The sequence below is a fragment of the Lytechinus variegatus genome, chromosome 19 (assembly GCF_018143015.1).
Source record: "Lytechinus variegatus isolate NC3 chromosome 19, Lvar_3.0, whole genome shotgun sequence".
In the NCBI taxonomy this organism is placed as follows: domain Eukaryota; kingdom Metazoa; phylum Echinodermata; class Echinoidea; order Temnopleuroida; family Toxopneustidae; genus Lytechinus; species Lytechinus variegatus.
In genome coordinates, this window is record NC_054758.1 from 8,427,321 (window position 1) to 8,532,326 (window position 105,006).

Here is a 105,006-nt window from a genome sequence, read left to right on the forward strand (position 1 = left end):
TCATCATCACATCAGATCAGAACTCAGGGTTTAACACCAGACTTTATGTCAGAGCGTAATTTATTTTTAACTGGAATACAACATTTATCTTCTGTGGGTGTATCTCTAGCCCCTTGCATGTTCAAAGAAGGCAGAGATAATGAAGCGCACAGAGGAGTGAAACTTCTATCAATATGTCAGATGATGCTCAGATACAACTGGCAAACATTGGATTAGAAAATGAGAAAATCAACCTTGAAAAGGAAGAAATGAAAATGAAAGAAAACTTGGAGAAAATGAAACTTGAAAAGGAAAGAATCAGAGAAAACATGGAAATGGAGAAAGTGAGATTGGGGTACCAGTTAAAGTGGAAAGAAATGAAGTTAGCTTATGGAAATGCTAATACTAACTCCACAAAATATAAATCTCCCCAGGACTTTGATGCGGCGGAAAACACACGCCTTGTGCCAAAATAAGCCATTTCGTATTTCCTTTCTATGCATGATCAAAAGATTGTACGCATGATCAGAGGGAGGGCATTTGTACTTAATTGACATGGTGGTTTAAAATCTAATGAGATAAGAACCAACTTTGATGTCTTGATGATTCATATATTCTTTTGAATTGTGGTTTTGATTTATATCCACAAAAACAATGCCTCCACAAACGACTGGTATTTTACAGTTTGCCAAGTACATTGTGCAACATGCTATGATATGCATTCAAACTAGGAATGCAACAAATACCTTTATAAAGTGTTCATTGGTGCGCTATTCTAGTCACCTAGTCTATTCAATTTCTTCATCCTGTTATGTAAGGCAAGCTTACGTAATATCTTGCTTTGAAATCTGCCTATCATAATGAAAGAAATGAAAGGTCATTTGACCAAAATTGTCCATGAAGTAACTACGAACTGGTCTATTTGATGAAGAGGGAGTTGATACATATTTTGGGTCATTTGAAAAAGTGGCCAAGAGACTGAATTGGCCTGAGGAATACTGGACTCTTCTCCTCCAAAATGTTTTTGTTGGAAAGGCTGCAAAAGTCTATTCTTCGCTCTCTGAAATGCAATTATGTGACTATGCTAGAGTGAAAGAAACATTTCTCAATGCATATGAGTTGGTACCAGAACCGTTCAGACATAAATTCGGAAACATGCAAAGACAATCAGGCCAGACGTGTGTCCATTTGCTAGGGAACAAGAAATGATGTTCAATAAGTGGTACAGATCACTGAAAGTTGACAAAGACTTTGTTCACCTTAGGGAAATTCAAGTTGTCCTAGAAGAATTCAAAGAGTCTTCCTTTTGGCATTAAATCTCATAGATGACCATAGAGTTACTGAAGTCAGTGACGCAGCCATAGTAGCTGATGAATTTGAGGTCACACAAGGTAGTGGAGATAGGCCTCCTTATAAGGATTATTGGAAAAAGAAAGGTAAAGGGTCATTCGAATCCAACAATAAACCTGGCGAGGGTAGATATGCTAGCAAGGTCAAAGACACTAACAAGAAGATGTTGAGAGTGTTTCTCTGGTATTTGCTGATAAAGTCAAGCAGGTTGATGAAAGCTTTAGAAGCTTTCTGTATGATGATCAAGTATCCCCTTGTTTAGCTGGTGCTGCTGGTAGGTCAGTGGATCCTTAGGGATACAGGGGTTGCCCAGTCTCTGATGGTGCCAGGGGATTTGGCTCTTCCCCCAGAGAGTTCAGAGAATGCCAAAGTCTTTATTCAAGGTAATTGGCATAAATTTCATGTCAGTTCCTTTGCATAAGTCGACTTAAGATGACCTAGTTAGTGGTCCTGTGAATGTCGGTGTCATTCCAGAATTATCCATGGAAGGTGTTGATTTCTTGTTAGGTAGCGACTTGGCTGGAGATAGAGTTGTTGCATCTCCAGTGGGTTCGGAGAAGACGGTTGAGGTAGCTGAAACTGAATTGTTGCAGGAAGATTTTCCCGGGATTTTCAGGGATTGTGTTGTTGCTAGGTCTCAGATTCGTAGAGCTGAAATGGATGATGCAGATTCTGCTGATGTTTAGGAGAGTGGTGATGTCTGGTTAGCTGAAACCTTTTTTCAAGTATTTAAATGGGGATAGTGTTGAAGGCTCTGTTGCTTACAATGATAGTATGTTTAGTGAATCCTCCCTTGTACAGGCACACCAGGCAGACCCAGAATTGAAAAGCTTGTCACAAAGAGCATGTTCTCAGGCTGAGACTGACAAGGTTCCTGAGTGCTTTTATGTCAAAGATGACATTTTGATGAGGAAGTGGAAACTTCCCCGGAGACCAGCTGATGAAGATTGGGCTATAATTCACCAGGTAGTAGTTCCTCCCTGTTACCGCACAGAGATTCTGAAAATGGCTGAGATACCTATCGCAGGTCATGTCGGTATTCGAAACACAGAAGATAGAATTTTGAGGCATTTCCATTGGCCTTATTAACATGCACATGGGTGTGGTGCATTTCTGTAAGACATGTCATACATGTCAGAATTATTGGAATTAAGGCACAACCTGCTATCAAGCCTGCTCCCTTGATACCCATTCCTGATTTTGATGAACCTTTGGGGTTCTTGTTGGTTGTGTTGGACCCTTGCCCAGATTGAGGTCGAGTCACAGATTTCTCCTGACGACTATGGACGTGTCTACCCGTTTTCCAGAGGCGATACCCTTGAGGAGTATTACTGCAAAGACAGTGGTACAGGCGTTAGTGCAGTATTTCACATGGTATGGTCTCCCTAAGTAAATTTAGTCTGATCAAGGGTAAAATTTTATGTCAGGAATATTTCAGCAAGTTATGAGGGAGTTGGGGATAAAGCAGATCAGGTCCTCTACTTATCACCCACAGTCACAAGGAGCGTTAGAACGCTATCATCAGACCCTGAAGACCATGACTGGGGCTTATTGTGAAGACTATCCCGATGACTGGGATAAAGGGATCTCATTCCTGCTGTTTGCAACTAGGGATTCCCCTAATGAGTCCACAGTTTTCAGTCCATTTAAATTGGTCTATGGTCATGAGGCTAGGGGCCCCCTAAAGCTTATCAAAAGGAGGTTTTTGGTTCAGGATGATAGTCCCTCTAGACTATGTATCAAAGTTTAGAGTTTTTAGTTTAAAGACAGTACTAAAAGCTTCCAGAAAAGTGGAAATTTATACACATGAGCTGGCAGTTTCTTCAAGGTCATCATCGCATCAGATAAGAACTCAAGAGTTTCACACCAGACTTTATGTCAGAGAATAGTTTATTTCCAACTGGAATACAACATTTATCTTCTGTGGAATTATTTGCGCGCCATCAATGAACTGTTTGCAGTTACTTTCACAGAGGAATTCTCAGTTCTAATCGAGATCACCAACCTGTTAAAATGAACACTTTTCTACCCATGGATTGCTGAAATTGACTGTTTGTCATTATCAACATCGTCTTCATAGACATTTAAACTCGTTACAGTGACTCTTGCTATTCATCGTGCTTCAACATTAATTTCATCATCGCCATCATTGTGAACTTGAATTTAAGGAATCATCGCCAACCAACTTGGATTTTATTTGGATTTTATACGGGACTATCATAACCTTGGATTGCACATTTAACTCTTCAAGACATGTAAAATTGTTTTTGTTTTGTTGACTGATCGATTTCCTGTAATAAAAGAAAAGGAAATCAAATTCAAAACTAAATTTTCATTATATTTTGCAGTATCGTAGCAATATAAAACAAACTATGTAGAATTTCTCATACATATTTTCCCCAAAATTTCCTTCAGTATCTCAAAAATGTTACTATGAGCATTCCAAATCTCTTACAAAATAAAATAATACCGAAATAATGACAAAGTTATAACTTGAAAACGAATTAATTATATTCTGATACATATGTTCCAAAGAGAAATTTCGGGATTTTTATAGTAGACAGCAGTTTTCAGAATCCAGTCATATCTAACAATTTACTCTTCTAAATGAGCTTATAATGTTATTTTTATGTTTTCCATGGTTTACAGACAGCAGTGACAACTCAATTTGGAAATATGCAGGTCAACAGGTTTTTCTTCGGGCTAGATGATCTGAGTAACGAAAATGATTTTCGATGGGCTGATGGCACGTTACTGAGCAAAACGGGGTAATATTAGCATATCATCTTCCTTTATCTTCGGGAACATTTCAGTTGCATAAACTACATTATTAACAGTTGCTGTAGTTGAAGTACTGAAGTACTGATAGTACTCCTAGTAGTAGTAGTAGTTGTTGTTGTTGCTGCTGTAGTAGTAGTAGTAGTAGTAGTAGTAGTAGGAATATTAGTAGTAGAAGTAGTCGTAGTAGTAGTAGTTGTCGGTAAAAGTAGTAATAGTAGTAGTAGTAGTAGTAGTAGCAGTAGTAGTAGTAGTAGTAATAAAAATAGTATGGTGTTAGTAGTAGTAGAAGTAGTAGTAGTAGTAGAAGTAGTAGTGCTAATTGATTACCTTTATGTCCAAGTTTCATTAAATAGGTCCATATTCTATTAAAGTTATGACATTTAAAATTCCTAACCTTGGTTACGATTTCAATGTTGATACCTTCTTTATGTGACCTATCATTGATACTTAATTTCTCTTATGTCCAAGTTACATGAATTACATCTATAAACATTCAAACTTGTGATGACAACATCATTCATTGTGTGATTAAATATGAAAATACTTACCATGATTTTCTTATTTACGAGATAACTGGATATACCCATTTGATTTGCTAGTTCATTACAATAAACCTGCGTGCCGAATATAGAGTACACAACTTTTCCTGCGCGCGCGCTGCATCTCCCTATCAACGCACTATCCCAAGATCATCGCGCAATTTGGCGTCCATTTCCTCTCATGAGCCTGCGAGCAAGACATGTTGTCACACAAGGCGAGGGGCAGGAGGGAGGGTTCAAATGGGTATATCCAGTTATCTCGTAAATAAGAAAATCATGGTAAGTATTTTCATAATTTACTATCAATAACTGGGATATACCCATTTGATTTGCTAGACCAACACGGATTCAACGTGAAGGGAGGCATGTCTAGACTAAGAAGTGCGTAAAAATAGGGAGATGAAGACACGAAGGCCGTTGCCTTAAGGACAGGGGAGGCAATAAAGCCTCATGTGAAGAAGTCCTTAAGAACAAGGAGTGAAGGAAGAGGAGCGTCAATAGGCGGACCTCAAGAAGTCGTGAACGACGATTCCATAGAAAGAGCCCAAGAAGAATGATACTAAGTATCATGGGCCCTCGGCCTAGTGTCAGGAGAACAACATCACCAGCTGACTAGATCGTAAGATTCGGATTTTGTTGAAAATTTCAACAAGAATCGTGATCGGAAAACTGAAGCTTTTAAGGCTCAGTAAGTGATCAATCGATCAATCTGAGAAGGCGAGATATCTCAGAAGCCTCCGCGTGGGAGAAAGCGCCCAGAATTCGATATCTGTCTCAAATGCGTGAGGGCAGAACATCTGCAGAATTCTGATAGAGAGCTGTGGCAGAACGTTACTAGCGGTCCGAAGGGGACCAGGAATGACGGAGAGTAGGGTTTAAGAAGAAAACCACTCGTAAGGCAGTCAAGAGTCGAGAAAGCGACTGAGTGCCAACCTGTTAATAAGAAATGCCGCGGACCTGCTGCCTATGTAGAATAGAACAGTCTGGTCAAAACAGCTCAACCGGGCGTGTCAGAGAAACAGCGCGGTACACATCACGACAAAAGTGTGATAGACCGAGTGATCGAGAGAGAACTCAGGATCCCCTTTCTCCCGTACTGATTGAAGCACCCGCCTGAGGGTGCAGCGCCCGCGGTGGAAGAGGTGGCTTGGCTCAAGCCACCATCGCCGAGAGAGCCCGTAAGGCTAGGCTGCGATGGATGTCCGCTGGGCGGGGGAATCCCTAGCAGCAGCAAGCGTACGCCAGAGGGAGCTGGCGAAAAAGTCTCTGTCATGATCTTACGTGTAAACGACAATCAAGAGATGCTCTAAACGAACAGACATCGCCAGATATGATACCTCAACAGTTACGTTCCCAACGGAATCGAATGAGGTAGCAACGGCCCTGTCCTATCAAGTTAGGGACGGAAACTGGCTAAGAGTGTCGATGTCCTCGGTTGAAGAAACAAGCGAAGGAGTAAGGAGACTTGAGGAAAGCAATCACAAAAATTTCCTTCATCTGCGGTGAGAACCAGTTGATTATGAAAACAGCCACAAGGCCTGGTTTCTCAGGTGATCGTAAGAGCAAGCACCGCCGGCGCCGGTTGCGGCAGCGTGGAACAGTCCGATATCGGTAAGATAAGGAGTTCCGAAAAGCTGCGGGGGGCGGCAAAAATGACGCCCTAAGCAGCGGGGGATGAGAATCTAAGTTTCTAAAAGAAGAACTCCAGTGAAGTAAATCACTTACATGGAGAGACTCATCCACAGTCGGCCCGAGAGAAAGCGGGTCGTAGTGATCGTGGTTAGGTAGGCATAAGCATACATCCATCCACGGTTACATCATCCTCGGTCGCGCGGTGACCATGGCCACATGCATTGCATGGAAGGAGGATGAAAGCAGCATGCGAGGCGACTCGAGTGTGCCGCGTGAAAAAGCTTCTAAATAAGAAGACGATTCGACAAACGGGCACGGTAAAAACATCCACCGTAGACCACTCCACACAAGGAGGAAACGGCGGAGACGCCCGCAAGCTTGACCCACATAGAGGGCAGTCTATAAGATAGACTGTTAGAGCTCGACCGATGGTCTGGCGGCGTACAGTTTGGTGTAAACTCGCCGACCCGGCACGGTGGGTGTGCCCAGAAAGTAGGCATAGAATGCCGACAGAGAATCCTGGGGCTTTAAACAAGCTTGAACGCACGTACATAGCCAACAATCTCATGAGATGTACGGCGGTTACTTTCCTCCGAGATGATGCTTACCCGACCGGGAAAGACTCGGGAACAGCTGTGAATGTCAACAGGAGGGATATCTAGCATATGAAAAGCTGATTCCCTCCAGGTATTCGGTGCGGGTGCTGCCGGCGGTGTCCGGGGGACGACCGGTGATGGCAGCTCGGGCAGGGCTCGTACGAGCCGCCCGAATACGAGACAAATAGGTTAAAATAACCATAATGCACCGGGTGGTGAAGGCATAGCGATTATTGAGCACAGGAGAACTTTTAATCGCCGTGACATTCAGATCCGATATACATACTCATAAGCTCGGAGAGCTACGAGATAGTGAGACATACCGCTGAGCGGTGATGGTGCTCATATCGGAGTCGCCCTCTCTACAGCGGCGATCGCTGGAGGACGGGTGTCTGTATTAGCCCTGACTCTAGCCTTACAAGAGTAGGAGCTAAGTAAGACAGGGCACCCTTACTTTCGAATAGAAAGTGAGGTTCAGGCCAGAAACCGACGGTCCCGTCGCCTGGGCGGACGGTCCGGGTGTGATAGGTTGCCCTCTCAAAAGCAGCCAAACATTCTCACGAGAGAAGTGCGGCATGCGGTATGTAAGAGATTCTTACCTCCAATCTACAGGCCCGCTTAGGGGGTAGAATGGAGAGAGTTACCGCTGAAAGAGCCGTCGCCGTACGTGAGCTTGACGTAGAGGGCGAATTCGGGAGTACCTGCATAATAAGGGGGATACCCATGCAGGTAAAACTCGCCGATGGCTCCCCGGAGTGCGGGTTGGCGAGAGGAATCTCAATCCGCTCAATACCCGACACCGGCAATAAGACCGCGGCGGTCTTATAATGACGGAGAACACGAGGGTAAGAACCCGTAATGTTCGGGGACGCATAGATGCAACCTGAACGGATGCAACGTCCAGCCGTCGGTCACCGAGAGCTTGCCGACATGTTGATGCTTGAAAGCCGTATGTCGGAAGCACCTGCATAGAAACGGGGGTTACCGTGTAGGTGAACAGCGTTTCAATAAATGCCCGGTGTGAGAGGACAGGTGATTGCTTGAACCGCCCAGTGCTTAGCAAGGCGGCTGAAGCTGATATGAAGCGTGGGTGAATAACCCGCACTGCTCATGGGAGTATGAAACCGCATGAGAGTTGCGACGCCTGACCCACAATTATCGGGAGTCTGGTGACATAATGGAGGGCGATGCCCGTATGTCGATAGCACCTGTGTATTAGCGGGGATTTCCCTTGCACGTGCGTGAGCCGGCGAATCATGAAATCGCCGGTGACTCTCTGAGGTGCAAGATGGCGAATGTCTGCTTAACCTGCCCGGTGCTCGACACGGCGGTTTTAGCTGACAGGGAGCATGAGGATAAAGATCCGTGATGCTCGAGGGCGTTCTGTTGTAACATGAAGTTACGACGCCTGGCCATCGGCACAAGAATCAGAAAGAAAGGTCTGCCCGCAAAGCGGGATTAGCGACCTAGAATTTCTTCTTCTTCCTCTTCTGCGCGGCCCCCGCCGGGGGGCAGAAGAGGGTACAATCATCGGGAGTCTGGCGACATAGTGGCGGGCGACGCCCGTATGTCGATAGCACCTGTGTATTAGCGGGAATTTCCCTTGCAGGTGCGTGAGCCGGCGAATCATGATATTGCCGGTGACTCTCCGAGGTGCGAGACGGCGACTGTCTGCTTGACCTGCCTGGTGCTCGACACGGCGGTTTTAGCTGACAGAGAGCATTAGGATGAAGATCCGTGGTGCTCGAGGGCGTTCTGTTGTAACATGAAGTTACGACGCCTGGCCGTCGGCACAAGAATCAGAAAGAAAGGTCTGCCCGCACAGTGGGTTATCGACCTAGAATTTCTTCTTCCTCTCTCTATGCGGGCCCCCCCGGGGACAGAGGAGGGTACAATGATCGGGAGTCTGGTGACATAATGGCGGGCGACGCCCGTATGTCGATAGCACCTGTGTATTAGCGGGAATTTCCCTTGCAGGTGCGTGAGCCGGCGAATCATGATATTGCCGGTGACTCTCCGAGGTGTGAGATGGCGACTGTCTGCTTGACCTGCCCGGTGCTGGACACGGCGGTTTTAGCTGACAGGGAGTATGAGGATAAAGATCCGTGATACTCGAGGGCGTTTTGTTGTAACAGGAGGTTACGACGCCTAGCCATTTTGTTTGAGGGCCGGCGGTTCGTGAGAATCGCTAGAGGCACCTCGGTGGCCGGTGTCTGCTTGATCCGCTCGGTTGGTAGTACCGTCGGCTGAAGCAGGCAAGCCTGGGGGTAAAAACCCGCAGTGTTGAAGGGCACTCTGGAGTAGCTTGAGAAGCTGAGAGGCCTGGCCATCAAAAGAATCAGAGGACAGACCGCCCGACGGAGCGGGGCTTACGTCTGTGGTTCTCCTCTTCTTCTTTTCTTCTTCTTCGGTTGCTCCGGCGCCGGAGCGGAAGAAGGGACAAGAGGCTGGACTGCGCCTGTCTTCCTCTCCTTAGCTCTCCCACGGGGAGAGCTAGCCGAGCGAGAGGAGGCGTCGGCCGAATCTGACGGTGTCAGATTGAATTGAGAGTCCGACACGGTCGGACTCAGGTGCCTCTTCCGACTAGGGGCTGGTAGCCCTTTGCCGACGCTCCCTAGAGGGGTCTTACACGGCATCGAGCCTAGTCTTTGCCGGGTGGAGAGACCCATGCTCTCCCCCGGACTTTAGGTGACCCGATGGCCGGTGGGTCTGACAGCCCTAGAGGAGTCGCCGTTTTCTGTACTAGTGCGACGCTCCCCGATAAGGTTCAGGTTCCGGGACGGAAGCCTTGGCCATCACCGTGCGGGCACGTGGTCGCAAATCCACGGTTCCACCCCTTTGAGAGCCCATGGGGCTCTGACTCTGTTCTCGCTATCTATACTACCTGTGGTGGGGGATAAGACCCCGTGTCGGGCCCCGAAACAGCAGTCGCCTGAGGCTCTTCAGGAAGAGAGTCCGAAAGGCTCATTATTGCCGTAGGGTGATCTAGTAGTAAGATAAAAAAAAAAACAGAGAAGAAGCAAGGGGGTAGGGGGGTAATAAACCCCAACCCAGAAGTCAAGGACCTCAAAAAGCGGACTTTTGAGAGTCAAAAACAAATCTCACAAGGATGATACAAGTAAAATCCCAGAACAAAGGAAACAGTAATAATTAAAGAATTATTATGAGACACTGTTCCTGAAGTCCGTTATAAAAATTAATTAATTAATTAATTATTTGATTACCACAACAAGAAGGTGCTTCCGCCAAAATTCTGAAAAGAAGGAAGGGGGGAAGCATCTAAAAAAAGAAAACACGAAGTTTTTTTTTTGTGTCCACCTGTTCAAAAGAAAAAATAATTTTTCTTGAGGTGAGGATCAGCTAAGGAAAAAAAAGGAAACAAGATTCCCTTTCTTTTTTTTTTTTAACAAGAAGTTTAAGAAAAAAAATTATAAGTCCGGAGACCGGCAGCTGACCTGAAAAGGAAGGGGGGGGGGGAAAACAAAAATAGCTTTCCCGAGAAGGAAGGCCGAGCCAAAGGCGACGAACGCTGACAGGAGACGGCTTCCTAGAAAAAAATTCTAAGTATTCTTGTGAAGGAAAAGAAAAGAAAAAAATTTTAAGACAAGATCAGAAAAAAAATCTTTTTTTTTTTTTTTAAATTAATCGAATAATTAATTAATTAATTAATTAACTAATTAATTCAATTAATAAACACAAGAACAAAGGATTGATTGAAACAAAAGAACAATCAACTAACTCGAAACAAGAGACAAAGAACTTGAAACGAGGCTGAAATACGACGCTCCTGACGTCCTACAGAACCTATCTGTGGAGAAATAAATCAATTAAATTCACGACGAGTCGTATAAACGAAGAAGTCAGTGAATAAAAAGAATTAAAGGAATTAAAAAGGAGCGAAGACAACGCCCGCGACACGCAGGAAGGCGCGGAGCTATGGGGCGGAGAAGTGAAGACAACCCGCCTGTTGAGAAACGTATCTAAAAAACAAACTCACGAAGAGGAACAAGAAACGTGAAATAAATATCACGGAAGCTCCGCGCGACGGGATAATCTTACAACAATCTTAGATGAGAGAAAATAAGATTGAAATAAGGGAAGAATTGCACAATAAAGTATCCAAACGGAAAACAGAATTGCAATTATGAGAGTGTACTTAGCTTGCGACTGAACTCGACCGCAGGCGAAAGTAAAAGAGGAAATGGACGCCAAATTGCGCGATGATCTTGGGATAGTGCGTTGATAGGGAGATGCAGCGCGCGCGCAGGAAAAGTTGTGTATAAGCTTTTTCGGTATTGATATTTTCAATACCGGTATTACTAATAGCTTCAATACCGGTATACCGACTAATACCGAGTAAATTCCCAATTTATTGTGCAAACAGTGTCCAATGTTTGTTTAGCCCTGATATGGCCTCGGATAAAGAGGGGATGCTTGTGGTCAGCTGAGGAATGCTCAGCATGGTCGTAACTCTCTTCCTTTACCAAAAGTTATACGATCATGCTCTCTCCCCAACGAGAGCTATGAATTACCTGTGCATGGGGCAAATTATCTCAGCAAGCACATGGTACGAAATCAATAAGTCAAGTTGCCAAATGCTACACCGCACAAACTCACTGCTACTTACTCTGCTAAACGTGTGTACATGCCCTAACTTCCAAGCACCAAAATCCCTGCTAAAACTGTCAAGGATATATGCGTGATTTTCCCTTCACCGATCTGGCCCCACTCATTCACATTCAGATTCGCCCCTTTTGTTTACCACTCACATCAACACGTGTTCGTCGAAGGTTCAAAGTTTGTTGACCTCAAATTTTGACGTCTCATACATAACTTTTCTTATAAATGTCCATTGTGTTGAACCCCCCCCCCCTCTTGTGAATCTCCACGTTGTCTAAAAGTACCCCCCCCCTAAACTTCTTATCCCCCAGCTGCCTCTTTCTCACTCATTTTTTTTGCTTTTGTTTTTCTTTATCTCCCCAGCCCCTTAATTCTTCACTCTCTCTTTCCCATCGGCCCATCTCTCCCCCCGTCCCACCCCTCTCTTACCACGAACAATCAACATCCTCCTCTTCTCTGAATCTCGATCTTCCCCCTCTTTTTGTCAATTTCATCTTTCACACATGCCAAATTTATTTGATCAACATCTTATCACGCCACGAGACCATCATACAATCAATCCAATAGTTTATTTTATTTTATTCATGACCGCACATGCACAAAACGGATACAACACCCATCACAAATCACAAAAATATTCACAGCCACTTTCTTCCATTTACGATCACTTCACAGATCAAAATAAACAAAGAGGGATGGCGTAACATTTTTTTCCTGTTAATGTTATCAACATTTTCTGTCTTTTTTTTATTTTCATATTTAATTTATTTATTCATTAATGTATTATTTTTTTTCTTTATATATCTATATATTTTTTTTTTGGGGGGGTCAGACGATTTTTGTAGCAGGCTTATAGTATAAAAGTAAACTTGTCATAATTGAAACAAGTCAAGAGCAGTCCAGAAAAAAACATTGCATAAAGAAAAAAGTGTTAATCCCTGTGGTTTGTCAATGCACAGCACCCCCCCCCCCCCCCCAAAAAAAAAAACTCAGTGGTCATTCCCATTGATACAAGTTAAGAGCAGTCCGAGAAAAAAAAAACTTGCATAAAGAAAAAACAATTGTTAATCCCTGTGGTTTGTCTGTCAACGCCCCAAGCCAAGGTTGATAGTTTGTCGAAGCCCACAATACACCACGTGGTCAAAAGGCAGGCTAGGGAGTGTTTCAAAAAGAGTTTTGTCAGTGATTTTGTTTGTGTAGAGGGATGTTACAAGCTAGCAAACCCTCGCATGTGATTGGCGGAAAGCAATCTGTTGTTGAAACCACTGAAAAAACTTCATGAAATGCTCTCCGTCTCGGTCGACTTCGTTGTTTACTGTAGCTGTGTACACGAGTGCATGGAGCTGAGCCGACATGCACCCCAGTATCAGTAGCGGTGGGGCCGAGGCCCTATGCAGCGGCTAACGGAGCTCAGACAGTAATTAAGGGGCGATGTATTCATTTCGAGGTTAGATTATTGGATTCTGATTTCATTAAATACGTTGAGAGAGCCAAAGAACTTATTGTTTTGACTTAATTTTACTGTAAAAATACCCATAAACGACAATACAGAAGAAAATACCGGTATGATATTTTCAACTTTTGGTATGACGGTATTTCGGTATTGAAATATCAACGGCGGTATCCATACCGGTATGACGTTCATACCGAACGGTATTACTAATACCGGTATATCGAACAAGCTTAGAATGAAACTTGTGTACTCTATATTCGGCACGCAGGTTCATTGTAATGAACTAGCAAATCAAATGGGTATATCCCAGTTATTGATAGTAAATAATTAATCATGTAAAATGAAATAATATATATTTGTTGATATCTATTTTCAGTAAGCGAGAATGTAGACAAGATATCATTATCTGAGTCGTCGCAAATTAGGCTAATTCACATGCATACAAATGTTTCAAGAATTGATACATTTTGTTATTATTTTTATTTTCATCCGACGTTTTATGTGGAGCGTTGTGGCCCAGTTGATTAGTCTTCGGACTTTGAAACAGAGGGTCGTGGGCAGGAATTTATTCCTTGAAATGCCAACGCGCTTTAAAAGGCTGCGGGGCTAAAGCCAGGGTAATAACATCCAATCAAGTGCATAGGGACACATTTGGTATTATTATTATTATTATTATCATCATCATCATGTTATTGTCAGTATGTGCTCGCTTTATTTTACTCTACTTTTTTAAAAAAATATTGATACTGTAGCATCGATTACAAATTTTAATCAGTAACAACTATTTATCTACATACTAATATGTAGGCAATGTCATAATTCATCAATAACATATTTCTGTGATTGCACCAACATGCAGATATTCACCATGGAATGGCCCGAACCCAGATAATCATGGAGGGTACGAACACTGTGTGGAAAGGAATTATAACGGTGGTTGGAATGATCGATATTGTAGCGTTCCAGAACGATTTGTATGCGAGAAACCACAAGGTAGGTCTGAATTTATTAGATAATTTATTGAGGATCTTCACCCAGCGACGTACAGAGATCCAAGAACGGAGAAAATGTATTGTCAAATACCCTTCATGACAAAGCAAAACCAAGGAGTCTTTGTCGAAATTTGATGATTCAAATCAACAGTTCCGTACAATCGACTTATTTGCAATTTTTCGTCAGTTCCGAAACTTAATAGACCTCCCATATGTCAATTTTCTCTTTCATGGAAATACATTTAAGAAGTTTTTTAATCAGCCATGCGTAGCGAAGCAAAAAAACAACAACCCTGTTGGAACTGAAACATTTCCCTTTTTCATATAGATACTGTCGCACATATTTTCTATTTACATTTTACCATTTCACATCTCTGAGGGGGTGACATTTCCAATCTGGAATAAAATTATTGAAAATGGTTTTTTGACTGCTTTGAGTAGGTATGGGTGTCAACATTCGCCAAAAAAAAAAGTTAGGATGAATACGGGTTGGGGAAAGTGCTTTTTTTTCAAGGTCAAAGGTCAATGACCTTTTCATATATACTGTATAATGGTATCTCTGAGATGGAAAGGTACAGGTTGGGGATAATGGTGTCAAAATGCACAAATTCTTACCAGAATATCAAATAAAATAAAATTAAGAACCTAGAATGCACATTCGCGGATAAAATTCAAGGTTAAAGCCTTTCAAAGGTCAATGACCTTTTTTTACATTATATACCATATTGCATAATGGTATCTCTGAAATGATAAGGTACAGGCTGGCGATCATGGAACTGAAACATTTCCCTTTTTCATATAGATATTGTCGCACATATTTTCTATTTACATTTTACCATTTCACATCTCTGAGGGGGTGACATTTCCAAGGAATCATGTCGACCCAGGAGAGCAAAGTGGCCAGGGGAATCAATCAGATGTTCTTTATCGAAAGGCATATAGGCTATAACAATTTTTATCATTACCGTCTATGTATACGTCACATCCATTAACAGCTCCTAAATCATGTTCAGCTCGGAATCTAAGTAGCAGCACGAGAAGATTTTCAATAGTTATTCAACTCAGGTGAATATATCACGATAAACATTATGTATACATGCATACATATAAATATACTTATATATTACATAGATAAATAAAAATAGAAAAATAGATAAAATAGAAAAAAATAAGAAATAATACAAAAAAGTAAAAGAATACAGATGATGCAACTACTCCTACCTTATAGTTTAACTAATATTTCTAGGTTTGCAGTCGGTAAACTATTTCTAATTTGTATGATCTTTTCTCTGCAGTACCTCCACTTCATTTGATTGCGATGACGTCAACACCTTTCGGGGGCCCTGGGAACGCTCCAACTTTCTCTTGCGTTCTCTCACCGGACAACACACAGAATAACATAACCTACACAGAGAGAGTAGTTAGACCAAGCCTCACTACTGAAGGGTATTCATTGGACGTACCGGGACGAACACGTCTCTGATTGGTGGCTTTACACAGAACCTACCTGCTGGAGCGACGTCCGTGGGTGTTTATAAGTGTTCCAGTACATCTACAATCACCGGTACTTCAACATCAACAGATGTGACAATTCTCTCACAAGACAGTACGTACGAACATAAAGCACATTAAAAATAATCTGACATTTGACTGAGATAATGAAATTCAATTTCAATTCAATTTCAATTTATTTTCTCATAAAAATCCATACAAAAACATTACATATACAAAGCATCGTATTAACAAAATAGAAAAAAATAGAAATAAACATTGGATTGAATATGAAATTGAATATTATGAGAGGGACAGCAAGAAAGGAATAAGCCTTGTGATGAGGTGACCCTATAACATAATATTCATACAAAGACTTTGATAACAAACGGGGGGTTGCCTAATACTTCAGTTTTAAAATCTCCTTGGGAAATGATCTTAATCTATACATAATCCCTATATTTTTGGCAAGCTTATTGCACTTAATATCTGTAATGAACATTCTAATTGAAAGACTATCTGGTAAACTTAAATTACTAAAAATCATATAATTGGTTTTGGCAAGATTAATTATCTTTTTTTTGTATATTAATTCAAGATAAATTGTGTAAACATGATAGTTTGTGTGAGATACAATGTAACAAGTTGGATACTTTACTTAGATCATTAATGAAAAGGAAAAACAACAGCGGTCCTAAAATACAACCCTGAGGATCCCCACATGAGACAATTTGAAGCTGTGATTTGCATTTGGATATTTCAACATATTGTTTTCTGTTGGATAGATAACTTTTAAATAATTTAAGTACATTACCTCTTATGCCATACAATTAGAGTTTTTTTTCATTAAAATAGCGTGATCAACTGTATCGAAAGCCTTTCTCAAATCTAAAAACATTGCTATCAAATATTTCTTATTATCAAGTGCGTTGGTAACAGTATAGACAAATTCAATAAGAGCTGAAGAAGTTGAATGACCAGCACGAAAACCGTATTGATGGAGAGATAATATATTGCACTTGTTAATAAAATCAAATAATCTATTATATATACACACTTTTCTAAAATCTTAGAAAAAATTGGCAAGGCTGATATGGGTCTGTAATTTGAAACATTTTCACTTGGACCATTTTTATATAAAATTTCATGAACAACACGAGCAATCTTTAATTCATCAGTAAATATACCGTGATCTAAACATTGATTGAATATTGCGCAAAGGGGTTGACATAAAATATGTATTGATTTTTTTTATAACCATGATACTTATATCATCATACCCAAGACTGCAATCACTTTTTATGTTGGACACAATATCAATTATCTCGGTACAAGTGATTGGTTTGAAAAAACAAGTCCTTGGATTTCTATCCAAAATCTACAAAATTCAAATTTAAATTACTACCCTGATCAACAGGAAAATTCATTTCAGTGACAATATTGATGAAATATTAATTGAATACATTAAAAATATCAGAGGTATCATATCCCGTTCGCGACGGCATAGTAGAATAGGTTCTAACACCCCAAACGAGATTAATCAGCCGGCCATGTCAAGTTCGAACAGCTCCATTGTTCCGTGCGTGCGAGCTGGATCGTTGATTACAAAAGCGTGTGTGCGATCCACGATGAGTGAATTGATCGATCGATAGTTTTCGCGCATGCGTAGTTCATTTCCTGTTTTGGCTGCACGGAGTTCAGAGCTCACCTGTCGCTCCAGTGCTATAATTATGTCCGTACAGAGTGACTTCTTTGAGAATGTATTGTTGGTGATGTGGGTTTTGAAGTTCTTCTTGGACTTCTTCTTTTTCGATATTACTATTATCATAATATTCTCATAATGTTACTATTATCATAATATTCTCCCTTCCTTTCTTCTTCCTTTCTCTTCTTTTTCGATCTTCTTATTATCATCAAAATTATTATTCTCATTTCTTTTCTTATCATATTCCTTTTTTTCGATATTCTTCTTATCTTATCATCCTCATTTCCTTTCTTCTTTTGTTCGATCTCTGTCTCATCTTTTTGTTCTTATACTTCCTATTTATAGACCCCCCCCCCCTTCTCCCTTGATATAGTCTTGCTTTGTTTCCTCTTGCAAATGAAATCCTCCTTGTTTTTTCTTCCTTTTTTATAATGCTCCCTTTTCATTTTCTCCTCCTTCTTCACTGATAATTGTGTAATCCTACACCTCCATCTCCTAAGTTTTCTCTTTCTATTTCCCTTCTATTTATTCTTGTTATGAATTTGCTTGTGCTTCTTTTTTTCGCCTTTTTTTCTTCGTCGTCTTATCTTCTCTTTATACCTATTCTCATTCTTTTACTCCCGTCGTCCTATTTTGCTTAATTTTGTTCTCTCTGTTTTTCTCTTCATGCAAAATGAAAAAAAATGAAGAATATGATATTTCCTTTTAAAAGTATGCCCCCCAAAACATGAATCTTCAAAATATCGTTATATGCATACAAGTAATACTTTCTGAACAAGAAATCATAATCTTCTCGATTAAAATTTGCAAGGTGGTATACGACAATTATTATGAAGATTATTTATCATTTATCATCCAATTACTTAAGTTAGCCCACCCCATCCCCCATGATCACCATTATCTTCTCCCTTCATCTTTTTTCTGTTTCGTCTGCTTTTTTATTTTATCTTTTTCTTTGTCTTATCATTATTATATTCATAATCTTAACCATTGTTGTTATTATTATCAATATTATTATTATTTTTTTATTATCCGATTGTTATATTTTCTTTTATTATTTGTTATTGTCATTGTTAGTGTTGATAGTAATGTTTATAATTGTTATCATTGATACTATGTAATCATTTGAATATTTTACATGTAAAGAATAGAATGAAAAAAAAATAGTTTAATTCGATTGAAAAATATTATTGTTATTGTCATGAATGCCATCCCCTCTACTCTCTCTAATCCCCTTACCTCTAGTCAACCTCTACTTATATTCTCTCTCTCCTCTATTTTCCCTTTACTTTTTTCCCTTCTATTCAATCAGTAGCTTACGCAGGGGGAGAGGGTTCAATTTCATACGAGGCGCTTTTAATCGAAAAAAAATGTACTACAACACTGCGCAGACAAGTGGGTTATGCTCTCTCTCTCTTCTTCATCTCCCGTTCCGTGCCCCCCGGCCCTCTCTCTATTTTTTCCCTTCTGAGTATATTCTCGTCATCACAGAAATATGTCCAAACCCGGCCCTCCAAGCCCAACCCATACTAAAAAATAGAACCTACATTAGGATAGGTGCCCGGCATATTCGGCCCATAATCAATTTCAAATGATTGCTAGATTTTATACGTCGTCGAGAAATGTTCAACAAAAACCTCCAAATTATTTCCTTAATTCAAAATCCAACGGAGACGTTGCCATGTATTTGTGTAAAAAAATGAATATTATGTATCAAATGATTCTAGTAATTAAAATTGTATTAAAAACAAGACATTCTGCCTTTCTTTCATTATCCAAGAATATACAATAAGTCCCTGCAAACCGTTTTATTTATTGTGAACTTACTCAATTCTCAGTTTATTTCACTAGTTTAGAACGTGTGTGGTTATTTTCTTGACATTTATGTGCAAAGGATTTAATGATCAACAAATGATTAGTAATTCATGGAAAATGCAAGAAAAAATAACTTAAGTATATGTTGGTCAATTTCGGTTTTGCTGGTATTCTAGTTGTCAGAGATCGGCGGTGAACCAAGGAATTCTTGGTGGAGGGGACTATAAATGCGCTACTTTTTCTTTACTTTTTTCTGACAAGCAAAGGGGGGGGGGGAAATAGAGGTCAGCAATGAAATCGCAACCCAAGTTACACCATTACTATTTTATACCCTTTTTTTTTATTCTAGTGCATATAAATTATATTCCATCATTTAACCCCCCCCCCCCCCATTTGTTTCGCCACACTCACTGTCAAATTTTCGGACAATATATGATTTGATTAACATTTTAGGAACTTTCCGTTCGGAAATTATTTCCTGCGTTCAGTTTGTTTTAATATCCAATTTCGTCAAGATGAAAAAGGACTCTGAAAATAATAACCTGCATTGCCAAAGTATAATTCTAAAATGTCGTAAGTGTATATAATTTCTCACCCGGTACATTCACCTTTACAGAATTTCGATGTATTAAAATAATTCTTATGTTTTATTTCTCCACTTCCTTTTTCCTTGTAGCCAACAATCCATAAGAGCTCCGATGAAAATACAAATATAACGAGTTAATTAGAGAACTGTAAGAGGAAGAGCGTGCTTCAAAAGAGATACATAGAAAGGCCATTCTCGCCTGCCTAAATATCATATTCCAGCTCATATTAAGTGATATATATTATCTCTAATTAATTAATTAATTGTCTTTATTAATCAATTCATGTACTGATTGCTTTATCTCATATTTATCTTTATCAAAGTTGAACGTCTGTTATATTCTATGGAGTACGGCCAAAAATGAAACAAATAACTGAATGGACGTATATGGAATCACAATATGTGGATCGTCGAAGACTCAGAGATAACAGACACCAGAAAAGGCCGCTTTAAACTGTATAGTCAGGCAGGCTCACTACCTTATTTTATTCAATCTGTAAAGACAGAAAACGGAAAAGCATCATAAACATATGTCCAATGATTTGACACAAAGAATTATCTGTTGTCATTACATACCAGAAATACTTCTTTTATTCTTTAAAACAACTTGAAATATAAATATAAATATTCATCTGTATATAGTGTATGATGTAAACAATTACTAAAACCTCATCTATATAAGAAAAAACGGTTTATAATTAATCCACATAATCTTTAAAACGTCTTGAAAAGAGACTAGAAATAAACCTCATTTGCATATGTATTTGCATTAAGTCTTAGTCAAATGCTTCATAAATTTCCAATAAATCAGCTTTCCGTTTACAATATCCGTTATTAATTCCAGTTATATCATGAATGAGCCTAATGATAACTTGCCAAAAAGCTTTATTAACCAGATAAATAGTTAAGCCCGACTAAATTTATAAGAAACCCTTTAAAAACATTCAATATACATTCTCAACTTAACAGGCATCCTTCTTAGCTAGCGTTTGCAAACTAACATTAAAAACACAAAAGGCAACGGGTGACCCTGAACTGACCTTGCATAAATTAAAGCTTCGTTTGTTTGACAAAACTACTGAACTAAAAGTTCCTAAAAATCGGATAATTACTCAAACTGTCATTGTACAACCTTTTAAATGTGCCTTTATACACCTCACCTATCTTTGGTAGAATTAAAACGAAAACAAACGTCAATCAATACATGAGACCACGCCCATATGCCTGCCCTAACGAATCTCGCCTATGACGTCATCACGCCGCTAAATTCAACATTTGTTCCCTTCAAAAACTCAAATATTCATACGACTCTCATATTACTTTTCCTGAATTAATCTATCAAGCTTATGTCTTTATAACGTTCAAATATACTCTTAAAACTTCACACTTCGGCTCATAAAGTACAACTACCTTGCCGAATCGAGTGCGCACCGCAACTCAAGTTCATTTCACATCCATTTACTGTACATTACACAGACACGCATACTGCGAGCGTTTATTACACGCCGCACGTGTTTATTACAGTTCAAGAATCTCTACACTATCTTAAACGTACTTTTTCTTAATACTCTGTGGAAATTATCTTTATATCTTATTACTTATATAATATATAGTATTTTAATCATCAAACTTACTTCTTGGGCGGCATTTCCTGGCCAACTTGATACAAATTAAGAGACTTTCGTCCCTCGAACGTCAGTGCTTGACAAAATCAAAATGGCATCTAAATTTACATATTCATGAGCAGAATCGGCAAAAGATAAACAAAAACTTCATGGTAGCACGAAAGTGACAAAATCGAACTTGAAAAATACAAGGAGCAAAAATCGACAAATTACAAAATATAGTTTCAAGGTTTGCTCTGCAAACCATCCTCCCCCCGCCAACCATAGCGGAAAACAGGTCAATATCCCTTCACTGTAAAAGAACAATGTTTAACAAACTTGATGAAAAATATTCACTTCAAAATTGTACTTGTCACAAATATATCCCAAGCTTCAAATTTTGAGCTTTTTAACAACTGTGCGTTAATAAAATTTTTGCTTGTACAAAATTCAACATGTTCAAACGTATCACAAAATTCACAAATTACCTCGTTTAGCGAGATAATAGAGCCAACATAATTGGATTAACTCCCTTTTTACTCATCGTCATACCCTTCTGTTGGATAGATTACAACAATCTTCGAGATTGGTCTCTTATACTCACAACCTTTAGATTTGACCTTTACTGTTCGAACCTTCCCATCAGTTCCAGGGTACACCTGGATGATTCTACCCAATGTCCACTTTCCTCGAACTGCATTATGGTCAGCCAGAATAACCACGTCATCGATTCGGACATTGCGTCTGTCATTGTTCCATTTTCGACGCGGAACCAGTAGTGGAAAGACGTCACGCATCCAACTCTTCCAGTAAGCGTCGACGATTCGCTGGACAAATTCGAAGCGATGTCTTGGGTTCTTCGTCTCTCTGAAGGGACCTTGAGGAACCGCGCTCGAAGATCTTCCAAGGAGTAGATCGTTTGGACACAGATATGTCCCATCATCAGGATCATTTGGTGCTCTTCCAATGGGTCGCTGGTTGACGAGATTAGCGACCTCTTGGAGACAGGTGTGCAGCTCGAAGGGTGTGAGCAGTTGATCCCCGATAGCTTTCTTCAGGGCAATCTTGCAGCTCTTCACTAGCGCCTCAGCACACCCATTGTGATGTGGTGCAGATGGAGTTGTGAACTTCCACGTCGTTCCTCTCTCAGCGCAGAAATCTCTTAACTCCTCAGAGCTCCAACCTTGCACCATCTCACGTAACTCTCTTTCAGTACCGACGAACTGTGTGCCGTTGTCGCTCAGTATGAATGCAGGTTGACCCCTCATGGCGAAAAACCTCCGTAGCACCTGCATGAACTCCATGGACGTGCAATCAACAGCCACTTCAAGATGTATGGCTCTTGTATTCAGGCAGGTGAAGAGGACCCCATAGTGCTTGGCGGTCTTGTTCCTCCCTACCTTAACTGATATTGGCCCGAAATAGTCCACAGATGAGAAGTAAAATGGTGGTGTAAACGGGGCAACTCTCTCATCTGGTAGATCAGACATGACTTGTGACTCCACCTGATGCTCCATGCGTCGACACATCACGCACCTATACTTCACAGTCTTTGCCAGCTTGTGAATCTGCAGGATCCAGTATTGGCGTCTTATCTTTGCTGCTGTAGCTGCCACACCACCATGTCCTAGCTGATGCATATGTCTTGTGATCAGCGTTGATATCCATGCACCATATGGCAGCAAAGCTGGATGTCTTTGCTCATAAGATATCTGAGCCTTGTCTAGCCGTCCACCGACTCTGATAATTCCCTCTTTGTCTACAAACGGGCTTAGTGTCTTGAAGTCTCCATTCTTTACCCGTTGATGCAAGGTACTCTGGGCTTCCTTAATCAAAAAGCGTTCAGCTTTCTGCAACTGGGCTGTCGATAAGCATCTTTCATCAGGATCGACATTGTCATCAGACCTTATCCAACGTGCAGCTTTCAGTTTATCGACGAACTTCAAGACATAGGCTGTCACTCGGATTAGTTTTCTCCAGCTTGAGAATTTCTTGACATCTATCACATCATTTTGTTTGGCTGAGATGTGATTGACCTTGCGTCGTTCTGATTCAACCTCTGTTTCTGTGTCTGGAACAGCCTTTTCTGACGGCCATTCCTCTTTAGGTCTGTACAGGAACGCAGGTCCTTGCTTCCATCTTTCTGAGAGCTTCTTTACTGGCAGACCTCTAGAGACGTCATCAGCTGGGTTAAGCTCTCCTGGGACATACTTCCACTGTGCAGGGTTGGTATGGCTTTGGATTTCACCAATCCTTGCTGCAACGAATGGCTTGAATCTCCTACCCTCACTTCGAATCCAAGATAGGGTGATCATGCTATCAGTCATGAAGATGACACTCTCAGGCTGCAGCCTCAGTTCTTTCATGACAGTTGTGTAGACTCTTGCAGCCATCACTGCCGCCTGAAGCTCTAGTCTAGGTACAGTAATCTTCTTCAGAGGAGCGACTCGAGATTTGGCTAGTACAAATCTAACAGCATATTTACCATCTTCTAGTTTCCACTGCAAATATACGCAGACTCCAAATGCTACCTCAGACGCATCCGCAAATATGCATAGTGTGGGTTGACCGATAGCCATCGGTGGAGTAAGACATCTCTCGTATTTGACGTTATTTAAGTCCTGCATCTCTTTCAAGAATGTCACCCACCACTTCTGTTGATCGGAAGGTAACAGTTCATCCCAATCGCATCCTCTCTGCCACAGCTGCTGCATTCCAATTTTTGCACGAACTAGTACGGGAGCGGCAAAGCCTATTGGATCGAATATTCGTGCAATTCTGCTCAGGACCTTTCTCTTGGTAAGCAGACTCTCTTCATCTTTCCCATCATTAGGAGAACTGGGAACTGTCTCCTTTACTTTGTAGAAGAACATGTCTTGCTGGTTATCCCATGCTATTCCCAGCACTTTGTCTTCCAGGGCAGCTTCAAGGATTCTGGTTTCCCCTTCCTTTTTACTTTCTCCTTTCAATGCTTCATTGCTGGTCCAGCCTTTGACTTTGAAGCCACCTTCCTGAAGTACCTGGTCAATTTCACTTGTAAGCTGCTCTGCTTCACTCACTTCTCTAACTGAGTCACAAATGTCGTCCATGTAGACACTCTCCTTCAACACCTGTGCTGCTTTCGGATGTGTAGCTTCTGCTGCTTCCGCTGTCATTCTCAATGCCAGCTGGGCCATAGCTGGCGCTGGCTTGTCTCCAAACGTAACCACTTTCATAATGTAAACATCTGGCTTTCTATCGGTCTGCATGTCTCGCCACAGGTACCGGTGTACATTCATATCTCTCTCAGGAATCGAGACCCTGTGGTACATCTTAGAAATGTCTCCGCAGAATCCAACTTCATTCATCCGGAATCTCAGCAGCACCCCCAAAAGATCATTCAGGAGGTCTGGACCCTTGAACCAATAGTCATTTAAGCAATGACCGTGATATGATGATGATGAATTGAATACGATGCGTACAGGTGTGCTTCTCTTCTCAGGTCGCAGAACAGCATGGTGGGATATGTAGTGAATAGGACCCTCATACTGATCTACTTCATTCTCTGTTAACTTACGAGCAAATCCATTCTCTACCAGTTCTTTCATCTGTTTACCATAGGCATCTGCATGGTCCTGGTTTCGTGCAAGCCTTTTCTCTGTTGAACACAGTACCTTCTCTGCTTGTGCTCGATTGTCAGGAAGTAGGTTGGGATCTTTTCTCCAAGGATAAGCAATCTCCCATTTATTTCCAACCTTTTTGCTAGACTCTCTGATGATCTGCTCTTCTTCCTTCTCCTGCTTACTCAAGGGACTTGGCTCGCAATGACAGGAGCTGGACTGCACTCCCATGGATTCTGAGCTCCAGAAATCAGTCAAGTCGATAGGAGATATCAACTTCACATGCAGCACATTCATCCTGTCACTGCTTTTCTTGGGAGCACCAAAGATAACCCAGCCCAGTGGAGATTTACGAGCTGCTAACTGTCCCTTCTGTCTTGACTTACCCATATGCATCTTTGGGTAGTCTATGCCAATGAGAAGATGAACTGACCCACTTCCTCTTCGTAGATCACCGGACTTCAGATTAAACAGCTTGGCCATTGCATCTATCTTCACCTCTGCAATGTTCTCACTAATACATGGTAATGCCACTGCTGTCACCGAATGGATGGCATTAGTAGAGAGGGACTTCACTTTCAGTTGATGTTGTTTGGTTTCCATCTGCTCTTGCTCTCCACCGACCTTGGTAATGGTGATGCTGATGTTGCTTCCCTTCAGCTTCAGTTCCTCAGCAACAGACTTCTTGATTAGACTTACTTGTGCTCCAGAGTCCAAGAGCACATTTCCCTCACAGACTGCTCCTCGCTGCCCCAAGATCTCAGCTGTAACAATAGGCAGCAGTGCTTCCGAGTTACCCGCAAAGGCAACATCTACATTTCCATCTCTGACTTCTGTTGATGCGTGTAGGAGGGGATGGTGGAAGTATTTACATGGTTCCCCAGCACTTGTTTCACTGCACCTACGTCTTCGTTTGCAGTTGGACATTCTGTGTTCTTTCCCAGCCTTCTTCAAACAGCTGAAACATGCATGGTTGGTCTTGACTAGTTGAAGCCTATCTATCTGTGACATGGCTAAGAACTTCTTGCACTGATCCAACCAATGTGACGAAGTCTCGCAGATCCAACACTTGTGAAAAGGCTGGAATTTGGTTTCTCCATTGGGTACTGCCTTTCCTACTATATGAACACCACCTGACTTACTATCACTTCTTACTGGGGCCGACGCTCTCATTCTGGACTTCAGTTCGATTGTAAGCCAGGTGAGGAACAAATCGAAGCTTGCCTTGCCACATGTTTCTTGGTGTCTAAACCAAACCAGTCGGTCTTCCGGGGCTAAGCTTTTTTTCCATTATGGCAAGCATGTGGCTGTTGTCTAGGTTCCCTGGTTGGTTTATCTCCTTTAAGGTGTTGTAACTCCTTCGAACAAGGTGAACGAATTCACAAAACCTGTCAGATTCTCCCGTCTTTAATGGTCTGACCTTGGAAATATCATTGATGATGGCGTCAGCTACAAACCGCTCATCCCCGTAAATCATATCTAGTTGCTCCCAGGCTGCGGTATAGTCTTGTCCTATCCCTTTAACCAACTGCAAGGGCTTGCTCTGAAGACAAGAGCGCAGAATCATGAGGGCATCTCTATCATCGTACTGATTTCCAACAGCATGGAGAAAATCAGCCTTGAAGATACAGTAATCTCGGATGTTGCCATCGAAGCTTGGCAGTTTAGGCCTCTCCATCTTATAAGCAGATCCTTTCATTCTCCTCCCTGCATCAGCAGGCTGACCTGCCTCTCTGGGTGACTCATCTTGCTGTTCATCGGCTGACAACGTTGCTTCTAAACTCTGATAATACCTGGCCGATGCACCTTGCTGATGTTCCTGGGGTTGCGTTACTTCCCTGAAACTTTCATCAACCTTGCAATAGTCCCTTTCGATGATCTGTAGCTTCATGAACGAATTATGGCACTCGTCCATCCACAACTCTTCCTTTTCGAATTCGTCGTCATCTTCTACCACTTCGGTATAACTAGCATGCTTATTCTGAAGATCATCAAAGGCACCAGCATACTGTTCAAACATCTCCTGTACTTCTGGTACAGGTCTCTGATCATTGATCAGGCTCTGAAGGGCCTTTCCATACCTGGACAACTTGGCTTTTGCCCCTCTCCTCTGCAGGCGCAGAGACTTGACTTTCTCAACTGACATATCTCTTTAAGACTTCTGATCCCTGATGTGAAGAGTCGTCAGATCCAGACAGCAGACTTCTCGTGATGACCTTCAGACCTCTCCCAGATCATAGAAATTGAAGAAATTGAATTGATGGATCGTCGAAGACTCAGAGATAACAGACACCAGAAAAGGCCGCTTTAAACTGTATAGTCAGGCAGGCTCACTACCTTATTTTATTCAATCTGTAAAGACAGAAAACGGAAAAGCATCATAAACATATGTCCAATGATTTGACACAAAGAATTATCTGTTGTCATTACATACCAGAAATACTTCTTTTCTTCTTTAAAACAACTTGAAATATAAATATAAATATTCATCTGTATATAGTGGATGATGTAAACAAATGCTTAAACCTCATCTATATAAGAAAAAACGGTTTATAATTAATCCACATAATCTTTAAAACGTCTTGAAAAGAGACTAGAAATAAACCTCATTTGCATATGTATTTGCATTAAGTCTTAGTCAAATGCTTCATAAATTTCCAATAAATCAGCTTTCCGTTTACAATATCCGTTATTAATTTCAGTTATATCATGAATGAGCCTAATGATAACTTGCCAAAAAGCTTTATTAACCAGATAAATAGTTAAGCCCGACTAAATTTATAAGAAACCCTTTAAAAACATTCAATATATATTCTCAACTTAACAGGCATCCTTCTTAGCTAGCGTTTGCAAACTAACATTAAAAACACAAAAGGCAACGGGTGACCCTGAACTGACCTTGCATAAATTAAAGCTTCGTTTGTTTGACAAAACTACTGAACTAAAAGTTCCTAAAAATCGGATAATTACTCAAACTGTCATTGTACAACCTTTTAAATGTGCCTTTATACACCTCACCTATCTTTGGTAGAATTAAAACGAAAACAAACGTCAATCAATACATGAGACCACGCCCATATGCCTGCCCTAACGAATCTCGCCTATGACGTCATCACGCCGCTAAATTCAACATTTGTTCCCTTCAAAAACTCAAATATTCATACGACTCTCATATTACTTTTCCTGAATTAATCTATCAAGCTTATGTCTTTATAACGTTCAAATATACTCTTAAAACTTCACACTTCGGCTCATAAAGTACAACTACCTTGCCGAATCGAGTGCGCACCGCAACTCAAGTTCATTTCACATCCATTTACTGTACATTACACAGACACGCATACTGCGAGCGTTTATTACACGCCGCACGTGTTTATTACAGTTCAAGAATCTCTACACTATCTTAAACGTACTTTTTCTTAATACTCTGTGGAAATTATCTTTATATCTTATTACTTATATAATATATAGTATTTTAATCATCAAACTTACTTCTTGGGCGGCATTTCCTGGCCAACTTGATACAAATTAAGAGACTTTCGTCCCTCGAACGTCAGTGCTTGACAAAATCAAAATGGCATCTAAATTTACATATTCATGAGAAGAATCTACTCTTCTTCTTCTTCTTATATTGGTTTGAGTGGCGATTAGTCATATTTGACTATTGTCGCCATTTACTCTATTAATAAAAATCTCACTTCTCACATAATAAAATTATTACCAATAATAATTTATACATATGTGAAATATTTTTCATGTGCATCCTTCTAATATGAAAAAGGGATGATTATGGTACAGTTTGCCATAACTCTAATCAAAATGGCATATAAACAAATCTTCGCCAAAAACAAACCGCTAGCTTCAGCTCAGTTCCAACTAGTTGCGCTTGCCCTGTCCTTTCAAGATGCAATCATACCGGTCAGCACGGTACATTGTGCCGATTTTTCGGACGTAAATGCCTAGGTCACCCATGCATAGACGAGGGGGCGCTAGTGTACCTGTGCTTACAGATGGGTTAAACATTAAAATAATTTATTTCTTCTTTTTTAAACAACAACAACAAGGCGAAAACACTTGTGGGCTTTGTTAGTTATATGTGCAGAACATATTGTATATATTATATCATACATTATTATATATATATATATTTTTTTTTTTTCTTTTCACATTAGACTTGTACAATCATATCCTTTCATATTTCTTAATAAACAATACAATATAAAAAATAGTACATCACTCCTTACTAAAACGTTTCGTTCTTGAAACGAAACGTAAAAGTGCTTTCTGTATCCCTGGATCATCTTTTTTTAAATACTCCATTATTTGTCCAGGCTGTGATTCATTCAAATCTACAAGGAGCATTGATCTTTCAATTATATATTTTGGACAATGTAAAAGATAATGTCTGACAGTTTCTACCTCACGACATGTATCACAAAACCCTGTTTGATGGATCCCTAATCTATGTAGATCTTGGTTAAGACCAGCGACTCCAAAACGGAGACGATGGAGTACAGTTTCCTGTCTCCCTAGATTGCATTTATATGAGGGTAACACTGATGGTTGCAACTCTTTCAGTGCTGAGTTAGTTTTATTCCATCTTTCTTGCCAAACTATCTTACAACTTTTTGAAATAAGTTGCATAATCTCTGATAATGTTATTTGATTATGAATTTCTATTTTGTTTGATAAAGCTTTTTTTGCGCAGGAGTCTGCTATTTCATTTCCTTTTATTCCACAGTGACCAGGGATCCACTCTAGGTATATATCTAAACCTTTATATTTGAGTCTTGTAGTAATAGTCAGAATTTCTGTGATAATAGGATCGTCTTTCCGATTCTGTAAAGATAAAAGTGCACTTAATGAATCACTGAAAATAACAACACCTGTATATATATCTAAATGTTCTATCCATTCCAGTGCAAGAATAATCGCAATCAATTCCGCCCTGTAGGAGGAGGTGAAATTAGATAACCTTTTGCCTTGGTAAAAAGAAAAATAAGGTACGTAGAAAGCGGCTGAACTAATTCCCTTTTCAGGAGCTTTGGATCCATCAGTGTATATATGGAGTTGGTGTGACCATTTTGTATGGTCAAAAGATAAACAAAAACTTCATGGTAGCACGAAAGTGGCAAAATCGAACTTGAAAAATACAAGGAGCAAAAATCGACAAATTACAAAATATAGTTTCAAGGTTTGCTCTGCAAACCAATATGCTTTATGCCGTTTTTCTCGCACCCTTCTAACAAGCAATTAAAAAAAAATTAAACGAGCCGCATGATGATAATGATTAATAATTCATATAATATCCACTAAACATTGTGATCAAGGCGCTCTACTTATTCATTACCCGGCTTACATCATTTGTTCCGTGAAAAGCATTATAGGCCTGTTTGCAGACATAAACATAAATATTTTATTTTAATATATTCTGCTTTTCATTCCCTCTATCTTCTCGAATAATATATCCATGGAATGCATATTTACTCCATGCTCTGGATTCCTATCGCATCACATTTTTTTTTATATGCAGGTCAAACCAAACCACGATAACATACTCAATCAGAATAAAATCAATTGGGGAAACCTTAGATTTTTTTTCGAAAATTCATATGAGATTACTGATATGGATAAAACATGCTTCATATACTTTGTACATCGTAAATAACACATATTAGTCTTCATTAGCATGATTATGCCTATGTCACGGCGTTTATCACTCTTTGGTGTTAAACCAAACTGACAAAGTGTGAATTCATCCGTACATCCTTCCCTTTCAAGTCACTCTTTTACATTGTTAGTAAGTGGCAACTTTATTGACCTTCGCTGGATGCCCTTTTGTGATTTTCAAAGGAAAGGGGGCCATGCCTCCATCAATTACCACATCCGTATCGTTAGAACAAAATAGAGTGTACGTACGATCCGAGGTATTCTCAATAGCCAGCTGTATACACTTTTTGTTTAGGATTATAGAAATCGATATCAACTTAAAGTCGTGTACTCTCTTCTAGTTTGATCTAGCTTGATCAGTTCATGAAGTTGAATATTATGACAGCCATTTTCAAGAGGCAAAATAATGCACCTAAATGAAAGAAGAAAACAAAAATCGATGTGTTATAAACTGAAACCATGATTTTTCTTCTTCCTATATTTTATCAACGGCGCCATTTTTTAAAAAGAAGTGCACACCTAGTTAGCAGTAATGCATATAGCATTTTCATTTATTTGAAAAGCAGGATAAAAGAGCATTGTAGATTAAATGCCTTGCTCACGGGCATAGGTGCCGCGGCCGGGATCGAACCCCGGACTTTTTGAAACCTCACAAGCAATCTTATAAAGTATCGATCGTTTTCGATCTATCGTTGATCATATCAGCGCACGCACGCAGCTCTGCGTGCGTTTTGGGTTGCATTTCGCTGCTCCCATTGTTTTCCGTCACTTTTATTGATTACGGTATACACGTGGTTCTGCGAAACTGAAAATCGTTGAAATCAAGCTTCCATCGCGGCAATGCCCACTGTACGCCAATATTGGACTCTCTTCGAAGCATAACTCGTTTTATAATGCTTTATAAACTATAGAAACAAAAGGTAAAAACGTATGACTTTCTGGAATGTGTAGTTTGATTAATGGACATTGTAATTATAACACAGAAAAGGCAGAAACATAGTATGAAATTGTATTTTTAAAGCCTGCAAATGGATGCGAGTAATAGCCTTTGGGGAACCGACTATATACGGCTCCCGTACATGAATAAGTTTTAGGGAACCGTATATATCCGGCTCCCGTTGGCAACGGGATATAATACTTGATTATTACATTTCAAAAAATCAATATTCCAAGTTTTTTTCATATTTCCTTTGGAATTTGCAAAACTTTCCAAGAAATAATGTTTTTTAGCTTCTTTAATCATATTACTGACTTTATTTCTACATTTTCTGTACACTTCTTTTCGATATGGTGATGATTTTTTTAGATAAAGTCGATATGAACGACATTTTTTCTTTGACAACTTTCAAATATCAAAATTAATCCATGGTTTATTCTTTTTAGGGTTTTTTTCTTCAAATATTCCAAGGGGAACATGAATTATACACATTTGAAAACTTCTCTAAAAATTGCACGTAATTTGCATTTGGATTATTATTGTGGCAAGACCAACTGACCATTAGAAGGGATCTTAGGAAACACTTAATACTATTATCATTGATTATTCGAAGCGGTTTATCTAAATTTTGCTGTGTGTTGATGTCGTTCCAGCTAATAGAGTATACAGGTAAATGATCACTGATGTCAGTTATTAGTATTCCCGATTCAACTTTGTCTGCATGTATATCATTGGTGATTATATTATCAAGCAAAGAAATTGTGTCATCCGTGATTCTGGTAGGATGGTCAATCAATGGATACATATGATGTGAGAATAATAAATTAATGAAATTATCAACATATTTCACTTTACCCACATTAAATAAATTGATATTGTAATCACCTAATAAGTAAACTACTTTATTTTCATTATTTACAATACTTAAAACATTTGAGCATCTCTCAAAAAAATCATAAATTGACTGATCTGGAGGCCTATAGATTGAACCAACAATTATACCAGAATTATTATTGACGATTTCCACAAATACACTTTCTATACAACTATCATTATGTTCTAAGTAGGAGCGCCTTGTATATTGCTAACTATTATTTACGAAAATTCCATCTCCTCCCCCTCTTCTTGATAAACGGCTAACACCTTCAAATTTATATCCATCTATATTACACAAAGGGTGTATAGTGTGCTCCCGAAACCAGGTTTCTGTGACACAAATTACAGTAGGTTTAAGTTTCACACTTTTTAAAAATAAAATTATATTATCAAAATTATTGAGTAGACTTCTTGAATTCAAGTGGATACATGAAAAGTGATGTGCAGATTTTGCTCTATTCTCAATATATGTGTTAAACTCATCAGGTGTGAAATATTTCTTACAAGGAGAAAATTCAAAATAATCAAGCGACAAAAATTCATGCAAGATGTTTAAGTCATGGTTGCAATTGTTTAGGCATTCTTTAATAAATTACAGTAGATATTAAATAGAAAGTACACATTTTCTATAGACATTTAATAGAAAATCAACTGACATTTCTCCATCCCATCCCGCCATCCTTTCATTCACCAATACAGAAATAGCTGTCATCAAACGATTATCAGAAATTAGAAAAGAAAATGATTTCAAAATTCCAAATATAGCACGAATTAAAGACTTGTCTTTGATCATGGAAACTGCGTTTTCTGCAACGAAGCCATTTTATATAATGATATTACCTGAAATGTGACTTTGAAAAGATGGACAAAATCATCATACTATTTCAAGGATTGTAGTATTTCGGATGACAAAGTTTTAGATTTTTCATCACACTCTCCTCCTACAAACAATATATCATTAGGATTTTTTTGGGGTAATTTCAATAATTTGGTCTTTGAAAAGTAAATATTTGAAAAGTAACTTTAATATCTGAAAGAACATTTCTTTTTCGTAATAAAGTCAAAAATTCAAATGTTAAAGGTTTTATCGGAGTTTCTCTGACATCCTTTATTTGCAAAATGCTCAAAAGTTCTATTGAGATTGCACAGTTGTGCACATCTTGTGCCCGAGTGAACACAAACTTTAAACGGTGTTTTCTGCTTATTTTGTAAAGCATTGAATCTTTTTTCTTAATTCAATCAAGCAGGGTTATTGGTGACATTCATTTATATGAATTTTCAAGCTCAGTAAGAATCTTAAAAATCCCTTATTGACGACATATTGTTGGTTTTGGGTTGGTAGGTAAAATTTGAAAATGCACATTTTTATCGCCACTTACTGAAGGTAGGGTTGGGAGATATATCATACTTGTTTGATGCTATTTAATAATCCATATACGAAAAACAAACGTTTCACTTGATCTCTCAAGTTATGTCCGATAACATTTGATTTGTTACACTGTAAAAAATGAAGTGCTAATTTAGCACTTACAGTGCTTGTATAATGACTGCACTACGAGTGCTGATTTTCTAGTTCAAATTTAAACTAGAAAATCAGCACTCGTAGTGCAGTCATTATACATGCACTGTAAGTCATTTTTTTCACAGTGTATGTTATCAATGTTTTCTACCAATGGCCAATCGGTTTCTAGGACATTTTCAACCAAGTGACGGTCGCCTCACCAAAACAGTTTATCCCGGTGATGACATCACGCTCTCAGTGTCTACCACTGATAGCTACGCATCAGGGACGGCTGAAATCCGGTGGAGCACCTTCTCAAACTTTGCAGAAGGATCTTTATCTCCAAGTGGAGATGGAGCTCTGACATATACCATTCGTTCAGCATCTAAGAGCGATGCAGATGTCTACGGAACATTCCAAAACAACGCAGTAGACAACCGTCTTTACAGTTTGATTCGCGTCATAGTTGGTGGTAAGTTGTTAATTTCTGTTCATTGTTTTCTGACAATAGTGCAAGAGAAGCTAAGTACATCTATTAAGAAAATCGCTGCAACACAAATAAATATTCACAATGTCACCAATCATGCGCACTCACCCATCAAATATCCACACCCACACACACATATGATGTGTACGTATATAACTTAGAAGAGTTAGAAGCAAGTAATATCTCACTTTGATAGTATGGTTGTTGTTTTTTGAAGATTTTAATTATATCATTCTTGAGTGATTAGTCCGAACATACTTTCCTACGCTAATTGTAATTTGCATTATTCATAGATTCTTTTTAAAATATCTCATTCTAAAAACGTGAAAATTAAATTAACATTAAATGACATTTTAGAATTTCAATGCTCTTTGATATATTCGCTGTGTTGTGTAGACTCAAAGATGTACATATATCATGAGTTTTAGGCCTTCAGTGGTCTGATGACCGAAAATCTTAATGTTGCTTTTCTTATAGACCACCGACAATGATTATTCCAACTTGTGTTCTACCAATATCCCAGTCACCATATAGATGAAAAACATAATTAATAATTAAGGATTGTGTTGTATTTGCCACATTTCATTTTTTTTAATAGATTGTCCCCGTGGTCGATGGAACCTACCGTTATGTAATCGTTTGTGTGATAACTGCTACAATGGAGGAATCTGTCATCCTCAATCAGGAACGTGTATCTGTCCTCCAGGATTCAGGGGCAAGAACTGTTTAACTGGTGAGTCGCCATCTCACACTCTGTAAAATAAAGGATATTATTTCAAAGTTAAAGCAATATCAATATCACAGTGGAAGATAGAAATGAACACACACGGACATTAATGAGTCTCCTATGAAAAGGAAACAACCAAGACAATCACTTCGCAAATTTGGCAGTTTGGCACAATCGTACATTTTCTCTGTCGATTGTTTACACTTCTTGGACAGACGTAAGATTGTTATAAGTCAAGTACAATCTAAAAACTAAAAAGGCCTAAAGAAAGAGAAGAGAAAAGCAATTTTAGGAAATCTATTTCTTTAGGGCATGACAGAACCACAAAACCTAGCTCTCGTTGAATACGGTCAAAGTAACAAATTTTAATCGCTCGAATAACTGTTTAAATCATTCTTTATTGCAGCATGCGGGAAACACCGATTTGGATGGGAATGCGAGATCGACTGTGGTGCTGGTAATGTTCTGGATACTTGCAGCGGAAGTCAGATCTGCCTACCCGATCCTTATGGATGCAACTGCCTCTCTGGTTATACAGGAATATACTGCGATGAACGTAAGTTCTGGAGCAATAAGCAATACGAAAATAGCGATAATTATCTATATTCATATTAAAGAGCTATTATGAAGTCATACATCGGTGTATCGGGAACGGAATACCCATTAATTAATCCCCATCAACCGTGTCTATATGATATCTAGAAGATAATACCTGCATGTATCCAGTCATCTCACCGAAATTATAATTCATAATATCTACTTCATACAAACGCATCCTGACAGATGTAAGCATCGTCAAGTGTCGGAAAGCTTTAAATGGTATATCATACCCTTGATTTTTTTAAATTAATATAAAGTGCGAGGTTTCCATATTTTTAGATTGCCCCAATGTCATCTTTTGGAATTTCCCCAGTTCCTATTGGTTTTATGTACCTTGTGTTCTTTTTTCAGAACTGAATTTGTACAAACTCATTATGCCAAGAAAATGTGTAAATAAATAGCAACTGCCTATCAAAGGAAAATTGTCATCCTTCCTGTGGAAGGATTTGTCATGAATTATCTCTCCTTTACACAATGTACGTTCCTCTTATTTTAAATTTACAGAATGTACTCCAGGAAGGTTCGGTGTTGACTGCCTTCAATACTGTCACTGTGCTGGAGGGATGCCATGTGATGCTTTCACTGGAGAATGTGAAGGAAGCTGTGAGGATGGTTGGTCAGGAGAAGGCTGTCAAGGTATGTCCAGTTGGTGGAGAGCACTAGCGTATCCAGCATCAGCTATGACAAAGAAATGTATGGGCCCATGCACAAGCGTAATAGAGTCACTATTGTCCCCAGACGATTGGGCCCATAATGCTTTGTAGGATTTGATGCTGGATTCGCGCTTGGACTGGGTCCTGTTTCATAATGTTAATTACAGTTCAGAGCTTCTGAGACTGTTCGATATCATTGTTGATATTTAACCTGTTATAGTAATTTTTCGTTTGTTATCATCATACCAAATCTTTATGATACGGGATCCAGGCTATTATCTCGTAATTTGACTCATTGAAATATTTCGCCTTTTGTGTGTGACCGTAATGTAGTTCTTTTGCTACAATTAAATTTTATAGGTTTTTACTGTTAAATACAGAATAGTCAAGTTTATACTTTGGAAAGACTTTATGGTCTACAAACTCACACATAGGCCTAATGTGGAAACATTTGCGTAGTCTTTGGGCACTGAAATTATTTTTCATTTGACAGCTGTAGTTGTACCACTGATGCATCCATCGTCATTGCACCAGGCTATAATCTAGCTGATTTAGTCAATATTCATATTGGGAATAGTGGATTCAGCTATGCAGCTCATAAGCCGTGAAACGAACTATGAGGAGTGCCTATTTTATTCCTGTTTTAAACTAACCTTTGTAGGGAATCATTTAACAAACAAGCAATGGGATTTTCTTTCAAAGCGCATTGTAGGATGCGCTATATAAGCACCTTGTCATTATTTTCAATATTTTTATCATCACAGTTACACCCATTTGTCCTGTTGGTTATTATGGAATCAATTGCACGGAGTTCTGTAACTGTCCTGATCTGTCAGAATGCGAGAAGGATTCTGGATTCTGTACATCATCAGAGGGACAATGTGAGATTGGGTTTGTCGCTGAATCACCAGAAAAGCCAGACAGATGTGCTACATGTAAGCCATTTCTACATTTTATGTATGAATAATTAAAATGATTATATGGTAGAAACTGTAGTCAGCATTGACTCTAACAGGATAATGCCATTCAAACAGTGCCGTCCAGCAGTTGTCTATTCAAGTTGCATTGTACACTCTCCAGCATTAGCTACAAATCAAGGATTCCAAGAAAGTTACAATTGCTTGACAAAGTTAGCAAAATGGTAACTTTAATTGATATTGTGCCCTGGAATGAGTGCGAAACAATTGGGTACAAAGACGCAATCTGTGATCCGAATCCCCGACTCTCTGTTTCAAAGGCAAAATTCAGAACATAAGATTTTTATATAATAAAGAAGATGCATAATTTACGATCACGATATTGAATATGTCTCTAACTCCCACAATCTTAGACGTTGAAAATGACAGGCTGACACAATGCAAATGCAATATTATAGAACAATATATCGAATTATATAGAATAGTAGTTTCACAGCATAGAGGGTTAGGTATTCATTATGCTCTCAATTAATCTAGCATTATTACCCTTATGGAACAAACACAGTGTTACCACAGTGTGTACCACAGTGTTACCACAGTGTGTACCACAGTGTGTACCACAGTGTGTAACACAGTGTGTACCACAGTGTGTACCACAGTGTGTTCACAGCGTGTACCACATGTGTTTAATATATGATTTTGGGACGTGTGGTAACACTGTGTTTACAACACTGTGTAACACAGTGTTGCCACACAGTCGCCACACAGTCCGAAACACACATTTAAACACACTGTGTACCACACGTTTATAACCACATAGTCCTTTACACTGTGGCATTCACCACATAGTCAACCACACTATGACATACACCACATAGTCCACCACACTATGACATACACCACATAGTCCACCACACTATGACATCAACCACATAGTCCACCACACTATGACATATACCACACAGTCCACCACACTATGACATATACCACAGAGTCCACCACACTATGACATGCACCACATAGTCCACCACACTATGACATATACCACATAGTCCACCACACTATGACATATACCACATAGTCCACCACACTATGACATATACCACAGAGTCCACCACACTATGACATATACCACAGAGTCCACCACACTATGACATACACCACATAGTCCACCACACTATGACATACACCACATAGTCCCCCACACTATGACATACACCACATAGTCCCCCACACTAAGGTGCTCATCTTACTGTGATGTCTACCACAGTCCACCACACGGACATTGACTACACAGTCCACCACACTGTGGTATGCATGTGCCACTAGCTCATTTACCACATGCAGTCCACTACATACCCATGCAGCACATACCATGTAGACCACTGCAACACAGGCCAACTGGAACGAAGCACAGTGTCCTGCAATCTTGACCACAAAAGTATACCATCATTGCCAATTAGTGCTGATCTCAATAGGAGTGGAAGCTAATAATAGCGTCACCAATTCAAATCAAATTTTAGAATATATCTTTCATCCTTTTGCATACCCACTTGTAAAAAAAAAATCAACACTAAAAACTTCCATCCTCCTGATCACAACAAAATTGATTTGAGAATTTGTCTGTTGTCACTGGCTATAGGTACTTGGGTGGTTGTATCATGGTAGACACTGTGCTTTGGTCCCAATCTGAAGAGTAGGGAGAGCAATCTACAAGACACGAGAAAATATAATTAGAAATAAAAAATGAAAAAATTCATTTTGTTCAGTTTAATAAACAGTAATATAATAAAAGCAACATGAAAATAACTGGGTCATAAATACAAGCACTGTGAATACAAACATGAATTTTTCTCCTCGATTTTCACAAGTAAACATACGTTGTGGAATGAAATTGTTTGGGAAAACAAGCCTGGTATGAAATATTTCTTAAATGTAAACATATTAACGGGGTACTCCAGGCTGACATAATACAATTTTAACAAATAAAGTAAAAGGAGACAAATAAAATACTGCAAATTTCATCAAAATCTGACAAGGATGACAAAGTCATTACATTTTTAACTTGTGCATTACTAGGTAGAGGTGGGCTATAGAGGGTGACATTTTCAGATCATGCTCATCACACCTTAGTTTGATGAATTAGTGCACACTGACACCATAATCAGGAAAAAAAATGAAAAAAATGTGAAATCCAGGGTGCCCTGGCCGTAAAACCCAAAAATCCAAGATGGCCGCCGGATTGCCTAAAAAAACATGTTTTTGGCCATAAATTGGTCATTTTTTCATCTTTTAGCCTAGTTTTGGTGTCTAAACCTATGTTTTGGGGGTCACTGAACTCATTTATGGTATTCATTTTAATATATTAGTGTTAAATTTCATGTTATATCAGTATTTAATCAAATTTCTACTTATTTTCTCCAAAATGCGAATTCTTACAGATGACGTGTGCATCACAATCAGCAGTTTAAGCTTTCCTTTTTTTTTCTTCTTGTCCCATGCCCATTATCCCAAATGTTATCCACTTTGTATTAAAGTAGGCCTAAGCACAATAGTTCCAGCACAGCTCCCTTTCTCACCGCATGTAATGTATCACTATTACCACTCGATCTCCTCATTACTACAAACATCAAATAGGAGCATCTCTTAACAGTCTCTCTACACATGTATTGTATGTGAGTCACACATGTGAGATATTTGATGCAGGCAATATTATCTCTACCCTTGTTCAGCATGAAGTCAAGTTAGGGCTTCGTGAAAATTTAATTGCATACTATGCCATACATGCCGACCCTGAAATCCTTCCTCAAGAAGAGTGTGGTCGGTTGTAGCAGCATTACAGGCACTGACAAAACAAGTATAGTTAGGATGGACACAAGTCATCCATGTGGGAGACCTTTAGAGTGAGGTTGCATCTGCAGGGAAAACAAAGAAGCACAGCCTCTTCAATGAACAGCAATTTGCTCAGATGGGATACACTACTGCAGTCATTCTATATCACATCCCAGAGTATGAGGGGACATCGCAGAACATCAAATCCAACAACCTACTTGTTCAAGCCTGCCATCTGTACCTTGAGTGTGACTTAATAGTCATGATAGCATTGAAGATATTGGCCTGGTTCACATACTGCATAACCCTGCAATGTGGAAGTCAGCTCACAGAATGATCTAGTGACCATCCTCCCACATCTTAATAATGATCTGCTGAATAACAAGACAGACACGCTGTCTTCATACAAGGTACCATACTCATTTCAAGTGGAAAATCCTGAGACCTTGTAGGCATTTATTTTCAGCAAGTGTGTCAGCAAGCTGCCAAAGATTTGACTATTCGTAGAGGAGGTGAGTATGGATTTATGCAAACGGCAGAAACAGGTTTTGCAGAATCTAGAGCAACTAACTCTAGAAACTCACACCAGAAGATCTCATCAATCTACCTTCAAACAATTTGCAGTGTAAGCGGAATCTGTCAAAGTTTGACAAACAAGCAAAGCTTTCTGCTGCTGCTTCTAATAGAAACTTCACTGCCAAGGGTATGTGAGATGATGTGACCTTGAACAAGTCTGGTGTAGTAAACTGGAAAAAGCGACCCATATAACATTGCAAAAATGTTGGGTAAGAGTGAGCAGAAATGGGTGGAAGAGCAAAACATCCTTTCGCAGGAAAATCTTCAGCAGAATGTGGCCCAAGCACAGCAAGCAGTAGAGTACCAGGTACATATATGTTGTTAGTGTTGTTAGTGTTACAGAAAAAAGATGGGGAGGTCCATTAACAAACATTGATGAGCTTCAGGAATGCCAGGATTCAACCAAGGTTTAAACTATGTTACGTGCAGAGCTGTCATATCGCAGACACACATCCCATCATCTAGATTACTTGGTGCGCCAACACTTGTACAAGGTCAACCAACTACCGTATGTGAAACAGAAATGAAGGTGAACTTGACTCTTCTATTGACTGGAGGAGAAACTGATAATTTCCCTGCCCAATGGGATCCAATGGGATCACACAGTATACTGCCCATTCAAACCTTGAAGAAAATACTAAGGGACTAAGAAGTGGGCATCAATGAGTTCTGCAGTGTGAGTGTGATATGGGATTACGATGATGAACGAAACTGGTATACCTAATATCGTGAGGGATATAAAATTGAGCACATGGAAAGATACCGGAACTTCAAAGATTAAAAGGGGCAGATCAGCATTAGCACTAGAAATGGCCAAAGCAAGCTGATGTACAGACAGTACTGCCGATGCAGATTCTTCTATGTACCGGTAATGTAATTGGCTCATGGGATACATCTTCCAGCAGAAACATTGCATTTGTGCTTGACAATTGGCATATCATTTTACAATTAAATATGTATACCCACAGTGGAACTGTATAGTTCTCTCTGACTGGAGGTCTGATGACCAAATAATTGGTACTTTAAAGCAGATACAGTATTACATGTAGTACTGGCTCCACAGTTACCATGCATGCCGACTCCGAATTCACTAGCCACATACAGGTGGTAGGTTTTTGGTATATTTCTCGAAGTATTGTTTAAATAAAAAAAAATTTAGTAGCTAGAATTCATTATTACCTGTAGTAGTATCATAGCTAGCATGACTTAAAGAAAATACAGAAAATAAAGTACAAAAATTGCGGTTGGGGTAGGGGTGAAAGAGAGGGAAAATTTAATATTAAATATGGGGAAAATGTGAGTTTAATGTAGAAGGTTAGGTTTTACACCAAAGAAATCATTATATTCAATTTCTTTGACCCCTAAAACATGGGGTTAGACACCAAAACTATTACAATAGACCAAAAAATGACCGAGTTACAGCCCAAAATGTCTTTTTTTAGCCGAAACGGCGGCCATCTTGGATTTTTTTTACGTTTTCGGTCAGGGCACCCCGGATAATGCATTTTTTTCATTTTTTTTTTCAAAAGTGGTGTCAGTAGGCACAAAGTCATCAAACTAGGGTGTGATGAGCATGTTCTGAAAATGTGACCTAAAATTGACCCTCTATAGCCCATCTCTATTACTAGGGCAAAACAGTGCTATGCATGTCTTCATGAATATGCAATGAGCAAGCTGATGATATCCCCACGTAATCTTTTGTATTTTATTTCAAAAAATTATATTTAGTCAAATTTTGTCACCAGATATAATAAAAAAATTGGATTGACAACTGATTTAGTTTGTAAGAAAATCATTGTGCCAACTTATTTTGTTACAAGGGAGACATGTCGTGTACACATGTAGGAAAATATGAAATGATCATGATTTTATTAAATAAAATAAGAAAAAGGAAGGTGGGGACATGACATCATTAGTCAACCTATTGCACATTCATGATGACTTGCATATGACTATTTTCACAAAATAATGCTAAGCTTGAAATACTATAACTTCGCTATTTGCTATCAGATTTTCAGCGTTTTGCTCGGTGGATTTTACTATATTTATTTTGATATGATTATTTTCAGCCTGGAGTACCCCTTTAAGGTATCTAACATTTATGAGTCTATATTCTGACAAATTTATCGTTGAGGTTGTTCTTTCATTCAAATGCAAGTATCTTCATTCGAAACAAGACTTGCAAGGTTACAAGTGATGAAAACACCGAACTAAAATAACCTGTTTAAAAGAAAAGGTTACTTGAAAAAAAAAACAAGTGGAACGCCTCTGACAGTCTCGCCTGTGTCACGCAATTCAATATAGCAACAATGCTGACTTTGAATAAAAAACAGTGATACTTGATTACCCTAATGTTCAAGTTTACTTTCAAAGTTATGAAGACATTTCCAAAATTATTACCAACATAGTCAAAGTTCTTTGACGCTAAATGACATTTGACCTTAATCATTTGACTAAAAACTAGTGCAAGACTATCAATGATACTTGATTACCCTTATATCCAAGTTTCATGAACCAGATCCATAAACTTTCAAAGTTATGACATTTAAAAAAATATCTCGAGCATGCATGGTCACAGTTCATTGACCCTAAGTGACCTTTGACCTTAATCATGTGACCTAAAACTCATGCAAGATGATAAGTGAAACTTAAATACTCATGTCCAATTTTCCTGAACTAGGTCGATAAAATTCCAAAGTTAAGATGACATCTCAAAAACTTTGGTTAAGATTTTGATAACCAAACATGGTCAAATTTTATTGACCATAAATGACCATTGGCCTTGACAATGTGACCTGAAACTCATTGTCAGTGGTACTTGATTACCCTTATGTTCAAGTTCATGAAATAGGATCATGATGATGACACTTAAAAAAAATTAACAGTTCAGATTTCAGTGCTGTGACCTTTGACTTTGATCATGTGACCTGACAGGCTGACACTAATGTAAGATTATCAGCAACTTTTGTACAAGTTTCATAAAATAGGCCCTTATATTTTTAAAGTTATGACATAAAAAAAAATCAGACCCTAAATGAACTTGATCATGCAACCTGGACACTCATGCAAGATGGTCAGTGATACTTAGTTACACTTATGTCCAAGTTTCATGAACTAGGCCCATATACTTCCTAAGTTATGACGACATTTCAAAAACTTAACCTTAGTTAAGATTTCAATGTTGACGACGACGCCGCCGTAGTCGGAAAAGCAACGCCTACACATGTAGTAAAGCAAATCCCTACCATCACAGAGAGTTGTGAAATTTCGAAACAGGAAGAAGTAACCAACATTTATTTTTCAAAAATAAGAACACTTTGCATATATTTTGCCTTTTCACACCTATAGACAAATATCAGAAAAATATGAACAAGAGCAGAAAAATATGAACAAATCTCTTGCATGAAGTGCATATACTAGCGTCCATATAGCTGCATATAAGTATTCCTTTGTATTAGTTGGAACTTGGAAACAGTATCAAACGGAAGGTACATGGCAAGAAAATGATTTGTCATAGTATAAATATAAAAATATATCAATCTGAGTTTGATGAATAGCACAAGGTGATAAAGCAGGAGTTGGAATGTCATGATAAATTTTGAAAGCACACACTATATAAACCTGAGTTGGCTGTATTAGCAGACATGTCATAATACATGAAAGACATTTTCGTGTAATATACATGTATACCCATGATCAGAATAAAATGGTTTTTTTAATGACTTGTATGAGGCAATATTAAGGCTTATTTCCAAACAAAAAAAGGTATCACACTTAAACCTGCTTTTCTGCACGTCTTCGAGATGAACGGACATCTTTCAGCTTCTGGCCCATGCGTGCACGTACTTGGCCCATGGAAGTGCAGGGAAACTTGCTTGTTGTGTGTGCTGAATATAAGAAAATGAAAGGACACAAAAACTGGCTCAAAGTCTCAAACTTTTATCAAAGACTCTACATCATTTATAAATATTAATTAAAGCCAAGTCAAGTTCCGTCTGTTTGTGACTGTTGGTTACTCAGCTGCAGTGGAGTATCTAAGAGTCACAAACATAACAAAAAACCATGCATACCCATGAAACAGGATTATAATATTAGGGGCAGATAAGTTAAAGCAAGAAAATCAAGATTTCAGGCTCGGTAATCTTATTTCTATAGTCCTACTTGATTGAAAATATCTTATGAAATGACAAGGAAGTGACTTAAAGGAAATTAAGTTCTTAAACTGGTTGATTGTCTAAGCCTTTGACTCTAATTTCTAACTTCTTTGGTCCGCCGTTCTGGAAGAAATTGTACTGGTGACAGGCAGCATCGTTGTAAAATGTAAAATGACAAGACATTTGTGAAGATCAATCACTTACTTAAAAAATTAAAATGTTTTCTATGGTTACGTAGATTCAAATCAAAGTCGGTGTCCTTTTCCTCCTTTTTCTGTTCGTTTGTTTTTGTTTCCACATCAAAACTTATTTTCACGGTAGATTACCATTTGGAGAGACTGTGCTATTCTACATGTAGTACATGTAGTTTCTCTTTCAGGGAGATTCACCCTAACCCTCCGCCTTGAAATTATTGACGAGCTTGGTAATATGAGAAATTACAGAGCATCTTCCTATTTACAGTAATTGTGATATTCTGAATTCATTTGTAGATTCACGCAAAGACAATCATTCTTGGCAAAATACACAAGAAAATGTAAAAGCTATCAAAGGGGGAAGTTCACCCTGATGAATAATTGGTTGTAATAAGAAGCAAAAAAAATTGAGAAATATATCAGTGAAGGTTTGATAAATATCATTAAAGAACAGAGATTTTTTTTAAATATGATTTTATGACATCAGACGATATGAATTGCCCAAAATGCCATTTTTCAAAAATTGAAAGTGATTTCTTTATTTTTGCGGTGGATATATCATCAGACACATCATTTCATAGCCCCTTCTACTAGAATTTACCATAACGCAAATCTGTGTGTGAGACAGTGTTATTTGTGAATGTTGATATGCCAGGGCTAGCAATGGAAATTCATCCGTTTAGAGTGCCAATATCCTACAATGATATACCAAGAAAGTCAGAAAAAACTTTAACATTTAAAAAAATCACCAATTTAATGAAAAAGCATGTCCGGAAAACAGAACTCTCATCTCATATAGATGTATGTCCTGAAAGAGCATCTACTCCATCATAATTTCAGATACCATTTTTATGTGGTATATGTTTAACCTTCGATAATTAAGAGGTATTCTTTGTTGTGATGTAAAATTCTATTTGCACCAAAAGCATGAATGCAATGCTCTGGAGAAGATACTCTTTCTGGACATATGAGAATTTTGTTTTCTGGTCATGATTTTTCATTTAATTTAATTGGCCACAGAATCTTGCCGTAAATAATAAACTTTTAAACTGACCTTCATGGTTCCGCTGGTCTTCAGTCTTTTTCTTCTTTAGAAGCTCTGCCATAGCAGATCTGTCAGCTTTCCCAACCTGCAACCAAAAATGGAAATAAAATATGAACACATTATGGAATATGTTTAGAATTTTTAAAAATTAAAATTTAATTTAGCCCCCCCCCCCCGCTCAACATTTTTCAAGACCATTCAGCTGCGATTTTTTGGGGTGACCGCGCCGCGCCACTCACATTTAAGTCTCGCATATCTTCTGAGTTCAAATTTGCGACACCTGGGTACGCGGTCATGTGCAAATCCAATGCAATTCTGTATCTAGACTAGGAATCCAGACAAAATTCATAAGTGTATCATTATTTTTAGTTTTTCTAATGAATTTTCTTTTATTGAAGTAGTACCACCAATACTTTCCAATTCCATCAATTTTTTTTTCAAGTAGAAATTTAAGAGCAATTTTTTTAATCACCACTGGCAGCGATATCAAGTTATGTAGAAGTCATTTTTTTTTTGCAAATCACAGAATAAAGTCTGGCCTGCTTCAGGTAAACACTTATCACTTTGGACTAAATTTCCTGGCTAGTAGGATTCAAAATTTCCTGATCCATGCACGTCTTTAAAATTTAAGTTTAATGTAAAGTTTCAACGTACCCTCTTTCTCACATCTTTTTTTGAGGTTGAAGCCTCATCCTCCATGTCCTCATCTGTGGCATCAGACTCATCCATAGCCTCATCTACTCTGGTTGCGGTGTTTAGGAACTCCTTCTCTTTCTTTAGTACATCAGCTTTTTTTCTGTAAGGGACAGGCACATTAAGGACAGACATAAATAATCAGAGTAATTTCAAAGAGCCATTTATGAAATGCATTGTAAAAATGGAGTTTTAGCATTATTAGATTTATTACTACAGAGTACAGACAAGTTATCAAATCAGAATTCAGACACCAGTTTTTTAAGTTATAGACGTAAATAATTTTATTCTGTACACACAAACTATTTTGAGTTGTAGACATATTTTTCAGTAGATCTAAATAACATAATTATTATTTAAAAACTAGTAAGAATCTTTCACATCATTAAATTTGCCCCCAAATTTGTTAATTAGCCGATGTAATGCTAATCCAGTCTAGCCAGGAGGCTTCTAGAGAGTAAAAATCATTTACTAACGTAACTTATTCTCACACGAAGCCAGGGCTTCTATTGTATACATGTGCATGTAGGCAGCCAAAACCTTAAACTTTTGCCCCCGAGATTTCTTCTTTCTCTCTAAAAAGATCTAGCCTTAAATCATGTACCTGGGATACAACTTCATTTCCGACATTTCTATGCTATGGATTTTATTTTTAGACAAGAATTCATTAAAAAAAATGACAAAAATATCATGAAAAGAAGAGACTTGCCCGATGTTTACACCGCCATCTTGTTTTCTATTGTTCTTCACCCACGATACGGACGCTTGAGTCGAGTAACGTGGGTGAGAGTAGCCAGGCGGCTTCTAGAGAGTAAAAATCATTTACTAACGTAAGGTTACTCTCATACGAAGCCAGGTCTTCCTTCTCATAGACGCGTGCGTCGGGTAACGTTGGCGAAGAACAATAGGAAGTAAGATCGGGCAAGTCTCTTCCGTCTTTTCACAATATTTCTCTCATTTTTTTGATGAATTCTTGTTAAAAATAACGAGAGCGTAGAAATGTCGGAAATGAAGTTTTTTCAATATACATGATTTAGGGCTAGATCTTTTCTATTAAGGAAAGTAGAAATCTCGGGGGTGAAAGTTTCAGGTTTTGGCTTCCGTCGTGTGGGTCAATGAGAAGGAAGACCTGGCTTCGGATGAGAGTAACCTTACGTTAGTAACTGATTTTTACTCTCCAGAACTAGAAGCCGCCTGGCTAGGTGAGAGTAAGGCCGTGTTTATGCTTCCACTTTTCAAGCCAGAATCAGCGTTTCCAAACGTGATTAGTCCAAAACACTGTTGCGTTCATGCTTACTTTCAGTTAAACGCTGTTTCAAAACGCCGATCGTAAACTCACAAAAATGTGCATTTGTAAACGTCGTTTGACCAGAATCAGGCTTTCTGGGAAGTATAAACAGAACCACGATCGTAAACGTGTTTAAATGACGTCATTTGGTACATGCTTCCGGTGAGATGAAAATCCGCGGACAAATACAGTCGTATTGCTCCTTGTTATCTCTACGTAAAAACAACAATCGGAACCCCCCCCCCAATAAAAAAAGTGCGCCCAATTTGACCTCGCTTTACAAGATCATGATTTGCTCTGAAAAGTTAAGCATAAACAGCACTCCCAGAACCACGTTTACGATCGGCGTTTTGAATCGACGTTTGAAATCGCTGATTCTGTCCTCGCAATGGAAGCATAAACGCACCCTAAGATACGTTAGTATTAGTCTTGAGGACACAATGATGATGATTTTTTTTATCATATACTTCTTCATCATTGACGTCTTGACACTCTCTCCATAGTGTCTTAAGCGAAGGACTAAAACAAAGATGGATTTCCCTAGAAAATCCATCTTTTTAAACCAAAATCACAAGAATTCTATTCATTCTTACACCTTCCTACGCCTAATGCGTAGGAAGGTTTTAAATATTATTATATAAAAATATAAAAAATGAAGATTTCTTACCTAACTGATGCCGCGTAGACCCCCCCCCCCCCCTTCCACATGTAAACAACGGAAATACAATACAATAGCGTCGACCCTTGAACCGCTTATGTATGACGTACTTCCGGAAAGCAATCCCGTCTTAACGAACAATTTAGAGATAAAAATTCTTATTAAACAAATATTAAAAATTTTTTTTTGATTATAAATAATTCATATTAATATATATAAATTATTTATGATCACGAAATAAATTTTAATATTTGTTGAATAAGAATTTTTATCTCTAATTTCTATCTCTAAATTTTATATTTTTATATAATAATATTTAACACCTTCCTACGCATTAGGCGTAGGAAGGTGTAAGAATGAATAAAATTAATAGAATTCTTGTGATTTTGGTTTAAAAAGATGGATTTTCTAGGGAAATCCATCTTTGTTTTGGTCCTTCGCTTAAGACACTATGGAGAGAGTGACAAGACGTCAATGATGAAGAAGTATATGACATATCTAAAAAAATCATCATCATTGACATTGCTTCCTCAAGACTCCGTTAGTATAGGCCTAGTATTAGTAAATGATTTTTTACTCTTTAGAAGCCTCCTGGCTAGTAGAAAAGATGGAAAGAGCTTACGGCCGTGTTTATGTCGCCATCTTGATTTCTTTGTCTTTCGCTTGGCGACAGCACGCAAATCGCGCGATTCGTTTTTTTATGAATTCTTCTTTAAAAATGAAATCAATATCGCAGAAATGTTACACCCGGTAATCTACTTCACTTGGAAAATAAGTTGAACCCCATGACAGGTAGGCCTACATGTTTTACATGTTTTAGGGCTAGATTTAGAGGGAAAGTAGAAATCTCGGGGGCGAAAGTTTCAGGTTTTGTACCAGTGGCAGTACCGTACGTGGGTGAATAGCTCGTGATCCCAGGCGTCAGTGGGGAGTAACCCTACGACTACGTAGAGTACTGTGTAGAGCTAAATTCATAGTAACCCAGGCCAGGGAACTCCCGCCCGCGTAGCGGGCGGGCAGGAGTTCCTTGGCCTGGGTTAAAATCATGACTTTCAGTTTCAGACGATTCCAGGCTAGTCATGCTAGTCGAGCACCACATAGCTAGCCTATAGATCTATATACATACGGACACGGTTCGACAATTACCCCTGGACAAAGGGAGAGCATAAATAATTACATATTAGGTACAAATCAGGATATAATAATGTATATTTACCACTGGCCACTAACACCTTGGCCTTCCACATCCCAGCCAATGTTCCGGCCGTTTCTCTGCGGGGTTCCGGACTCCACCAGGCCCTCATCAACTCAAGTTCGGGTCCACCAAGTTGACCAACATCTTTTTGTTACAAAATCGCTAGAAGTAACAGTTCCTTGTTTCCACCCAGTGTACTAAAGCCAACATGGTTGATATCCTTATCAATTCAAGAAGATTAAGACAAAGTGCAGTAAGATCAGATTCTAACGGGCGTAAATATTGGATGAAGCGATAAACTGTAACGGGCGTCGGTGAGCTTTGAATTTGAAACGCACATAGTACGGTACAGGTACACGAGCGCGCTAGCGGTAGCATGCCTCGCCGAAAATAGATTTCCGAGGCCGAGATTTACCGAAGAGTTCCGGATATCTATTAAACGTTAGCCTTTACTGATAGTTTATCCATTGCGATGATGATCTTAAAAGAAAATAAAAAAAATCATCAAATATCAAATTACCGGCAAAATGTCAGTGTAAATTATAAACTAAATGGAGATTGTATTGGGAATAGTGCATCAAACAATTTTTCAAGTTTAGTACTCCTCCCTGCTCCCCGCCCCCCCCCCCCCCTGACGAGCTTGAAGACCCTTTTTTGCTTGTTAATTTTTTCGGGTACGATTCCCGGGTACGATTGAAGAACTTATTGTGGTAACACTGTGTTTGTTACCCAACTATGTGGGCAATTATGTGATTAAGGTGTGATCTGAAGTCTAACACTGTGAATACATAGTTTACACATAGTCACACTGTGGTAACACTGTGCTTGTTACCCAACTATGTGAGTGATTATGTGACATATCAATTTGTTTGCGCTCCTTTTTTGCAGTGCGTAGCGTGTTAAATTATTTCCCTATGGAGAATAATAGAAAATACGCAGTTTTTGAGGGATTTACTAAGATATCTCCCAAACGCGTCAACAAGGTGATCTATCAAAACAGAATAGAATAGAGCAGATTCTCACCTTGAACATGATATGATTTTCAGTCAATTTTAGTCAAATTAAGTTCTGTCACTTTTGAGGTTTTTGGAACCTTTCTTGATGATTTTGAAAATCCATTTGTACATGAGCCAATGGGCAAGTGCGGGAAACGAAACGTTTGGTGCGACTTCACATTGTTGTAAAAAAATATACGTCACAATAGACCCTATCAAAAAAAGACATTTTGCAGAAAATGCTGTAGATTGCGAATACCTAAGAATGATTTTGATTGGATAAAAAAAACCTCTGTCACTTTTCACATTTGCAAAAGCTTTTGCAATTTTGGTCACTATAGTTTGGCGGCCGGTTCAGCCGATGGCATTGTGTGTACACAGTACAGTACACAGTAAACACGCATAGCTAGGCAACGCAGCGCGTGAAGAATGTCACTATTCGTACAGCGACGACTTGAGTGTATGTTGGATAGAACCGTACCATTTTTGACCGGGGGTGTGCCAATGAATGCAAGTGATCAATAAGAGTTACAAAACTGAAGGGAGTGAGAAAACAAGGAAAGTGAGAGGGAAATTTATGAAAACAAGTAATGCGAGGAAAAATTACAAGAAAAGGAGAGAAAGGAGAAGAAGTGAAAACACGCAGCTGAGTGCGCTCACGATATGTAAGTTGAACACCCCTGCACCGCAATGTAGCAGCCCGCCACTATACACGTAGACTGCCTGCACGATGCGAAGACAGCGGCGCGTATTAGTGACTGTGCGTTAAACGTCCCATTTCTATGCCTTATAAAAGGAGCGTTTTTTGTACACAACAAATTGATATGTTAACTATGTGATCTGAAGTCTAACACTGTGTCCACATAGTTTACACATAGTCAACTATGTGAACACACTGTGGTAACACTGTGTTTGTTACCCAACTATGTGGGCAATTATGTGATTAACTATGTGATCTGAGTCTCACACTGTGACCATATAGTTTACACATAGTCAACTATGTGAACACACTGTGGCAACACTGTGTTTGTTGCCAAACTATGTGGGCAATTATGATTAACTATGTGATCTGAAGTCTCACACTGTGACCACATAGTTTACACATAGTCAACTATGTGAACACACTGTGGTAACACTGTGTTTGTTACCCAACTATGTGGGCAATTGTGTGATTAACTATGTGATCTGCAGTCTAACACTGTGACCACATAGTTTACACATAGTCAACTTTGTGAACACACTGTGGTAACACTGTGTTTGTTACCCAACTATGTGGGCAATTATGTGATTAACTATGTGATCTGAAGTCTCACACTGTGACCACATAGTTAACACATAGTTTACACATAGTCAACTATGTGAACACACTGTGGTAACACTGTGTTTGTTACCCAACTATGTGGGCAATTGTGTGATTAACTATGTGATCTGCAGTCTAACACTGTGACCACATAGTTTACACATAGTCAACTATGTGAACACACTGTGGTAACACTGTGTTTGTTACCCAACTATGTGGGCCATTATGTGATTAACTATGTGATCTGAAGTCTCACACTGTGACAACACTGTGACCACATAGTTAACACATAGTTTACACATAGTCAACTATGTGAACACACTGTGGTAACACTGTGTTTGTTCCATAAGGGTATTGATATCATCATCATTATTATTTATATAATTATCAGTTACTTTGAACTATGCTTACATCTTATAGTTGCTGGATGTTTCGAGTCCTGTTCTAAGACATGTCACTGTGCTGCTACCGTCACGTGTGACGATGAGTCGGGTTCGTGCCCTTCATGTCATCCACGATGGTCGGGAGACAATTGCCAAACAGGTAATCAAATCCCTCAAGTAATGAATATATAGATTCCAAAGTTTTTAATCCTCTTGAGTTAGTTAAAGAGTACACAATATCCGTTTGCTTAATTAAGGATTATGCAAACAACATTTTACTATCAGGATATGTTGCATTTTGCATCGCCATTATACAGTTCTTGAGACGTTTGTCATGAACCCAGAATTAAAACATCGCTTTTTCTGCTCCACACTTGTTTTTATGAAGATCGTTTTACCGCTACTAGAGAAAAGACGAATCCAGGCACGGCAATCATTTCTTGCACATTCGATGCCGATTCAGACGGTAGCCTCTCCATGAGAGCTTCTATTGGGGACTTCTCAGCTGAGAGTTTTGTTACTGCAACTTCTACTGACACAAGCGATGGATCATCGTTGCAATCGAACTTTACACTTTCCATTGATGACATAGAAACTAAAACAATTTACTGTTTCGTTGGCAATTCAACCAGTGACGATGGATTTGCTTATATCAGCTTGCTCCCTCAGGGGACATTTGGTAGGTTCTGAATCATTTAAGAATTAAGTTTTTTAATAATCCTTGCAACAAATATTCATGTATCTACATGATATATGTAGACGTGAGTGTGATCGACTATTCTGCGCCACAGTCATGCAAGTGAAATTACGAAAGGGAAATTTGTAGTGAGAAAGGCTAGGTATTTTATTGCATTTTCGAATATATCAATTTGCATTTGACACTGTGGATGATTTTCTGTATGTGCTATATCCACGACCACAAGCCATATATCCACAAACTTCGTGTAAAGAGACATCGACGAATGTACAGCCAGACATTACAGGAATATGTAATATACAATGTACATTGGCATCATTAAATTGAAGGAATAGAGTGGGAAATTTTTAAAGCAGATTAGGACTAAAGCCAATTGCACATTTTGCAGAAACTTCATTTACCTATGCCAAGGGGTTCCTTGCATATGTGCCTTTTCATGGTAACCAACAGGGTAATTAGTAATGCTTTAATGGAAACATAATTCGAGACATTTGACACATTTTGAAATCAGATTACCCGGACCAAATTTGTTCATTGTTCATTCTTGTCCGTAAAAGAAAATTTACTACATATACAGAACAATTATTTTAAATATTTATGTCTCTTTCAGTTCTTCCGTTCTTCAACACCCAGCCTAGATTAGCGGAGCAAGGCTACAATTATCTGGTTATTGCATGGGATTCTTGGAACCCTGGCGTTGATGTTGGAGATGGCCCTGTCATCGGTTATAAAGTATACGTTAGCTCTTCGGATGGAAACGAAACGGTCACTTTCATTACTGCATCAGGTGTCCCAAGTGAAAGGAGACCTTCAAGAAGACGAAGAGAGGATGCAGAATGGATGAATTCTCCAATGGTCGGACCTCCAAGGAATTTACCATCAAGGAAGAAGAGACAAGGGGATGCAGGAACACTGATGCACAACATTACCGGTCTGGATGATGGTCAGTCGTATCGGATTCGGATTTCAGCAGTTCGTGATGGCCTGAACGGTGAAGGAGAAAAGGGTCCGGCTTTAAGTGTGACAACTCGAAAAATAGGTATAAGATTTACCTCAGTTCGATCTAGTGCATTTATCATGGACTTGACGTACGAAGACAATAATCGTTATGTTGCGTTTTCTATCAATATTCTATACATAACCATATGAAGGGATATGCATTCAAAGCTAAAATGAGGCATTACTGAATTTGTCGTACCCTCTTGATTAATTCTCAATTGCGCAATATGTATATATTCTTTCTCATTAACAGAACCCCCTCCGGTCCTTCTGCAACTGGTGCTATTGTAGGTGGAGCAGTCGGTGGGATAATCTTCATCGTGCTGCTGATTGTCATCATAATAATTGTACTAAGATTGAGAAGGTATCTTATTCAGTGGTATTCTGATTATTCTGATAGCAATGGTTTACTTAACTTTGACCACACTTTTATGGAGTGCCTTATGTCGACCTATTCACCAAGTAACACAATTATAGGATTACTGCGGGGAAAGATTCTTAAAAAGTATTATTTTGTCACAAAGATTAGACTAGGAAAATATTAATGAATTTAAATGACTCGGTCGAAACAGAAGTATCGTGGCACTGGGTATTCCATAGAGGTGTGGTCTGATACTAAGATGGAACAGGTAAACCTGTGGCCTGTCTTACAAAGAATTGTGATCGATCCGATGAAAAACAACTATGGAAAGCCAGCAAAGTCAGCATATAAAATGCATGTTTGTTTAAAAAACCTTCTAGATATGAATTTATATCTATGAATTCGTTGTTTCTTGACAATTTGGTGTGTTCTCCTTCGTTTACAAAAGGCATTATGCAAATTTCCTGTGGAACAAAATATGAAACTAAATGATTTCCATAGTTATGATTGATTGGATCAATCGCAACTCTTTAAGATGAGACCCTGCTGTCTCGATATCTGATCATTCATATTTGATCAATATAACAAACCCTTGTGCTTGACGATATAGCACTAAACACTTAATTTATAAGAAACTAGGGCTTACAGTAATGCAGGATAACTACTTGGACTTTTTTTCAAGGAAACTCCTGCCAGGTTCCCCCCCCCCCATTCACCTCGCCTGGGTTGAGGGCATCACATTGTGGGTCCATTTCTCGCTGAAGGAAATTACGCAATGGCCGGGATAAGGGTACATGTCGGTCTGTTTCAAATTCCACAGACCAATCTATTTTAGCAAAACGCTCCACAATTACCAGATTACAGGAGTATTATATCCCCGATGGTGATATTGAAGGAGTGGTAAATAATGTTCGGTATTGTTGTCTGTGCCTGCCAGGTTCCCCCCCCCCCCCTTCACCTCGCCTGGGTTGAGGGTACATGTCCGTCTGTTTCAAATGGGTTGAGGGCATCACATTGTTAGAAATAATTTCAAGATATATAATATTACGTAATTAAAAACATTTTCACTGTCACACTCTGTGAAATTCATGTTTTTTCACATCCGACTATTTATTTATTTTGTTTTAAATAAAAATTTGTTTACAAAGAAATTTTGGTTGATTCTACACCATTTAAATCAATTATATTTGTTCCCCTGTGTTTTTTTTTGTTCCCCTTGATTTGCCATTATCCTTAACGCCTTCATTCTTTTTTTTTCTAGAAAAAAACCTCGCCCTAAGCCGGTCTCCTACTCATATAATAATGATTGCATTGGCGACATTTCAACAGGTATACTCACGTTGTATTTTCACTTCGCTGGGTACACCAGTTGTTGGGATAACCCATTGATTCATTCTAGAGGCAATTCAGTGTAGACGCGTGATTATGTCTTTATGGTACCATCGGAATTTCGAGTTGGATTACTAAGTAGCAACTGAGCCATATTACCATGGCAATTATCATAATGAAAAAGTGATCATTATTTGATATCGCCTGCAAATTCCGAACCATATTATTACACATCTATATATTAAAGGATCCTGGCTGACAAAGCTGACAGCAAAGAATAGAGAAAAGTGGCAATTTCCGATGGTATTATAATCCCTCGGGAAATTCAGGAATCATTACCTTAGTAAATGAAAATTGTTTCAGTTTCAATTTTCCCAGGTACTTTGCCATGAGCCCCCACACCCCCCCCCAAAAAAAAAAGAGTTTTCCCTCCTCCAAAAGACTTTTACTTACAGGATGAACTCAAAGAGCTACTCCTGAGATGAATGATATACAGGTAGTTTTGTTTCTTAAACACAGACCTATATTATTAGTACTAGGTTCAACATTTAACATGAGGTAAAAGTGAACATATCCTGACCAGACAGTCATTTGTGTTTTCTCTGTAAATACCTAGTAATGCTGTTTTCATGTTCTTGGTTCGTTACTAGGTCAAGAGAGTAAAGCACAATGACATTGCCGGTGTCGACGACTGTTTTCCCCCGAAGTTTGGATGCAATCAGAGGATGCAATTATTTAGGGTTGTGCTTGCCTAACATTGCAATAATTGTCATCAAAAGATCGAAATACTCTAGCATCTGAACTGGCATGTACAGTGTCATACCGTTGGTCACGGCATTGGGGGGGGGGGCACCAGCAAAAATTTTGAGTCCCCTAGAGAGCGCGCTCAGTTTCCACGTATACTGACCTAATAGACACATTTTAAGGACAGTGACATATATTAAACAGTTATGTATCTCACTGAAGCACGAGTTTGAAATTTTTGATATTCAGACGTAAAAAGGGACATTATGATCAACTTATTGTAATCATGATACGTACCTTTCTTGCTAAACAATGAGAGCGCGAAGCGCGATCTGAAATTTTTGTATATATTGACCCCAAAAAGGGAGATTTTAAGGACTATACTTAAGGAATCCATTACATATCTCACCACAGTCATCTAATGCGAGTGCTAAGCGCTTGCTGATTTTGTTAGATAAACACATGAAGCACTTGAAATCATTGTAATCATGATGCTTAACGTACGCATCTCAATAATCAAATATTGCGAGCGCGAGTTGAAAAATTAGGAAATTCAGACCTGAAAAGGGGCATTCTAAAGCTTGTTTGTAGGAATTCACTAAGACGATACGTATTTAATTAACCAAATGATGCGATCGCGAAGCGCGACCTGAAAATTTTGATATTGATATTAGAAAAAGGGACATTTTTAAGGACTGATTCTAGGAATTCATGGAGAGCAGACACATCTCACCAATCAACTAATGCGAACATAAGCACGGACAAGAAATGTCTTATATTAAGACCTCAAAATGTGGCAATCACTTTAAGTAGTCATGAAAAAGAAGCATACTATTGTTGAAGTGCGAGGAAGTATATTGAAAACAGGAGGTTTTAGTACAGCATAATTATATATCTCGTTAAAGTTTAACAGACAATCTGAGAACCAGGAACAAAGAAGACATGGGCCCTAATCAAATTATGTTTCATAAAGTAATGAAAAAATGTGTCTCACGTAATATAACAGAATTATAGTATAATATAACATCATAATGAATAATAATTTCTTCTTTCCCATTATGTTTCTCTTCCTCTCTCTCTCTTACTTCTTTTTCTGTTTTGTTGTTTAGTCAGCCGATTGGGGAGCTCGTGCCCCCCATGGCCCCCGTAGTTACGCCACTGGGCATGTGTGTGATCGCCCATTTAAAAGCATCTCATTTTCATGCCATAATTACTTACTACCCCGTGATAACGCGGTGGTTCAATCTTCTAACGTTTGTCTTTTCCATTCCAATCCCTTATACGAGATAAAGGCCAAGAAACAGATCAATCACCTCAGCGGTATGAAAATCTTGGACCTAGGAGGCGGATTGAATCTCCAACGCAAGCTCCTTTGCCCGACCTACCAATTACTCGTTTAGATCAGAGTTACAAACCTACACGGGTTACAGTAGAGAAGTCTTCAAGGGATCGTCGCATCATACCTGTCTCAAAGTTTGCCACTTTTGTTGAGAATAATAGGCACACTGACACATTCTATAAGGATTTCCTTGTGAGCAATTAGGAAGTTTTCGCACTACGACGTGGAACAAATTTAAGAACACAGCACATGCATTGAAAAATCACCATTAACTCACAAATTGGGGAACCGGTAAAGCATTTTCGTCGTAAGTTTCACAGCTGACAATAAACCGCAAACGTGTCGTTTGTCAGAGAGGACTGTTGTTTGATATGTAAATTTAATTTTCGACGAAGACATTTTGTTTGCTCTTTGTCATGAAAAGATTTGATAATTACATTTTCAATGTTCTTGAAAGCGTTTGTCATCTTAGTTCGAAAACTTCCTATTATCATTGTAATCCTAGCAACTCTCCATACATTTTAAACGTCTTCAAAATTCTTCAAGACATGTAATTTTTAGTTGTACTAATAATTCTGAGTATGATTTCTTCCTCGGGTCATTTTTTCACTTGAGGTATTAAGGGCCTCAACGGAAATAGGCCGTCCAAGCTTTCATGAAATTCTTAAATAAAATGAAATCAATCACTGAATTGGTTACACCTAGTTCCTACTGCCATAATTTGTGCCACGATCAACCCTAAAAGGACTGGGGGCCATAGTTCCCCCTCCCTGAATGCTTCGTGCGATATATCCGAAACGCAATAAGATAGAACCGCAAATTTCTATGACTTTATTTTATGACGTTTTATAGACCAAATTCGCGACATACAAGTATAGAATCGCGACGCCCCATGACTGTTTACGAGACAATGTCTTGCCAAAAATGAATTTTTTTATAATTTGTCTACAAAGTCAAGGGAGATGAAACTCATAAAAGGGTTATTATATTTCGTTCTAAATGGTCTGATTAATTGCTAAATGATCTGTAAAAATGTCGAATAAAAAGGAAATAAGCAAAATACGATTAAACAAGGAAACACAAAAGAAAATATGTTGTTGGGGTTTTTTTTGGAATTTCTTTGTAGAAACCTTATAATTAGATTACAAAAAAGGCATCTCATAAAAAGATAGAAAATTTGAAATTAAATTGTGTGTGAAATATGCAAATTGTGTTATTCATGAATAAATTTGCATATTTTATTCATTATAAATAACAAAAATACCTTCCGTTTTTTTAAATGGCCTGTAGTTTACGTGGTAAAAAATGTGCGTACCAAATTTCGCTGCGATTGCTCGAACGGCGGCCGAGATCAGAAAAGGGGGAATCATGCCCCCCCCCCCCCCCGTCAATACCTCTCAAATAGCCCAGTCCTGTTAGGGTTAAACCCTTGGTCTAAACCTTGGAGTGATCGTATAGTGATCGTATAAGATCTTATCAGATCTTCAGATCAGACGCGGTATTGCTGAGATATAAAGGCCAATCTTAACGGATCATGCAACAGTTGGGATGAGGTGTTAGGGTATGTTCATAAAAGTAAAGGCATTGTTTATTTGACAAGTGTGAACTTAAGAACTGTACAGAACTGAAAAGCCTAGTACTACATAATTTTAGTTAATTGTGCATATAAGATTGGCAATATACCTGATTTAATCAAAGCGATGACGCAAATCTGTTGGACAACTATTCATTAGGTTTTTTACTCCAACCAATTTGTGCGACAAGATTAATATGTGATTTCTTTCAGCTGGAAGATAAAGGTGCTAAAAAAATAATCATTGAAGAATACTTTGACACAAGTTTGATTATGATTACTTTTATACATTTTCTTTTCTAATTTTTATTGTATTTTTAGAATTTGGCAAACGTTTGTCCTGGTCCTTCAACCTCCATGATAAGAAGTGCGTTGAAGAAAGAAAACCGGTCAAAGAGTCGAAACACCAACAACCATCCACGTAATTAAAAAATAATGTCAATGTGTGGTTTTCATGAATACCTTTGTTTGCTAACTTGTTTCAAGACGGTAAAAATACTATCAGCAGCAGGGAATTGCCCTGCGAAGTGGGGGTGTTAGGGTGCTGAAGCATTCCCAAGATTGACATGGGTGAGTTGGGTGCTTGTCAATATCATAGGCAGTAAGTAGGATATGCTAAGTAGAAATATACCCAAAATATCTTTCATTTTGAAGTTAAAACCTTTCATTTTGGGTTTTTCTTGCGGTGCCAATTCACTTTTGGGACAGTTTTGAGTTTTCTTCTCAAATATTCTTCAAAACCGGCAATCCCTATATAAAAATCGCTCCCAGGACCTGCTGCATGAATAGTTTGTAAGCAGGTCCGTATTAAGATGAAATACAAAAGTAAACAAAAAAAGATAGCAAATTTATTTAAGGTTGAATAATTAAAGACAAGGAAAGAAATATTATAAACATGACAGCTTTAATTTGTAGCACTCTCATTGATTGCCTATATTCCAATGTCATTTGGTGTTCACTATAACTGAGTGGTTTTATTCTCATTAACATCAGTTTCTTGACATTTTTTTCTCAATAATATCGATATATTTTCTTTTACCCTCATATTAATAAACTTCCAGTGGATAGAAACCGGGTCATCCTAGAGTCTGTAGGCTCTCTAGATTCAGATTTCATCGACGCCAGCTACGTCAAGGTGAGTTTAATTATTCAAATCGAGAGATTTCGTATGAAGGTAGTTAAGAGGACATTAAAGGGGAATGAAATCTTTGAAACAAATAGGCTTGTGTAGAAACAGAAAAATCAAAGAATAAGAATAAAGAAAGTTTGAGAAAAATCGGACAAATAGTGAGAAAGTTATGAGCATTTGAATATTGCAATCACTAATGCTATGGAGATCCTCACATTGGCAATACGACAAAGATGTGTGATGTCACTGATGAACAACTCTCCCCATTACTTTAGTATATATTTCACTTGAATTGCCTCTTTTATCACATCTATCCATAGATCATGTGTTCTTTCTACATGAGGGCATTTAATACATATTTCTTAAGAATACATAAGGAATAAAGAGTTTGTATCATCGTAAGAAAAAGCAAAAAGAGACATTTTGAGGGTATTTTATAGTCCACCAAAGGGAAAGTTATTCATCAGTGACATCACACATCCTTGTCGCATTGCCAATGGGAGGATCTCCATAGCATTAGTGATTGCAATATTCAAATGCTCATAACTTTCTCATTATTTGTCCGATTTTTCTCAAACTTTCTTTATTCTTATTCTTTGATTTTTTTCTTTTTCTACACAACACTATTTGTTCCAAAGGTTTCATTCCCCTTTAAAGTGATTGTTTAACATTGGTTTGACTTTTAAAAAATCTGAGCTAGAAGGTCACACTTGTCACCTGTATCTGTGATATGTTCCAAAAATGAAGCCCAGAAAAAATTGCGTTCGAAAATGATTATTTAGTGCTTCAAAAATTGAAATAAAAAGTGACCGGAAACACCATCTTAATTTAATCCCATACACTAATGTGTACTATTTAGGTGTCTATAAGACGCCTATTTACAAAATCGGGGTTTGCCTTGTAGTTTTAGCTTTTCATTCTCAGTAATGGTTGTTTTCAGGGTTTATTAGTTCTAATACATGCACTTGTACACATGTTTCATCTTGGTTTGAGATTTTTTTAAATCGGCTGCTCACAAAGTTAAACATTCACCTTTAAGCAGCTGGTACAAGACAACGTTATACACAAAATTTTATCTCACTATTAGATTTCTACATGTATGTTCCATCGATTACGCCTAGTCGTGGTTTCAACATCAATTGGTCTACATTAGGAGCCACTATTTTTTTCGGGGTAATTTAAGCACCACAGTTCTTCTGGCAAAATGTGCTGTTAGGCGAATGCAAGAGACATTATTTCCCCCCATGGAACTGCATCATCGTGATGGAATAAGCATAAACCCATGCTTGAGGCCGTCGTCAACATCAAGCAGGTCGCTCATGACGACGGTCTCCTGCGTTCTGAAATTGAGTTAAATAATATTTTTCATATGCTTTTTTTATATTCAGAAAGAGATTGTAAATGATACGTGTGTCTAAAATGTATATATATGTAAAATCTATGTAATAATCGATTATGTTGTATTATGTTGAACATGTTGAACGCAGAAATAAATTTCAAGCAAACAAACAAAAATATATGAATGGGAAAACTTAGAAATGCCACCCTCATGGTCGTCGAACGTCACCATCTGTCAAAAATGAAATGTTCTAGAAGTATACACTGAACTCATTCAAGTTATTGTTTGAATTAACGTAGGTATCATATTGAACTATTTATTGATCTAGAAATAAGTCTTACTTGTCTATTCCTATACAAAGCTTGAGCGTACTAAAAATTCGAAATTCGAAATTATTTGAAAGGTTGGAGGAGTGACAACCTTTTCCAAATGTTACATTAAACCTTGTATAAACATGATAAAGCTGAATCCAACATTTTAAGTGTTGGGTAAAACCATTTAAATTGGTAATTGCAATATTCAGACAATGTTGTTAATCATCCAACCTTTCAAATGTTTAGTTAACATTTCTTTTCTTTAGAGTGTAATGAGATGTTTACACTTTATCCTACAAGAAAACACGAGGAAACATGCAATAGTCTTGGAAGATCGGAGCAAATATAACAATGGCTCTGAATATGGTGATCCATCCGTATCTTTTCAAGTGTAGTATTCTTGATATTTCGTACATTGTAATTTGTTGTGATTGTCATACGGTAAATAAATCCAAAACAATCCATCACGAAATCTTTGGGAATACATTATGCGTGGGTGTGGGTGGAATGGTGTTATGTACGTATGGCATAGCTGCGTTGTAACAGTTACATCTATTGTCTAACAACTGTATAATCATTTAACATTTAACTTGCTTTATAATGTGATTTTTTTTTCATCTTATGATGTATAGGGTATTCGATACAGGTTTATAACTACACAGATGCCTATGCCTAACACAGTCGCCGATTTCTGGGACGTGGTGTTTTACAACCAACCAACCGTTATCATTATGCTTAACGATGATAACAGACGTAACAAGGTGAGGGGCCTCCTGGAAAGAATGATAATAGGCATATTGTCGACAGTGTATCCGGAGTTGTGTTCACATTGTGTCCACAATGTGAACACAGTGTAATAAAAGTGTGTTCAGAGTGTGTAACAAAATATGAAATCATCTTCATACTGGTCAAAACCCACACGTTTTACATTGTGAATCTCACGGTGCTACTTTATGAACATAGCATGTAAAAGTATCAGTACACATACTCGACTCCAAATTGAGAAAATTAATGATTTCAACGATTTGAAATATATCACCACATAGTCCACTACATGATCATACTGTGAACACACTGTACTCAGATTTTTTCAGCATGGACTATGGGCTCTTAATTGTGGAGAGCCTTAAGATTCTTTCACAGATATAAATTTACATTTCATATTTACTTCGTCAAAATGATGGTTATAGACCGTTACTAAATAATCTTTTACGCTACTAAATATGATTCGTGTTCTGATGTTAGCACCTAGAGAGCTATAGAAAATGTTCATCTCATTATTTGTGACTCTAAAAGAGAAAGCTGTGCGTTAACATTGATAACACGTGTAGAATCGTTGTCTCAGTATGTAACAAAAATGAAAGTATATAGGCCTAATTATTACGGAGGTGGCCATTGGGGATAATGCTTGATTGCTTTGGGAAGAACTTACAAGACAATCCTGGTGTTTGTTTAACACCATGTGGTGTTATAACGGCACTGTTGGTGGAGTCTTAGGTGTTATGTTAAAAATCCAATAGAATAATTTTATTACGTTAGGTTTTATTCGTCTACCAGCATCTCAAATCATGAATGTTACTTGCTACATTTATCACTTTATTATGATGATCGATATTTTTTTCAACGGTAGAGAAGAAGTGTGATGACTGCATCGATAATGAAAGTCGGTAGATATGCAAGTTATTAGTCAATAAAATTTAACTTACATGTTTGCCTATCTTAACCCCTTTAGACTTGTGCCCAATACTGGTTGGACAGTGGTGTTGCCATTTTCGGATCTTTTTCTGTCACTACGGTGTCTGTCTCCGAGAACGAAGGACTGATAGAGAGGGAGATGCAAGTTACCAGAAATAATTCAAAGGTATACCCTTTCTTCAACTTTCAAGTTTATAAAATCTCATTAAGAAATTGAAATATTTGTTTACCTATCGCTCCTTTTCAATTTAAATACATTTTTGGTTCCCGTTTTATAAACTCGTCTTATTTTATGTTACAATTAGATATTAGCCACTCAAATCAAAGTATTTCAGTAGCTTTAAATTGTTATTACAAATTCGTTATGACTCTTTTATGAAACGGACACAAGATTATGGGCACTTGCTTATTATTCAAGGGGGAAGTTGGAGTATGTCAAAAAACTGAAGAATCTTTACGCATAGCTCGCATGCAGCGTTATGGTTGGATCGGGTTCTTGAAAAAATGTACCGGAAATGTTTGAAGAACCCGGAAGTAAACCAAGTTCTGGATTTTGAAGAATCGGTTTGTACCATTTCAGCGGGAGTTGGAAATTACAATTCACAATAATAGAAACACATATAAAATAATTGATCAAATAACAAATGTGACATTGAGTAAATGATAAACAATAGATAATATATATAATTCATGTAAATTTTATGAACAAGTACAAATAGAAAGTAGTGGCCAGTAATCGTATGCAAATTGCTTGAGTACATCGTAGTCGACATATGATTGTACAATACGACTTAATGAATGCCATTGAGAGATTACATTCTTAAAATCGAGTCGTGTTGAAATTTGTTTGTGAGGTAACATTTGCTACAATACAAGAGGAACCGCAACAAATAAGTAAATTAGTTAGGCTTTTTCTGTTTTTATTACAATAAACATAAGAAATGATAAAAAAAACAGTTGGTACATAAACTCCCGTTCGAGGGTATAAGTAGTTTTGGTTAATATGATAGCTCCAAAAGGGCCAAATAATGATCCAAGTTGGCTAGCAAAGAGTTCTTGAGTAAAAGCCCATAGTGCTGGTGATAACAAAATTGGTGTTGAGTTGCAATGGGCGATCATAGTCACTGAGTTAATATATCCTTGAACACAGCCGATTTCATCAATTCATGAGTTGATTTATGTTCTTTCGAACTGGTGGATGATCTTGATGAGATCTGAGAATTCCACTCAAAACATTTGCAGTCTCTTGATGATGCGGAAAAGAGTTCATCAGAAGTTGATGTGGTATTCCACCATTGAATTACTTGCTGTAAGATAACTTATCGAGACATTCTAGAATATTCGAGTGTACCTTAAAAAGACAGTTCTTTACTTGCAATCCTTTTTATTAAGAAAGTGATAATTTTTATCTGCAAACTCTCTCAGGAGTTTTTAAAACAAAATGGTTAAAATAATGTTCATACAATTATTCTTGTATGAAACATGTTTGGGTGCCAACGTTTAATAATGAATCAAAAGTACCTTAAAAATTTACAGATATCATGAATATGTTTTAATACTCATTCTAGGCTCGTCATGTTGTGAAGCAGTACCAGTTCTTACACTGGCCAAATGAGGCCCAGCAGCAAGCGAATCGACCTCGTCAGCTAGTCAATCTGATGACAAAAGTTCAGGAAACTTTAGAACGATCCCGAGAAGGGTTCCCAGTACTTGTTCATTGCATGTGAGTAATGGAGATCAACCATGACTGTGCATCCCTGTAATACGATTGTATTCCTAGTTCCCCAAAAGTGTTCACCACTGTATCTTCTTTTCCTGCACTTTACTGTATTGGGAAATGACTATACCGTAATATCAATTGAGTGGATCCGATAATTGGGTTGTCTAATCTAGCATGTTTGTGTTGTCTACGCTAATGGATGAAATTACTCTTACGTCTGGTTTGTTTTTCTAAGGACAGGCAGAAAGATTATTAAAACATTAAATCAATTTCAAAGATTTTTTTGGCAAGCTTTGTAGAACAATTTATGGTACGATTAATGCTGGTATTGATTTGTTATTTTATTTATTTAATTTTTTCTAAGTATGTAGGCATAGTGATGACTTTGTTAACACATTTACATATCTATAGGAATGGAGTTGGCCGAACTGGCGTATTTTGTAGCACGCTTGAGTGCATCGCACAAGTAAATGAAGAAGGCGCTGTCGATGTCTTTCACGTGGTGAAGATGCTCAGAAGTGAAAGGATGCATTTCGTACAAACCGAGGTAACATTTACCTGTACTGTGTGTGTGTGTGTGTGTGCATGACTCGGATGGAGTGAGAGTGTGTATGTGCGTCTGTTTGAGAACGCCAGTGTTTAGGAAATGTGAAATCGCATAGGAGTACATTTGTAAGTACATTTGTAAGTACATGGTCATGTACCCACCGAGTGCATTTTTGCATGTGAGTGGGTTTTCGACTATGGCTGGCTTTTTGTATTGCTTGTGAGGGTTAGCGTTATTCATGTGCATGTATTACTTTTCTTCTATTTCTTGTAATGCAGGAAGAATATTCGCTCATCTACGAGCTGATCAAAGAATATCTTCGAGAAAATGATTACGAGCATCCGTTTCCTGAGGTTTCGCCGAACGATCACACTTACACGTATGCCGATTCCCCTCTGGCCCCAGGTTCCGGTGAGAGTGAGCATGTATACGCACAACTGCAAGAGGGCGCCCCCGATAAAGGAGTGTATACCCCACTGAAGACATAAAGATGATTCCGTTGGGACAAAGGCTCTTCCAGCTAAGGATTCCATGAACTCGGGAATGGTTTAAAATATTGAAATACGCACTGGCATTTACTAAACACCTAAACTTTAAAGCCTGTAGACTAGTTGGTCAACAAGTTTATAGTCCGCGAACAAGCTAAGAGTTACTTGTACGACTTTGACTATACAGATATTGAATAACAACACTGCATAATGATGTTTATGTTATAATTTAAGTGTTTTAAAATTCATTTTTTTAATTCATTTTTCAAAGGCATTTAGTCGCCTCTTGATGGAGATTGTATTCATTCTATAACCTGTTACCTGTTTTCGAAAGAAATATATTGTTATATCTTGGGAGTATTTGTGAGAAGGGAGTCGTTGCTGCAAGGGAGAAGGGATGGCAGAAAGACAGCTTCTACTACCCTTCCCCCAAAACGTGTTCAAACATGCACACAAGCATAAAGTGTGCGCGTCAATTATTACATGTCAACCAGGTAAATTTTATCTTTATTATATGATTGGCCGCTTCGCGCTCTCACTTTCTGATCCTAAAAAAATACTACGCATTCTTACCTCAATTCCCAGGAAATTTTCTCATTGGCCTTACAAAAAAAAAATCGTTTCAATAATATCTTCAAACTTCCTTTAATCAAATGCATTTTCCTCTCATGTAAAAGCGGATCTATCTTTGTTGTATGAGAAACATGTTTGTATCATTATCTATAATAGAAATTTCTTTGATATGTTACGTTTTAAATAAACAAACTACATTATTGTGTAATGTTAAGTACATTTTATAGATTTTTTTAATTGTTATTTTTTTCCAAATCAGAACATTTTGTGACAGGCAAACATACACTATGCCGATGTGTTGGCTTTCATGAAGCTCACGAATGTATGCAAAGGACGCGAATTAAAAAAGAAGAACAAATGGCAAAGTCCATCAGTCATTTTGCGTAGCAAAAATATCGCTTATTCTTTTCACCTGGGATGTGATGCCTTTTCTTTACGCTTTATTTTTTTAGAGTACCTCAAAATCATTATAACAAGTTAAACATGCTCAAATCGCAAATGTGATGTTCGTGTCCTTCGCAAGATCTTGGTGTCGCCCTTAACTCATTGTGGAGTGTTGTGGCCCAATGAATTAGTCTCCAGACTCTTAAAACAGAGGGTCGTGGGTTCGAATCCCAGCCGTGGCGTAAATTCCTTCGGCAAGAAATTTATCCACATCGTGCTGCACTCGACCCAGATGACCTTAATGGGTACCCGGTAGACTTTATTCCTTGAACGCTTTAGCGCCTATTAATATGGCGGCCAGCTACAGCCGGGGTATCAAAAAAAGTTTACACTTTGAAAAAGCCCTGGAAATTAAAAAAATATATACAACATGTGGGTAATTTGTTCACATACAAAATTGGGATTGGGTCTCATCTATCCAATAAAAGTAAAAGTTTTGACAAAATGTTACACTTGAGTGAGCACTGTCCATTTTTGTAAGTCTCACAGAAATGCACGTTTTACGCTGTGTCAAGGGATGAGGGAGAAATCAAACTTACCCAATGAAACATTTCAGTTCAGTTCAGTTCATTTTATTTCAAATTCCATATAAAAATAACATTAAGAAAATACATATATCTACACACAATAGAAACAAGGATTAAACAATAATTTGGTATACATGGTATATACGAATAATGTTAACATATTGCAATTTACAGGAATTAGGGGAAAGCCAAAAAAAGCCAGATGGCTTGTCGAGCAGGCTACCCTAGTAGGGGGAAATAAATTATTGTCAATATTGAAATAAAACCAGATATAAAACTATATTGAAATTAAATTAACAGAAGAATAGGACAGATACCACACAACCCTATACAAAGCAGCATATCTAAAATATTCAAGATGTCAGCAAATATTTCTTAAGCTTCCTTTTAAATACGTTAAGTGTTTTACAAGATCGAATTTCAATTGAAAGACTGTTCCAAACTTTTGGGGCACGATGTCGAAAAGATTGAAGTGTATAATTTTTTGCAACTGGGTATAAATGATAATTTTCCCTAGTTCTTGTGTTATAAGTATGTATATTACAATTTTTATTTACCATACATGAAACTGTGCTAGGAAGAATATTATTTTCATTTTTAAATATAAGTATTGCACATTGGTAATCATTTAGATTAAATATATTAAGTACATTCAGTTGAATAAAAAGATCTTTTGTATGTGCCAAATAATGAGAATGAGTGCATATTCTGACTACTTTCTTTTGGAGAAGATACAATGGTTGTAGTTTTGAATGATAAGTATTAGCCCATACAATATTGCAATAACTTAGGTAAGATAAGATTAATGTATTATATAAAGTCAAAAGAACTCGTTGAGGGAGAATATGACGGAGTTTGCTGATAACACCAACATTTTTTGCTACCTTATTTGTAATAGTAGAAATATGAATACTCCATGATAATTTTTCATCTATTAAAACACCTAAAAACTTTGTATGATGGACACGTTCAATAATTTTATCATTCATTTTGATTTGAAAATTATCCAAAGATTGCTGTGGTGAATTTTTTGAGTTGATATGAAAATATACATAATTAGATTTTTCTGTATTCAATAAAAGTTTATTTGAAGAGAACCAAAGTGAGACTTTCTTCAGTTCAGTATTAAGTAAAGTATTTAATGAAGAAAATGAATCACTGGAGATTAAAATGTTGGTGTCATCAGCAAACAAAATAAACTTGAGTTTGTCTGTGCAATATGGTAAATCATTGATAAAAATTAAAAATAACAGTGGGCCCAGAATGGACCCTTGAGGAACGCCACATGAAATTGAACGAGAGTCAGACAGGGTTTCATTATACGATACATATTGGGATCTATCATACAAATAATGTTTGAACCAAAGTAAAGAGGTACCTCTTACACCATAACATTGCAATTTATACAATAATATTTGAAAATCTATACAGTCGAAAGCTTTACTAAGATCAAGGAATATACCAATAGTAGTTAATTTTTTATCTAAGGCATCAATAATGTAATCATGTAATTTTATAACGGCAAAGTCAGTGGAGGAATTCTTCAAAAATCCAAATTGAGACTGGTTCAAGATATTATTTTTACATAGGAAATCATATAGTCTGGAGTAAACTATTTTTTCAAGAATTTTAGAGAAAAATGGCAAAACAGATATTGGACGATAATTGGAGACATTATGTACATCATCTTTTTTATATATGGGCGTAACTCGAGCAATCTTTAAATTAGAAGGAACAATGCCTGAAGACAAAGACAAATTAAAAATATAACACAATGGTTTCAATATCAAGTATATAATTTTCTTTATGACAACAGGACTAATACCATCGATTCCACAAGAGGAAGTTGAATTTAAGTTCTTTACAACATCAAATATTTCGCTATCTGAAACAGGGTGAAGAAATAATGATTTATCACATGGTTCCGGAAGAAACTTTGTAAAAATATTTAAACCACCAAAGTTTGTAGAATTATTTGAAAGTAAACCAATTTTCACAAAAAATCATTAAAACAATTGGCAATATTCTCATCACCATGGATTGAATCATTACCATTTATTATATAATCTGGTAACTTCTTTTTCTTTTGACCAAGTAACTCTCTAATAGCATTCCATGTTTTTTTAATATTTCCGTTGCATTCATCAAATTTGTTAACATAAAATTTCCTCCTAGCTTCTTTTAGTAATTGATTTAATTTGTTCCTGAGTATAACATGTTTCTTTTTATTATTTACAGATCTATTTTTACAATAATCTTTATAAAGTCTATGTTTTTTCTAATCATTTTAAGTAGTGATGAATCAATCCATGGTTTTTTAGCTCTGTTTTTAGGTCTTGACTTTACAATTTTAAAGTTGCATTATACAATAAAAGAAATTTGTTTAAGAAAATATCATATGCTTTGTTGGCATTGTCATAATCAAATAATACATTCCAATCAATATTTAATAGCTTTTCTTGAAATTCGTTTATAGTATTTTTATTAATGAGTCGTTTCACACAACCATCATTTTTAGTATTGAGGCTATATTCTTTGGTAATCTGAAAAACTGGTAAATGGTCTGAAATGTCATTATAAAATAAGCCAGATGATATATCGCAATTTAGGTTATTGGTAAATATATTGTCTATAAGAGTATATGAGATGTTTGAAATTCTAGAAGGTTTGTCAATTAAAGGAAGAAAATTATTGGCATATAAGACATTAAGAAAATGGTTTGAACCCACACTGGTTGATTTGATAAGATCGATATTAAAATCTCCCATGATATAACAAGGTTTATTTTCACTATCAATTTTTTCTAAGCAGTTCTGAAATATGTCGTTTAAATGAGTAATGCTAGATTGTAGTTTTCTATAAATAATACCGACCAATATATTTTTCTCTTTTTCAAATTAACTTCAATAAAAAGGGATTCATAATCATCTTCATTGGCAAGTATATCATCTCTGATAGTAATATCTAACTTATCATCAACCATCAAGGCCACACCACCACCTCTTCCATGTTTACGGTCTTTATTAAAAAAATTATAACCTGTGATATTAAACAAAATGGGAGTGCTATTATTGATCCAAGTCTCAGAGAAACCATAAATAGTGAAACTCAAAGGTAATGTACTTATAAAGTCAGAAATAGCCTGAAAGTTTTTGGAGAGACTGCGTGAGTTAAAGTGTAACATACTAAAATGGTTATCAGAGCACTTATCCCTACAAAAGTCTTCAAATTCACTTTCGAGGTAGTATTTACAGTTAAAATCAAGGTCATATTGCACATCAAACTCATCAAAATCATTGGAAAAGCTATTTTTTAAGTTATTCAAATCATTGATATGTTGATGGTTTAATAAGGCTTTAGTATCATTGAAGAATAGTTTAAATTCGTTATCATCAATACTACTAAAAGGGAATACAGAATGTACACATCTTGAAAACGTACAATCGCATAATTCTACATCACTGAAAGTTGAGTCTTTACAAAAAGGACAATCTATGAGTGCTGCACAGTTACAATCAACACAGAACATCAAGGAGATTAAAAAATGTACAAAAGGTTAAAAAACGGCTAAAAGTTTGTGAGACAGTAGTAGTAGTAGGAGTACTTCATTTCATTCAAACTATATTTTATCAACGTCTGTTTTGGACTTTATGAGTATCTTCTGGCATCCTGGAGCTTTCCCTAGGGCGAAGAGTCTACCATCAAGCGACCAAGCTGCTTTGACAGTGTTGCTACTTAGGGCATAGTTGAGAAGTTCTGCATTTGGTGCAGTGAGGTCCTCCATGGTTGATTTCCCGGCGCCGGCAAGTTTACGACGTACACGCATAACTTCTGCACGCTTCCGATACGAGATGAATTTCACAATTATTGCACGGGGCTTGTTGTTTCTCGGTTTACCCACCCGATGACTTCTTTCAAGATCAGCTTTAGATAAATCAACTCCAATGTGCGATGCTACTTGAATGACTAAGTCGTCCGTATTTTCCCCTGCGATTTCCTGGATTCCAAAGAAACGTAGACAGTTTCTCCTTTCATATTGCTCCTGTGGTTGAGACGATGTTGCAGACGCTCAATGTTGTTGTTTTGTTTCTCTACTTGGGATCGAAGATGTTGAATTTCCTTATCCTTACTCTTCAGTGTAGATTCCAGTTCCAAGATGCTTCCTTCCTGCTTTTCAAGGGTCTCCCTCATCTCAGACATATGTTTAGCCAATTGAGATTCAATGACACCTAGGAATCTAGGGTCATTTACAATGTCCTTTATTATTGCAGATACTTTCTCTTTTCCTCTAGTTGCGTCAGCCATTGAAGATTAGTATAATAGTTGTTGATAAGAGAAAATGGATTGAACAGTAAAGATAGAAGACAAGATCAAAGGACAACGTTGTTCGAAAATTAATAGAGTTTGCGTACAGTACGATATAGTAGATCTACTCACAAGTCACAACTGCATCAACAGAGTGAAGGTGTGGGACCGTAGAGAAGAAATGCAGTACTGGCTACGTGGCAAGAAACGAGGCAGATCTTGAATATAATGACTAAATCCAAAGCAGAATAGAAATATAGATGTACTCCTGAGAGATGGTTGTTAAATCTAAAGTTCACATATTAAAATCTGGTATCGAAGTTGACGAAAGACGATAAAAAGATGAATATTTTCAGCAGGAAATGTAATAAAGTCAGTCCGTGAAGAGAAGAATTTTTGTATTTCTCATACAGATCCCTTCCACGTTTAGTCTAATGAAATAAAACGGATACATTCAAGCATTTTGTAACACTTTTGCTTCCCAAAATGAAATTTCAACACTTATAAAGCACACCCTTTACCCCTTTTGTGCCAGCTGGATCTGAGGACATAACTGAATCTAAACAAAAGTTTATATCAGACATCTCCAGCATTTTTTCACTAAGTTTTTATAATTTAAAGTGGGTTTATATTTCATTTTTCATTTGATACTTGTTTCTCCACACTTTTTCTAAGCTTGACAATAATTCACAATGAAAATCAAGCCTAAGCCATTTCATGTAAATCACAGTTCACGGTAAAGCAAATATCGTTACGATGGCCTCGGTGTGTGGGGGAGTGGGGTGGGGCGCAATGCACCCTTCGAAGTGTTTTGGGCAAGGAAACAAGTTTTAAAAAGGGTTAAAGATATGTTCAAGTCAGTTTTACTAGCTAAATTCCATGTGTTCTTCGTGATTAAGGTCCGGGTTTTATTCGCATAACTATTTCAAAGTTCTGCGCAAACCATTTTTCACTAACTTTTCCAAAAGCAAGTGGTGCTCATTCAAGCGGAAATATATTTCGTCAGTTATATCGTCATTTGCTTAAATGGATCCGTGTAAAAATGTAAAAATGTAGAAAAATATTCAGAATATTACAAATGTATAATTTTAGAGGATTTCTTCTTAATGTAAACTTTTTTTGATACGCACTGTATTAGCTGAAATGTGTTCTTATTATTCTTATAAATATGTAATACACTTTGGCCTTTGTTACGATATGCGATATCAGTATCGATGTCCACACCCCTTAATAATAATATAAAAAAAACTTTAACTCGCTATCATGGCCGCCTTACCTGTGTGAATAAATCACCTGGGGCCCGTTTCATAAAGAACTTGCGACTGTTGTAACTTTGCCTTTTTGGAAACTGCCATGGTAACCTTGATTATGATTGGCTGCTGAGCCCTGCTACCATGGTAGTTGTCATTATTGCAAAGTTACAGCAGTTACAAGTCCTTTATGAAACGGCCCCTGCTAAGTATACGTTACTTTACAACAAGTGTCCAAGCCTCTTCTGTTAAGTTGCCTACACTATACTGATACTTGGTGACAGCGGTAATAATTTGGAAGTCTCAGAGATGACGGCGGGAAGACATCTACGAGTGTTGGGAAGTATTTGCATGAAATGTTAACTTCTGCATGCCTCACTAACGGGGGTTTTCGTAATTACTTGTGCGATCGTTTGCGATCAGTTGGTCGCCATAACATGTATGTTGCACAGAATCGCAACGGTTGCAATGTGTCGCACCAAAAGTCTGGTAAAGCCGAATATACATGGAATGTCGGATGCATAACATAAACCACCAATCGTTGCTGTGTGGGGAGAGCGATCGTAACAAATAGCCTGAATAATTTGTTTTTACTGTGTTCAAAAAGAGATGTGCATCAGAAGATCAACATACTCTAAAGTCGAAAAAAAACCTAAATTACTTCAATTTCTGGAAGTGTGAAAAAATGGATATTTTCTTAAAGGTCAAGTCCACCTCAGAAAAATGTTGATTTGAATCAATAGAGAAAGATCAGACAAGCACAATGCTGAAAATTTCATCAAAATCGGAGGTAAAATAAGAAAGTTATGACATCTTAAAGTTTCGCTTATTTTCAACAAAATAGTTATATAAACGAGCCAGTTACATCCAAATGAGAGAGCTGATGATGTCACTCAACTCACTATTTGATTTGTGTTTTATTGTTTGAATTATACAATATTTCAATTTTTACGAATTTGACGATTAGGACCTCCTTGCCTGAAGCACAAAATATTAAAATAATGGAATTCCACGTGTTCAGGGAGGAATAAAACTTCATTTCACATGACAATATGACGAGAAAATAAAAATATTTCATATTTCATGTAATAAAATACAAAAGAAATAGTGAGTGAGTGATGTCATCAACTCTCTCATTTGGATGTAACTGGCTCGTTCATATAATTATTTTGTTGAAAATAAGCAAAACTTTAAAATGCCATAACTTTTTTATTTCACAACCGATTTTGATAAAATTTTCAGTGTTATGCTTGATGAATTTTTCTCTTTTTATTCAAATTAAATTTTTGTTGGGGTGGACTTGTCCTTTAATATTAATTGTAAAATCTGGTGTGTGAGAACTGAGTGGGAGTGAGCAGCATTTTTGCTTCATGAAACACTCAATTAATGACATTGACATAGGGGTGTGAGTGCGTTACAGGTATCCTCACCAGACACCAGTTGACATGTGACCGTACATAAGGAGCGTTCACACGTGGATAAATAGGCTACATGTATCTACATCATGATATACGTATACAGCGAATATTCAGAATGAGTAGTGGAAAACATCCAAACATGAACTGGGAGGCGACAGACCTTCACGAAGAATTCAAGCTTTTCAGACAAAGAATGCAGCTCGTTCTACAGATCAAGACATAACTGATCCAAGAAAAATGGCTACAATAATCAAGAATGTTGTAGCCAATGGAGCTTTTCGCAGGATCACTGCATCGTAGTCTGGGCGATATGTGCAAAAAATAGGCACTTTTGCTCAGAAAATGATAATAGCATAAAACCTGGCACGATGATTGAACTCATACTGATCATTCTCAGGGGTAGCGCCAAAATTTTTAACATTTTTCTTAACAAAGGTTGCTAGGTAACAAAATTAGATGCATCAATTATTTCAATATATCGTCACTGTGAACTTTGTATCCCTGATGAAGACGTTATGCTTGCGTCGATAAATTTGAGAATACTTTGAAATAAACTTTGTTGGAACTACAATGCATTATCCCTCTGTCTCCCTTATCTTATCTGCGTCCAATACGAATTTAATATTGTGTCATATATATATACATGTATATATATATATGTATATATATATATATGTATATATATATATATATATAATATATATATTATATATATATATATATATATATATATTTACATATATACATAGCGCTAAGCCATATACTCAAGATGGCTTCCAGATGGCCATCAAATAAACTCACAGTAGTATTTCGTCTTACGTGTTTTAAATGCGTATATATTTTTGCAACATAAAAATCAGTGGTGAAATAAGGTCCGAGCAGTCGGTGATGAGAGCAATAATTATATTGAATTGAAAATCAAACGTTTTGGGGGCCCCCATACATCGAGGTGGTGAAGAAATACGAACAAAATGTTATGATTTATCACTTTTGGTGGTGACAATAAAGGCATATAAAACGATTTTTTTCGAAGGCTGTTTTAACGGTTTTAATAGTGACATAATTCAATTACAGTTGCGCTGACCACGCAAGCAAAGTGAGGTAGCAAATATTCAGTGTTCGGAAGACTGAACGGTGTCCAAAATCGCTTTTTTTATGTATTGAATGAAAATTTATTTACTAATTTATTACGGGTGAGATGAAAATGGAAAAGTCAAATATGCCTATCAGGAATAAGGATGCATGAAAATGCAATTCGAGACCAGAGTGTTATCTCCCAAAACCGTGGAATAGAGCACACTCATGCAAATGAAATGGAAATTATAAGCTGAAAGGAATGATTTGATTTTTTTATATATTCAAAGATTATACTACATTAAACAAAAGTTCATTCGCAATTAGTACATTGCTTTGCTAATAATAGTTATTTGAAGTGTCATATAAAATGGAAAAATTCGTAAAGCTATTCTGTTGTTTTGTTACCGTAACGGAAGTAATTTGATCAATGTCAACATTTGTGACGTCATGTAATACGAGCCGCTGCATCATATTTCATGCACTATAAAATTTATACTTTTTAATTGTTTATCGGTTCATGATTGCTAAAAAACAAATATTTCATTTGCGGGTGTGAAATGATTTGTCTGTTGATATACTAATAGTACAATAAAACCATTTTCATTTTTTTTTAATAGAAAACTACCTTTCATTGATTTTTTTTATTAAACCATATGGAAAAGCTGCTCGCAAATAACGCCACCATTAACAAATACAATTCTAATAGTTTTTCAAATTTTGGATGGATTTCCTAAAACCCCTCACCAATATCATTTGTTTTAATTATTTTTCTGCTATTTTTACAATAACCTTTATGTCAGGGTGAACTTACCCTACAATGAATTAAGTTGGCCTACAATACTTGGGGTCAACGAGTGATTGAAATTTGAACATTAGTAAAGCGATTTGACATAAGAAGGCTGCTATGCTTCAAGCATATATATGCTTATATAGTTTGCCTCTGCATCTTACTCATTATATATTTGTTTTCTATATTGTATTTATGTCTTTCTCCAGTCACAATATATAAGATTGTATGTACTTTATGCTATATCATGATTATGTCTCACGCATTGTAAACTTGTTTTGTATATTATTGCAATAAAAGCAGAAAACCCTGCAAAAAAGTCATAGGGAAAAAGATACACCAACCCAAGGCAAGGGACATCAATTTGGTGCAGGCCGCTATGATACATTGTAATTTTAATTCTTTTCTCAGAAGCTTTCTTATTCAATTCTGAACATGCTGGGCCTTACAATTTATTGCATGGTTGTTTAGGACCAGCCATTTTTATCTCTGCCATTGTTACCTCTGCCATTTGTTTTACACCGAACCATCGGATTTGCCAACTAGGATATCAATACTGCATTAATTTCATATGATATATGTATGGATTAATGTAGATTTATTCATGAAATTCATGAATATTTCTGAAGTAGAATATTATGCAAATATTCAGTGTTGATGGTGCGATCGTTCCGAATATTACATCAGTGTGCAAAGGAGTAGGATAGACTGTCTCAACCTGCACCGAAAGTAATATTCGGAAGGTCACCATGGTCACACGAAGACAGTAATGAATACTATGTTTATACAGCACCGATAGATTAATCTAGACTATAATTATGGATTTAGATCGTGGCAATATATACCAGATTACGTAATTACAAGAAGAGGGCAATTGACCAATCAGATGCATTCTCTCATATAATCCATCTTTTATAAAAAATATATTTTAATTCTCCTTTTAAATGAGTTCAATATTTGACTTTCTTTCTCCTTATAATGTGAAAAGCTCGCGCGATGGTTCACAACTTTTCAAAACAAAAAATATCATTGTTTTGCATTGAGTATTATTACAGCAAAAAATAGACGTACTATTTTTTTTTCTTCCATGGAAGATAGCCCGCGCAAATATATTTTGTTTATATAAGCAATAACATATCTATTCTCTTTAGTGCATCCTTGAATGACAGACAATGAAAATATTGACTTAGTTGCCAATACGGTTTATCCCTTGATTGCCATATCTGAAATTATGGAAAACTCATATAAACACGGTTGGCAATTATCGTCCAAGTATTGTGTAAACATCGCGTTCAATTTGGTTTCACTTCATAATCACATTAATTCCTTGTTTAAAACGTGAAAAAAATACACATGGACTTTTATACCAATCTTTGCTAAGTGTCAATCAAAGAGGAATATACAGAATATACCAGTGTGGACAATAAAAAAATTCCAACACAGCTGTGCTGAAGAAACCACTGGAGGCTAAAAATAATATGAATGGCAGAGAAAAAGTAAAATCCGACACATATAACAGTGATATTTCATAAACAGAAAAATATCTACGTTAAGACATTTTAAAGTTTTGCTTTATTCCAGTGAAGCAAATTATCATTGCATGTGTTCATAAATATGTAATTAACCTACACCTGTACTAGTGTCATATCCCCATTTATTATTATTTTTATCATAATCAAAGTGTTTCCAACAAGAAGGGGAAAAATGTACCGAATACTAATTCAGTGTGTGAGATAATCTTTACATCAACTTATTTTGTTGCAATGGAGACCCAATGGAGACATATTATACACACATGTATTGACATAATATGACGTAATGTAATTATGATTTCACATAATATGATTAGAGAAAGGGCAGAGGGGACATGTTATTATTAGCCAAACTTTTTTTTAATTCATGGCGGCGTGCATTTACACAAAATATGTGTGATGACAGCCAACACACACTCAAGCAAAGACACAGAAGTCATGTAAAAATAATCATGCATACATACATTGTATAGTCAGGAACTTAATTGTGCATACAGTTTTCCCTAAATATATTTCCTGCATATTAATACAAAGTTTGGTGCCCCTCCCGGGTGGGGGGCAGCCGAATCTACTCTAATCAGAAATTATTCGCAGACGAAAACGAAACAAATAAACAATCGGATGGAGTGTTTTCTATATTAACCAATTGACCTTGAGCGAATTTGCGTAGTTATTGTTTTCTTTTGCAGTATGACTAATTTTTATCAACACGACCACCGGGAAATAATCCCGGATCTCATTATTTCCTGCATTCTGTAAAATGAAGGGATTAACACTAAAGGAGCTTGTATTACAGTGACTGCACTTTAGAGTACTGATTTTCTTATTCATTTTTAGTAAAGAATCAGCAATCTGAAGTGCAGTCACCATACAAGCTCCTTAATGGTCAAGTCCACCCCACACAAAGGTTGATTTGAATAAATAAAGAAAATCAAACTAGCAAAATGCTGAAAAATTCATCATAATCAGATGTAAAATAAGAAAGTTATGGCATTTTAAAGTTTCACTTATTTTTCACAAAACAGTGATATGCACAACTCAGTAAAATGCAAATGAGGCAGTCGGTGATGTCCCTCACTCACCATTTCATTTTTTATTGTTTGAATTATACAATATTTCATTTTTACAGATTGGACAACATGGGCCAATTTGATTGAACCATATAGTATTAAACAATGCTAATTCTACATGTTCAGGGAGGAATTAATCGTTGTTTCACTTGACAATGAGGAGAAGATTAGAATATTTCATATTTCATATCATAAAATATAAAATAAATGTGAGTGCATGATGTCATCAGTCTCCTCATTTGCATACTGACCAGGATGTACATATAACTATTTTGTGAAATTAAGCGAAACTTTAAAATGTCATTTTTTTAATTTTACATCCGATTTTGATGAAATTTTCGATGTTATGCTTGTTGGATTTTTCTCTTTTTTATTCAAATCAACTTTTTGTTTTTGTTTTTGCACTTCCCAGTTTATATTGTGATGCCATTGATAAATAGTCTATTGGAAAATACCCATATGGTTTTTATTAAAACACGCTTTACATCAAACGATTGCTTTATTTGTGTAAATCTGATTTTTTTTTTTCTATTTCGAAAAAAATAATAGATATTCAGCATAGTAAGAAATGGTATTCAATCAATTAATCAAAACTTTTTTAACGATCTAAACTTTCTTATATTTTCGAACAGTGCCAAGTAGGTTAGGCATTTTCATACACGATGTGATTGATAATCGCTTGCCTTTTTTTATTATTTTTTTTTATTCCAAGGATCATCGCAAATACCCGAACCAAAGAAACAATAAAACATAAAACTTATGTAAGGAAAGAATAAATTTATTTTCTGTTTTTGTAGTCACGTGATATGATAATCTCAAGATTTATCACCATTATTTTAGGGGATAGCATAATTTTTTGGTAAGGGATGTTTTTATTGTAATAAAATCCCAATATAATCTCAAATCAAAATACACATTCACATTTCATGAACAAGTTGTACAAATTATTTCAAGCATGAATTGTAGATTATACATTAAATCCATATCCCATATAATTATACAAATTATATATCAAACTTCAGAGACACCGGAAATTAATACTGAAGTGTTTCAACTATTGCAAAATGAAATATTAAGATGTATTAAATAACATAAGAGGAAACAAATTATAAAAAATAATGTTCACCCCCCCCCCCCCCAGATATAGAGCACCCTCCCCGTTATGCCTATTCTACATGGAAGGGACTCCAAATCCCCGTATTTATAATAATAATAGTACAGTTCTTAAATACGCAAAACACCTACGGGTCTCTACGAGGAATGAGGGAAATGTGGTTGAATTGTAAATTTAACAATTAGACATCAAAGAATTATACATAACATCAAAGAATACTAAACATGGATTGGACCTACATGTGACTAAGTTAAACATTCTGAAAGAGATGGGTTTTCAATTGAACTTTTAATTTCTCAAGCTGGGTAATACATCTTAATGTCGATGGTAGAGAATTCAATTGTGCTGGTGAAGCTTTATTGGAAAGCCCGATCCCCATATGATTTGGTCTTGACAGTAATTTCAGAAAGAAGATTTTGTGAGCCAGAACGGAGTTCTGAACAAGTTCTTGAAGATAAGCAGGGGCAATACCATGAATACATTTCATTCATGCTTTTTCTACAAGAAAAAAAAGGAGACACAAGTTTGTGTTTTTGTTTAATTGTACCGTAAGGGCACTAGTATTCAACCCATTTGGAGAGTTTCCTCAATTATATAGAAATATAGAATTTACCAGAATTTCAGACCCTTCTTATTTTTAAGAGCAAATGCTGTTTATTCCTTTTCCGTTATTTTTTTCTTCAACCAGTTGACTGTGTGCGCGGGCGATCGAATTATAAGGCGACGGTTTTTGGAACTAGTATTCAACTTAGCGATGAAAGATGGCCCTGTCTTTCAATCTCCCCTTGTCCCATCCGACTATGGACTAGACCATTGAGATGAGACCAAACATGGAATTAATCAAAGCCAGAGACTTACATAGAACTAGATCTAATTTGGCAATCTAAACCCTTTTGAGATTTGCTATCAATCCTCACTAGGTTGAACACTAGTGCCATTCCGTGCAAAAGGCCATCGCCACATAATTCGATCCTCCGCACACACAGTTGACAGATTGGTAAAGAAAATACCAACAACAGATTACCCTGGAAATAACAAACGTATGAAATTAAGATAAATTCCCTATTTCTAAATATTTTGGAGAATATCTCAAAATCTTTGAATTATGCCGGGTTGATCTAGTGCCCTTAGGTAATTGTTCTTGTTTTGTGGTTTTGTCTCTCGCTTCATCATGTCCTACAATGTAGAGCCATATCGCCTCTATCTAACCCCAGCATTTATTCTTCCCATTCTTCTTCTTTAAATTTCCCTTTAATTTCATCCATGGTTGTGAGTGCGTCCTTTTCCCTTACTTTGAAGATTAACGATGTTACAAAGATTACAAAATGATTGACTAAACGTTCCTTTCCTTTGTCTTTTAATTCTACACAGTCATACAAGAATTTTCCCGAAACTTAAATTAGCCATAAATATAAAACAAACATCTCCTTACACTATCATTCCAAACCAAACATCTCCTTACATTATTATTCCAAACTAAACAAGCATATTTATATTCCAAAAATAGATGGCGATATGTTTCCTCCTCTTTTTTTTACAATAACAACAAGGATGCATGTTTATATCTATTCACAGCATCTCACTTTTTAAAAGCATATTTTGGGGTGTTAACTCACGGTTATCATTGCCAATATCGTAGAATACATATTTCACTTAAAAATAATGAACTGAAATGCCCGTATTCCGAAGTCCGCTTTAAATGAGACCATGGTCACACTCCTCGTTAAATTATGGGAAGCCAACGATTTCAAAATTACGTTCACATTATAATATACCTTTGCTTGGTTTTTCTCAGTGTTTGAAGATAAAGAGTCATGTTTCCGTAATTACTCACTGCCCTCTCACGCGGTAAAAAAAATTGTGATTTGAATGATTCCTGTGAAAATAACTGTAAATGACAAATATGTAGCACTTATGAAACCAAACTAGAACATGATTATAGAATCACGAACCCTAATCACAGTCATGATTACAATAGCAATCATCATTACATTTATGATTCAAGATTCACGTGTGAAAAGGTCCTTAGTCAGTTATGGATATTTCGAGTGTCAATATAGCTGTCAAATGGACTTTGCTCTGTTTTAGAAATAACCACAACCTTAGAACATGGTTGTTAATCTAGAGTTTAGATTGTGAAAAAATCACTTTCACAAATAGTGTTGAAATATAGAAATTGAAATATCGATGTTCTTGTATTGTTTTTTTTTCGGAATAACATATTTACTTGGGCTTTCCTTACTATTCCTAAATTATCATGTCAATTTTTTTTTAATTTCCGAATAAGATGTATCATCCAATATTGAAAATATTCCGGGCGTATGGTAGACTTGGCCTATATTTCTGCAAAGTAAATGTGTAATTATAAAACGACAATCATAAGACTGCATGAATATTGATAGACTCTATATCAACCCTTACTCTCAACTCACATATTGTAAAAACGTTGATAAAATTTTAAGCAAGTTTTTAAACTTTTATATGAACTTTATGAACCTTTAGTACACAACTTTTATGATTTAAACAAGTTTTACAAACCGTAAAAAACTAGTAAAACCTTAAACAACTTCCTTAATACTTTAAATAACTTGTTACAAACTTTCTACATTTTTTTTAACTTTAAACAGCGTTTGTACAGTGTATGGATTCTAATGACCCCCTTCTACACTGCTTCCTGTTTTCTTATTGCCTTATACCGCGTATACATCTCACTGAAAAAGCACCGGTGTTAGCTCAAGTCCAGTCAATTGCCGGAATACATCATTTTGAATCGAATTTTTGACTTGAATTTATTTATTTCAAATCATTTCTTCTTTTTAACATACACACTAAAATACAATCATTTCAGTATTTAAGTACACCGGTTTGGTTTTAACACCCGATGGGCACTCAAACGACATCAGCTATATATGCATGTATAATGTTACAACAACATCGGTTTGATTTTACTGGTTTTAATTGTTTTAACACCACGTATTTCGATATAGATATCAGGTTGTTGTTATATTAACAACGACATTTATCCTAGCTGATTAACTCATATGTATATTTTATAGCATCTTACATAGGGATTAATTTCCCGCCTTAGAGAGTTAGAGTTATGTATTTTTTAAATTTTCCCATTAATTTTATATTCGCTTTAGCATTTTACAATTACATCATAGAGTATTTCAAGGATTACCCAGAAAACTTAATTGTCAGTAATTAAGAAATCACAGCTTCATTGAATTGTAATCATAATTTGATCATGGCCTTCGTTGTCCCATATACACATTTGCATGTTTCATAAAAAAGGCGAACGTGTGACTACAGTGCTAGTAATATTTGTATAAAGTGGCCTCAATTGTGTGGAATCATACACCATGCAACATCAACAATATTTTCTGACAAAGTAATTATTTGAAAGGACACACGTGGATGAGCAGGTAGATAGCTGCATGGGGGGATATCGCAACTACTCGTTTGAGGAAGTAGAGACGGATCTAATTCCGGCTTCAAACATACACACATACACAGTTCCCGTTGGGGAAATACTTAACAGGTTGGCAAACCAGTAATTATCCAATACTTTTGGAGAGTTTTATTACTATTTGACTGGATTCGCCGAGCTATGGGAGTTTTTAAAAGACGATAAGGATAAAATAGCAGCGTGTAGTGGATTTGGATATTCAGTCGGTGCTACGATTGACGCTTAGGAATTATGGGGGATTTATACACATTGTGTGGTTTTAGGAAGTCACTTCTTACTCTAATATCTACGTCACAATGGATTATTCTATCGATTCTCTTTCTGATGACCGGACAAGGTAGGATGTTTAAACCAAATACTTCTGTAGATAATTCCCTCAGGAAGCATCGAGAGAGAGAGTAATAAAATGATCAACCTGAAGATATTTGTTTAATGAACCCTCTAGACATTCCATCCCAGTGTCAGTGTGCACATAAATTCGTCTTTTATTAGGAGGGGTGCATACTCGCTATTCGAAAAATCAACTATTATCCGGACTGCTCTAGACAATGCGTACGTGGAGCGGTGGGTTGAGGAGGTGTGTGCGGGTGCATGGAAGGGGGTGCATGTGTGTGTTCAAATTTAGGTGCGAAGTTTCGTTAAAAGTAATGAAAAATTCCTCATCATACATCATTGACATTTATTTTTTTACTGAAGGTTCATTTTTTTCGTTTTTTTTAATGAGGGGAGGGTATGGTATGTTCTACAGCAGGGATTCTCAAATGGTGCCGCGTGCGCCACTTGTGGCGCACCGAACCTTGCAGAGTGGCGCGTGGGAGCCGGTATAAAAAAATAAAATATGGACAAATGTGGGTGCAAAAAATGTATCTACCAGTTGGCCTTACCTGTAAATGAGGATTTGGTGATCATTTTATTACAAAGAGGAAAAAGAAAGCCTTACTTGACACTTAAAAGCTAATTGATTTCCTCAGATTGTGTCAAATTTAGCACTCGATAACCCCTATTATGGAGGATCGATATGGTGTTTTTATTTTTGTTTTATGTTTTTTTATTCTGTTCTGTACAAATTTTCTGTGACACACAAGTGATCTGGAAGCCCCGTTCACAAGATTGCTATTTCCTCGGGCTATTTCTACGGCGAGTAATTTTGCATTTCGAGAGTATATGTTTTTTGGTTAAGTTTTAAACATCAAATAATATAAAATTCAACGAAAATCCTGTTCATGGATGACTTTGAAACATATTAACAAGCATAAAATTTGTTTCCGAAGCCGATTAAAATCCAAAGATATAAAAGTGAAATATGCTCCGATGTATTGTCTCTACCGTGATTGCCTGCATGTATTCTTGCTAAGCACGAGCTAAATGAATGACTGCACGTTAGTTATATATAGAGAGAGGGGCAGTTTCGGGCGTTAGTGCAGTGCAACGCCTGATTTTTTAGCCCTTAGTAGTAGTAGTAGTAGTAGGAGTAGGAGTAGTATTAGTAAGTAGTGGTAGTTTTTATTATTTTTATTTTTATTCTAGTTATCATCATTATTAGTAATATCTGAGCTATTATCGTCATCATTATCGTCATCTTAATCACCATTACTATTGATAATACTATCCATATTTTTCCTTTTATGGTTTGATATACTGCATATTTGTTTCCATGTAGGGAGTGGTCAGATATGCAACACGCCTAATTGGAGAGAATTTGGCAATAATCAGTACCGTTTCGTGAATGATCCGGGTAGAACATGGGATGATGCTAAGGATTATTGCCGATCACAGGGCGGAGACCTCGCAGTTATAACTTCTCATGAACAAAACGTAAGTACTTGTTCCTGTTGTGAACACATCCATGTATAAGCCTATATAGTCGATTATCAATAATGAAATATGAAAGGACAAGTCCGCTCCCAACTGAAAGTTCATTTGAAGAAAAAGAGAAAAATCCAGCAACCATACCAGAAACACTGAAAGTTCCATCGAAATCGGTTGTAAAATAAGAAAGTTAGGGTATTTTAAATTGGTGCTTACTTTCACTAAACAGTTATATACGCACGTTGTGGTTGGTATGCAAATGAGGGGAATGGTGACATCATCCACTCAGTGTTTCTTTTGTTTATCATTTCATGAAATTTGAAATACTTTAATTTTCTCCACATGTACATGTGAAACATATTTTTATTCCTCCCTGAACATGTGGAATTATCATTGATTTGACATTTGTGCATCAGTCAAGTTGGTGATAATTATCAAATCTGAAAAAATATCGTGTAAACTTCTATACAATTAAAAATAAATAGTGAGTGAGGGACATCTTCGATTCTCTCATTGGCATATCACTGACTTGTGCACATAAATGTTAAGTGGAAGCGAAACCTTATGTCATAACTTACTTATTTTACACCCGATGTTTAGACGAGATCTTCATTGGCATTCTTAGGAATGTTCTCTATTGATTCAAACGTCATTCTTCTGATGCGCAGTGGGGGATCCAGAGGGGAGCACAGGGGGTGCATGCCCCCCCCCCCCTAATATTTGAGCGGCGCCGAAGGCGCCGCTAAAAAAATGAAAAAAAAGGAAAGAAAAGAGCATTTGACAGGGTCAGACTCTACCCCTTTTTCAACATTTTCTTTTATGGCGCCGGTGAAGTGCTAAATTATGTGCGCCGCTCGGATACCACCCCCCCCCCTTCGCCAAAAGCTAGATCCACCTATGACGTGGACTTATTTTTTTTATTTGAACTATACTGGAATGTATCACTTTGTCATATTTTTTATATGAAATTGAACTTTTAAAGGCCACTGGTCAATCAAGCTTTGGTATAAAAATTACTAAGTAATTATTATGATTAAAGAATTTGGGTTCTTGCTCGGGTAAATGAACGTTTACGGAGAAAACAAATTTCTGAATTCTGTGTTGCAGTTTGGCGAACCTCATGTAGCTATACCAGATAGAATTTTAAAAAATCGAAGAAGGGGAATCATTAAATCCAGATGAAAAAGGCGCCTGTTTTTTTTTCGATATTTCGTGTAGAAGCTTTGTGTTACCATGGACCTACCTAGGTCCATGCTCAAAGCAAACATGATTAACCTGACCAACAAATGAGGCCCGGAGTAACCAGGCCTTGGACCTATAAAGAGATGGATAATGAATTCAGTAAAAGGGTGACTGTTATCGTCATCTGAATAAAATTCTCTTCATAAACTAAGATCTAAGAGAAACTTATCAAACTTCACGAGCGCACTACACAAATTCCGCTTAGTCAAAATTATCGAAATTTTGACACAAACTAGCTTCAATGATACTAAGCACAGGTCAAAAATTATGAGATTGGATGAATCACAAAGAGGCTGCGGCCCCTCGAATCCATTTGTATCGGAGATAGGATTACACGGTTGTTAAAGTTCACAGTATGACCGTAGCCATGTTTATTATTGTTAATTGACCCAATAACTAAGAAGTTTCAGGAAGTTAGAATGGACATTTTGAACACACTTAATGAGGTGAAAGAAGCATAATACCTGAATGGACTCAATAGCAGTAAAGCAAATAATGGCCATTTTCATTGGTCTTTCTTTTGCCGTTTTGTGACTTTGGATTCCGGAACCATTTGATTTAAGGGACTACAGCCTTGATCTCAAACCACTCTCTTTTAATTATTGCTTAGTAAAGATTATTCAAGCTAGCCCGTGTCAGAATCGTTTTATTTTAACTGAGTTAAATTTGTGTAGTGCGCTTGTGAAGTTTGATAACTTTCTTTTGGATCCCAGTTTACTTGTCTACTTTGGTCCTATGATCTTTACCGTTAGAAGGCTCTGAATCAGTTCGTGATTGGATTATATTTCACAGATATGCACAGCTGATAACAAATCACTTAAATCGTAAAAAGCGATGTGCAGTCCTTGCTTACCTTTGGTAATCTTAGTTCCATCTGTTTTATATGGGAAAATGTCTGCATATTTTGTTATATAGGCAAATTTGTCATTGATTGTTAACCATGAAAATTCCATTTCCCACGTTTCCCCGTAATATTACAGATATACTTGGCACATAACGTGTTTAGATCGTTTATCTATCAATGTTATTGGCTTCCTTACGTGCTTCTCAAATTTGCTGCTCCAAATATGAAGCATGTTAACTGAAAGGCACATGCTGAAACAGGGTATCAGCAAACAAAACTAAGACCGGGGAAATCGATCTGTCTTTAAGTGATCAGATACGTCTTGGTCGTCATGGTAATTGTTATTGTCACAACACATGTATATTCTTATTAAGATATACATAACCAGATGACGGTGACTATCATTGGATCAAAGAAATGCTCGCGTATCCCGTCAATCTCTTCATAAGTCCATTTTGAAACACTTCTGTTTTTTCAATCGCGATCATCACGAAGAGCTATATCGATAGTCCAAACATATATATCATAAACTTCATAGATATATTATTAATTTCATTCAGTTTCATTGATGTTGAGCAATGAATTTTTCTGCAACATTAATGAAGTATGACTTTGTGAATTTATATCGGTTATAAATGGGTAATATCTACTGTTGTGTTACTGAATTTATCCACTGTTTATGAACGCATACATTCGTAATTCCGAAGCTTCGTAATTCCGAAGGTTCGGTTATTCCGAAGGTTCGTATTTCCGAAGGTTCGTATTTCCGAAGGTTCGTAATTCCGAAGGTTCGTCAATCCGAAAACGAAATAAGGTTCGTAATTCCGAAGGTTCGTCAATCCGAAAACGAAATAAGGTTCGTAATTCCGAAGGTTCGTCAATCCGAAAACGAAATAAGGTTCGTAATTCCGAAGGTTCGTCAATGCGAAAACGAAATAAGGTTCGTAATTCCGAAGGTTCGTTAATCCGAAAACAAAATAAGGTTCGTAATTCCGAAGGTTCGTTAATCCGAAAACGAAATAAGGTTCGTTAATCCGAAAATTAAATAAGGTTCGTATTTCCGAAAATGAAAAATTATTCATTTTGGTAACAAAAACGGTGTTGTCATTACAAGATTACACGATATTATGCAATGACGATCGATGATGCATGCATGTGTTGTGGCCAAAAGCACGTATTTCATTAGAATAGGCGCCCTGATCAAGCATAGGCTAATTTCGATTTTATCTGAGCAATTGCTGCCTAAGCAAATGGTTTAAAGATGCAGGGGATCAAGTGTGTTGGTCGCGTGCGAGTAACCCCTAGATAATAGGATTTGTATTGGAGATGATGTCATTTTTAATAACAGCTTCTGCTGGTAATAAAAATAATACTATAATAATGATCCTTGTGAGATGTTGAAAGCGCGAATCGCAAGCTCAAACTTGTAGACATTTCATGTAACAAGATGTGAACTTAAACATTCTGAGCAGTTTTTTTAATCGTGAGAAAGATGTGTATCTTTCTAAATAATTAACTCGAGGGCGAGCTGTAATTTGTTTATATACTGACCTGGGGCCCGTTGCATAAAACCTTTTACCTGAGAAAACTCATGTTGTTTTTACCGGAGTTTTTGCCCTGTGCTAAAGTCAATGGCGGAAATCAGACTAACCTTAGTTTTCAGTTTTTACCAGAGTTTTCTCAGGTAAAAAGTTTTATGCAACAGGCTTCTAAGTAATCTTTAAGGACTGCATTTAGTGACTCATGAATAGAATATATGTCTCACGAACTAAATAATGAGAGCGCGAACCGCAAGCTTAAAATTTGTGATATTCCACCTGAAAACTGGACATTTTTTTTGTAACCAGGAATAGAATGAGTTCCTCAATAAATAATACTTGATGCGAGGAAGAAACGTGAGCCAAAATTTTCCGATTTTCCAACCTGAAAACTGGACATTCTAAGCATTCTTGTAAAAAAAAATGATAGCTGGGAGAACAGTTTTCAGAACTGAAGTGGCTTCCCTGGGTAAATAATATCTATATCATTATTATTCTAGGCCTACATGAAATTTCCAAAAGTTTGAGCAGGTGATTCGCTCGCAACATCTCACAAGGATGCCCTTTTAACAGTAATTGACCAAAAAGGCGAATTTTACATCTTCAGATTTGATTTCTTTCCCCCAGCCGCTTGCTCGCTACGCTCGCAGAAATGAAACGTAAATATATAATTTATCAATCAGTGATCACTTAAATTTTTTTGCTCAATTCAATTACTACAAAACACACAACCTCTTTACACAGATGATAATCTCAAGGTGAAAATATACGTTTGCACCAAATTGCCCCTATTGGCCCCTTTTTGGCTTTGCCCCCCCCCCCCCCAGGAAAATATATTCCGCCGCCACTGGTTGAAACACGCATCGTCTTCATGGCTAACTGCAAAAAGTTCTTTGAATGTCCCCTTTATATCAGGTCAGAGCTTATATATTTCAATTTCTGTTTGCGATCTTGCTCGCAGTTATTATCTAAATTTAGTTACATAGGCATCTCGTTTTGAAGATCACAAACATATTGCCCATCATATTAAAAAAATATATAGCTCGCGCTCGCATTATTTAAAAAGGGTTTATCATGCTATTACATATTTACTTTATTTGATAAGTATATAGCTATATATTAGATAGCCAAGACAGATAGCCAAGCGCGATTGGTCAATTGCGCGTCACGTGATATGATCAAAATCTGTGTATTTTCCCAGCCGGTCCACCTTCGATGAATATATTGACCAACTGGTCCGTGAATATATTTTTCTACGTGTATGGCGCCCTCTTGTGGGTTAGATGTTACCAACTAAACGGAAATAAAATATGTGGGACTAAAGTATCTGAACTGGACTCTAACTTAGGGCTAGGCCTAAAACAAACTTGATTTGATTAGAAAAGGGCCATTCACTGCATTAGAGTAGTAGTAGACTAAAGTTACATCTAGATCTATACCAGTTCCATCAATCACTCTGACTATCGTAAACAACAGGCTGCACGCATCGTTAGGCCATTTTTATCTACATCATTAAAGGCTATCTAATATAACAGATATTGACTGATGGGATGTGTAAAAAAACATTCTTTGGACCGCCTAAAGGATTAATATTTTCCCTCGTGATCATATTTTCCCTCAGCGCTGCACGCTTCGGGAAAATATAACCCCTCGAGAAAATATAAATCCGGCGGTCCAAAGAATGTTTATATTACACACTCCATTAGTCAATATCTGTATATTATTGACTGTTAGGACTACCCTTTCAAAGAAACAAACAAATATCAACTTTAAGCTGCCGATCGAGGAAAATGTGGCTGAAAAAAATATTGCCCCCCCCCCCTACTTGACGAAAGTTGGATCCGCCGGGAGGGAGGCAGGGGGGACTTGCACCCCAAAAATGAAATAAAAAAACAGGGAAATGAATATTTTCCAAAATGGGAAAGTTCCTTTTTCAAAAATAAATATGCCGTTTTTCGTGTTTTTTTCGAAATAAAATATTCTTTTTACAGTATACAAGTTAAGTTTTCAGGCTGGAATATTGCAAATTTTCAGCTTGCGCTTCGCACTCTCATTCGATTGGTGAAATATGCATCCTAAAGAGGTCACGAAATGCTTTCTTTAACAGGTTCCTTTTCTGGTCAGTATGTTTAAGCTGTGTTTTGCGCTCGTGTTAATTTTTTAGTTAGATGCACATCTTTTTAATGACAGCAGAAATCTGCTCGGATTTTTAAAAACTTATTTTCATTTTTTATTGAAATACCCTCAAGTTTTAGCTTGTGATTCACGCTCGCAACACCTCGCAATTATGCCATTTTAAGAATAATTGACCCCCCCAAAAAAGTTTTACAACTTCACCTTTGAATTTGTTTTACCAAGCCGCTCGGTCATTACACTCTCCCGAAAAATAAAGCCTAAACATACGTTTTGCCATAATAAGAAATCTCTTCAAAAAAGGTTTTTCTCTAATTAATCACTATCAAACACACAATGACTTCAAGCAGATGATAATCTTAAGAGGAAATATCACCAAAGTGTCCATTTTGACGTATGAGTTTCATTTTTTGGCTTTACCCCCCAAACGAAAATTCGTTCGGCCGCCCTTGCCTTCCCATCCTCAAAACAATTGAACGGCAACAGTGTCCCCCGCCCCCTCCCCCTTGCCTCTGCCTCTGCTTTCACGGTTTTCATTTTTCGGATTAACGAACCTTATTTTGTTTTCGGATTAACGAACCTTTTTTCGTTTTCGGATAAACGAACCTTCGGAAAAACGAACCTTATTTCGTTTTCGGATTAACGAACCTTCGGAACAACGAACCTTATTTCGTTTTCGGATTAACGAACCTTCGGAACAACGAACCTTATTTCGTTTTCGGATTAACGAACCTTCGGAACAACGAACCTTATTTCGTTTTCGGATTAACGAACCTTATTTCGTTTTCGGATTAACGAACCTTATTTCGTTTTCGGATTATCGAACCTTCGGAACAACGAACCTTATTTCCTTTTCGGATTATCGAACCTTCGGAATAACGAACCGTCGGAATAACGCCACAAATGTTCGGATTAACGAACCCTTTTTCGTTTTCGGATTAACGAACATCGAGGTATAGGCAATTTACGTGTTTCGGAATTACGAACCTTCGGAATTACGAAGTGTAACTGTTTATGAATATGCTATTACTATGACATTTTGTACGATTATTTGTGTGATGGATAATTATCGTTGTGAAAAGTGTTTTGCTGATATTGATATTGTAATATTTTGCAATGTACCATCACTTCGATTTTGAACTGAATGATTTAACAAATGTTTTTACAAAACAAAACAAAATCATAGGGTCAGGCGGGTTACATTAATAAACATTTGTTTGTTTATTGCTGTTTTTATTCTTTACCTAAGCATACCTAAGCAATAGGGAGCTTAAGCACAACGACTTATGAACGATCAAATAACAGAGACAAATGTTGTCAAATTCCCGTCATAACAAAGAAGAACCACGAAGTAATCGTCGAAAATTTGTGAATCAAACGGCAGTTTTTGTCATTTGACAGGCATTTTTGATACATTTACTGTGCTCTTAAATCCTCTGTAGAGAATAATACCTATTATTTGTATTCAACTAACGATTTTGATGTTATATCTGTTCATCTTCAAAGTCGTTCTTGAACACTTTTGCACTGAAAAGACCGGGTACGAATGGATATAACTACTGGATAGGCCTGAGTGACATAGATGATGACAGGGTATACACGTGGGTAAACAACACGCCATCCGGGTAAGTGCTTAAAAAAATAATAATCCGTCACCATTACATATTCCAAAGGGAGGGGTGCAAAAACCGTATAGACCTATCGCAAATATGTTATTATTTTTTCCCTAAAAACTCACTTTGATAAATATTTCCGCGTATACTGGAACTTTCGGATTGCTCTTATCAAGTGAAGGCTGTTAGAAATGTTCAATGTATTAAAGAGTGCACCTATTTTATGTACTCACTGCGCTATTGTTTTCGGGAATGGAAAAATTCAATAAAGCGCGGAAATGGCTGAACTTAAAAGTATATTAGTTTGAATCCTCCAATATTTGAATTTATGAGACTGTAGTGAACAACTAGTCTATAGTTTTCCCAAAATAGAAAGTCTCAGTTATAGTAAAATAACAGGACTTAGAAGAGATAAAGAGAAAACAATAATGTTTATTTTTCATGTTTTATTTAGCACAATCGATAAAAACAGTGGAGGGTAGTCCAGTTCAGTAAAAAAAAGTTTTAACAAGAGTTATATACATGATATAACGATATTTCCTTACGTCTTGGTATATAAATTGTTTTTGGTTTTAGTCTCTTAAAATATCTCTATTACTTCCTTCTGGTATGAGGTTTGTATTTTCTGTCAAATATTTGAAATGTTTATTTCTCATTGTGCGATTTCCTTTTATTGAGCTTTCGGAGATTGGTTAAAATCTGTCCAAGGGTGTTCTCAGTGGCAGTAGTGGAGGATATAATAGGCACTCCTAGCCCGTCCTTGGGGTTTCGTACCCCCTACGGGTTACACTTCGTAATTCCGAAGGTTCATTATTCCGAAGGTTCGTAATTTCGAAACATGTAAATTGCCTTTACCTCGATGCCTCCGAAAACGAAAAAGGGTTCGTTAATCCGAACATCTGTGGCGTCATTCCGAAAACGAAATAAGGTTCGTTGTTCCGAAGGTTCGATAATCCGAAAACTATATAAGGTTCGTTGTTCCGAAGGTTCGTTAGTCCGAAAACGAAATAAGGTTCGTTAATCCGAAAATTAAATAAGGTTCGTATTTTTGAAAGTTAGATTAATTCACTTTGGTAACAAGAACGGTGTTGTCCTTGCAAGATAACAGGATATTATGCACTGATAAAATAACGAACGATGATACATGTGTGCGTTGTGGCCAAAGCATGTATTGATTTAAGAATGGGCACCCGGATCAAGCATACGGTTAATTTCAATTTTATCTGTGCAATTGCTGCCCAAGCAAAAGGTTTAAAGATGCAGGAGATTAAGTGTGTTTTACGGGAGCGAGTAACCTCAAGATAATAGGATTTGTATTGAAGGGAATGTCAATTTTAATAAGAGCTTCTGCTGGTAATAAAATAATACTTGTTATGATCATAATAATTCCCAGAGCTTCTTCTGAAAATTCATCTAAAATGTATACTTTAAGAATAGTAGTTTATTTTGAAAAAGGGAATTTTCCATTTTGTAAAAATAACATTTCCCTGTTGATTATTTTGGGGTATAAGTTCTCCCTGCCCCCCCCCCCCGCAGATCCAACTTTCGCCAATAGGGGCAAAATTTTTCACCCACAATTAATTAATTAATAATTAATAATATCATAAGACTTTTTTTAATAATTCAAGCACGAAGCGCGAGCTAATTTTTTTTATGATGGGCAATATGTTATCTTCAATACAAGATGGCTATGTACATGTATAAACTAGATAAAAGCTGCGAGCAAGAAGCACGAGCAGAAATTTTAATTATAAGCTCTGACCTGGGGTGCATTTCATGAAGGGACTTGTCGGACGTTTTATCCGACAAGTCTTGTTTTATCCGACAGTTACTATAGTAACATTGCTTCTAAACCAATGAGAATCCAGGAAAGTTGTCAGATCTGACAACTTGTCGGACGAAAATATTGATGAAACACCCCCCTGATCTAAAAGGGATATAATAAGGGATTTTTGAAGTAAGCCTTGAAGACGATACATGTTTCAATCAAGGGCGGCGGAACGTGTTTTCCTTGCATGGGGGGGGGGGAGAAGCCAACAAATGTGCACTTATATGCAAAAACGGGCATTTTGTGCAGACCATGAGATTATCATTTGTGTAAAGTTGTGTGTTTTGTAGTAATTTAGTTGAGCAAAGTTTTTTTAATTGATTTTTGATTGACAAGATATATATATATTTAGGTTTTATTTTCGCGAGCAAGAGGTTTGGAAAAAATCTGAAGTTATAGAACTCGCTTTTTTGGTCAATAATGGACCTAATTACTCTTCAAAGGGCATCATTGTGATATATCGCGAGCGAGTCACGAGCTCAAACTTTGGAAATTTCATGTAGGCCTAATAAGACATGATAGTAACAATAATAATGACAATAATAATAGTAATGATGGTATTATTTACCAAGGGAAGCCACTTCAGTTCTGGAACTGTTATCATTACCACGGCTATTGCTGGGATGCCTAGGCGCCCAAATGAAGGCATGTAATTAATTTCTTCATACCGGGTACCCATTCACATAGGCGGCGGAAGCGGGGGGACGGGGGGACGTGTCCCCCCCTAAATTTTAGTTGGGGGGGACGGTCCCCCCTAAATTTTGTTTTGATGACCTTTTTTTTTTTTTTTTGCTTGTCCAATTTTTTCCTGCGTCCCCCCCCCTAAATTCACGTGGCCCGCCCTTAAACGTGTGTTGTCCCCCCCCCCTGAAATTTAGGGTGATGACCTTTTTTTTTTTTTTTTTTTTTTGCTTGTTAAAGAATTTGTGGTTAACAAATCACTTAAATCGTAAAAAGCGATGTGCAGTCCTTGCTTACCTTTGGTAATCTTGAGTCATCTTTGCACTCCTCAACAAGACCTACGAGGTAAGATCGCTTCGACCTCTTGACAAGAGAGTTGACAAGGTCGCGCTGAACTCGGAAATGATCCCTATCAATCAGTAGTCCACTTTTCCGCCACTTCGTCTCCAGTCTTCGTCGAATGCGCTTCTGTAAAGTGATGTCAGAGCTGTACCATGGACAGTCCACATGGCTCTTTACCTTTCTAGTCCTTGGTGGAGCGTGAATGTTGAGAAGCTTCTCAAGCTCACTGTTGTAGCGAAGAACAGCGGTATCAACGTTTTCTGTAGAAGGATAATGCTGCTATCAGCCACACTCTGGGCAAAAGTTGCCCTATCTATGTCTCGGATGTTGCGGGAGATAAATGTTGATCGAGTCCGACTGGGCTTGCTGAAACCAATCCTCCAAACAACTGCAGAGTGATCTGAGATGCCCGGAACAACATTCGGTTTAGAACATAGAGATCGGTCATTTGAATCCCGCACTATTACAACATCAAGTAGGTGGCCTTTATCGTGGGTAGGAGAACTGACAAGCTGAGACATGGTGTGACTACTGAGAAGTGTGTTAAACTTCTGCGTGTGAGATGAAGAGGCATTGTGGAGATGTATTTTCAAATCGCCGGTGATAATCAATGGAGGAGGTCTGTACATGCTGCCGTCGAGAGAATTTGAAAATTCTTCCAAAAATCTGGAAAAGCTCTGACCGCTCGGTGGCCTGTAGATTACCGCGACGTCGATGCAACCGGAGTCACTGGAGATGGTGCCACACATACATTCAAAACTGTCGTACTTACACGTAGGTTTAATGGTAACTTGTAGATTATCCTTGTAGAGGAAGGCCACCGCGCCCGGAGGCTCTAGGACAATGTTCGAATCTATAAGAACTTGGGCGAAGATCAGCTATTACTGCTTCATCATCGGGTGAGAGCCATGTCTCACATACACAGACAAAATCTAGGTTATGATCTAACACAAAATCCTGGAAAGTTGTAGACTTATTGCGTAGTGAGCGAGAATTGAGAGCACCAAACTTTAAATGCTCCTTATAACGGTCACTTCCACCCCTACTCCCACGATGTGTCCTCCGCCTTCGACATGATCTACCGATTCCGAGAGACACCAAGCGATCCCAAACACCAGTGTTCTCATCACGCCATTTTAAAAAGAAACGTCTGTCAATGACATGAACATTCATGGCATGAAGAGTATGATTACTATAATTGTGAAATTGTAAAGAAGAATCACTGGAATCATTACTATTGAGGTGGGTCGATACTTGTAAAGAGGGTCCGGGATTGCGGTTGACGTCTCCCGAGATCAGCAGAAGAATACGAAAACTTGAAAGGGCATTAGCATATCGCAGAACTGGCCTACCTATATATTTACACTTTCGTTCAAACTTGGTGTCAGATCTTGGGACTGAAATTCCCAGTCTGGTAATAGATTTGGTTCTGTTTGAAACGAAAGTAGTTACCACTTGCAATAATCACACAATTATTCAATATCTATATGTAACATAAATTTAATTCAGAGCGACCAGCTCTATAAATGTACATATAGTTAAAGAAATTGAACAATCAGAATTAAATCATGAATCACATGCATATCAACATAGTCATAACATCAAACTGTATTTAGCAGTTAGCATCAGCATGAATTAACCTATACTGGATATGTTGCAATATGTATCTAATGAGAGTGATATATTTATATTAAATCAAGGCCTAATAATTTGGCATCCAAACGTGACAATATTTTTGGTTATTAATTCCACCAATTAAGTTTCATCAGAAGAGGGTTCATACTTGGATGAATACCTACACTGGACCGTAGTATATCTAATCTGGTTATAATTTATATAGTTCAGAATAAGGACCCCTTCGACATCGTCAATGACTATCGTTGGTCCGATGAACATAGTCGTCTAAGAGCGAGCTGCGGTGGCTTCGACGACGCGAAGTAAAGCGAGCGAACTCTCGACGAAAAGCCAGTCCAGATTCGCGGACGAAATGATGAGGGCTGAGAGCCACAGTACGAAGAAGATTGCTACGATGAATCACAAGTCACGAACTCTGAGTTCGAGGATGAAGTACGAGCCCAGCTCGTCCCTAAAGAGAGTAAATAAATAACCATCTCCTAATAGACAAGGTCCAGTAATAACACTATAAATGTTCACAAGTCAGTTACGATATACTAGCTTGAATTCACTGAACTACTTACGGAAAATAATGTAAAAACAAACTACGGTATCTTTTATCCCTAAATAGCAAAAGGAAATCTCTCTTCTCCTAGAAGTATACTTCTCAGTTCAATGAATATTTACATCAACTATATCATATACAACATCAATAAACTGATCCTGGCTATTACTCTTGTTCAGTTCACAAGCCATATATCACATAACTATCAGTTTAAAATATATGGGAATCGTCATTGTCATTGAGCGTATAAACCAACAATTCTTCCATAATAAAATGTCTACTTTAATAACATTTAATTACTACATCTTTATATCATTACTTCATGTTTAGTTGGTTTCTCGTTGGTTTGATTTCACAAAGTTTTCATTTATGAAATATGATTTACTATACAATACAACAAAGCATTTAATATTCTTTGCACTTTAGTGTTCAATACTCTAACATTAATCATAAGCAAAATAATTACTGAATTTCTGTTTTCTTTGAAAACACTAAGTTTTGCTTTTAATTACAATAATTAATTATACCAATAAAATAGTGAACTTACAGTTCTTTGGAACAGTCGTGCCTGGTGAGATGAGGGCAGATGTGGTGGCTTTACCTGGCCTGTGCTGCCTGGATCCAGCCTGCCAACGATGGGATTAAGACTCCGCTGTGCCTGCACTACACAGCCTGCAACATACACCCAAAGTAATGGCCTACGAGAACCACACCCTCACACTCCGAGTTAAGACCAAATGTGGAAGGGTCTTCCTCTCCCGAGAATCAAACGATTTCTGATTTGCTTTTACTCAAACACCACTCCATCTTGACTCTCACAAAGACAAAGTCATTAACATTCTCAATATTCCTCTGCTTTACTCTTCCACGCTGAACATATCCAATTAAAACTACTTAACTATCCAAGCTTTAATTTCACCTATTCAAAACTCCCATCTCAAACATTCTCAACAGTCTTTTCCTCTCATACATAAAAACAAACATCTATAGAATTTTAGAGCCCCATTGAACTTAACTAAATATATCAAGTTAAATGACCCAATGCTCATGACCTAAGCTTGTCAAGAAGTCAAAGTAAAATTCTAATCCTTACACCCCAGCGGGTTTGATCACTTACTTAAAGATACAGTTGATTGACTCTGGGACTATGACAAGAGTCAACCACCCAAATTCCTTTTATTATATACAAGCTGAATGGTTACTAGGGGTTAACACTAAATAGACTTACAGTCGCATTGTGACACTTGGGTTGTGCCAGTGGCAATGCATTGCAACAATTAACATTCAATTCAGAACAAGAGAGAGTGATACAATAGCGACATGAGTATACAACAGACACAAAGGCTATGAAAGTGGAGACCTTCATTGTGAAGATTCGCACAGGCGTGAAGCCAGATCACTGACAGTGAAAGAGTAAGCTATCTATGTAATGTGTGTACAAACAAGCAACATGGCCACTGGACATAGGGCAATGGGCAAAGCCAAAAATCCTAACGACTAAAAACCAAACGGACTAAGAGTAAGAATCTCACCAAAACGATCTAGTAGCTTCCTGAAGACATACAAAAACCACATATAGTAATTAAGAATGAGTAAATGATATAGGAACAAGAATAAAATAGATAACAAGCAGAGCTCTGTGGGAGGTCAACCACCAGGCGCGCGCACCCCACAAAAAAAATTTAAGCTCACGCTGCGTGGGCACATTGTTTGATTTACCAAGTTAATATTGTCTACGTGTATTCCATAATGTTCCATAAACAAATGTATTCAGAATGCCCAGATTCTAGGTCTAATCTAAAACAACATGCGCAATAGCCTGCAGGCATGTTCTTTTTTTCAAAATTTACTTAAATTATTCAGGTTCACTTCAGAATATCAATAATTGTCTGCTCACGCTTCACGATCGGCTTATTAATGATACCCAATTAACTAATAGTTAATTGGGTATCATTAATAAGCCGATCGTGAAGCGTGAGATTTTAGACCTAAAACTTATATAGTATATAAGTTTTAGGTTCTCGCCCTTCGCGCTCGCATCAATTGTTTAGTGACATACCTATCCCATTTATTAATACAGAAGTGCTTAGAATTCCCATTTTTAGGTCGGAATGTCAAAAAAATTTGCTCGCACTCGAGCTAGTTACATACGAATCTTGTTCAGGATCACATATAACATTGCCCAGAATACTAAATTTTAAAGACAAAATACATGAAAGTAAAAAGAAATCGCTCGCGTTTCGCGCTCGCACTTTTTATAAGGCTTTTCAGATTATTTCATGTTTATGTTGTTTTATAAAAATAAAATTAAGAAGTGACTGATCGGGGAAAATATAGGTGAGGGTAATTTCGGGCCCCGTCACCTATTGGCAAAAGTCGTATCCGCCCCTGTGACACATACACACACACACTCGAAAAAATGGCCGGCGCCCCCCCCCCCTTAAAAAGCAAGAACCCCCTAGTGCCCCCCCCCCATAAAAAAATCCTAGCTACGCCACTGCCTGCTTCATCGTCAGAAGACTAATCCACTGGGCCACAACGTCCAGCATAAAAAAAACATTCCGAGCATTTTTGTAATCATTAAAAACAGATTAACATTGTAATCACTAGGCGTAACGATCAATAAAACATTTATATTCTTTATCACCATTTTTATCATGATCTTTGTTTGGGATTTTTATGATCATATTTCTATTTTTATTACCAACAGAAGCTCTAATGACATCCCCTTCAATACAAATCCTATTATCTGGAGGTTACTCGCACCCGGTGACAGCCAACACACTTAACCCCTGCATCTTTAAACCATTTGCATTGGCAGCATTTGCTCAGAGAAAAATCGAAATTAAGTGTATGCTTGATCCGGGCGCCTATTCTTAAATCAATACATGCTTTGGCCACAACACACACGTGTATCATCCTTTGTTATTTTATCACTGCATAATATCCTGTTATCTTGCAAGGACAACATCGTTCTTGTTACCAACATGAATTAATTTAATTTTCGGAAATACGAACCTTATTTAATTTTCGGATTAACGAACCTTATTTCGTTTTCGGACTAACGAACCTTCGGTATTACGAACCTTATTTCGTTTTCGGACTAACGAACCTTCGGAATTACGAACCTCATTTCGTGTTCGGATTAACGAACCTTCAAAATTAGGAACCTTCGGAATTACGAACCTCATTTCGTTTTCAGACTAACGAACCTTCGGATTAACGAACCTTATTTCGTTTTCGGACTAACGAACCTTCGGAATTACGAACCTCATTTCGTGTTCGGATGAACGAACCTTCAAAATTAGGAACCTTCGGAATTACGAACCTCATTTCGTTTTCAGACTAACGAACCTTCGGAATTACGAACCTCATTTCGTTTTCGGATTAACGAACCTTCGGAATTACGAACCTCATTTCTTGTTCGGATTAACGAAGTTTCAGAAATACGAATGTATGCGCCCCTATACGTATATACAACGTGTACACATCAGATTCTCACATTCCCAAATAACACAATTAATTAAACCATAGAATTATGATGAAAAATCTTTTCGAAGACTCTTTAGTGTCGGTAAATCTCCACCCCCCCCCCCCCGCAAAAATATCGTTGTATTTTGTATTGATTTTTAGGATTTTTAGCTACTGAATTCCGGGAAAATAGGTATGAAATTACGAAAGAAGAAGCTGGAGGTCAAATTTATAATATATAACGGCTGAAAACCACAAAATTGTCTTTTTAATGGCTTAAAAGAAAACAATGACCACTCCGCTTTGACGCATTGGGATGTAGGACAATAATGGAGTGGGTTATTTTTTGTTTTTTTTTCTTTGCTTGTCAATCTTTTATAAGCACCCTCATTAAAAAAAGTCGTTTTCAGGGCCTGGTATTTTGTATTTTTAATGCAGTGACGTACAGACAAGTGAGCGATTAATACACATTATGGTAAATTTACCGAATTGTGTGGCAACATAGTTATGGCACATTTTGGTACTTTGCAAAAATGTGCAATTCACCAAAATGTTCAACAACGAACGGTCAAATAAATCAGACTATGGTCGTGCCCATAGTTTGGAGTGGGGGCCTAATCAACCGTTTTTCTACCGTAAACAACAAAATTAACACTCCGCGCTCCCCTGCCTCTCCTTTGTAGAATTCATAGTGACGCGGACCTCCTTAGACGTAAATAGGCCCTGTATCTGTTAATGACTGTACAGGGGCCGTGAAACCGGGGAGCTGGTTGGGGGGCTTCAGCCCCCCACTTTTTTCCAAAAAACCGTGTACAAAAACGTAAAAATGACCATATAATTGTGATTTTTAGAATGGTCAGCCCCCCCCCCCCACTTTGAAAACCGTTCCGCGGCCCCTGCTGTACTCTAACTCACTTGTTCTTTCAACTATACCTTTTGGTTGACTTTTATATTAAGGTATTCCAACCTAAGATCCCAGGGCGAGCAAGGGGGATGTGTTCGACTCAGAACGGTTTACTCAGGACAATGGGAGGGCAGCGACTGTGCACTAGAACGTGTTCATATTTGCCAGCGTGATTCAGGTAATCTAACGTGAAAATTAATACTCCACACCTTAGGCACGGTGTTATGTTGAGGGGTTTTCCTTTAATTTTTTTGTTTGACTTCAAAATATTTTGTGAGCCTAGGGAATGCCCCCCCCCCCCCATCTCCGGCGCACTGCCCGTGATCGAGAATATCAACTATATCATTTCCCTTTTAATTATACGATTATTACTAGCCTTGAGGGTAACACCAAATATATTGCCCGCAATAAAAGCATATTAGCCCTAGTCTTTAGACGATTAAGACGAGGGCAATATGGTTCCTTTAACGGCAATGGCCCGTATTATGATAGCAGGTTTAATTTAACCCTAGTCTAAAGTTAACCCTCGTTTAACTAAACCTCCTCTAAACCTCACCTCTGGTCTAAGTGTAGTTTTATTATTTTGGTATTCTGATAGCCAGGTTGTAGTAAATATGGGTTAAACCCGGGTTTAAAAATTCTCTTTTGGAAATAATATTCCTCTTTTAACCAAGACTAGCACCTTTTTGGTAAATTACTTCTGCAAGGATGACTGCAACAAAGTTAAAAAACTGTCACTAAAGTTCTTCTTCTTCTTCATATATACATGTAAGTACATACCACCTGTAGTGTATTGTCGTACTGTATTGTGGATTTGAATACTGAGTGCTGAGAATCCACCGGTGAAGTTGTGGTAAAAAAACAAACATATATATAATATTTACATACAAATACAGACTAACATAGTCTGACATGTTGCACCTCACTCTTTAATATATTTGCTGAGGTGCTGTCTACGACGTCCTGAGGTAGGGAATTCCATAACCTGGCAGTGGCAGGAAAGAAGGAATTTTTGTAACATTCTGTATTTGCAAATGGAATCATGGGGGTTTTTTTTAGAATGACCTCGATGTTTGAATGATGAGTGTTTCAGTTGTTGCTGGACGTCTACAAGATTATTAACGATGCGATACATTAGTAGAGTCTTTGCTTGGGGCCCTACGCTCTTGAATGGTTTGCCACTGTAGTTGTCGAAGCATAGCAGAAATGCTGCTTGTAGTTCGGAAGTCGTGACAAACATAGCGAGCGTACCTGTGTTGAATCGTTTCAAGATTTCTGATTTTTGTCTGTGTGAATGGGTTCCAGATCTCAGATGCATACTCCATTATTGGCCTCAGGAGCATCTTGTAACAAATGACCTTAGTGTTTCTTGGACAGCTTGTTAGATTTCTTTGCAGAAAACATCTGGTATTATTTGCTTTCTTGGTAATTGAGTCTACATGGGCGTTCCAACTGAGATTATCGGTAAAGGTTATGCCGAGGTATTTGGCATTACCTTTTTCTTCCAGAGCTTGGCCGTGGATGAAGTACCTGTTGTGTGGAAAGATTTTCTTCCTTGTAATGTGTAAAACCTGGCACTTTCCGGGATGGAATGTCATACCCCAGTCCCTCTCCCATTGCTGCAGGGCATCAAGATCACGCTGCAGATCTTCGGCGTCTTCTCGTAAACTGATCGGATGGTATAGGGCACAGTCGTCAGCAAAAAGACGAACTGAAGAGCCATTGGTCACATACTCTGCCAACTCTGGCAAGTCATTTATGTACAGAAGAAAGAGCAAAGGACCGATGACACTCCCCTGCGGTACTCCTGAGAGGACAGGTGCTGGTTCTGATGTTGCTCCATCAATAACAACTCGTTGACTACGTTGAGACAAAAAGTCAGCAAGCCAAAGATGTACCTCATTCCTTATACCATAGTATCCAATCTTGTACAGCAGTCTTTGATGTGGGACTTTGTCAAACGCCTTGGAAAAATCTAACAAGATTGCATCAGTTTGCCCTTTCCTGTCGATTGTTGAAGCTAGATCATCAACTACTTTAACTGTGTTACACATGATCTCCTTTTCCGGAAGCCATGTTGGGCATCAGATGATGCAAGTCCAGGTGTTTCATGATGCTGCTACACACAATATGTTCTAATGTTAGCATACTATAGAGGT

General features: G+C 37.4%; 3 protein-coding genes across 3 annotated transcripts; 2 read left to right on the forward strand and 1 right to left on the reverse strand.

Moving 5' to 3' along the window:
• Positions 1-13,844: 13,844 nt before the first annotated feature.
• On the forward strand, positions 13,845-53,244 carry LOC121406257 (delta-like protein 4). Its single transcript, XM_041597276.1, has 9 exons — positions 13,845-13,943; positions 15,443-15,548; positions 33,917-34,198; positions 34,812-34,946; positions 35,347-35,496; positions 36,045-36,176; positions 36,958-37,128; positions 52,461-52,583; positions 52,812-53,244. Exons 1-9 carry the CDS (start codon positions 13,845-13,847, stop codon positions 53,111-53,113), a joined length of 1,500 nt encoding a protein of 499 aa, XP_041453210.1. The 3' UTR covers positions 53,114-53,244.
• LOC121405728 lies at positions 19,950-26,009 on the reverse strand. Its single transcript, XM_041596669.1, has 2 exons — positions 21,174-26,009; positions 19,950-20,033 (listed from the first exon to the last, which is right to left on the reverse strand). Exon 1 carries the CDS (start codon positions 25,913-25,915, stop codon positions 21,680-21,682), a length of 4,236 nt encoding a protein of 1,411 aa, XP_041452603.1. The 5' UTR covers positions 25,916-26,009; the 3' UTR covers positions 19,950-20,033; positions 21,174-21,679.
• Positions 53,245-54,128: 884 nt separating the features above from the next.
• On the forward strand, positions 54,129-67,487 carry LOC121406331 (receptor-type tyrosine-protein phosphatase S-like). The gene is made up of 11 exons (XM_041597357.1): positions 54,129-54,159; positions 54,373-54,483; positions 55,745-55,809; positions 57,840-58,084; positions 59,787-59,886; positions 60,527-60,600; positions 62,880-63,008; positions 63,980-64,108; positions 65,511-65,665; positions 66,074-66,209; positions 66,488-67,487. Exons 5-11 carry the CDS (start codon positions 59,823-59,825, stop codon positions 66,695-66,697), a joined length of 897 nt encoding a protein of 298 aa, XP_041453291.1. The 5' UTR covers positions 54,129-54,159; positions 54,373-54,483; positions 55,745-55,809; positions 57,840-58,084; positions 59,787-59,822; the 3' UTR covers positions 66,698-67,487.
• The last annotated feature ends 37,519 nt before the right edge of the window (positions 67,488-105,006 follow it).

Bases quoted from the DNA above. Each gene is read 5' to 3' on its own strand.
- LOC121406331 (XM_041597357.1), top strand. From the start codon at position 59,823: ATGATAAGAAGTGCGTTGAAGAAAGAAAACCGGTCAAAGAGTCGAAAC. The intron at 59,887-60,526 runs GTAATTAAAAAA...ATAAACTTCCAG, and splicing joins AAACACCAACAACCATCCAC to TGGATAGAAACCGGGTCATC. The intron at 63,009-63,979 runs GTGAGGGGCCTC...TAACCCCTTTAG, and splicing joins ATGATAACAGACGTAACAAG to ACTTGTGCCCAATACTGGTT.
- LOC121405728 (XM_041596669.1), bottom strand. From the start codon at position 25,915: ATGAGAGCGTCGGCCCCAGTAAGAAGTGATAGTAAGTCAGGTGGTGTT.
- LOC121406257 (XM_041597276.1), top strand. From the start codon at position 13,845: ATGGAGGGTACGAACACTGTGTGGAAAGGAATTATAACGGTGGTTGGA. The intron at 34,947-35,346 runs GTGAGTCGCCAT...TCTTTATTGCAG, and splicing joins GGGCAAGAACTGTTTAACTG to CATGCGGGAAACACCGATTT. The intron at 37,129-52,460 runs GTAAGCCATTTC...TACATCTTATAG, and splicing joins GCCAGACAGATGTGCTACAT to TTGCTGGATGTTTCGAGTCC.